This window comes from Protopterus annectens, chromosome 3.part0, assembly GCF_019279795.1.
Source record: "Protopterus annectens isolate FY-2018-M chromosome 3.part0, PAN1.0, whole genome shotgun sequence".
NCBI classification, from domain to species: Eukaryota; Metazoa; Chordata; order Ceratodontiformes; family Protopteridae; genus Protopterus; species Protopterus annectens.
In genome coordinates, this window is record NC_056731.1 from 1,002,177,774 (window position 1) to 1,002,321,952 (window position 144,179).

The following is a 144,179-nucleotide window of genomic DNA, read 5'->3' on the forward strand; positions in this document are numbered from 1 at the left end:
TGGCCAGAAGCAAGGCTGTTTTCCAAGAGAGGAATTTTAACTCTGCTGAAGCTGCAGGTTCAAATGGGGGTAGGGTGAGTTTTTCCAACACAAAGTTAAGGTCCCAAGCTGGGGTAGGAGCTCTTCTGGGTGGCCTTAAGTTGTTAGCCCTTCTTAGGAACTGTTTGATGAGAGGGTATGAGAAGAGAGGTGGCTCTGTGCTGTATTAAGAAGAGATGGCAGAGGCATGAATTTTAATAGAAGAGAAGGATAGACCCCTGTGTAGTAGGTCTGCTAGGTAATCCAGGATGACCGGTAGGGAGGGCTGTGCTGTTTTGGCTCCCTTAGCCTGGATTCAAGTGCAAAACCTTTTCCACTTGTCACCATAGGATTTTCTAGTACTGGGGTGTCTGGCCTCACGTATAACATCTAGGACTTGTTTGCTTAGGCTGGCAGCTTGAGGAGAGGTCAGGGTATAAGCCAGGTTGCTAGGTTGGGGGTCTGCAATTAGGGATGCATGAATTCTTCATTCTTCTGGGTCAGGAGTGTTGGGAAATGAGGTAGGTGCCATGGTGGCAGGGTTGACAGGCTGCACAGCAGTGGGTACCAGAGGTGGCATGGCCAGTCTAGGGCAATTAGGATTGCCCTCGGTTTTTCCTCCCTTATTTTGAGCAATACCCTTGAAATGAGTGGTAGAGGGAGAAATGCGTAGACCGAGAGGTTTACCTACTGGAAGGATAGAGCATCCACTTTCTAGGCCTTGCTGTGAGGTTCCCTGGTGCAGAATTTGCTGAGCTGATGATTGGAGTGGGAGGCAAAGAGGTCCACCTTCGGGGTGCCCCATTTCTGGGTTACAAGGGTGAAGGTTCTGTGGTCTAGCTGCCACTCATGTGGGTCTAGCAGGTTTCTGCTTAAGTTGTCTGCCAGAGAGTTTAGGGAGCCTGGCAGGAATTGTGCTAGCAGGTGTAGCTGCATGGCTGAGGCTGTGTGCCAGAGGGTCATGGCGAGCCTGCACAGTGGATAAGAGTGAGTCCCTCCCTGCTTGTTGATATACCGCATCTCTTTTTGGTTGATGTGCAAATGTATTTTGGTTTAGGTTCCGATGGCCCTGAATGCACCTGCCATCCAGGTGTGCACCCCAGGCATAGTCTGATGCGTCTGTGGTGAGGGTCTGGGCGGCGTCGGGTTGTGAGAAGAGAAGTCCCTTGTTGTGGCTGTATGCTTCTGCCCAGCAAGGAAAATCTTTCCTTAGACAAGGTATTATTGGTATGATAGCTTCCAGGTCTTGACAGTGCTGACACCATAGGCTTTTTAGGTACCATTGTAGTTTCCTCATATGCAGTCTGGCATATTGAGTGAATAAAATGCAGGAAGCCATGAACCCTAGAGCATGTAGGATTTTCCTTGTGGATGACTGGGTTCTGGTGTTTAGTTGAGAGAAGTGGCCTGTCAGGTAGGCTTGTTTTTCTGGAGTAAGGAATGCCATCTGGGATGCTGTGTCAAGGCTTGCTCCCAGGAATAGAAATTTTTGTGTGGGGACTAGTTTTGATTTCTTTTCATTGATATAGTATACCCCAGGGAGGTCAGTAGGTCCTTTACAAAGGTCAGGCGCTGTAACAGCTTTTCCTGACTGTCTATCTGAATCAAGCAATTGTCTAAGTAGGGGTAAATCTGAATATTTCTTTGTCTGCAAAAAGCAATGGCAGGAGCCAGGCATTTTGTGAAAACTCTGGGAGCAGTGGATAAGCCAAAGGGAAGCTCAGAGAACTGAAAGTGCATAGATCCTGCCCTGAAACAGATATTTCCTGCAAGATTCCCTGATTGGGATGTGTAGGTAGGTCTCTTTTAGGTCTAGGGTGGCTAACCAAGCATCCTTGGAAAGCATAGGAAGAAGCTGCTGGAGGGTGAGCATTTTGAATTTTGGTATCACCAGAAAGGTGTTTAGAATGGATAGATTGAGGATAGGGTGCCAGGTGCCCTCTTTTCTGGGTACCAGGAAGAGTATGGAATAGATACATTGGCCTAACAGGTCTGCAGGAACATGCTGTATTGCCCTCATGGAGAGCAGGGAAAGGACTTGCTTTTTGGCCTCTGCCCACTGGTTTGGAGGAAGATCTGGGAACCCTTTTTGGGATTGGCAGAGTGTGGAAATAAAATTTGTATCCCTGGGACACTATGTTGAGGACACATCGGTCATTGGTAATAGAGGCCCAGTTGTTTGCATGGAAGGAGAGTTTTCCTCCTAGGGGCACAAGCAGGTGGGCAGAGGTAAGGGGTGGAGGTGTAAAGTAATTGTGAGTTCTTACCATACTGGGGTGACTTAGCACTCCCTGTTTTTGAAGAGGAGGAACTCCATTGCTTAGATCTCTGCATTCCCTGGGGCTGCTGTCTGGGGGGGTCTGCTTCCCCTGGGTCTGGGCTGAGCTGGCCTGGAGGGGGCCGGAAAGGACCAGTGCTTGGAGGGGCAATGCCCACTGACCCTCGGAGGCTGGACCTGTAAAAAGTCTTTAACTGTCTGCATAGATTTATCTTTTTCTTCCATCTTTTTTTAGACCTCTTCTGCCTTGGTGCTAAACAAATTGTCTTTGTTCAATGGTGCGTCCAATAATTTTGATTTGACATGGTCTGGAAAGGTCTGTTCCTTAAGCCAAGCATGCCTTCTAAGGACAGAACCAGTGACTGCTGCCCTGAAAGAAGATTCTAGGGCATCAAAGCCACATTGCAAGGTGTGCTTAGTAACTTGGCTTGCAGAATGCATAAGCTCTTGTAATTCTTTATTTTCTGCACAAGCAGGAAAAGAAGATATTTTTTGTTTGAGGAGTTCCATGGTATGCTACTGATATTTCAGCATGTGGAACTGACAATTTAGTGCTGTAATAGCAAGAGTAGCAGAGGTGTACACTTTTTTTACCCCATCTGTCTAAAGCTCAAGAATCCCTGTCTTAGGAGGTGGGATTCTTAGCTGAGGTTGCTTTAAATTCCTTTAGGTCCTTGAGAGATGACCTCTAGGTCAGCAGTATGATTTTTGAAAAGGAATTTGTAAGAGTCAGGGACTCTGTAGTACCTGTCAGGTTTCCTGGGAGCAGGAGGAAGGGTGTCAGGAGTCCAAACTGGATTCCATAAAAACATCATCAACAACATCCTGGACAGGAGGAATGGCCAAAGGTCTGTGCTGTGGTAAATCTAAGAATTCCATGAGTCTCTTTTTTGACTGAGGATAGTCCTGACATTCCCATTGGAAATGCTCCCTTAAAGTATGAAGGGTTTCACCAAATGAAAAATCCTCGAGTGGAGAGGCAGAAGGAATGGATTCCTCTGCATCAGAATCCTCATAAGCAGAGAGGGGTTGTATGTCTTCATATTCAAAAGCATCAGAGTCATCACACTCCTGTTCAGATAAAACTACTGGGGACAAGTCTCTTTTTCTTTTGGAAGGGGTAACCTGGCTTCCCCTAATAAGCATAATAAGGTCTTCTGCCATTTTAAGTATTTGAGACTGAGGCAAGGAAGCAGGTGCCTGAGCTTGGGTTGCTGTTTTTTTGGGTGTAGTTTGTACCCTGGGCCTTAGAAACTCTGTAGTTTTAGAAAGAACTGAAGACGCAAAAGAAGTCACCGGTTTGTGTCGAGTATCGGTAGTGTGAAGTACTTCCTCAGAAGCCGGTTCCTGCTCAGCGGCTCTGGACCCATCCAAGATAGAGACATCCGCAGGATCCTTAGTTGAAGAAGAGTCTTGCAGCATACTGGACTCTGAAAGGGTCTCGGTAGCGGCCTGCAAATCCACAGAAATGGGCATCAGGGGCTGTGAAAGCGCCTCACTGAGGACCAGAGAACTGACGACTAGCTTAACAGAAGTGTCAGCAGTGATTTTGGATGTGTGTGGTCTCTGTTTTTATCCTTACTTTTTTTGGAAGATCAGTAGTCAGATGGTTTACCGAAGCCATATCAGAATTCAAGGACTGAGAGCAAAAATATCTAGCTGCAATAAGGGCCCAATGACGTCAGTCCTGGAGCGACTGCAACTGACGCAGAAATACTAAGCCTCTGGTATTCGGGCCGACTGAGGGCTACCCTTGGCAGGATAACCCAAATGTGATGACTGCAATAGCGAAACACAAAGAACATCAAACTCTTTCATCCTAGAAACAATCAAGACAAGACATTACCTCCCAAAGAGGTCAGAAAACCAGTCTTCCTCAGTAATATTTCAAGTGATCTGTTAACTAGGAACTGAAAGCTACTTGTAATAATTTCTTCATTGAGGTAAGAAAATAATCTTTATCTACTGATACCAAGTCTGCAGGTGTACACTGATTAACCTATCAATTTATCATAAGAGGTATCTTCTGAGAGTGACTAGAAGAGGAATCAGTGTCCCTACTAAAGTTATCTTCCCTCAGATACATCCAGCATTATCCTCCATAAAAATACTCCATGTCCCAGTAAAGATGGTTTTCCCATGCCTAATCTGGACACTGGAACAGCTGAGGAGGACATGGCCACCAGAGGGCACCAGAAAACTGAATGAGTATTCTGAGGAAAGTATAGTTATGTAAGAACTTACCATAACAGTACATATCCTATGATTACTGTTACAATATTCCTGACATATGGCTTGTCACTGCTGATGTCTGGCCGGTACCACATCTTTACCTTCCCTAGGTCATAGGTCCAACATGCAACCTCACCCTGCATGCGGTGGGGTATACAGATGGATGGGGTCCAAATGGAGACATGAAAAGTCAGCAAGCAAAGGAGAATAGTAGTGATGAAATTAAATTCATCCTCAAGTCTTGGTGAGCAATTTCATGAGGTGGACCCTGTTTTTACAAAATCTCACCATGGCAACACAGATATATAGACTGTAGTTATATAGCATATATCATGGGCAGAAGTAGGTTAAAAACTAAAAAAAGATAGCTAGGTGCACAAAACCCAGGATAAAAAAAGTGCCCAATCCTGGTAGGTGCACTGGTGCCAGGACTGAAAAAGATGACAGTGTAGAATCCCCAAAATACGGAAACATTCCTACAATGGGGCCATGCCAGGCCCAGGGGGAGGATGCCCCCCCCCCCATTGTAGAAGGAAGTAGCAGTCCACAAAAATACAAAAACTGATAGGCCAAAGAAGAGCCATAAAGACGATAAAGTGGAATATTGAAGATAAGAAAGAAATTATGCATTGTTACTATTATGCAAAAAGCCCAGAATTTCCAGACACAAAATATATGAAACGATTGAGAGAGAAATTAGAGAAAAGAAAAATACTTCCGCAAGAAAAACTGTCAGGAGCTTGAAATGAAAATTTGTGTTCATTGATACAATAGATTTGTGAAAAACAGTATATAGATCAAGAAACCTTGACCTGTTTGGAAAAAGAAGCATCTGAGGAAGTGCAAAAATATAAACAACAAAACCAAGAGATATTTGAAAAGTATAAAAAAGAAATATGGACATGGGAAAGAAAGAGAGATTTGATATGGTACAATTAATCAATGTGAAGAAGGCAGCCCAAAAGATATTCAAAGAGAAATACAGGCAAAGGCATCCAGATATGGAAAATTTCACAATAAAAAAAAATAACATCACAAAGATGGAACATAAAAAAGAAGATTAGTAAAGCAGAAGTTAAAAAATAGAAGTTGAAGTTATGGAGAGCCTATGAAGTGAAGGATTTAGTGTAGAAGACCTAGCACAGGTTATATCATAGCAGGATAGAGTGAGTCCCCAAAGTAGGGAGAAACAGGAAGATCAGGAAACATCTGAAGAAGACATATGAACATGGGAAAGAAAAACAAGGGATTTAATATGGTGTAATCTTTATGCAAAGGAGAAAGCAAAACTCACCAGTACAAAAAGCAGCACTAAAGATATTTGAAGAGAAATACAGGCAAAGGAATCCAGACATGGACAACTTTGCAATACAAACAATAAGAAGACAAGAGGAAAGTAGAAAAGGAGATTAGTAACGGAGAAGTTAAAGAAATAGAAACTGAAGTCATTTAGTACCTGCAAAGTGAAGGATTCAGTGGAGAAAATCAAATTCTGAAAGCACAACAGGATAGAGTAATGAATATGCAAATTACGGAGAAATCAGTGGAACAGGAAGCAATTGGTCAGGTGCCATATGAAGATAATTTGGAGCCTTCCACAGGAAACTAGTTTAAACATTCACTTGAAGCTAGACAGCAAGGGAAGGAACAGGAAACTGTGGAAACTGATGCAGTCAATGTTGAGGAGTGATAGGCCAGTGAGTTCCATATCATAGAGCAATGGATGGCACGGGATGAAGTTGAAGAGAATGTGCCACAGGAAGATGCTATAGAATCTTCTATAGAATGCCCACAGGAACTGAAAAACAAGGGATGTCCCCTTAGTTTGGAAGAAAATGAGCTAAGAGAAGAATTGCTTGATTTAATAGACAGATATATTAAGATCTATGAAAGAAATAGACTGCAGAAGGTTAATAAAACCCAAAAAGTCAGAGGTTACCAAGCGCAGGATGTCTGAGTCTCTGATTTTCTAAATACAATTTTAGTCCAGCAAGACGGTTACAAAGGGTTTTCAGTACAAAGGATTTGCAAATAGTAAATCCATAAGAGAGGCAAGTACTACCACACTGTATATGAAGAAACTTCACTTTATTAAAACAATAAAAGCAGTATCATAATCGCTTTCGGGTAAATCCCTTCATCAGACGATAAAACATTAGTAAAAACATAGTATCTAATATAGTACAACACGGCCAATAAAAATCAATAATTTACCCTCCTTTTTGCTAGAGCTGGTTTTAAAGGGACAACATCATTTAATCCTGGGGCTTTGTCAGCTCCCAGTCTAAGAATCCATTGCATCTCTTTGTATTCAGTTTCATTATACAAGTCACCCATTCTTTGACTTCTATTTACAACACATATAACCATAAAGGCAAATACATGATCACTATGCAATTCTATATACTTGTACAGTGCATTGTTCTTTTCTTAGTTTTATATCTGATAGATGCTTAAAAATTCTATCTTTAAGTCTGCAATTTCTTTTTCCTACATAATATGCAGTACACTGTTGACAGTTTGCAATATAGACAACATTTTGTGTGTTACAGTCAGCATACATATTCAAAAAGTAATTATTGTTGGTCCTGCAGTGTATAAAACAGTTCCCTTGTAGAATGTGCTTACAGGCTTTACAATGTAGGCATGGATAAGTTCCCTTCTTCTTAACGTCTGAATTTTTAAAATGCATAGGTTCTTGACACAAAATATTTTCAGATTTTTATTTCTTTTAAAAATAAATCTAGGTTGTGTCCCTACAACTCTAGTTATATTCTCATCTGTTAAAAGAATTCTCCAGTTGTCTTTAATTATGTTACATATACCACCTATATCATTACTGTATGTTAAACTTATTTCAAACCTTCATTAGGTTTTTGGACCTGTGCATCTACCTTATTAGGCCATTTTTTTACCTCTGTATAACCATGGTTTTGCACTTTTTCTGTAGAGACTGCTGTTGTCCATTTCATTTTTTAATATTTTTTTTCTATAACCTCGTGCTTGAAAATTATTCTTTAAAGAGTCCAATTCCTGTATAAAGGAATTTTCATCCGTGTAAAGTCTGGATATTCTACAGACTTGTCCCTTGACTATGTGTTGGAATACATGTCTAGGGTGCATGCTATCAAACCTAAGCATGCTGTTGGTCCAGCTAGGCTTGCTATATAGTGAGGTCTCTACCTCCCCATTTTCTCTCTTAATAATACTAACATCCAGGTATTCAATAACTGAACTGGAATAATTCAATGAGAATCTGAAGAAGCTGGTAGTGGACTCCAGATACTTGACAAAGGATGTTAATTCTGATGTGCCCACCCCCCCCCCCCCCCACAAAAAGAAAACATCGTCCACAAATCTATTGTAAAAGATAAGTTTGTCTTTCCAATCATGTGCTGCCTCAAATATCACCATATCTCCCCAGTATACCAGGACTAGGTTAGCATATGTGCTCGCACAAGGCGTACCCATAGCTATACCTTGTCTCTGGCAATAATACTTTGCTTGACAAAGATAAACATTGTTCTCTAATACTAGCCTTAATAAGGAACATGACCATATATTTTCATCTATATGTATATTCATCTTTTTGTTCAGTATTTCTTCTATGGCAGTAATACCATATTGATTTTCTATGACAGTGAACAAATTCTTTACATCTAAAGTAACAAACATATAGGAAATGTCACTATTCTCTTGTAAATAAACACCCAATGATTCCAGAAATGTAGCAGTATCTTTCAAAATTCTAGGGAAGGTTTGTAACACTGGTCTCAGAGTGCATTCTAACCAAATAGAAATATTTTCTGTTACCCAGCCCCTACCCGATACTATGGGTCTCATGGGTGGTGTTTTGGGATCCTTATGAATTTTTGGGAAGGCTTTAAAAACTGGGATAGTAGGATGTTGTATATATATAAATATCAGCAGCTCATGGTCTATCAAACCATTTTTTTCCATGTTAAATAAAGATTTGTGCACTTTTTGTATACAGGAATTCACCATTAGTGGTGACAGCTGAAGAAAAGTCAGTCTGCTTTGCTAAGTACAACAGCACCTCCCTTATCAGCAGATTTTATAACTATGTTGGTATTATTCTTTAGCTCTTGCACTGCATTTATGTGTGGTTGGTCTAAGCTTGAAATACATAGATCTATGTGTATTCTGTAGATACTGTTGAATTTCACGTTCACATGATTTAACAAACAACAACAGTGTAGGATTTAAAATAGGTGAAAAAGTGCTAGGTTGCTTCAATGCATGAGGTGTTTGAACACTGTTAGTATCATTAAACATTTGCTTCAACATTACATTCCGTGCAAAGTATAGCAACTCAAGTATTAGAGTACAAAAATCTGTCCCTATACTTGGTACAAAATGTAAACCCTTGCTTAACACTGAAAGTTGTAATTCAGAAAGAGAAATACCTGAAATATTATGAACATTACAAATGTTGCATGCATTATCAACAGTCAGTTGGAGGTCTGTCGTCTCTTGTAGTCCTTGTCCATCTGATGTGAAAAGCTCTTCTTCCGAGAATTCTTCTTCTTCACCAGTGCCGGTAATGTGAAAAAAGAAGAAGAAGAAGGAGAGAAGGAAGTAGGTGTAACAACAGATGCAGGCATCTTGGCACTTTGTTTTGGTTTGGCTCCCATTGTGGAAATGTCCAGCCTGTCGCTTCGAGACTCATCCATTTGGCCAGCTATTGTGCCCAAATTAATGTCCACAAATGTTTCTCCTTCAGTCACTGGCTCAGTGACATTGGTAGATGTTGTTTCATTATTTTCTGTACTAAACAAGACAGGCCCCTATGAATGAATAGTGTTAGACTGCTTTAAGTTTACAAAGTCTGAGCGTTCTTTTTCATGCTGCTGATGAGGTGCAGGTGTGGCTGCTACATCATTTGAAGCATTCCATGCTCTTTCTTGCTGGCGAGGCTAAACAAAGATGTTTCCTGATGAAAAATTGCAGTAATCGCATTGTAGTTTCTTTAACTTAACTTGTTGAAGTTTTAAATCATAGTTATCAGCTACACATAGTATGTCCATAAGTCTATTCTTATGATATTCAGTTTTATAGTCTCTTTCCAGCTGAATACGTAGGTCTTCAGCTTTGTTTAACAGTGCATCATCTTCAGGTTGAAAAAAGGAAATAAGTAAATTCATGTATGAGTTACTAGTTTGTAAGTTAATATGCTGCCAGCAACTCGGGATAGCGTTACCCTTGTGCTGGCATGCATAAAACACGTAAGCCTCTTGGCACGGGTCTATATTAGAACATCGAAGTATCAAAACTTTGAATGTTCTAATATCGAACCCTATTCAGCGAAAGTTGAAAACATCAAACATGCAGAACAGCAAATTTTTTCCTAGGGAAAAAAGTTGCTGTTCCAAAACACATACACACAACACAAGCACACAAAACAAACAGCAATCCACACACATACACCTAACCCTACACTAAACTATACACACACCACTAACCATCCACTTACCTTAACCCAAACCCTAACCCTAAGGTCTGTCACTATCGCACACTCACCTCACCCGTGCCCTAACCCTAACTCACCTACCCCACCCTAACCCTCATGTCCACACGATCGCACACTTACCTGACCCGCGCCCTACCCCTAACCCTCACATCCACACAATCACACACATACCTAACCTGCACCCTAACCCTAACTACCCTAACCCGCACTCACTCTCACACTTACCTGAACCCGACCTGTAACTTTCCACCACAGCACTGAAAATACTGAAGCAACAGAAACGGACAACCAAATTCTTTCCCTAGAAAAAAATTTGGTTTTCTGTTGCTTCGATATTTTCAGCTTTCACTGAATAGGGTTCGATATTAGAACATTCGAAGTTTTGAAACTTCGATGCTCTAATATAGACCCTCTTGACACAATATTGTTCTTAAGACAAGCTTCAAAAAATGGATTTGCAAATAGGGCAAGACATATGGTTGTGGGCCTCGCCTAAGCAGAAAATGCACTTCTCATGCGCGTCCTTTTGAGAAATTTGTCTCCCACAAGCGCACTTCCCCTTTCTAGCTGACATGTAAGACTAAACAATAATCAAAGGTAATGAAAAAACCCAACAGGGCACTTATCTGTATTGGCAGGAGAATGGTCGTCTGGTGGAGACATTTAACAGTCGTTGGAATACGCAATCTGCTTTTGGAACTGGTGAACAGGAGTCCAGCATTCACTGCAGCAGGAAAATTCTGAGGATGGTATGTGCAGACGTCACCTTTATACCCTCCGTTGTTTATGGCCCTGACAAGGGACGTCACACGTACCCTCCTGAAGAAAAGACTTTGGTATACTAGCCAGAAGGCACCACTGCAGGCAGCAACTCCCTTCTGTTATGAATACTGCAACATGTGAATAGAAGGACATCACTGGGTAGTGAGGGAAAGGAAGGGGAGATATTGAATACATGGAAATACGGAATAGAGAAAACTATAAAGCAGTTAAGACAAGAAGTGTCACTGTTAGAAGATTATAGAAGAGGGAATAGATCAACAAAAATACTAAGAAAAATAGATGTGATAAAAGCAATGCGCAGTATTAGAACAGACCAGGATCTATCATGCACTATTGCAAATAACAAACTAAAAATTTCAGCACAGGCAGAAAGACTTACAAGATATGAAAATAAATATAAAGGAAAAGTACAAAATAAGCAATTTATTGATGATCCAAAATAGTTTTATAGAGAATTGGGAAATAAAGTAAAAGGAATTGAAAGACCACCAAAAAAAGAAGAAATAGATACATTTTGGTGAAATATCTATGAAGAAATAGATACATTTTGGTGAAGTACCTATGAAGATCCTGTGGAACATAAAGATGCTAAATGGATAGAAGTTAAAGAAAGAATAAGAGGTTCATAGATACAGGATATGAAATGGGATGAAGTAACAGCCAGAGAGATTGAAACAAAGTTAAGAAAAGCCTCTAATTGGAAAACACCAGGCCCAGATGCAGTACCTAATTTTTGGCTGAAAGTATTAACATCTTTGCACGAAGATTTAGCCATGAGTAAGAACTACTTATATGCACACCCTGAACTGACACCAACCTGGTTAACAACAGGAAAAACAATGCTCCTACTTAAGAGTGAACCTGCAAGCTACCCTAAAATTTATAGACCAATAACTTGCCTTCCGACGACGTATACACTATACATGGGAATTGATGCTGACAGAGTTTATAGTAATTTAGAAGAAAACTCAATTATGGCAGTAGAACAAAAGGGCAATAAAAGAAGGTCATATTGACAAAGAATCATTTGTTGTTAAATAAAGTCATAGTGGAGAACTATAAAAAGGGGAAGAATCTAAGTATGGCATGGATTGACTACAAAAAAGCATTTGATATATCCCACATTCATGGATAAAACAGCGCTTAAAAATGTATAAGATGCACCCTACACTGATCAACTACATTACAGTGACCATGAAACTGTGGCAGACCACTTTGCAATTAAGCCACGATAAAGGACAAATTAAGCTTCTGGTGTCATTCTAAGGGGATCCAGTATCTGTCTGCTTGGGATGACATGGTCGACAGACCACGATGCTTTGCCACAGATGGCCTGCACCTGTCGCCCCTGGGATTCCAGATACTGGCTAAGGCTCTTGCTGCTGCTATAGTGCCTTTTTTAGGCAAGGTTCAAATAACAAATTCACCACCATAACAGGAACAGGCAAGCAAAAACTGAGGGTAATGCTACTCAATGCTAGAAGTCTAAATCTCAAAATGCACTCACTCGAGGCATTCCTTAAAATGGAGAGAATCAATATCTGTGCAGTGACTGAGACCTGGTTCAAGGCTCCAGAGAGCACCCCTGCACTACCAGGCTATAACTCATACCACACATTTCAGCCATGTAACCTGGACCAAAACACCAAAGGCGGAGGTGTGTCCATATTCATTTAGGATAGCCACACCTCCAGGCTACCCGAGGTTAAACAAGTGCAACTAACTCTGGGAAAAAACTGCTGCAGATCCCCCACTATGTCCCCAGGATTCCCACTCCTCTTTTCTTGATGTACTGGAAAATATTAGGGTTCAACCAAACACCCTAATAATGGGTGACTTCAACTACCCCACCATTAACTGGGAAAACTACTCGTGTACCAACTCCTTAGCTCAACACTTTCTGGAATTCATAAACTCCAATGCCCTAGATCAACTTATCCACACCCCCACCAGGGGCAACAATATCCTAGACCTAGTCATTACCAACATGAGTGACCGGTGTTCCACACCTGAAGTCAACTCCTCATTGGACCGATCCAACCATAAGCTAATCACCCTTGATATCCACATCCCGCCCCCACCCCACATTAAGGAAACCACAGTAAAAAATTTCTCCAAAGCCAACTTCATGCTTCTTAAGACAGAAGTGGTGAACTTCATGACACCCATGCAGATGGACAATACAGTTACAACTGCTGAATCCTACACAAATGCACTCTATAAGCACTTACACGAGTGCATGGATCGTGCTATCTCAAACAGAACCAAGACGCTATACTCCAAAAAATGGAAGCCAAACTGGTGGTCCCCTGCCATAAACAAACTGTACAACAGAAGGAAGAAACTGTTGCAAAAGAGAGTAAAATCCCATGAGTGGAGGAGCTCCCTGGTCAGCATCAGTAAGAAGCTGAGATCCCTTATAAGATCCTCCAAAGCTAGCTACGAAAACAAAATCGCCACTAATTCCAAGGAAAACCACAAAGCATACTATAGCTATGTCAAGACTCTCGATGGCAACACCCAGATCTGCTCTGAGTTACAGCAAAAAGGCAAGAAAATTACAAAACCAACTGATATTGCCAACATCCTGGCAGATAGGTTAAGTGCTAACTTTACCCCCCTCTCACCCCCTAAAGGGCCCATAGCTATACAGGAAGAATGCAGAGTCCCTGTAATCACAACTACGCAGGTAAAAGCTGCACTCTCTAAAGCCAAAAACACAGCATCCATGGCACTGGACAACATCTCAGGCTGCGTTTTACACAAACTTCAGAATGAACTGGCTCCCCACTTAAGCACCATGTTCAATAATAGCCTTGCATCAGGCTTTGTGCCCACTGAATGGTGCACAGCAACAGTTATCCCACTCCACAAAGGGGGAGCCACCACTGATCCCGGGAACTATCGACCTATTAGCCTGATGAGCCTGGTCTGCAAGGCCATGGAATGTATCATCATGGAACTCATAAGCAAAGACATTGCTAACCTCCAAACTTTGGATCCCACCCAGTTCGGGTTTGTGAAAGGCAGATCATGCCTCCTGAACCTGATCGACTTCTTTGAGGCAGTCACCAAAGCCGTAGATGAGGGTAAGGTGGTTCACACAGCCTATCTTGACCTCGCCAAGGCTTTCGACACTATCCCCCATTCTGGAATTATAGCTAAACTCACTACACTAGGTATAAATCCCTACGTCACAAGATGGGTTGCCAACTGGCTCACTGACAGAACCCACACTGTAAAAGTTGCAGACTCCAAATCTGACCTCAAAGCAGTGACAAGTGGAGTACTACAGGGTTCCATCCTGGGACCTCTCATGTTTGGTATCTACTTCTCTGAAGTACAGGCTAACACAGAAGGCCTCTGGCTAATGAAGTTCACAGATGACTGCAAACTAGGAGCCATAGTCAAGTCCCCAAATAATGTGGACATCCTACAGAAGGGCCTCACTGAGACAGATGCCTGGTGTCAGAGCCATGGTCTCAAGCTCAATGCCAAAAGGTGAAGTGTCTTCCCCTTTGGCAAAAACTCTGTACCCATGAACTACCGCATAGGCAGCAATCTACTTAACACCGAATGCGTGAAAAGAGACCTTGGGTCCCAGGTGGACAGTAGTCTCTCCTTTGATAGTCACATTGCCACAGTAGTCAGGAAGTTCTTCTACATGGCACACCTCATCATAAAAGGGTTCTCATCTAGGAAGAAAGAGGTAATTGTTCCCCTCTACTCTGACCACCTCAAAAAACTCCAGCTTTACTCCGTAGCATATCGCCTACTCTGAGGTGATCTCTGCCTAACATATAAAGCTGTGTCAAACCCAGAGCTGTTGGACATGCTACACCTAAAGAAATCCCAATCCCACTGAGCTACATGCTCTAGGGACCTAAACCTTGTCACCACAATAAACAGGACATGCTGGAGAGATAGATTCCTGTCCCAGAGACTTCCCATACTCTGGAACAGGCTACCCATCTATGTCAAGCAAAGGTCTTGCCTTGTTGGCTAGGCTTATGTAGGCCCTTGGGCCGACAGCCTAGTACCTACCTATGAACCTATGAATATCCTAGGGATAAAAATTCAAATGGGGATATTCCAGAGTGACTCTCTGTCACCGCTGCTATTCTGCCTTGCCCTTAACCCATTAAGTTGTCTACTCAACAGCTAAGGCCATGGCTATAATTTGGCTCCTAAAAAACAACAAAGTGTAAAGACTTCTCATCTTCTCTCTGTTGATGATTTAAAACTGTATAGCTCATCAGATGAGGAACTGAAAGCATTACTGCAAGTTGTCAAAACTTTTTCAGATGATATAAGAATGTCATTTGGTCTTGATAAATGTGCAAAAGCAACCTTTAAAGCAGGATAACATCAGTTTGTGACAAGAATGTGATATAAAACAATGTGAGCAAGATGGAGTGTATAAATACTTGGGAACTGATGAAGGATCAACAATAAAACATGAACAATTGTGAATAAAACTTAGTAAGAAATATTTCAAAGACTTAAATTAATCCTGAAAACAGCACTGACATCTAGGAACAAAATTCAAGTTATAAACCAATTTGCTCTTCCTGTCCTAGCTTACAGTTTTGGAGTGACTGACTGGCCCCAAAACATGTTGAATAGGTTAGACAGGAAAACAAGAAGGATGCTTCATGCTCACCAAATGATTTATAAAAGTCAGTGCATACCAAGATTATATATATTCCCCATTCTGAAGGAGGGATGGGCCTCCTTGAAACTGATTATATATATAAATCTGCAATCATGGGACTCCGCACATATCTGCCGAACTCACAAGACCCAAACATAGTGAAAGTTTTGAAACATGAGGAGAATAAATCTAAGATGACCTCTCTGCTAAATTTAGCAGAAGCATATCGGCGTCAAGCAGGAATGGAAATCACGCCAGAAGTGGATAAAAATCAGGCAGCAACTGAATGTGCCAAAAAAAAAAAAAGAATATAAGGTGAAGGACCAGATGAGAAGGCAAGTAATGTGAAAAAGAGCATAAATATAGTTGCAAGTGTAAAAAACTTCTGGAAGAATCTCATGTTTATCAGGAACGAACACAGGAATGGTTAAGGAGAGGCAAATTCAAACCAAGAGATGAAAGGCTAATATTGGCAGCCCAAGAAAGTGGGTTATGTACACTTTGGTTTACAAAGTCCATTGAACATGTGGGAGAAACAGACAAATGTAGGTTTTGTAAAACCGAATTGGAAACAGTTGCACACCTTGTTGCGGGGTGCGACATGCTAATGGCAGAAGGACTGTATACTGAAAGGCATAATCATGTGGCAAGATTGTTGTACTGGGGATTGTGCAAACATTAATGTATTGAAGTGGCTGGAAAACACTGGCAACATGAGCCATAAAGCGTCATAGAAAATAATGAAGTTTATCTCACATGGGACCACCCACTACCAACAGTTCAAAAGACAGATGCTAGAAAACAGGATATAGTGGTTCAAGAAAAGAAGACAAGAGTAGCATTGATCATTGAAATCACCACACCGAGTGACTACAGTGTCTTGCGTACAGAAAGACACAAAGTTATAAAATATCAGGATCTGCAGGCAGAAACGAGAGTAATGTGGTAGAAAGATACCCAGACAGTTCCAATAGCAGTAGGAGCAATGGGTCTAATAAAATATAATCCTCAATTGTATTTAGATATGTTACCAATCCATGTAACTCTGTATGAATTGCAGAAGGAGTCATTACTGGGCACATTGTGGGTGCTCTGAAGAGCACTTTTGGCTGACATCAAAGATTGAAACAATACTAATTTTATGAACTTTAATCGTACTTTGGCTTAGGAATGGGGTCCATTCCTGTCATGGTATTAAAAACCCAAAAGACTTGGAGAAATTAAAAAGATGAATGTACAAGCATGGAGCCTTAGATTACCTCCAAAACAGAATCTTGAAGACTACTGAGTGAGGAGACTGGTCTGTTAAGGAGGGGTGTAGCTTGAAAAGGTAAGAAAACTCCACAGTACCCATGTAACCAGAGTAGAGGTTAAAGCAAAGGGGGAGAAGAATATGAAGGATGAACTGAGACAGATATGAGGGGAACAGAGGATGGGATGGAATACTGCAACAGCGATCAGCAGGACATCCACTGTTATGGTAAGTTCTTACACAACTGTACTATGCCTGACTGAAATCACTGTTGGAGTATTCCTGACATGTGAGTGATTCCCACAGCTGAAGGAGGAAAGAAGGGTAGTTGGCTACTGAAGAGAAGAGGTGTCCAGTAGCCCAAATAAGTGACCGAGTAAAGGCTGCCCTGGACCTGGAGAAACCATCAATGTTGAAGTGTTTGGCAAAGGTGTGTACAAAAGACCAAGTGGCAGCCTTTAGGATAGACTTGGAGATTATTCCTTTATGAAATGCCCCCGAGGAAGCCATTGTCCTAGTAGAATTTGCTTTAGGGCAAGAAGGAAAGGTCTTACCACAGCATGAGTATCAGGAAGCTGTATCATTAGAAATCCAAGCTGCAATATTTGTTTGAATACTGGCTAGCCCAGCTTAGTGCTCATAAATGATACATAGGTTCAAAGGAGGTTAGAAGGCTAATGGCCCTAGGACCTTTACAAGCCTAGCCATGTAATTACCTGAGTACCCTTAATGACCATAGCTACATGGTCATCGTTAGAGCAATTCTGTGATCAGCACTGAATGCCCCTGTCCATGAGGGACATGGGTGCCACCCCAAGGGTGAATTTACAGTCACCCATTCAGTTTTCAAGGTTGTGTTTGAATAGGGTCATTGAGGAGCTCTTCTTCACATGTAGTGGGAGCTTATTCCAAAGGAGTGGCGATCGCTGTGAGATATATCTATCTCTCCAGCATGTTCTGTTAATGTCACAGGCTAGGTTGAGATCCCTGGAGTGAGTTATTCTTGTCCCATTTGATTTGCGGATGTGCAACATTTCCATTGGGGCAGAGTCCACGACTGTTCTGTAGGCCAAGCACAGGTTGCCTCTCAGCAGCCTGTATGATACCAAGTACAGTGACAGGGCTTTCAGCCTTTCCATGTACGTCATGTTTTAAAGGCCCTGGATTCTCTTGGTTTGAAACGTCTGTGGTCTCTCCAGCTGTTGCAGGTGTCTGGTGAGGCACATACAGAAGGGAGCATTGTACACAATTAGTGGTCTGATAAGGATTGTTAACCTCCCTGGTCTCGGATGAGATACCTTTATTTATGAGATGCACAATGTAGAATGCTTTTCTTACCACTATGGACACATGGTGATTTAAGTTTAGATTGCTATCAACCTGTGTTCCCAAGTTTTGTGCCATAGAGTTTGAGCTTAGAGGGGTGCTATCTATATCATAAGTAGCAGGGACTACTACTTTGCCAAAGGGGATAATGAGGTATTTTTTTTATTAAGTTTTAGTCTGCGAGTTTGGCATCAATCATTTACCTGTATCAGCCCTTTCTGTAATATATTAACATTAATGGGGGACTCAATGACTGCACCCAGTTTACAGTCATCTACAAACCTGGTAAGCCACAGGTCATCTACTTTCTCATAGACTTCAGAGAAATAGGTTCCAAACAGTAGAGGCCCCAGCCCAGATCTTTGTGATACCCCACTGATAACTGGTCTACTGGTGGAAGTGGAATCCCCAACTTTGACAGTGTGCATTCTGTCAGTGAGCCAGTTTGCTACCCATCTAGTAATGTATGGATTAATCCCTAGCTGGGAGACTTTCTCTAGGATACCTGACTGGGAGATTGGGTCAAAGCCCTTGGCTAAATCAAGATAGGCAACATGTACTGTATTGCCTTTATCTAGGGCTTTGGTGACATTCTCAAAGAAGTCCACTAGGTTTAATAAGTAAGATCTATCCTTGATGAAACCAAACTAGATCAGGACAAGGATTTGAAGTTTGCCTATGTCCTTGTGGATAAGGTCCATGATGATTCTTTCCATGGCCTCGCAGATATGACTGGTTATGCTTATGGGTGAATAGTTCCCAGGATCAGTTGATGGATCCCCTTTGTGCAAGGGGATTACTGTTGCTGTTCTTCACTCTGCTGGGACTGTGAAACCCCTGCACTGGCCCAGTAATTAAGGAGCCTCAATCCTCACCACTGGAAACATTGGGGGATGTACACAATGGGAGGATGACATTTATTTATTTTACATTTGTTGACCGGGCTAGTCCAACTGGATATATGTCCATTTTCAGCAGAGGCCCCGGGAGAAAAGCTCCACATGCAAACATTAGTAAGAACAGGTACAAATTAAGCATGTATATCGTATATACATCAAAACACATTAGATATTAACTACGATACAGAAGATGAGAAATAAAAAGTGTGTTTTGTTAACAGTTTTTTAAAGCTAAAATTTTGAGAGTACCTAGATACACAAGGAAAGCTAGTTAGTTAAAGCAGAAAAGTTGAGAGTACCTAGATACCCAAGGTAAGCTAGTCAGGGTTGCTACAGGGGCAGAGCCAGTGGGTTTTGAGGTGAGTTTTGAGTTGGGATTTAAAGCAGGGAAGAGAGGAGATTACTGTGAGATTATGAGGAAGAGTGTTCTAGGTTTTTCCGACTGTGTTGGAGAACAAGGATTTGCCGGCTGAGTTATTTGGTTTACTAGTGGATATAAGTAGTTTGTCGGAGGAACGAAGGCTTTTAAGATTGCAGTAAGGAGTAATAAGTGAAGTGAGAATGGGAGTGTTTGTGGGTTTGTAAAGGATTTTGTGGGCTAAGGAGAGCTGGTGGAATAGAATTAGGTTTTGTAGTTCGAGCCATCGTAGTTGCTTTAAGTTTTGGCAGTGATGTGTTCTAAAAGTAGAGTTAGTGGCAAATCTGGCAATATTGTTGTAGGCAGTACCCACACAGTAAAGTGCAATTTCCCTTAAGAGCACACAGAGATCACAGTCAGTCTGGGGCTGGCTTCTCACTCTTTCTCCAGATCCCCAATAAGACTCCCCACTGACACTGCTATAGGGTTGAGATCTCAGCTGAGTAGTCAAGCCAAAACCTCCAGCACCCTCTCTCTCCAACCAGTGCTTCGTGTCCCTGCCCAAGCAGCTGACACACCCACACTCTTTGAGGTTTAATTTATATACAAACACACACACACTCCTGACAAAGGCTGGCACATGTTTACTAGCTATGCCCCCTTCTGCCCAAACTATAAGGTAGTTTCCACTGCCACCAACCACTCTTATCAACTACTTAAGGCCTTTAACAAAGGGTGTCCGATTCTACTGTGTAATGTCACTATTAATCCAAATGGTAGTCTGACCAAGACTTGCAAGGCTATTTAGATGTGTCCTGTACAGTGTCACCAAATACATATGCAAGTACTCTAAGAGCTTACATATGTCTCACATATATCAGCCACAAAGATAGGTTTAAATATATTTAATAATAAATAATAAAAGAACAAGACAATATTCAGTGAATCAACATAGCAACTTCAGAGTTCAAAATCACAGGAAGTATTTAAAACAACATTGCAAGACAGTCTCAAATAAATAAAGAAAACATCTCAACTAATCTTTACTATATTCCTATCTGAATCTAAAAAAGAATTACTATGTCCTAAGAACTTACTTACAGAGCAAGGCAAGCACAGATGTGATGATGAATGACTGTTCTTGCTAGGTTCAAGACAAAATACAAACTGCACAGTCTCTCTCAGAGAGTTCTTAAATTAATATCAAATATTACTGCTGGGTTAGCTTGGTTGACCACTTTTTGTCACCTGGCTTCCTAAGCTAACCCCCCCCCACTGTAGCATTTGACTTCTTTTTGTGAAAAATACATAGCCTTCAGATGTTTACAGTTGCTAGAAGGCATAAAACAATAAAACACTTACAAAACAATGCAGAAGGCACCCTAGTTCTAGACATCTTGTCTCCTTGCTGCATTGAAACTAAATTTTATAGCACAATCATAAAATAATTTAATTTCAACTTATTTTCTTGAAGTTTTGCAAGTTAACTCTGTATGTTCCAGTTTCTATTAAAACATATACATTTGCAAAGGTATATAGTTTATACACATGTCTGTTCTTTTCCAGTAGGGTGCACTGTGAACACATCCTTGAAGCTCAGTACATAACATACAGTTCTGTATAAATCATATCAACATTCACAAATGACACAGAATTATTTACAAAATTCCAGATAGCTGGGCTAGCAGTATTTCCCCTATATTACAGGGACAAAGACAGTTCTCAGGCTATGGTTAAAGAGAGTGCCGAGTGGTTCCACTAGGTCTTGTTTTAGATTGTTTAGTAAGCAGCCTGGGGGGTTATCTAGTCCTATAGAGCCTGTGTTTTTGGCCTTGTAGAGTGCTTGTGTGACCTGTTCTTTGGAGATAGTAGAGGACTGATGTCAGGAATGCTTTGGGGTATGTCTGGTGAGGACAGGGGGGTGAAGCTATTGCTAAATCTGTTGGCTATCAGGATTTCAATTTCCTCAAGTTCAGTGCAGGTGGTACATTCCACTATAAGTTCGGCACACAGCTGGGCATTCCCTTTTAGGTTTCAGATGTAGCTAAAGAATGCCTTATGATTGTCTTTAGCTAGGGATGCTAATTTAAACTCATAGCTAGCCTTAGCGAACTTAGCAAGATATCCAATTTGCTTGTTCAAGCTGTAGAAGGTATTCTTCCTCTGTTGAGTAAGTTCCCTCCTGTTCTTAGATATCAGTTTCTTTCTTTTCTTGTGCAGTTTATTTACACTTGCAGTCCACCAGGGTGGCTTGTTTTTTCAGGACGACCTGGTTTTGTTCCTGTTGGGTACAGCGGAGTCAATGCATTTGTTTAAGTGGCTGTATAGGGTATTTGTGTATCCCTCTGCACAGGAGTCATTGTTGGCTATGTTGGCAGGGGCTTGGAAACTTTCTGTTCCATCACTTAGTAGGCAATAGTTTGCTTTGGAGAAATTTTTAGTCTTTTTACTCCTGTGGGGTGTCAGGTTTGATCTTTACTTCAAACAAGACAAATTTATGGTGTGACCTTACCAGGGAGGCAAACACATAGGGGGTAGTGCAGTGACCCTCCATGTTCTTGAGCACTAGGTCCAGGACATTTGAGCCCCTTGTGGGGGTGCTAACCAAGGGTTCCAGGGCATATGAACTAACAAAGTCCAGGAACATTGTAGTGATCGTGTTTGTGCTCAGTCATCCAGTCGATGGAAGGATAGGTGAAATCTCCCATGACCAAGCTGTTTGGCTGTATACTGAAAGACTCTAGTATGTCCAGACAGGTGGTGTGCTTATCCTGGTTCATGGTAGGGGACCTGTTGCTAGTGATGATGTGGAGGGGTATTTTACCTGTAGTTAACTGGACATGGAGTAGCTCAAGACAGTTGTACTGTTTCACCAGTTTAAATGTGTATTTGGATTTAATGAAGATGGATACACCTCCACCTCTGGTTCTTTCATTCTCATTTTGTGGTCTGAAAGTGTGAAAAGCATTGTAGCCTTGTACACCTGGGGTGCTCTCAGTGGCCTTGAACCAAGGCTCTGTGACTGCACAAACATCAGCATCTTCCACGGTGAGGAGTGCTTCCAGGAAGTACAGTTTACTGTTTAAGCTCCTAGCATTAAGCAGCATGACCATGAGTTTGTGTTTAGTGGGTGTCTTTAGATTGGATATTTTGTTGTTTGGACATTACCTAAAAAAGGCACTATGGGGGAGGCAAGTGTCTTTACCAGTATCCAAAAGCCATAAGGAGACAGGTGAAGGCCATCTCTGACAAAGCAGCATGGAATCTCGACCATGTCTTCCTAGGCAGACAGATACTGGATCCCCCTGGAGTGACACCAGAAGCTAAGCCAATTATTGAAATCAATCTTTTTTTTTTAATCTGTATTGTAGCATCATCCTAGGTGAAGGCAGACTGCTGCTTAGGGACAGGGACATGCCTGCCTAAGACACAATCTGAGAGTTAGGTCATGTCTCTCTTCATAAAGTGCAGGGAGGTACATCTCAAGTCATTCACACCAACATGTACTATGACAGAGTCATAACAGTACTTGTTTCTGAGTGACAGGAGTGTGTGTGCGATTTGACAGGTCCTGGCACCTGACAAGCAGCTGACTGTGACCTTCTTCTTATTCAACATGGTTAGGGGGATATCTATGTGTCTCATTATGGAGTCACCTATGACCAGAACATTAGGTTTTGAGGTGTTTTGCCTTAGGGGATTAATTGTTTGGACACTGACGTGTGTTATGTGTATTGGTGGATTCTATTCATGTACCAATATGCCTATGTTGTTTGCGCTTGGGAGGTATCTGGTCTTTTGGTAAGCTCTTAGTGAGTACTTCTGCATATGTGGGTTTATGTGTCTTGACCTTATCTCATGTGAGAGGGCAGTTGTGTGTGCTGACATCTTGTTGTATGTCTTTTATATTGTTATGTGAGATGACTGATTCTAATTTCATGGTACAGTTACACCTCTCACATGCTGTGCTTGTTTGCTTTAGGAGCAAGTGGTTGCCAGTATACATGAGGTAGTTACTACTACAGCTGATCAGTCTTTCTGAAGGATTTAGTTTTGTCCAGATAAAATCACAATTGTCTGTTAATGTCCAGAGAATATAAGATCCTCTCTCTCCTATTTTGTAGATTAGTAAAGAAAGTGAGAAGATGAATAGCTTGATAGAGGGGCAGCTCTTTTACTACCTTAGGTATGAAGGATGGAGTAGTTCTGAAAGTCACCCTCTACTTATGAAAAATAAGAAAGGAAGGAATGGCCATAAGAGCTTGTAACTCAGAAACTCTTCTAGCAGAGGTGAGACCCAAGAGAAGGATAGTTTTCCAAGTACAGAAGTTTAGAGCAGAAGATGCTGGTTCAAAGAGATGCAGTGTAAGCTTTTCTAGCACAAAATTAGGATCTCAAGAGGAGAAATGGGTTTCCTTACTGGGTTAAAATGCAGGACTTCCCTGAGGGAAAGCTTGACCTCTGCCATAGATATAAGTGGAGGACTAACAGGAGGCAGGCATTGACAGCTAACGGGTGAGCTTTTACAAGAGCAGGCCAAATATGATCAGAGTAGCTCACAGAGATATTGCAGTACAGCAGAAACTTGTGATAAGTGTGGGTTCTGACTATGTTTGTGACACTAACGTTTTCCATTTAGCAGTGTAAGCTTTTTAGTAGGGGTCTCCTGACCTCTTCTAAGACATGAACAACCTCTTCAAAGAAGAGATGGCTTTTTGTGGAATTAGTGTGCTATTATCCATAGGGTCAAGTTGAGCGATGGAAGGTTTGGGTGACGCAGCAATCACTTTTGCTGAGTTATCAGGTCCAGTTGAAGAGGAATTCTGTAGTTTCCCTTTGTCATGTAAAATAGCAAGGGAACCAGCAGTGCCTTGGCCAAAATGGTGCCAGTAAAAGGAGTTTGGATGCTTACATTTGTGCCTTGAGAACAATTTTTGGTAGAAGATCTGATGAGTACCCCACTGAAGGGTGATTGCCTGGAAAACCTCTCTGTTCAAAGTCCACTTGTGGGTGTCCTCCAGGGAGCAGCTTAGGGAGTCCTGAAAAGAATGTATGTGGCTGTGAGACTGATGTTCATTTGGATTGTGAAGTTTCATGCCTCCTGTGCTAACCTGCATAGTTGGTAAGACCGGGTGCCTCCCTGTTTCTGTACCACATGAATGTGGTGCTGTCTGTGTGCACCAGAAGTGGCCCAGGTTTCCAAAGGTAGGCTAAAATCTGAAGAGCTTACAGTAACAGAAAAGCCCTCATTTCTTTCACATTGATCTGTTCCTTCAGGAAATTAAGTAGCCAATTCCCCTGCACTCATTGTGATCCTTCCCATGCCCCCCCCCCCACACACACACACCTTGTCCAAGGCATCCATATGAACCTGTTGAAGAGAAGGAGGTGGTGTGAATGGCAGTCTTGGGTGGAGGATGACCTATCTCTTCCACCAAAATAACCCTTTTTGAAACAAGGGAGGAGAGGAATCAGGGTTTCCAAAAGGGTTACAATGCTGGGACCACATAGATTTTAAGTACCACTGGATTTTTCTCATATTATGTGTGGCTAGGGGGAGCACAGGGATGATGGCTGCCATGAATTCCAAAGTTCTTAGCATATCACTTAATCAGCAATAGATTGCGGAGGAGAGATTGTGGAAAAATGGAATGTGAGCTTTCTCCTGGGGAAGGAAGGCATGCCTTTTGTTTTTGTCCAGTCTGCAGCTCAGGAAGAAAAAAAAAACAGATCCTGTGTAGGGACCATGTCAGATTTTTTGTAGTTTATAGCAAAACCCACACCCGTCAGAAGAATAATTTCTGTAGAGAGAACCTGAATCAGTAAGTCCTCCAGAAAGGGGAAAACATGGAGTCTCTGAGCAGAACAGAAAGCTACTACTGGAGCTACACACTTTGTGAAAGCTTGTGCAGCTGTGGACAGACCAAAAGGTAGAGCAGTAAAATTAAAATGTGAGGAGTCAGAGAAAAAAAAACAAGAATCTCCTGCAAGAAAGACAAATGAGTATATGTAAGTAAACATCCTTCAGATGTAATGACATTAAGAATGTTTGGAGGAGGATGAAAGGAAAAAGTGTGAAGACAGAGCATTCTGAAAGATGGTTCTTTCAAGTAAGTGTTTAGGAGACACAGGTCTAGGATAGGTCTCCACTGCCCTTCTTTCCTTGGGAGTAGAAATATCATGGAATAAACCCCCCTTCCCATGAAGTCCTTTGGGACTTGCTCAATGCTGCCCTGATTCATGAAGTCTTGAATAATGGCGGCCAGAAGGAATATTTGCTTTTGAGGAGGTTGTGCCATGCCTTTCAGAAGCAGAATATTTTCCTAAGACATGGCACAACCATGCCTGATGATGGGAGTGACCCACATGTCTGTGGTAATGGCTTTCCTCCTGGCCAGGGAGAGCAATAGTCTTCACGAAAGAGGAATAATGGACTGAGGGCAAGGGGATGGGTGTTACAGAGGCAGTCACAGACTTTTGCTTCCCAAGGGAGGCCTCCCTGTTGGAGGTTCCCTAAGATTTTTTTTCAGAGTACCTTTTCCTAGGAGTTTTCCTTGGTTTCTGAGATGTCCTAGGATCCCTTCTAATAAAGAAAGTAGACTTAGATGGGTAGTTCTTATGTTATCTATTTTAGGATAGTAGAATATGTCTGCAATCTTTCATGGTTTTACCTTGGTCTTGTAGAGTTTTGAACAGGCTGGCCTTCTGAGGACCAAATAGTAAGTCTTTGTTGAAGGGAGAGTGTAGAATTTTGACTTGAAACCCTCAGTTATAGGTTGACTGCAAAACTATACATATGTGGAAATAACAGATCCAGTAGCAGATGCCCCAGAAGAAGCATCCACAGCATCATAACTGCACTTAATGCTGTGTCTGGCGATTTGAGCAGCTTGCAATAATAAGCTCTGCATTTGATGCTTAGACTCCACTGTAAGACAATCCAAAATAACTTTAAGAAATGCAGGACAGAGATCAAGTACTTTGTCATTTCAGTCTGGTAGTTAATTGCTACAAAGTCAAAGGTAGCAGAGGTGTAAATGTTCTTTCACCATCTATCCAAAGCCTATTTATCCTTGTCAATGGGTAGGGCATTAGCACTGGGCAGAAGGTTAGAGGGATTATCTGAAGAAAGAGATGCTGCAAAGGTGTCTGCCACTGGATTTTTTTATAAATATTTTATGTCATCAGGCATCTTGCAAAACCTAATAAATCCAAAAGGTATACACAGATTTGGAGTACCAAACAGCTTTAATCCTGGTACCTCAGCATTTCACCTTTAAGGGATATCAACATATCAAATTGTAAAGCTTAAATATACTAAACAATTAAAAAATTGTGTTTCAGAATTTGTCTATACATCCCACTTTTGAAGTGACCAGTGCACATTATACATAAACACATCCCTTACTCATGATAAACTACGACATTTCATAGAACTTCAGCATCAGCAAAATTATAAAATTACAATGAATTCTACAGCAAAAATATAAAAAAAAATTCAACCAAGTTTACATAAAAAATATACCACCACCCTCTCATAATGTGTGTATGTACTTATATAAAAATATATACACACATATGTACATATATGGACATACTGTCAATGTAATTTCTTCAAAAATTTAACAAAACCTCCTGATTTAATCCAAGTGGGACCAAGGTTCCAAAATTATAAATAAATGTAGTCTCCAGATGATTAAACTTATTAGCAAATAGAGTACCACTACCTAGGGTTACCATGGTTACCATAATTCCTTGAATGTAAAAGTGGACGCCGCATTGAAGAGCAAAAAAAAAAGTCTTTATTCCTTTCCTTACTGCCGTAAAAAGGTCCGTGATTCAGGATTTTTGATTGGTCCGCATTCCGCTATGCAATGTGGAACATCAAGATTTGAACAGAAACGTTGTTTTGATTGGCTCATATATACCGCATACCAATCAAAAAACACGCACAGCGGACACTTTTCTGTTCAATGCGGAACATCAAGCAGCTCTGCATTGAATAGAGCTCCATTTTTGATTGGCTCACATACCAGTATATGAGACAATCAAAAAAATAACAACGCGGAGGAAAAAACTCCAAAATAGGGATGTCTGCTTTTGAAAATACTGCAATTTGTCCAGGTTTTAAAACCCGGACAAATCGCAGAATTTTCAAAAACAGCCCGGACAGGAGTCCAGAAAAGAGGATGTGTCCGGGGAAACCCGGACGTATGGTAACCTTACCACTACCACAGTTGTCAGATGGTTGGGCTAATACACTAAAAAACAAGGAATCAAAATTTCCCGAATGGGTTTCAATAAAATGTTCTACCACTGGACAGAAACCTATATTACCCCTTCTAATATTTCCCAAAATGTTCCAAAATTCTAATCTTAACTTTTCTTTTGGTCTGACTTATATACTATCTAACCTCATCACACCCACAACCCAGAATGTATATAACTTCACATAACTGACAATTAAACCTTGCTTGAGAGACAAATCTGTGCCCATTGATCATAGTATTAGATACATTTCTGATTCTATGGCACACACTGCATCTCCCACATGGAAAATACCCTAATGAACTATTCTGGGTCCAATTGGAAATTGGGTAGTTCAGCAATTCTTTTAGGTTTACAAATCTATCAAAAGAAAAAGTCACATGTTGTGGAAATAAAGTGCTGAATTTATCATCAGCTATTATCATTGGCCATAACCTTGTAACCACCTGACTTATTATTCTCATGCAATTGTTCCCTACTTATCACATTATTCAACAATTTATTCTTTGCTTCATTAAGAACAGGTCTAGAATACCCTCTGGCCAATAATCTCTCCTCTACTTCAGATAGAGATTTCTCTTTAGAAGCCATCTCAGAAGCATTCATCCATACTCTTCTAAATTCACCATAAGGCAATGACTTAATGTGATGTTCAGGATGCATGCTGGAAGCATGCAAAAAATTATTCACAGCAGCACTCTTCCTAAATTAAACATATTGAATAACTCCCATCTCATTCACAAAAAACTGGACATCCAGAAAACTAATGGTACAGAAGTCTGTGTGACAACAAAACTGTAAACCATGACTATCAGAATTCAGGTCCCCCACAAATTTCTCAAACTCAGATAGAGGTCCCTTACATATGAAAATCAAATCATCTGTGTATCGCCTGTATAACATCACCTTCTCCTTGTAGTAAATATGGCTGTACGCAAACCGCTTTTCAAACTCCCCCATGTACAAAACAGAATAAGAGGGAGCAATAGGAGCCGCCATATCAGTGCCTCTTATCTGCAAATAATATTCCTTGTTAAAACTAAAATAGTTGTATGTTAAACAAAATTTAGGTAACTCCAAAATGTAGGCACGGTGGGGCCCTTAACCAAGTATTGATCCCATAGCTTCAAAACCCTTACCTGTTGTAATATTCATATACAAAGAAGAAATATCCAAAGTGGCCCAAAAATATTCTTTTCTCCACACCATCAGCATTAGTAGACAAAGCTCTTGTTTGTTCTTTATGTGGGCTGGTATGGAAATCAAATGCATTTTAAGTAAAGAGTCCAATAATACCCCCACATTTTCCAGGTAAGAACCGATGCCAACAACAATCGGTCTCCCTGGTGGCCTGCTCACATTCTTGTGAATCTTTGGTATAGCATAAAAATATGGGTCTTGAGCAATGGCAGCAAACAACTTCTTAACAGGCTGTAATGAAAAGAACCCCAGTCTTTCCCCCTTCTCTAACAGTTCACTTAACTCAACTTTAAACCATGCAAGAGGGTTGTAAGGGAGCTTAACATAAATTCTGTTGTCACACAGAAGTTCAGTTACCATGTTCTGGTAGCCAGCTTTGTGCATAATAACCTAGTTACCACCCTTGTCTGCTACCCTAAAAGTATAATCTCCTATCTGGCCACAAAGTTTGGAAAATTCCTGCCATTCTTCTTTACTTAAATTGTTTACATTTAAATTTACTAAATTCTTTTTCAGTGCTATTCAACAACAAATGTTCAAACATAACAACAACAGGAGACAGTTTAGGGGGACAAATGGTGTTTCCCACATTAGGTAAACTAAGGATCTTAAGTGGCCATAACCAGTAACAAAAGCAGTACTACATTCAATGCTTTCTTCAGTGCTGCAATTAAGTGCATTTAAACTTTCATTATAGTCATATATAGATACATCTAATGATGAGTCATCAGACTTTTCAGATATAGATGAAACATTTCATTGCATGTTAAATAAAGTGTCTTAGAAAAATACACTTTTAAATTAAGTGTGCGACAGAATTTACTAGCTTCAATAAGTACATTAGCAAGAGAGGGACATTTAGTGGGAAGAAACTTAGCTCCCTTTAACAATACACCAATAACTGTGCCAGAAAGTGCTAAATTTGTTAAATTAACAATTTTTAAACAATCAACATTACTACCTTGAATTTCATTGAGTCCATTATCAACCATTTATGAAGATACAGGTTGCAAATTTCCAAAAATTAACGTTTCCCTTTCTTTTTCTGTTTGCTGCTTGCATTCCCATTGCTGCTGCTGTGCTGAAAACCCTGAGAGCCCTGCGATGAACCCAACTGGTTCTCCTGACCAGCTGATCCTGCACTAGGCTGCATCTCAAAGGAGACATTTCAGCTGAAGAATATGAAGAATCATGACTAGATGACAAAAAAATGTTCTTTCTATTTTGCAACCTTCCCTTATGAGGGAACTGGTGAACTGAATACACAGAACCACTGGCAAAGTCATTTATGTCCCTTTCTAGTTTTTTCTTCTTTCTGCCAATTGTTTCAGCTTCTACTTTATTCAGTTTTTGTTTAACGTCACCAAATTTTGTGATAAAAGAGGGGACAGAAATTTGTTTTAGTGAGCTCTCTAGGATAGTAATACGCAAGTTCCTTTTCACTAGGATTTTTAACCAGCCCAAAGTACATTGTAATGAAACCTCATGCTATTCTAGCAATAAATCTTGTTTTGCTTCTGTAAATCCTCCAGCTGGAAGTCGGTCTATACGTAGACCTCTGGGAATTATATTTGAAGCCAAATATTTCTCTAGCAGTTTAGTATCATAAGAAAGATTACTTTCTTTTACCATCAGTCTCTCCAACTGTTCAAACTTCAGTGACTGGTCATTATAACCTGCAGAGCTCCAAGGATCAGTTCCAATCAACTGGGATTCTGTCTCCTTAAGTAGTTCCATGAACAAGCTACTTGTTGCAGCTTCCATAATAACACCAGTCACCAAAACAACTGGTAACACCAACAGTGCCACACTATAAACACTCATCAAAACAAACAAAAAAAAACACAACCCCCCCCCCAAAAAAAACCCTAATAAATCCAAAAAGCACACAGATTTGGAGTACCAAACAGCTTTAATCCTGTTACCTCGGCATTTTGCCTTCAAGGGATATCAACATATCAAATTGTAAAGCTTAAATATACTAAACAATTAAACAACTGTGTTTCAAAATTTGTCTATACATCCCACCTTTAAGGTGATCAGTGCACATTATATATAAACACATCCATTAGTCATGAAAAACTGCTACATTTCCCAAAGAACTTCAGCAGCAGCAAAATTACAACAAAATTACAATGAATTCTACAGCAACAACATCATCAAAAAGTTCAACAAGTTTACATAAAAAATGCAACACCCTGTCATAATGTGCGTATGTACTTATATAAAAATATATAAACACATATATACATATATGGACATATTGTCGATGAAATATCTTCAAAAATTAACACCACCTCCTGATTTAATCCACATGGGACCAAGGTTCCAAAATGATAAATAAAAGTAGTCTCCAGCTGATTAAGCTTATTAGCAAATAAAGTACCACTACCACAGTTACCAGATGGTTGGGCTAATACACTAAAAAACAGGGAATCAAAGTTTCCCGAATGGGCTTCAATAAAATGTTCTACCACTGGACTGAAGCCTATATTACCCCTTCTAATATTCACCAAATGCTCCAACATTCTAATCTTAACTTTTCTTTTAGTCTGACCTATATACCATCTTACCTCATCACACCCACAACCCAGACTGTATATAACACCACATGATTGACAATTAAACCTTGCTTGAGAGACAAATCTGTGCCCATTGATCATATTATTAGATACATTTCTGATTATATGGCACACGCACTGCATCTCCCACAAGGAAAAGACCCTAATGAACTATTATGGGTACAATTGGAAATTGGGTAGTTCAACAATTCTTTTAGGTTTAAATATCTACCAAAACAAAAAGTCACATGATGTGGAAATAAAGTGCTGAGTTTATCATCAGCTGTTATCAGTAGCCATAACCTTGCAACTGCCTAAGTGTGTCTGAAAAGGGACTACATCTAGTAACATAAAATATTTTATTTTCAGTCCCCTCCTCTATTGAAGTAAATTGAATTCTATGTCCAAACTTACTATTCCCATGCAATTGTTCCCTGCTTGTCGCATTTTTCAACAATTTATTCTTTGCTTCATTAAGAATAGATCTAGAATAACTAAAAACCTGCCAGGTCTTTTATGAGCTGGTGATTGTGAATCAGGTGCAGAAGAAGCATACTGAAAGGCATCCTGAAAAGCCTCAAGGACAGGAGGGACTGGAGAAGGGGCAGGGGTACCCATCTACAAGAGGGTATAATACCTCTTCTGAACATCAGAGATTTGCTTGGATTGCCATTTAAAGTGAATCATGTTCTGTACATACTCCCCAAAGGAGGCTTCCTCAATAGGGGGATTGTCTGAAGATTTTTGTCCTAGAGAATGCAGCTGAGAGGAATAGTCAAGAGAATGGTCAGAGCTGTAGTCCTGTTTTTCATCAGAAGAAGAGGAAACCAGAGTAGGTTTTTGAGAAGTAGCCTGTGGTTGCAGAGACCCAAAGGAAGGAGGTTTCAAAGTCTTTGAGCTTTGAGCAACCTTTGTAAGAGGTCTATCAGTTCCTTTTCCCTAGCTGCTGATGGAGAGACCACATGCCTAGTCTTTTGTTTTTTTTTTCTGTTTAGGCATGATGTCTGCCTGGATGAGATATAGAGGTTCAGAACCCTGTTGGACTTATAGCAGAGATCCTGGGATCTCTTTCCTAACTAAAAATTGAGGTATGCCATGTGGCAGGAGACATACTGGGCTCTTAATGGGTTTTGGTAGCAGGCAGCTGAGAAATAACCTGATGTACAGTGGGTTCTGCAACCTCAGTGAGTATGTTGGACTGGTTGGACTGTGGATCCTTTTGAGGCCTCTTTAGTTTTTTCTTGGGTGGCAGAGGGACATCCAAGAATGAGAAGTCAGTCATCTTGGACTTAGCCAAGTGTTTAAGACACTATGTCTCTAGAAAGGTGCTGACTGTGGAAAACCTTGACTCAAGGGTTTTGTGAAAAACGATCAAGAGATTGATCAAGATTTGTGATCATGTTTCAGGCCATGGCAAAAAAGATACTTGGTATGCAAGTCCTTGTATGGAATCTGCCTTCTGCACTTCACTTACCCCTGCTAGCTGACATCTACAACTTTCAACAAAATACTGTAAGATAAAAAGGAAGATTCCCCAGTCGTGCACTTACCTGTATAAATGGTTGAAGCAAAGGTAAGAATGACCAAACAGCAAATAGTCCGATGTATGCATGATCTGCACTTGGACTGGTGGTGTGACAGTCTGAGGATCCACACTTTTACATCTGTCTATACACCTCAGTGCATATGAGCTGAGGTCAAGGGTCAGACCTTTAACCTAGGGAAGGTAAAATTTTGGTACCCTGGCCAGGCATCAGTGGTGATAACCCATGTGTCAGGAATACTGCAACAATGATTTCAGTCAGAACATTAAGAAATAGTCACTGCCAGTTCATAGACCTTTGACTGAGGCACCGACTGAGCCCACATAGTTGGCAACACCTTTTGGGTAAGTTGTTTTTTTCTTTCTACGAGCTCTGGAAGTGGACTAGTAGGAAAGGTTAAGTATCCATGCTATGACCAAGGAGAATCTGTAGGATGGCTAAGGTTGCTAGAACGAGTTGATATCCGTAGGATTGCTATGGCTGTTAGAATGAGGTGGTAGGAAGGTAAAGTTCTGAAAGATCTACACAACCATCACACTTATCCCTAAAGAGAAAAGTCTCAAAAACACAGTACTGATCAACAGTACATGAAAATCCTGTAAGAACCCCATTAAAGTAAATTGGTCTGATAGAAATAAATATCAGGTTAAATTGTCACAGCATAAACATAAGCACTACATGCTCTATAAATGCATAAACAGTATACTAAAATCCTATCACACCCTTTAGAAGTAGAATTTCACAGAAAAAATGGCAGGTAAGATGTCACAGTATAAACAAAAACTCCTCATGCCTTGTAAATGTACAAGTAGTACACTAAAATCCTGTACCCTTTAGAACAGCTGGTTTACTGATTCTACTTTCTTACCATTTACTCCACATATTTAAAAAAAAATCTCATGGAGTAATAAACTAAACAGCATCTTTTTTATCTAAAATGGCAATTAGCAAAATATAATTCATAATTTCTGGCATGGTCTGTAAACTTAGTCAGGCATGCCTTCTGATTTAAGTACAGAAGACGTGAACTAGAAATGTGTACCTCACTGTAACCACATTTTAGACATGCTTACCCACTGTAGCAGTGGTGTCGGTCAACCTGCCTAATCTTTGTTCAGGGCATTATCTGCAATGCCTGTTGCCATATCCTCTATTTTTTTCCAAACACCTTTACTGAATTGTCACTTGTGACATATGCACATTTACATTCATATAAAAGTAATCAAACTATAGGGCGGCTGCAGTAGTGCAGCCGTTAGCATTGCCGCCTCACAGCAAGAGGTTCTCTGGTTCAATCCTCGGCTGGGGTGCCTTCTGTGCGGAGTCTGCATGTCCTCCCTGTGGTCATGTGGGTTTCCTCTGGGTGCTCCGGTTTCCTCCCACATCCCAAAGACATGCTGTAGGTGGATTGGACACTCTAAATTGACCTTAGGTGTGAGTGCATGCATGTGTGTGCCTTCTATGGAAGGTTGGCTGCCGGGCTGGCAACTCGACACCGTAAAACTCCACTGTCAATCATGAGTGGACAGGTGATCCACTGTGGTGACCCCTAATGGGAAAAAGCTGAAAGAAGAAGAGGAAGATAAAAGTAATCAAACTATATTAACATAAAAAACATTATACTTCACATATATTGCTATATATCATATAACCTAAGCAATATTGTATACATTATTCTATTCCTGCCTTTTTTTAAACAAGAAACATTTTTATTAAACCATCACCTACAAAATTAGCTGTGAAGGCTGCCAGCCCAGCTAACTGGAATTTTATAAATAATTCTATGTCATTTATGAATAGTAATTTGATTTGTATGCTTGTCTTACAAATGTAAGATATGGCTGTGTGTATATTAAATTACTGGTTCAGAATGTGTGCTGAACTGTATGTTCTGTACTGAGCTTCAAGAATGTAACCACAGTGTACTCTGCTGGAAAAGAGCAGAAATGTGTATAAACTATATGCCTATGCAAATGTATGTTTTCTTGCTAGAAGTTAAAATAATTTGAAATTGTTTACAATGGTGCTATAACGTTAGTTAATGCAAAGAGACAGGATGTCTAGAGCTAGGGGGGTTTTCTATTGTCTAGAAACAGAAATAATTACAGGTTTCAAAGGTAAAAGTATTTAACTGTTTTATGACTTCCAGCTCCAGGCAAAGTTCTGAGAGATAAGTATTTTTGGCACAGATGTGCTAAATGTTAAGTTTCTGTTAGCCTGGGAATTGAAGACAGAGTTGACAAAGAATAATATAATCTAAGATAACCCAGCAGTAATTTTTGATAGTAATTTAAGAACTATCTCAGAGAGTGAGTCTGTGCATTTTGTATTTCATCTTGGACCTGAAAACATCCATCTTCAGCACTTCTCATATGTATTTGCCTTGCTCTGTAAGTAAGACTTAGATCATATTATCTCTCTTAGAGACAGAAAGGAATATAGTAAGATTAGTTTAGATATTTTCTGTATTTATGTGAGACCGTCCTGCAATGTTGTTTTACAATGTTACTTGTGATTCTGAACTCTGCTGTCACTGTGTTGAGTTACTGAGCATTGTCTTGTTATTTTATTATTTATTATTAAATATATTTAAACATTTTAATTGTGGCTGGTTTGTTTAGAGATATTTAAGCTCTTAGAGTACTTGCATATGTATCTGGTGACACTGTACAGGCCACTCTTAAATAGCTTAAAAGTCTTGGACACACTTACCATTTGGATAATAGTAACATTACACAGTAGAATTGGTCACCCTTTGTAAGGGCCTTATAGTAGCTGATAAGTAAGAGTGGTTGGTGGTAGCTGGTACTACCATATAGTCTGGGCAGAAGGGGGCATAGCTAGTGAACCTGTGCCAGCCTTCCCCAGGTTTGTCTGTGTGTTTGTACATAAATCAAAAAAGTGTGTGTGTGTGTGTGTGTGTGTGTGTGTGTGTGTGTGTGTGTGTGTGTGTGTGTGTGTGTGTGTGTGTGTGAGAGAGAGAGAGAGAGAGAGAGAGAGAGATACTTGGGCAGGGACACAAAGCACTGGTTGGACAGAGAGGGTGCTAGAGGTTTTGGCTTGACCACTCAGCTGAGATCTTAACTCTATAGCTGTGCCAGTGGAGATCTGGGAAGAGAGGGAGAAACCAGCCCCAGACTGACTGTGATCTATGTGTGCTCTTAGAGAAATTGTACTTTACTGTGTGTGCACTTGTCTTCCTCCCAATGTGCACATCCCTTACTGATGCTAGTGGTGAGGATTGAGGTTCCTTGATTACTGTGCCAGTGCAGGGGCATCACATAGGCAATCATTCAATTATATAAATGAAAACAAACCACACCAACACAATCCTAGCTGCAAGCATTTTACATCACAAATCATACTGACGCACTCCCAGTTGCAAACATTATACATCACTTATAATCTACTTAGTCTTTCTCACTCAGACATTATATAGCTCATTTAAGTCCTGCTGTTTTTTAAACCTCATTCCTCCCTTGTATGTATTGTTCCCACAGTTCCCATTTGTTCCTATGTAGTTTGCTCCTACCATTTTTTTAAAGATCTCAATTCCAGTTGTTTTATCTCTGTTACTATATTTACTACTTCCAGTATAGCTGGTTTAGATTTTGATTTCCATTTTCTAGTAATTGCTTTTTTGGCAGCCACCATTATTAGACACAGCAAGGCCTTGCCATGTCTAGGCAATTCCAATTCTGTGTCATAGCTCAGAAAAATGATCTCCCTCATCAGACCAATCTGACCACCCAGCATCTACAACAATGCATCCTGCAGGGGAATCTTTAAAGTCCATAAACTCACCAGACTCCCAGACAGTAAGTTCCCAACTGCCTCTTTCTTCCCCTTCACACCTCCAACATTTACTGTCTGCCTGAGGAAAAATTCTCTGGAGTCTACTTGAGTATAAAAATATCTATGTAAACATTTCCAGGCAAAAATCCTACATCTTCTAGATTTTGTTGCATATTTGGGAGACATATATATATCCTCCCATTGTTTCTTTGTAAATTGCTTATCCAGTCTCTCTTCCCAATCCTTTCTAACCTCCTCTGATTGATTCTTACAGTTATCATGGAATATTTTATATGCTCTACTAACTATTCCTTTTTTAATAGCAGCTTCTGTTCTAGATTCTATTAAAAAAAATCTGCCAGTGCTGGTCTTTTATTTAGGACCCCCCTATTTCCATCTCTTTGCCTATATTCTAATATTAATCCCTGATAGGGAAACCAATTTCTAACCTGCAGTCCAAAAAAATATTGGTGTCTTCCCATTCTATCATCTTTCCCTGTCTAGTTATTTGTTCCCAATACCTTGGTTCCTTTGCCAGTTTTCTCCAATAAATTCTGGACCCATCTTGCCTATTGTCTGTATCCCTAACTGCAGTCATCCCAATCAGCAGAATCTCCTTTCTCCATTCCCGTGTTGGTTTAGTTCTTAGAATACTTTCTGCTGTTTATGGATATAATATTCTGCATGATTATTGTTATTCTCCTTAAAGGCTTGCATCCAAAATCCCAGTCTCTCCTTATTTCTTGAGCTTCCTCTGTGTTTCATCATCATCCCTTTCCACTTTGAATTATAGTTTTCTGATTGCCCTATGTATATGAATCTTAACTGTTTAGCTCAGAAATATCCCTTGAAATTGGGTAATCCCAATCCGCTCTGTTCTACTGGAAGAATCAGCTTATCCCACTTGACTCTTGCTGTCTTCTCCTCCCATATAAAGTCCTTCAGCTCTTTATTAATCTTTACCCACAACTTCTCCTCTGGTTGATAAAAATATGCCTGACTTGTGCATAAACTAAAGGGACTAAAAACATTTTAACTGCTTGTATATATATCCACTTCCATATAACAAAGCTTCCATTTTCTCAGTTTTTGTATTATTCTTTTGTTTAGTCTCTTCTCACACATCCTTAGCTGCCACACTAGAATAATTTTTAATCCATACTCCTAAATATTTAATTTTATTATGTCCCCATGAATATGGGTATTCTGAACCAGTTCATGTGGGGGTGCATAACTTACCACTATTGCCTTTGTTTTAGCTGCATTAATGTTGTATCCCAAAAAGATTTGAAACTGTCTCAAAATGTTCCACAACACTGTAATGTCTTTTCTGAGTCCCTTATTTTATTTGCCAGTGGTTCTATATATAATGAAAATAATAAAGGGGAAAGAGGACAACCCTGCCTGGTTTCTCTGCTCAAGCAGAAATTATCAGAGAGGACCCCACTTACTTTAATTTTTGCCTCTGATCCCTCATATATTCTCCTAATCAACCTTAATTTTTTTCAGGAAATGCATATACTTCCCCTCCACAAAAAACACAGTGATCCATATCTATCGGTTTTGGCATTACTTTTGCCATTCTTTTAGCCATTATAGACATAAACATTTTATAATCATGGTATAGTATTGAAATGGGCCTGTATGAAGCTGGATCTGATGGATCTTTACCCTCTTTAGGTATTGCAGCTACCACTGCTTTCTTCCAGGATGGTGGTACTTCTCCTTTTAAGATACTGTTAAACAAAACCTTCCAGATCTTTATCAGTTTTTCCCCCTTCTAGCTTCCAAACTTCCACAGGCATACCATCTATTCCTGGGGACTTTCTTGTAGATTAGTTATACATCACAATTGTTATCTCATCTCCTCCTTTCCTAACTGGTAGTAATTGAGCCTCATCTACCACTTACCTTGGCATATTTAATTCATCTACCTCTAACCTTGGCATATTTAATTCTTCCATAAACATTTCCATTTGTATCTTTTCCTGATTTCCATATTTCTCTGCTTTATACAGACTTTCATAGAATTTCCAAAATATTTCTAATACCTCTACAGGATCTCTTGTAACCTTCTTTGTTATAGGCTCTCTAAATGTGGTGACAGCCCTTTCTACTTTCTGTTGCCTGAGTTGTTGTGCAAAAGATTTTTCTCTCTAGTGTTATTATCAAAAAACAGTTGCTTAACAGCAGTCTTTCTAAGCTCATGCATATTATCAAGGTAATCCCTTATTTTCTGCCTAGCATCCTACAGTTGATCCCCTTCTTGTTCTGTGAGATTCCCCCTATTCTGCAATACTTTAACATTTGTCAGTCCCTGTGAAGAATTCTTGTTACTTCTTAACCACCATATCCTCTATTTGAATGAGGCTCTTTCCCTAAAATTTGATAATATGCATCTGGCCATTTACACTGGGAAATCTAGGATGGACAAAAGTGTAAACTTACCATAACAGTAGATGTCTGACTGACCATTGTTGCTGTATTACTAACAAGCAGGATATCCTTCCAGGAACAGCTGTACATTAGACCAAGATGGAGTCTTCTTTTCATGCTGCATGTCTGATGCATGACTAAACTGCACCAAAGCTAGACGGTACATAAGGGAAATATGGGTGCAAAGTACCTCAGGACTTTCTTGCCCTATAAACCAAAAATCCACAAGGCAATAAAGACAGGGGGAAAGACAGTGGGATTTAATACACCAACAGTGATCAGTCAGACATTTTATGGTAAGCGCTTACACAGTAATAGTATGTCTTTCCTATGAACATAGGTTCATAGGAGGTTACTAGGCTAACAGCCCTGGAGCCCTTAAAAGCCTATCCATATTTATCCCGTGTTGCCCTAATTATCGATGGTTAGGTGAGTGAAGTTTGCAGAGGTAAGGGTCTATGGTAGTTAATACCAACTTCCTCTGTCCAAGACTGACATGGGCGCCACCCCAGAAGTAAATATGTGGTCACCCATCCATTGATCTAGGTTGCGTTTGAAGAAGGTCAGGAAGGAGCTCTGTTTCAAGCGAATTGGAAGCTTGTTCCAGAGAAGTGGCAGTCTCTGGGGGATGTATCTATCTCTCCAGCATGACCTGTTCATGTCAGAGGCTAGGTTAAGATCCCTGGAGCAAGTGACCCTTGTGTAATTTGATTTACAAATGTACAGCATTTCCATCTTGGCTGGGTCAAAGACTGCCTTGTAAGCCAAGCACAGGTCACCCCTTAGTAGACTGTAGGAGACAGAATACAATGACAAGGCTTTCAGTCTTTCCAGATAAGGCTTGTTTTGCATACCCTGTAATTTCTTGGTGAGAAATCTCTGTGGTATTTCCAATTGTTGCACACTGTTGCAGTATTACTAACAAGCAGAAAGAGTTTCAAACTTTCTAAGAGTCTAAGTGGCGGAAAGAAGATTTGAATTGAAATCTAAGATTCTTTGTAAGATGGATCTATCAATTCAAGTTCTAGCTGTAGAAAAAACAAATACTGTAATACTTTGTGAAACTGGGTAGAGAAGACCAAGTAAATCCCTCTAAAGTAGATATGTATTCTAGACCTTTGAAAAAGGCAGAAAAAAAGAAGTTACACCTCTGGTAAAGTGCATCTTAACCAAACTTGGAAGCTCCTTACCATAGGACTGACAAAAGGAAATAGCAGAAGAAATTCATTTTGAAATTGTCTGATTAGAGACAGCAAGATCCAACTTTTTGCCCTGAAAGGATGCGAATACTAGTCTTACTTTCTGATAGACTGATCTTGTCAGTATAAAACCTTAGTAGTCTGTGAACATCTAAAGAATCGAAATTCTCTTTCCCTTGTTTTGGGAAGGGGAAAAAAGTAAGGAGCTTGAAGGAATGCTTAGTCCTGAGAGTAACCTTGTATTTATGAAACACCAAGAAGGGAGAAGAAGCCATAAGAGCTAGCAGTTCAGAAACCCTTTTAGAATAAGTAAGGACCACCAGCAGGTTGGTCTTCCAAGTAGAAAATTTCAGGGAAAGAGGAAGCAGGCTCAAATGGGGAAGAGTTCAGGTTCAAGGAGGAGTGACAGATTTTCTAGTGGCCTGAGGTGAAAGATCCCATATAAAAACTGTTTCACCTCAAAGCATAAAGACAAAGTTGGATCAAAAGGAAGGCAGGCAGAAAAGGTTGACAGATGGGCTTTAATGGAGGAGAATGCTACCCCTGAACTGAGCCAGCTCACACAAATAAGAGAGAATGATGGGAATAACCATTTGATAAGAGTCTTAATTCTTCTTGTAGCACAAAACAGAACATATCTTCCATTTAAAGCAGGATTCCTGGCCCACTGAAAGACCTGAAGCATCCCCTGTGAGAACAGGTACATAAATAAATTAAAATCTGATCATCTAAAGGTTTAGATGAATTAGACAGAGCCATTTTTCTGTCAACAAGACCATCCTGTGAGGAAATTTGTGATAATTACCCTAGGCCAGGTGAAAAGGGATAACCAGTGTTGCCAGCAGGGAGTAACTAGCAAGATATTTGGCTTGTCCATCTTGATTTTCAGAAGAACCTTGGGAATTAGAGATTGGGGTGGGAATGCACAGAGGAATCTCCCCTTCAGGGAAAACACACAAGTGTCTATTCTAAGCTTCTGGGCATGGAATCCATGAACAAAACAATCTGAGTTGCCTGTTCTTTCATTTGGCAAACATATTTATCTGAGGAGTAGCCTACCGGTGGGCAATCTGCAGGAAGACCTTTTTTTTAACATCCATTTGTGAGGGTCTGCTGGGATATACTCAAGTAATTGTTCTGCAAAAGAATGTCAATTGTGAACAAGGACAGATTGTCCTTTACAGCTATGTCCCAAACTGTCCTTGGTAGTTTGGAAACTCAGTAGGATCTTGCCCTTCCTTTCTTATGCACCAAATAACTGTGGTATTGTCTTTATTCAGAGAGGGACTAGACACCAGAAATGATGCAGGGATTGTAATCCTAGAATAAAAACCTTCATTTTCCTGTTATTTATATGGCCCTTCCTATCCTTTTTGGACCACACACCCTGGACTTCTACATTCATAAAACAACCTCCCCAACCAGGTCTAAAGCATCTGTGTAATGATCTTAACAAGGGGGATGGAACCAGAAAGGGCGCTCCTTGATCAAGTAATATCTGGTTGATCCACCAATGAAACTCCCTCGTGATGAATGGTAAGAGAGGAAGTTTAGAGGACAACAATGCACCCATATTGATCTACTGAATCTTATTCATATGGAGTTTGACCCAGTGAATCCTTAGAATAGTTGAAACCATAAATTTCAGGACTCTCAAGATTTCACTTGTTGAAATCACATCTATAGGAAGAAAAGACTAGAAGTACTCCGTTAGGTACATCACTTTGTCTTGAGTAAGAAAGGCAGTCAATGACACTGAAGTGAGGCTGCAATGCAAAAATACTACATCTTGTTGGCGGACCTCATTGGACTTTTTGAGGTTTAATATGAACCCTAGTCAGAGAAGCAGGTTCTTTGTACAACTGAGGTCAAAAAGGAGCTTCTTGCTCATAAGAGCCTGAAGGAGCAAGTAAGGGAAAATCTATATTTCCTGGCACTTGCAGAAACCAACAAGTGAAGCTAGACATGTCATAAAAACCCTTAGTACAGTAGAGAGCCCAAACGGCAAAGCACAGAAATGAAAATGATGTTCCAAAAACACAGAATTTTAAAAACTTCCTATGTCCTGCATGGATCACAGTAAGATCATACAGCATCTTTTATGTTTAGGTTCACCAGGAAAGCCTGAGGCAGAAACATAAGAAGAAGAGACTGCACAATAAGCATTTTGAATTTTAGGACTCTCAGACAGAAGATGAGAAGGGACAAATCTGGAATGTGCATCTGCTTTTCCTCTTTTCTGAGGACCAGGAAAAGCCTTGAGTAAAACCCAGAGACCAATTCTATTGTGCCCTGAAGAAATACCTCTCTCAGAATTGGAGGGATTAAATAGAGTCAGTTTGATGAAACAGGAGGAATGCCTGATCTGTGCAGAAGAGATATTCATTACATCATGCACCCATTCTGAATTATAGAAAGAACCCACTGGTCCTTCATAACTGATTTCCATATTGAAAGGGATTAGGAAAATTTCTCTGACAGAGGGGTAAACGGTAGACCAAGATTAAGAGGGGGGGTGGGAGGCAGAGATGGATAGTCAAAAGAAGGCTGGTCTGTTAGGAAACAAGGTTTAAAACCCTTAAATTCTGGTTTAGGTTAGCAATGGTATCTCTTTTTGAAAATCTTTTTACCCTTTGGGGGAGAGAAAGACCAAAGCCTTAACAATCCTTGGGAAAAATTATACCACTCCTTCTGAGGATCCCTAACAGCAGGGGGAGAAGGAGAGCTATGCTTAGTCTTCTGCTTTTTTATTTTTGAAGGAAGAAGAGCTTGCACAAATCAAGGAGGCTCTCACACCTGATGTACTTCAGTGAAGATACTTGGTACTTCCTCTCAGACCAAAATCTGAGGAGTGCCGTCGGATCCCATTGAAATAAATAGCCTTGGTTCTCCCTTCACTGAAGAGGTAGCCCTCAAATTGTTCAGGGTGGATGTGTAAAGGGTAAGCTCATTCTTGGCCTCTCAAGGGGTCATGGCAGAGGGAGCAGCCAAACTGTATGGATGGTCTGAAGACTCATCAAGAGACACAGAGGAGATATCCGGTCCAACCAGACAGCTGATGCATCAGATTTAATCTTTTTAAGCTTCTTTTTTTGGGATGATATGGGAAGTCTGGGTGGGAAACGTCATCCATTTTAACTTGATATGAACAAAAATACTCTCTTGCACCAAGGTCCACTGCCAAACTCCAAGGTAAATCCAAAAACAAATAAGCAGAGAACGCCATGTGGAGCCAAAATTCAATAAAAACTTTTATTATGTAAAAACAAAGATAAAACCTTAATAAGCGCTTTCAAGCCATCTGCCCTTCTTCAGATAACAATTAAAACTGCACATCACACATTAAAAGAATACATCAGCCTATCACATTTCAGTATTTTACCATCCTTTTCTTCAGGATGGGTTTTAAATGTACAATGGCATTAATTCCAGGTGGTTTGTCTGCTCCCAATCTCACAATCCATCTGGTTTCAGCACACTCAGTCTCATTAAACAAATTACCACCCCTGGTGTTGGGAGCGATTATTTGCATCACCATGAAAGAAAAAGAATGAGTCTCATTATTCCTTATATGCATAGCCAGTGCATTATGCTCATTATTTAATCTAATATCTGATAAATGTTTAAAAATCCTTGTTTTTAAACATATTATTCATTTTACCTACATAATATGTTTCACAATTTTGACAAACAGCTATGTATACCAAGTTGCTGGTCTTACAATCAGCATATCCCCTAAACACATATTGTTTATTGGTTCCTGGATGTGTAAAAACCTGAGTTTGTAAAATAAAATGGCATGCCTTGCATTGATGACACGGATGCGTGCCTTTCTTATTAGTTTTTATATTTGTATTGTTACTTGGTTCTTTGCATAACATATCCTTCAGATTTTTATTCCTCCTAAATATAAATTTTGGTGTATTCCCTAGTTGTTCTCTAAGTTGAGGGTCAGTGTATAGCACCTGCCAGTGACGTTTTATAATGTCACATATATTACCTATATCGCTGCTATAGGTTAACACCATCTTAGTATGCTCCCTGGTCTTCTCCTTTTTATCAACCAATGCTACAGCACCATTTTCTATATCATGTGTCCTTCTGCATACTATCATAATTAAGTAGACTATTCCGCCATTTTGGCATACTGGGAAGACTGTCCAATATTTGAATCGACACATGCATGGACTGATAAACTCAGCTTCTATGCACGTTTTGTTGACGATATCTTTTTCTTGTGGGATGGCAGCATACAAGAGTTGGAAGCATTTATACTGTATTTAGAAGATAGTTCTGCGTTTTTCAAATTTTCCATGAACTATTCAAAAACATCGATAGATTTTTTGGATGTGAGATTGGATAGAGATAGAATGGGGATGATAACCACCTCATTGTATAGAAAAGACTGTTGGTGGAATAGTCTACTTAATTATGATAGTATGCATCCACGGCATACATTTGATAATATTGTAAAAGGACAGGTATGCAGGATTTCTAGATTATGTAGTGATGATAATAGGTTTCATGAGGAAGTGGACTGTTTTCGGGAAAATTTAATAAGGAGGGGATATAAACGTGACAAGTTAACCCCTCTAATAAATCATAGTAAGACCAAAAGAAATGATACAGCCAAACCTTGGATATGTAGAAGGACACATGATATAGAAAATGGTGCTGTAGCATTGGTTGATAAAAAGGAGAAGACCAGGGAGCATACTAAGATGGTGTTAACCTATAGCAGCGATATAGGTAATATATGTGACATTATAAAACGTCACTGGCAGGTGCTATACACTGACCCTCAACTTAGAGAACAACTAGGGAATACACCAACATTTATATTTAGGAGGAATAAAAATCTGAAGGATATGTTATGCAAAGAACCAAGTAACAATACAAATATAAAAACTAATAAGAAAGGCACGCATCAGTGTCATCAATGCAAGGCATGCCGTTTTATTTTACAAACTCAGGTTTTTACACATCCAAGAACCAATAAACAATATGTGTTTAGGGGATATGCTGATTGTAAGACCAGCAACTTGGTATACATAGCTGTTTGTCAAAATTGTGAAACATATTATGTAGGTAAAACGAATAATATGTTTAAAACAAGGATTTTTAAACATTTATCAGATATTACATTAAATAATGAGCATAATGCACTGGCTATGCATATAAGGAATAATGAGACTCATTCTTTTTCTTTCATGGTGATGCAAATAATCACTCCCAACACCAGGGGTGGTAATTTGTTTAATGAGACTGAGTGTGCTGAAACCAGATGGATTGTGAGATTGGGAGCAGACAAACCACCTGGAATTAATGCCATTGTACCTTTAAAACCCATCCTGAAGAAAAGGATGGTAAAATACTGAAATGTGATAGGCTGATGTATTCTTTTAATGTGTGATGTGCAGTTTTAATTGTTATCTGAAGAAGGGCAGATGGCTTGAAAGCGCTTATGAAGGTTTTTATCTTTGTTTTTACATAATAAAAGTTTTTATTGAATTTTGGCTCCATGTGGCGTTCTCTGCTTATTTGTTTTTGGATCCATTTTAACTTGAGCGAGCTCCTTAAGTCTCTGATTTTCAAGATAAATCTTAAAGGATGGCTCCTGTAGGTCTTACAGATGATGGACTGACAACTAGAATGTTGTTTTCCCAAACTGGCTGATTGTGACCAGTCACTCCCTAGTGGCAAAATGAAAAATGGTGTGAGCTACTGCTCCTTTTAGCTTTGAGTCAGACAGATGTCCTACGCTGAAGAAAAAGCTATGGCAGTCAACCTAGAAGATAGATATGTGACCTCAGCCAATTCCTATCATTAATTACTCATACTACAGCAGTGATCCCTACAATGAACACACGTGGTAGCCTTAGTTAAAAGGAACCTATAAAGATAAGTTTTCCTCAGTCTCTTCTTGGCTTGGCAAGGATCCTGGGATGAATACAGCAAAGTACAGTAGGGTAAACATAGTCATGATAACAGTGGGTGTTTCAGCAGATGTATTATCAAAGCTGTAGTATCATTTATATATATATATATATATATATATATATATATATATATATATATATATATATATATATATATATATTAGGTGGGGGTTTTATGACAGACAGTTGCCCAGTAATTCAACCTGACTTCCAGGACTTTCAGACATCCCCTGCACAGTGCTGATCCTTCAGTTCTCAAATGCCCCTGATTTTGCTTTATATTTTAGCCTTGTTTCTCCTATTTTTTCTGATTTTCTGGTAAGTCACTGAGAAGCACAGTCACCTAGGTTTGCAGCATATACTTCTAGCCTGCGAGTGGTCTGCTTGGAGTAGCAATGAACTTCTAAGAACATTTTATGGTGCCTACTTTTATAATATTTTGTCGGCTCAATTGACTTGTGAAATGTATGTCAGCTGGGTCTGTTGAGCAAACTGAGAACTGTTAAGTTTGTTATTGCATTTATTCTTTGCAGTTTGGTCCCTGCTTACTTAAGAGGTCTGAGCTATTGTATGCAAATAGCATTTCACATTTAAATATATATTGATTTACATCACCAAGCAGTTCATTGTTATTTGCTTTCTTCATTTTTTTGAAACACAGGTTAGGGTTTAAGCTCTTTATATAAAGTTGAAGTCGAAATTAGAACTTCATACATCTCATTCTTCAGAAAATACACATTGATGCAAAAACTGTTGTTTTAATTAACGTTATAAGTCAATTAGAGTGATATTTAGCATCACCCCTGAATTTGGTCTCTGCCCCTCATTATATTTGGCTTTGTCCGTGATTCTTGAGCAAAGAAGTCGAGAGCACTGAGCAGTAGGTGAAAGCACCTATATCATCTTAATTTCTTTTGCTTTGGGTGACTGAACTGGCAGTCAACAAATTATGCTTACAGAATCTGACAATTTAATGGCTGAAGGTCTGTCTTTCTCAAGGGAAAGGAGAAGAAACTGAGAAATGGAGGGTGCTTCCCTGGTAGGATATGGCAGCCTTACAAAATCAAAGCCAGATCTCAAGAAGTAGCTTGAGGATCAAAAGAGTGAACGTATACTGCAGTAGTGAACCTGTTATACAAACATCTATGGTTGCAGTGAGTACACTAACATGACCTTACTAGCTTCATCACAAGGATCATTATGGCTGTACTGTATGTAACAAGCTGGAAGAGTACCAAAGCAGGAAGGCTGCTGTTCATAGATCTAGGGAAGGCAAACCCACATCTTGCAGAACTGGCAGCTCTGCTCCTATAAACGGTGTCTAGCTTGTAATGCACAAAACTGCGAATGGCAGCCATGTAGCTGCCTCAAGCATTTTGTGCTGAAACATTCCCCCCCAGAAAAAGGAACAGAAGCAGTTCCAACTCTTGCAAAATGTGCCTTAACCTGAACCTGTAAGGCTTTTTTTTTTTTTTTAACTTAAGACAAACCAACTAGTCATTTGGACAAAATTTGCCTGGCTATTAATGCAGTCAGTTTACTTAAGTCATTCACACATTGTTTCATGCCTGCCATGCTAGTTGTGCAAGCTTGCACTTGAAATTGCATAATATGTCATGTCTAATCATATGATTTTTTTATTCTTTTATCCTATGTCACTAATCAATGTTAAAGCTTTGATGTATGAGACTCTATCTTTGTCAATTTACTCACTTACTGCTGATGTATTGTTTATTGTTTAGACTGGCTTGTATGAGACTTTTTATGTCTGTACTTACCTCAATTATCACTGTTATATGATTGTTTGTATTACCATGTTGATGTTAATCTAATTGTGGAGCTTTTCTCCCCAGGCCTCTGCTATAAATGGACCTGTGTCCAGTTGTTCTATCCCGGTAAACAAATGTAAAAAATAAAAAATAAAAATAAAATCTCATTCAAGCCTTCAGCACTTGAAAGGAGTACCATGCACCTATTGTTACCCTCACATACAATACACATTGTGTAGGCTGTCTAACCTAATGCAGATCTACAATACTTGGAAAGGCAGACCATACAAAGCACCTACTGTTACAGTGCAACTTGAATCTGGCACTGAATATGTATTATTCAGTGCTGCAATTAAGCAGCTTAAATATAATAAAATATTCTAAAATGAACAGGTAAGGCAAAAAGTTGCTTTACACATTCAATCAAGGAAGTTTTTTTCACAATAAAATCTTTTTTGACTGTCAAGCAACTGCTGTTGAGCCCACCACTAGTCAAGAATGTAACATTTCATTAACTGACTGCCAAGAGGTATTGAGTTTTAACAGTGTAAGTCTGGAAACTGGCCTGACCAGCTTTTGTGATATGAAATAAACAAAGAAATGGTTTATTTGCTTGGACCATTTGTGATGGCACATAGTATCTGAGCTCTATGCATATCCAAGTTGAGGAACAGCTTCTCTCCTTTCTTCTGGGAATTCAAAAAAAAAAAAACTACAGGAAACTGAAAGGGCTTGAATGAGTGCCACGTCAGATGCACCCTGTTGTTGTAAAAGACTGTGCAGAGCATTCTGTACATCAAGATTGCAAATTCTGAAATCTTCCTGGCTGAAGTAATGGTCAATATGAATACAATCTTCCAAGAATTTTATATGCACTGAGTCTGCTGAGTCAAATGGAGCAAGGGTCAGACTTTCTACAGCAATGCTGAAATCCCAAAGGATAGGCTCTGGTTTTCTTCAGGGACACAGATGCTGCTCTACAGTGGGGACATCTGCCAAAAGAGTTCAAACTGGTACACAAGCTGAGATACTTAAAATATGTATCTTGAATGAAGCATAAAATTTTCTTTGTTAAAAAGAGTTGTGAGAAAAAGGATGGCTTGCTGAACAAATGTAATTTTAGAGTATGGTCTATGCCCTTTTCAAAATGAGAAATTCTGCTCCACTTTGCCAGGCAGATTTTCTAGTATGTGATTTCCTGATCTTCTTTGCAAGATGCAAGATCTATGGGTAAAAAAGTCCCAATGTCAGTAGGGTCCTGCGTGCTAAGCTGCAAGCTGTAGCTACTTTTCACTTATGAGCACCAGGGTCCTAGGTCTTTATAGAAAAGAGAAGAAAGAACAATGGACACTTTATGCCCTGTTCCCTTAGTAGGAAGAAGCAATGCTGACTTGGGGTGCCACCAGAATCATGCCCAGTTATGAAATTCAACAGTGGGCAGCAAAGTTTTCCACTGGGATACACCTAAACTAAGTGAGCCTGTGGAAAACATAAGGGCTCATATTTCACTAGTGGGGACTAGTGTGGATCTGTCCTGATAATCTACCAATGCAATCTGCACTGTTGGGATGCAGATGGAAGCTTTGAAACCAGATCCCATGCTATCATGATTAGCCTACAGAGGGCATAACAGTGAATGTCCCCTTGAAAGATAGGTTCTGCCACAGCATATGATCTGGAGATCATGGAGGCATCCACATAAAGTGTGGAAGGTGTCTGAATTTGATTTAGTATCCTGTATCTATGAGTTCCCCTCACTCTCAAGTGTATGGTCAGCTAAAACTACTTGGCTCTGAAGTGAGCACCTTTTCCTCTGAAATGGTGAAGGACACGGGTGTCTGATACAATCAGAACTGGCAGGACCCCACTTGGTTGGGTTGAGAATCATTGCTCCTGTCTGCCTGCTTCAGCACCAGCAACCCTTTGATTGATCATTTTCAAAAGCTCTCTTTTGCTTAAACTGGGCATCAAGACAGTTTCTCATAAAAGGGCTTCTGCATCATTGGAAAACCTACAGTTGTATTAGGAAGTTACCATAACTGTACACCCTTACGTATGTTCACTGTTGCTTTAATAATTTGTCAGACTTTTACCACAGAAGGCTTGATGGCTCGTCTGACTTCCAGAGCTCAGCACCCTCACCCTTGTCTGAACATCAGGATGTCAGTGGTATATAGAAAAGGATACCTGCCCATGTATAAATATAGCTCTGTCTGTGACCATACTGAGGACTCAGGAAGACTATGGGCAATAACAAAAGTTGCATAATAATTTCAAACTCCAAGCTACACTATCTAAAACCCACTATTTATGAAACAATCACAGATTAGTGCCAATATCCACTCCTGGAAAACTATTACATACATATCTAACATATTGTGTTTGGTTGCTTCTTGCTAGAGCAGTGCAGTTTTTTATGGTCTGAAGCCAAAGCACTGACAATCCTGGTGGAAATAATATCCAGAAAGGTATTCCAGCTAGGAGGACTCCACAATCCTCAAACAAATACACCAAGTTGCATCTCTAGGTTCTAAACCAACCTGAGGAGTATAGGCATCTCATTAGGGTAAAAGACAGGAAAGGCAGGAAGGATGGGTACCTGGGTACTCCAACCCAAGGATGCCCACAGAAAGGAGTAAAAGGAAGGAGGGAAGAAACTGGTATAGCAAACATGGACACACTCCAACATCTACGGTTATGGTAAGCTCCTAACTCAGTGTACTATGTTCATCATACAGTCAACTGTCTTAGTAGTAATAATGTGCAATTTCTCAAAGCTTACAGACTAGTGACTAGCTGGCCCTTGGGAGAAGTAGGGTGCATGATTCCCTGCAGAATGACCACACCCACAACAAATACTGTTCTGGCCCTAAATGCAATGTCCAGACAACAGTGGCTAGAGAAGCTGTGTATAAAACACAGTGTGGCTGCTTTCATGAGTGAATGAGTAGTAACCTGCCCAGGAAGGCTGTGGTGGCTGTAGTAGCCCATGATGAAGGGTCAGCAGAATGACCTGACACAACCACAGTCAGACAAGCCTTTAAATCCTGTGACCTGACCTGGACAAAATGGAAGTCTTCATCCCTAACTGAAGGCTACCAGCAATAACAAGCCCTTGATAATAATTGCAAACTCCTTGTTAAACTATCTAAAACGTAGTACTTTGGAACAATTACACTTTGGTACTAATAGTGATCTCTTTTGGAAAACTATTAAAGAAATATACAACATTAACTCCCAAACTCCATCAAAAACAACTCACAGGATTAACAGTATTTTGCTAAAGCTCTTCAAAGTTTAAATTACTGCTGTAAACCAGTCATCCACTACCAACCATGTCAGCCAATAAATTCCCCCAGCATAAAATAATAAGCTAAAGGTGACTTTCTGGGTCATGGCTGAAGAAAAGGAGGAGGATCCCTTAAAACTAAATAATGATTTTATCCTACTATTCTACTTCAACCACATCTCACTTAAGACAGTAGAAAATCTACTGTTGTTTACTTCGTAAAATTAACTGCTGAGCTACGGAGGCAGAGCCTGAATGGCTAACTGAAAGCAGCAGTATTTTAGAGCTCCATATAACTAGTTAAATAAATGAGGAAAAAATATTCTTTTTTTTTCTTTAAAGTATAAAATCTTATAGTTAAAGGTCTAATTTACATAATTAGAAACTTTGGTGAAGTTTTACAAATAATTTCCTGTCAAAAAGCTTGGAGATATATTCACTTGTTAAAATGAGCAACTCAAGGAATTCTCATCAGGATGCTGCCTTAAAGAAGGAACTACAACAGATGACATCTACCCTGAAGGAGCTATCTTTGAAGATGGATGATTTTAAAGAGAACCTAGAAAATCTTAAAACAAGCAGTCAAAAACAGGCTGACACCCTCAAAGAAATGCTACACCACCAGACAAGGATAACAGGAATAGGGGTTTCACTAAATGACTTAGAAAGCAGACTTACGGAAGAGGAAACACAGAAAGAACTGCTTCTTAAACAAAACACTTGGTTGGTTAATAAAGTAAATGACTTGGAAAATAGGGAGAGGAGAAATAACATCAGGATATTTGCATTACCTGAAAACACAGAAGGTGAGGATATTATATTGATAATGCGGGAGGTGTGCGGTAACAGCAGTACGGTGACCCAGTTGTGCCGGTATTAATGGTAGACATTATATGACATTAAAAACCAAAATAAACTATTACTTTTCTTAAATAATGGCATAAATAATGGCCTGTTGTAATAATGGCATAATGTCCTCTTTCCGCGCGCGCGTCGCAGTTCTGATATCCGCGGGGTACATCATGACGTCGAAACTTTATTGAACAGCTGAGCAAGCGAGCAAATACAGCGGAAGCATTGAGTTTAACATTTTTTTTTTGAATTAAACATACAAGATAAGTTTTAAGCGGCTAAGACAGTTTCGTATTTTATTTTTGCAAACTCATGTTACATTAAACATTAACATCAAAAAAACTCTTAAAGCTATAGAAAAGTCCTTTGTTTTTTCTCTTTTCCTTACAAGCACTGTCAAACTCAATATTTGAAGTTTGTTTAAGAACTTTAAATAAGCTCAACGCTTAAATTTTGTGCTGTCTTAGCTTGTGTTTCACCGTTTTAAACATTTAGACTATCTTGAAAAATGTTTAGTTATATTAAAAAGTCGAAAGGACTCCTTTTTTTCCATTAGTATAACTCGATTACAACGGGCATGCTGGCCAAATCAGCGGCACATTTTGGGGTTCCTTTTTATCAAGCTGGATCCCTGACTTTTTAAATTTAAAAGAAGGACTTTCCTTCGGCATTGAAGGGGCACACAGAGCTCTTGGGAAACCTGCCACTAACCCAAACTCTCCTCCTAGGTCAATAATTATCAAATTTCTTTCATACATGGACAAGGAACTGATTTTAAGATCTGCTTGGAGGAAGGCACCTCTAAAATATAAACAGAGCCTGATAAGATTTGATAACGACTATTCATCTAGAATAATGGAACAAAGGAAAAAGTGTGACCAATGATAACATTTCTGAAACAAAATAGCATCAAGATACAACTTGCATATCCAGCTAAAATAGGAATACTGTATGCCAACGAGATGAGGACTTTTATTGACTTAGAGGGAGCCTCTTCATTTATTAAAACTAATAATATGATTACTTTACCAGAAGATATGGATTGGATGTCACCTTGTCTCAAGAGAACAAAATAAACAAATATCTGGACAGATGTCAAAAAGAAGAAGCAAAAGACTGATACTGTTACAGCCAAATCTCTTAACATATCTACTATGATATGAATTGTTTTAACATTACTTTAAAGGACCAATTTTACTGCTTGGAATTTTAAAACAAAGGTAACTAACTACTGGAATCTTTAACTATATTTTTTGAAAATAGATGACACATGAGAGTTTTCACATTACCTCAGGTATGTAAAGCAGGATACTTTTCTTTCACAGGAGGAGGGTTATATAGCATATAAAATATTTACATTGTTAATCAACATACGTATTATATGTGTGTTTTCTCTTTTATTTTTTTCTTTTTCTCTCTTCTCTCTTTTCTCATTATTCATTTCAACTGCATCTTGTCTCTCTTTCTAAATTCTCTCATATTTACTATACTAATATAGTCTGCATATATTTAATAACTATCTAAACAATGATAAATAATAGTTTTAAATAATCTAGTTATAAGGTAGACTAAATGGAAAAGTGAACTTAATTAATTATTACAATATTTATTAGATTATTGATAGATACTGTTATGCTTATTGGGTTTGGGGACATGTTCGTGATTAACTCTGAAATGTTCTGTTTATGTACATATGTCCTTTGAATTATTTCCTTTTAGTATTAACAAATACATTAAAAAAGGAGGGAAAAATGTACTGATGGTTAAGAGAAGTGAAGCTTTCTTAGCATTCTATTTGCCTCATAAACTATTTCAGTTTTTTTTTTTTTTTTTTTTTAAACATACACTGGTCAGAAACTGCTATATTTGCATTGCCACAGCAACAGTAAACACTTGCTGCAGCTTCTAAGGGCACTGTGAACCTGTGAAGTGCATTTAGCTTCGCAGATAACAAATAACAAGAAAAAGTAATGTTGTTTAATTATTAAAATGAAATACAGCCTAAGCAAGGTAAAATAAATACATAATAAGTCTATTTGTAAATATGTTATGATTTACCCACATCTGACTACACATTCCTGGAAACACAACTGAAATGTTCCCAAACTACATGTACAATTAAATGCAGTTGCTTGATTAAAAGGTATTACTCAGTTTAGCATGCTACTAAGCCGCAGTGGTGCAGCGGTTAGCGTTGTTGCCTCACAGCAAGAGGTTCTCCCATTCGATTCTTGGCCGGAGCACCTTCTGTGTGGAGTCTGCATGTCCTCTCCATTGTTGAGTGATGTTAAAGACATGCAGGTAGGTGTGAGCATGAATGGGCGTGCCTTTGTTGAAGGCTGGGCGTCAGGCTGGCAACTCGGCACCGTAAAAATCCACTGCCAATCATGAGCGGACCAGAATTCTGCTGTGGCGACCCCTAACCGAGAAAACCCAAAAGTCTTTTACTCAGTTTACCATGCTGACTCCACAAGCTGTCTGCACTGTAAAAGTTACATTTTATATGTTACTTGAAACTGACAGTCTCTAGAGCATACGAAAAGATATATATTACTTTTTGCATCGTTATCTTTGCACTTACCTCACACTCTATACAAACTCACTTGGCAACTGACAGCTATTTATTTAAAATATCAGTTTAAAGATTAAATGTGCCCTCAAAATGCTATTGACATTTAGACAAAATATAATCTGAACTGAAAAATGAATGAGTTGAAAGAAGTGAAGTAATGCATAGATTTCAAAGACAGTTCTTGACACTACAGTGTAAGTAGAAATGTATACACACAAGGAAGAACTGAAATGTTTTAGTCTTCCAGTTAAAATAGCTTACTGTTAACATTTTGCTATATCAGAAAGATTAAAAGAGCTAGGAAATTACTATTATTTGTCTTTATAATGTTTATTAGACAGATGTTAGACTCTGCAAAATTTAATGAATTGTGACTCATTTTTATGAGGAAAACTGGACTCAATTAGATGTTATTATAATAGTTACTAGATTGATGGTGGACACTGTTATGCTCAATCGGTTACGGGACATGTTACCGATTAACTCTGAAATATTTCGTTTATATACATACTGCCAGTTGAACTATTTCCTTTAGTATTAACAAAATATATAAAAGAGGGAAAAATGTACTGTTGCTTGTGTGAAGTGAAGCCTTTTTTACATTCTATTAGCCTGGTGAACTATTTCAGTTTTTTTTTAATACTCATTGATTAGAAAACGTTATATTTGCATTGTCATGGCAACATAAAACAACTGCGGCAGTTTCTATGGGCTTTGTGAATCTGCAAAGTGCATTTAGACTCGCAGATAACAAATAACAAAAAAGTAATGTTGTTTAGCTATTAAACTGAATTATAACCTAAGGAAGGGTAAACTAGATAACTTAATAGGACAACTTGTAAATACTTTATAAATTACCCACATTGGATTACACATTCCTGGAAACTCAACTGAAATGTCCCCAAATTACTTGTGAATTTAAATGAAACTGCCTGATTAATAAGCATAACCTAGTTTAACAACCTGAATCCATAAGCTATCTGCTCTATGCTACATTATACATGTCACTTGCAAATGACAGTCTCTAGAGCACACAAAAAGATACATATTACTTTTTGCAACATGTTATATTTGCACTAACCATACACTCTATGCTAATTCATTAGGCAACTGATAAGTTATTCATTTGAAATATCAGTCTAAATATTAATTGTGCCCTTGAAATATTGTTGCCGTTTTGACAAAATATAATCTGAACTGAAAAAGGAATGATTTGAAGAAGTGAAGTATTGTACAGACTTCAAAGACAGCTATTGACACTACAGTACAAGTAGAAATGTATACTTGCAAGGAAAAATTGAAATGCTTTACTCTTCTAGTTAAAACAGCTTATTGTTAACATTCTGCTTTATCAGAAAATTTAAAGAGCTAGGAAATGATTTTTAATTTGTTTTTATGTCTACTAGAGTGATGTTAGTCACTGATTTGTTTAATGGATTGCGAGTAATGTCCGTGATGGACTACTGAATGTTATTTCTGTTTACCTATGTTTGCTGAATTACTTTTATTAATACCGATTTAAAACAAAAAAAAGGGGGTGAAACATCTGTTTTTGGTTAAAGGAGAAGAGGCTTAAGAGTATTCTAACTGCCCCGAGAACTGTCTAAGATTCTCTAAACACTTTTTGATTAATACTTACCTAAGGCAAGTCTTGATTAACATATGGGTATCTACACATTCATCCTAGACCTGATGTGATTACCCATTCTGGAAGCAGGAGATCTCCTATGTAGGGTGAGAATTGTCGGGGTGATCATAGTTCATTGTTAGACTCTGCTTTGTAAATCTATAGATATGTAAAAGCACTGGACACTGGAATGTAGGGCGCCCCTGCTCAGAGTCAGGATACCACTGATAAGACATGTCTTTTCATAAGTGTAAATTGAAGTTGGTGAGTTGAAGAAAGGAAAAGTAAAGGAGGGCAATACACCTACAGTAAATTTATACTTCGTTGGTAATCACTCATTGTCTCCTACAGAGTCCTTTTAGTTAAACTATTCTAGTAATAATCCATTTGTTGTTGGCTTATATAGCGTATGCTTCTCTGTTGTGTTTAATTTATCTGAAATTATATATTTGACATGTTTGGGATCTCTTAAGGTTAACTATATATTGGATATTTTCTAAGTCAACAAAATAATTGTTTACACTACGAACATTCCATCCTGATGTATAAAATAATACAGAACAACAACAGAATAATATAGAATTTCATATCTCTTTTAAGAAAATTCTCCATATAATAATTTAACATATGGAGCTCAGTTGATATTGTTGGTTAAAGGTATGAGTGATAATCCAATAGATCTATTTTTATCTACTGGATTAGGAATGACTTTCATTCCATGATTAATGGGAAATTCATATTTACTTGTACGTGATACTTTAGAATTAATGATCTGATGTTGTAAATCTTTGATGTTATGTAGTCCTATCTCACCATAATTCTTGTTGGATGTATCGGCTCCGACTCGGCCGATACTAAAGCTCGAGAGCTTTTACTGGCTTGAAGCTAACCCCTATCCCATGGTGCCTCACGACAATTCCCTAGATCTCTTTTACCGCAAAAGCTTTGAGGTTGTCTCCTTACTGGCTCGTTGGCTAAGTAGAAGATTTATTTACTAAATCTTGTTTTTTTACCATGTTTTTTCTTCATTGTTTACTCCTTGTAGTTAGTAGCTTTATTGTGTGTGATTGTACTGAGTGTTTGACCCCTATTCCCCCCCATAGGACTGTATGGCCCATTTCAATTAGAAGGCCGTACATAGTTGCCCATTTAAGTTAGAGGGCCTTTCCTCCCTGCATGTTTCTTCAAAAAAAATAAAAATAAAAAAATAAATAAATAATAATAAAATATAAAATCTTTCCTTTTTCTGTCTTTACTGTTGTTGGTATTTTTGCCTCAGTAGATAGTATTGTTAGTATAGTTAGCGTTGGTGTCTATCTTTTCTAGGTAGCTTTATTAGTTGTTCTTGTTAGCATGTCTAAGGATAAGGACGGAGAGCACACGGATCATCGCCCTTCGGGGTTTAAAAAATGTAATAAATGTTCACGGAAGATGTCTTTGATAGACAGTCACACTAGCTGTGTGTACTGCTTAGGCAAAGCCCACTTACAAGTGCCCTGTACCTTTTGCCATGCCTTCAGTACCAGGGTTATGAACTAGAGGAAACGCAGACTGATAGGGGTCTCATAACCAGTTCCTTCAAGGAACAGACTACCAAATGAAAACCTTCAGCTCCAGCTTCAGAACCATCGAAAAAGTCCAAAGCGACGGAGCCAAGGAGTTCTGGCTCCGATTCCGCTTCTTCTGTCTCGGTGCCATCGGTCTCTACAGTGCCGAGGCAACCTTTGGTACCGAGACAGTTACCTGAGATTGACCCTATCTCACCTACCTTGAGCTCTCCTATTTTGGAAAGGAGGAGATCTCCTTCTGTCTCCACCCGATCCTCCAGGTCACTCTCAGATGAGGACATCGAGTGAGTGGTGAAGAGGTTGCTTTCTGACCTGGCTCTGGCTAGGAAATTAGCCCCTCCGGACCCAAAGGCTTCGGAGCTGACCCTTTTGCAATCCACTGCTCCTCCTCCGACTGCTTCACACTCGGAGCCAATCATTTCAGGTTCCTCGATGTTGGATCCTTCAGTTTTGAGGATTCTTCCTGCTTCCTCGGAACTGATAACTCTATCCTCAGTGGCTCAGTCAGGAGCCGAGGGATCTGGGAGCCGATGCTCTTGAGTCGACTCTGAGGGGGGTAGTCACCCTGGGTTTTCTTCGGAACCAACCCTCCCTCTTGGTGCATTGGCTCGACTCAGCTTGGTTCCCACATCTGCTTTGGAGCCATTCCCCCTTCCTCAGAGCCGACCATCTGTCTCCTCGGAGCAGAGGTCTTCTTTGGAGTGGGGGGAAAGGCCTTTGAAGCAACAGAGAAGGCTTTATCCTCTGTAAAAGCCATACCCTTGGAACCGATGTCCCACCAGCAGTTGGCAGCAACCTCTTCTCCCCTGCCAACCCCACAGCGTAGGGAACCAGAGACTCAAACAGCCCCCATTGGAAGTGCCCACTCTTCCAAGACCTCCCCAGATTATCCCACTGGAGAGCTCCCTCGGAAGAGACTTTGTAAGAGGAAACATGTTGACTCACCTGAGTCTGTCACGTCAGACACTGATTTGGAGGAATCAGAAGGTTCCCCTAGATCCCCCTCTGAGGAAGTCTCCTTTTCTGACATCCTAGAAATCCTTAGACAGAGGGGTGATTGGAAGACCTCTAACCCTACTGAGGATGAATCAGTGTATCTTGAGGCCTTTGGTTCCCGACCTTCCACCTCCTGGGTGACACCGCCTTATGACCAGCTCTTGGGGGTCATATTGCAAAAAGCCTGGACCTCCCCAGACACAGTGGAGCCTGTCCCGAGGAGGCCAAACAAATTTATGACTGTACCAAAGGATAAGCCCTTTCTTTCCAAAGGGGTCCCTGTTGATGCTATGGTAGTTGCAGCGGCCACCAAGAAGGAGTTGTCTGAAACATCTTCCAACATCCATCCTCCTAACAAGGAGTCCAGGGCGATGGATAGGTATAGAAAGAGTACCTTCTCTTCAGCGGCATTTACCTTAAGATCGCTGAACTACCTTACTCATTTCATTCGACTTCAGAGGGATCTCCTGAAGGAGTTGGGAGATACCCTTCAGGGTTCATTAGCTCTGGGATCCACAGATAAGGTTTCTGCGCAGGTCTCCACCCTTACATCGATAGCTAACTCCTCCATGAGGCTGACTTCCTATGCAGCGGATGGAGCGAGTAGGGCAGCCACAGCAGGAATCTCTCTTAAGAGACATTCTTGGATGCATCTTTGTAACTTCATGGAATCCTTTAAGTCTTCCTTTACCATTGTCCCCTTTGATGATTCATCTCTTTTTGGACCTCCGGTGAAAGAGACCTTGACCAGGTGCGAGCAGGAAGGGAAAACCTTATCTGCTGTTGGAGTCCATTTCTTTCTTCCTTCTAGACCCTATTCCAAGGGTTATACAGGAGGGAAAATGTGGTTCCATAAATCCCAAAAAGGTTTCCCCTCAGGCACAGGGTCAACCCTCCCCTAGGGGCAGAGGGGGAGGATATAATGGGAAGATGCCATCCTTGCAGCAGAGGAGGTCCACAACACCAGGGAGATAGAGAAACCTTCTCTGATTGTCCCTTTCATCACCCCTGAGGGGTTGCCCGACTGTCCGTCTCTGGAAGCAATCGGGGGTCATCTATCACTGTACTCAAGTGCCTGGCTAAACATTTCAAAAGACTGTTGGGTACAAGCCATAACATCCAGAGGTTACCTGATTCCCTTTGTTTCTGATCCCCAGGTAAACCGGTCCCTTCCAGACGTGCCACCCATTCATCTAGACCGTGCAACATCAGAGGTCATCTCGTTGCTGCAAAAAAGAGTCATCCAAGAAGTCCCCACAGAGCAAATAGGATCCGGAACTTACTCACGATTCTTTTTAGTTCCAAAAAAGACATGGGACTGGAGATCAATTCTAGATCTCAGCAAACTCAACAAGTCCGTAAAGAAATTGAAGTTCCGAATGATCACTCTGCAGTCGATATTTCCCTTTATTGGGAAAGACAATTGGATGTGCTCAATAGATCTTCAGGATGCATACTACCACATCAAAATGGACAGGCACTCCAGAAGACACTTACGCTTTTGGCTGGGAGCCAGTCATTTTCAGTTTTGAACACTGTCCTTTGGCCTCACTACAACCCCCAGAGTGTTCACCAAATTCATGGCAGTGGTAACGGCTCACCTGAGACATCAAGGATTCCAGGTGTTTCAGTACCTAGATGACTGGCTCCTCACTGCTACCACCAAGCATCAACTGATCAGAACCAGGGACAAGACTCTATCCTTGTGCACCAGTTTAGGCATCACAGTCAACCTAAAAAAATCAGCCTTATCTCCAATGCAGCACATTGTATTCTTAGGCTCAGAAATAGACTCAACCACCATGTCAGCAAGACTAACACCAGAAAGAGTAGATTCATTATGCAACCAAGTCAGATCTTTGCTAAACAGTCACAAAGTTCAGGCCAGGGTGGTCCTTCAAGTCCTAGGGACTATGGCTTCCTCCATTCTATTAGTTCCTCTAGCCCATCTGCACATGACAGTACTTCATTGGCTACTATTTGTACAATGGTCAATGCAGGATCTTCCCCTGTCTCATCAGATTCTCATCACAAACACCTGCAAGAAGGATCTGACATGGTGTTTGCACATGGATCAACTTCTCTTAGGTCATCCACTTCAAGCAAATGCAGTTTTGACCATGGACACCTCCCAGATAGAGTGGGGGGGGCATTATCTGGAAATGATGGTCCAAGGTACTTGGCAGAACCACGAGAACCACTTGCACATCAATGTTTTGGAGAGAAGAGCAGTGCTATATGCGTTGCAAGCACTTCACAGTTCTCTTCCCACTGGGACAATTGTGATTCAGTCAGACAACATGTCTGTCATGTGCTACATAAACAAGCAAGGGGGAACCAAATCTTATCCGCTTTGCCGAGAGGCCTTAGGGGTTTGGAAATGGGCAATGGACACTCAATGCTTTCTGGTAGCAACGCACATCCCGGGGAAGTCTAATGTGATAGCAGACAAACTCAGTCGAGCAATCCTCATGCCTCACGAGTGGTCCCTGAAAGCAGAAGTTGCAAAAGAGATCTTTCACAGATGGGGCCAGCCTTGCTGCGACCTATTCGCCACACACCTAAACACCAAATGCAGCAGCTACTTTGCCCTAATTCCCTATCCGGGGATGTCACCCAAGGATGCTCTAGTCCACAATTGCCCCCCCCCCCAGGACTCCTTTATGCCTTCCCACCTTTTCCTCATTCCAGATGTAATACAGAAAGCGAAACAGTTGAGGAGTACTCTGATCCTCATTGCTCCTTACTGGCCTTGTCAAGTCTGGTTTCCCTTCCTGTGGCCCTACCTATTGGAGGAACCATGGATTCTGGAACCATCTCTAGACCTCCTGATTTATCAATCGGGGCAGTTCCGTCCAACCATCCACACCTTAAAATTGACAGCATGGCTGCTCCAGTTCCACGAATAGCCAGGTGCATTTTCCCTCTCACCTTCAGTCAAACACATTCTCATTTCTTCCCACAAGCCCTCCACTAGGAAGTTATACTCCAGCAAATGGAAAAGGTTCTCTACCTGGGCTGTAAACCAAGGCTTAGATCCCTATACAGCTCCTATAGAGTCTATTTTGTCCTTCTTTGTGTCCATCTTTCATGAAGGAGCTGCAGCCACTACAGTTAGAGTTCAGTTAGCTGCCATCTCTAATTATCATTTTGGCTTCATGGGAAATCCCATCATGTCCCACTCTTTGTTCAAAACCTTTTTGAAGGGAGTTCTCCTTCTCAGGCCTCCAATCAAACAGCCACCAGAACCCTGGGACCTAAACTTAGTTCTCACATCCTTAATTTCTTCACCCTTTGAGCCTTCATCTTCATAGGATCTGAAATTATTATTTTAGAAAACACTATTTTTAGTAGCCATAACCTCTGCTAGGAGAGTCTCAGAACTGCAAGCTCTAACTATTCAACCTCCTTACATTGTTTTCCACAAGGATAGAGTCTCACTTAGGACTAATCCTTCCTTTCTTCCCAAGGTATGCACAGAACATAATATTAACACTACTATTGAGCTACCAGTGTTTTTTTCCAAATCATTCTAATAAATCTGAATACAGGCTACACCAATTAGACGTCCACAGAATTCTCAGGTTTTACCTTCACAGGACTAAAGAATTTACAAAATTAGATCAATTATTTGTTTCCTTTTTGGACAAAAATAAAGGCTTGCCTGTTTCTAAGGTTACCCTTTCAAAATGGCTTTCAGACTGCATTTCCTTTGCTTATCAGACTTCTGGTAGACAGTTACCCAACAAAGTAAAAGGCCACTCTACAAGAGCAGTATCAACTTCATGTGCCTTTAAATCTAGGCTCCCAATTGATATTATTTGTACAGCAGCTACTTGGGCAACTCCACATACCTTTGTCACTCATTACAAATTGGATTTGGCCTCCTGGGACAGGTCATCCTTTGGGTCCACTGTGCTGAAGAGTCTCTTCGATTGAGTCACCCAGGATAAAGGTGCTAGAGACGCTGTCCCATCCAAAAATTATGGCAAGATAGGACTACATAACATAAAGAAGTTATGTACTTACCATAACTTTCCATGTTTGTAGTCCATCTCACCTACATTCTTGCATCCCTCCCTCCTGCCCCCTTCCTGTTCCTAGAGGATCTGGTGGACTATACTTATGCTGTCTGACCTGGTTGTAGTTGCTGTCCACCTGGCACAGATAATGTTACACAATGTTTTATCTGTATGTATGCAGTTATTGATAGTTTCATAACTATTAGGTACTTATTGCTTTCTTGCAAACAAGATCTGGGAAATTGCCATGAGGCACCATGGGATAGGGGTTAGCCTCGAGCTTTAGTATCGGCCGAGTCGGAGCCAAATATCGGCTCTGAACCCATCCAGCAAGAATGTAGGCGAGATGGACTACAAACATGGAACATTATGGTAAGTACATAACTTCTTTTTCATACATTACAGATAGGACCTCAGTTCCATCCTCAGAACTGATACAGCTGTTTTCCAGCTCGCGCAAGCCAAAAACTCTCAGCTAAGAACCCACCCACAATGCCCCTCTCCTAGATACTCCAGATCTCATTTGCCACGTTCCTAGTCAGACGTGTTAGCCATCTCTCTCAAAATTAAGTAGTAAATTGGTTGTTTTTATGACAGTTTTTCTTCTAAATTACTAAATTTTTAGTCAAGTTAGCCTTTTCTCACTGTCGCCTATAACCTAGGCCTATTTCCTACCCTTTTCCTTGGTAATTTAATTTTTTTACCCTTTTTGTTACTGTCCCTCTCCCCTGTCTTTGACAGGCCTTCCCTTTTTACTACTGGTATTTCTTAACATAACATCACTGGTATTTTCTTTCTTAATTTTTCTATAGGACAGCATTGTTTCCTTACCATGTCAGACAAAGCTAAATTGGGTTTTAAACAGTGTGACAAGTGTAGACATAAGACGCCTAACTCAGATACACATGTCCATTGTGTCTACTGTTTGGGCGTGGATCATATTAAAGCTGATTGTGACATTTGTGCTAGTTTTAATAATCGCTTACTAGCAGAACATAAGAATAAACTTATTTTACAAGGTTTACTCAAGACACCTTTCTTGGAGGCTCTGTCTGTGTCAGAGGTCTTACCCCCTCCTAAGACCAAAAAATATAAGGAAAAACAGAGTCACTCGGTTCCTGCATCTCCATCAGTTACAGAACTGAGCCAGCTCCATGCTTCACCAGCGCCCTCGGTGTAGACCTCCTCAGCACCAGGATCTGTGTCTTCTCCCTCGGTGCCGACCATGGTATTCACTCCTATTTCTGTTCCAACCATGGCACCACTGACTTCGGTGCCATCCTTTATTCCCACAATGGCTCCGATTACTGTACATGCCTCGGCACCATCCCCATTCATGGTGCCGACAGTCTCCTTGGCTCCATGGGCTCCGATGACTGTACATACCTTGGCACCATCCCCGTCCAAAGTGCCAACAATTTCCTTGGCTGCATGGGTCCGATGACTGTACATGCCTCGGCACCATCCCCATTCATGGTGCCAACAGCTTCTTCGGCTCCATGGGCTCCGATGACTGTACATGCCTTGGCACCATCTCCGGCCATGGTGCTGACAGTTTCTTCAGCTCTATCATCTCCAAAATTCAAATACCTGCCAAGGGCAAGATATTCTTCAACTTACAACCCATTCTTGGGGCAGAGGTTTAGTACCTTTCCAGAAGGACCTGATTCCCTTTCAGCAGCCTCCTTTAGATCCACTAGGAGTTTTTCTGAACTAGACCTAGTGCGGGTTGTGGACCAGCTTCTGGCAGCTAGGGGATTGCACATTACAGCTAGACCTTCCGTCCCTCCTGGCCAGGAATCTTTTACCTCATATTCCCCTGCTTACCCTCCTCAAGCATCCACCCTGTTCCTGGTACTGATGTCTGCTTTGGCTTCCAGTTCTCTTGGAACCCCTCAACTGGAGGTGGACTCGAGTGGGCCTGCTATACAGGTGATGAAAAGGGTCATTCATTCCGAAGGCTCACAGCCAGCACCTAGGACACCAGTATTGGAAACCTCCCCTAGTATGCTCTTCTCCCAACATGCTATGTTAGGTCCCCAGGCACAGGAGTCACAAGAACCCCCTGTGAAGGGAACCCCTTCTCCAGAATCCTCCTCAGAAGATCCCACTGGAGAGCCACCCTGGAAGAAATGGTGCAAGAGGAAGCACCTTGACTCCACGGAGGAATCTATCACAGAAGACACTGATTGTGATGAGGAAGAAGGGTCCGCACGTTCTCCCCCAGACAATGTTTCATTCAGAGACATTCTCAAAATCCTCAAACAGCGGGGAGAATGGAAGTCCTCTAACCCTTCTTCTGAGGAATCAGTGTTTCTGCAGGCCTTCTGTGCCCAGCCATCTACCTCCTGGGTGACCCCACCAGCAGATGATCTTATTAAACTAATTGTGCAGCATGCCTGGAAGGCCCAGAACAATGTAGAACCTGTCTCTTGGAGGCCAGACAAAATGTTATCTACACCTGAAGACCTGCCTCATTGATCCAAGCAGCTGACAGTTGATTCTATGGTCATGGCGGCAGCCACCAAAAGGGAAGTGGCAGAAGATAGTTCCACTGTCCATCCTCCAAACAAGGAGTCCCAGACCATGGACAGATTAGGGAAGTGGACCTATGCATCAGCAACCTTCGCCATTCGGCCGCTGAATTATCTAGCACACTTTACTCGACTCCAAAAAGACCTAATTTCTGAAATGTCTTCCTCTTTGGTGGGGGTACTGCCTGATGAGGTGCGTGACACTGTCATCTCACAGCTAGCTACCCTTGAATCCATCTCGAACTCCTCGATGCATTTGATATCTCACACCACCGAGGGGGCAGCTCGGGCTGCCGCATCTGGTGTTGTCATGAGATGTAATGCTTGGATGCACTTGTGTGACTTCACAGACCACTTTAAATCTTCCTTTGACAATGCACCTGTCGAAGAATCTGCACTTTTTGGACCCAAGGTATGAGACACACTTGCACGTAGCGAGAAAGACAGAAAGACCTTGTCTGCTGTGGGCATACACTTTTCCAACCCCCCAAAGGTTCTACTCCAGGAACCAGAAGGGAGGAAAGATATGGTTCAAGAAATCACAAGAATCCTTTCATGACACTCGTGAACAATCCCCCCGGGGCAGAGGGGCAACTCATATGGAAGATGTCAGGGTAGAGGGGATCCACGTAACCAGGGAAACAGAGATTCTTTCTCCGGCAGACCCTAACAGCGCTCTTGAGTAGCGGCCTGATTGCTTTCCTCTAGAAGCAGTTGGGGGTCGTTTTTCTCTGCATCTACCAGCCTGGCATCTTATTACTACCGATATTTGGGTGCAGAGAATAATATCCAGAGGCTACCAAATACCATTTGACTTAACTCCCAGACCCGTCAAATGAATCCCCAATGTATCACCCAATCAGAGGGGAATTAGCAGCCTTAGAAATAGAAAAACTGCTAAGAAAAAGAGTCATCCAACCAGTCCCACCAGAATAGACAGGATCCGGGTTTTACTCCAGGTTCTTTTTAGTGCCAAAAAAGACATGGGACTGGAGACCATTCCTGGATCTCAGCCTACTCAGCAAATTTATCAAACCTCAAAAATTCCAGATGGTCACAGTACAGTCCATTCTTCCCTTCCTAGGGAGGGACTGTGCTCTATAGATCTACAGGATGAGTACTACCGCATAAAGATGGATCAGCGCTCCCGGAGGTTTTTCCGCTTCCGGCTGGGAGCCAATAACTACCAGTTCAGGGCAATGCCATTTGGTCTCTCGACAGCCCCCTGAGTGTTCACCAAATGTATGGCAGTTGTGGTAGCCCATCTTCAACTACAAAGATTCCAGGTGTTTCCCTATCTAGACGACTGGCTCCTAACTGCTCCAACCAGGAATCTCCTAGTTCACAGCCTCTCTTACACTCAAGATCTCACTCTCTGCTTGGGGATTACAATCAACAAAGACAAATCTCAGATGTCCCCAATGAAGACACCGGAATTTATTGGAGTGGTCTTCGACACAACATCCTGTCAAGCTTCTCTCCCCCCTCACAGGCTTTTGAAAATAATACACCAAATTCAAGACCTTCTTCCTCACACGTTTGTACCAGCACGTCTTGTACTGCAACTCTTGGGCTCCATGGTAGCTGCCATTGCTTTAGTACCACTGGCAAGACTGCACATGAGAATCCTGCAGTGGTTCCTTTCTGCACAATGGTTGTTGTTAATGCACCCACTCAACCACATGATATGCCTTACAAACTGTTGCAAGGAAAAAATGCTATGGTGGATGGAGCCACAAAAGAATCTTTGGTGTCGACCGTTCTGTCTTCCTCAACCGACGGCCATGATAACCATGGATTCTTCACTGTTAGGGTGGGGGGGAGCATTTTCAGGGAAAGACTGTCCAAGGCACCTTTACCTCCATCGAGGCCAACTTGCACATAAATGTCCTGGAACTGAGGGCAGTTCTCTTAGTGTTGCAAGTGTTCCATGCATCCCTACCCTCAGGGACCATTGCAATTCAGTCAGACAACATGTCAGTCATCTGGTATATCAACAAGCAAGGCGGAACCAGATCTTAACCCCTGTGTCGGGAAGCCATGAGGATTTGGCACTGGGCAATAGCTTCCAAATGCTTTCTTATAGCAATGCACATTCCCGGGAGTTCCAACCTTATTGCGGACAAACTGAACATCCTGATGCCTCATGAGTGGTCCCTCAACCCTGTAATAGCAGATTGGATCTTCCAACATTGGAGCAAGCCTTGCTGTGACCTGTTTGCTTCCACTCTGAACTACAAATGCAGGTGCTATTTTGCCTTGATCCCCCCTCAGCAGGAACCACCGAGGTACGCTGTTATGCACAATTGGACCCCGGGTGTTCTGTATGCCTTTCCCTCATTTCCCTTCATTCCAAAATTTCTCCAGAAAGCTCAGAGGTTGAAAAGCAAAGTGATCCTCATTGCTCCCTACTGGCCACGTCAAGTCTGGTTCCTGTTTCTATGGCCTCATCTGATTCACAGTCCGTGGATCCTGGATCATTCCCAGGACCTGTTATCCCATCCTCAGGGATTGATTCATCTGAACCTGCACAGTCTCAAGCTCACAGCTTGGTTCCTCCATTTCCAATGATTGCCAGGCTGCCTGACATCCCATCTCCTGTTCATGAAATTCTTCTGGCCTCACACAAACCTTCCATTAGAAAGGTTTATTCTAGTAAATGCACTAGGTTCTCTATTTGAGCCAAAGACCAGAACTTAGACCCTTTCTCTATGCCTCTTCAGAATATTCTACAATACCTGACTACTCTTCTAAATGCAGGAACCTCAGCTTCAGTGATCACTGTACATTTAGCAGCTATCACCAATTTTCATAATGGTCTTGATAATTCTTCAATTATGTCACACCGCCTATGCAAGACATTTTTGAAGGGAGTATTACATGTTAAACCTCTGGTCAAGCCTCCCTTAGAACCCTGGGACTTGACTCTGGTGCTTCAGTCTCTCACAGACTCTCCCTTCGAGCCCTTTGATTCATGTGATTTCAAATTTTTGTCATGGAAAACCATACTTCTAGTAGCACTCACCTCAGTGAGAAGAGTATCTGAGCTGCTGGCCTTGAGTGTCAAGAGTCCTTACTTGATCTTCCACATGGATAGGGTGTCCCTTCGTACTAACCCTTCTTTATTGCCCAAGGTCATTTCTGGCTTTTCCATTAACCAATATATTGACCTGCCGGTTTTCTTCCCAAGGCATTCTAATAGATGGGAGTACCTTTTGCGCACCCTTGATGTGCACCGGCAGCTTCGTTGTTATTTGGACAGGACTAAATCTTTCATGAAAACAGACCAATTGTTTGTGGCCTTTACAGGACCCAGATGGGGTAAATCTGTTTCTAAAGTGACTTTATCCTCTTGGCTTAGAAACGTCATTACCTTTATATACTAACAGAATAAAATACCCTTACCTTCCAGAATAAAGGCTCATTCTACCAGATCTATGGCTACTTCTGTAGCTTTTCATTCCAGAGCCTCTATGGATGATACATGTGCAGCAGCCACTTGGGCAAGACCTCATACCTTCATATCGCATTACAAATTGGATTTGGCCACCAAGGGATGAGCATCTTTTGGTTCTATGGTGCTCAGGAATATCCTTCCTTAGGGCCACCCAGGACTCAAGTAGCTGGGGACTCGGTCCTATCTGTAATGTAGGAACAAAGATTTACAACATCAGTTAAAGAAGTTACGTCTTATCATAATGTTCCATCTGTGTTGTAGATCTTTGTTCATTCATTACTTCCTGCCCTCCTTCCCCCTGCCTGGATTCCTGGTGGACTTTAGTAACTCCTGGTTAGGGTATTTGCTCAGACAGAGCCTCCTACCTTTTTCCTATTACTACATCTTTTATCTAGGGTGGGCAAACTCGATCTGGAGTATCTAGGAGAGGGGCATTGTGGGTAGGTTCTTAGCTGAGAGTTTTTGGCTTGCACAAGCTGGAAAATGGCCATATCAGTTCCGATGATGGAACCGAGGTCCTATCTGTAATGAATGAACAAAGATCTACAACACAGATGGAACATTATGGCAAGAAATAACTTATTTTTTTTATAAAAGTACTTTTCTAAAGCCTGGCCAGAATTCTACCCTACTTGTATTCAAAGAAGAAAAAACATTAAATAGCACTCCCAAGTTTACACACATAAAAATAACATTCATTGTTATCAGATAATATGGTATAACTACTATAATCAAAATAAAAAAAAAAGAAACAAAATGCTTCTTCCAACAATAACTTGAAATTGATTTAACATTCCTATCCTTAAAAGCTAATGGCTTAAATAATGCAAGTAAAAGATCAAACTTACTAAAATATTTAAATCTAAATAAGGCACAAGTAGTATTTCTCCAGGAAACGCATTTTAAGACTAATGATAGCTTTATTTGAAACCCTAAGGACTATACAGTCTTAGCTCAATCCTCCTATAGAACAAAGACAAAAGGAGTATCAATTATCTGGAAGAAAAACATAATCACTCCAAAAGTTATTTATAAATATGAAGACAAAAAAGGTCTACTAGCATTTGTTATAGTTAAACTTAATATTAATAACAGAATATGGACTTTAGCCAGTCTATATTGGTTCCCAGGAATTGGAGCAGGAATGGTTAAAAAAACACCTAGATTTTATTTCCAATCTTATACTGGGAGGAGATTTTAATTGTACCTAGGAAGCTTCTGAAACCACCAAGAAGTCTTTTCGTATAGAAACTATTTCAAAATCATTAAAAAGATGGATTGGTTCATTTAATTTAATAGATAATTTTAAAGTAAAAGATGATAAATCTTTATTATTTTCCCATAAAGACCACAGATTTGTAACACAAACCAGAATAGACAAATTATTCATAGTTCAAGATTTACAAACAAAAATCCTCAACTTCTCAATAGTTCCATGCCCCTTCTCAGCTCATGACTCACCAATAATGAAACTCCAAATAGAGTTCAAACTATTAATCTTTTCAACTAGAATTCCATCATATATCACGAAAATTAAAGAATTCAGACCCTGGATGTTATCAGAGCTACAAGTATTTCTCGAAATTAATAATGCAACAGAAATCAGTAGAGTTATGGTATGGGACTCATTAAAAGTGTATTTATTTGGTAAGACCCTTAGCTGGTACAAAAACAAAGTTAGAGAATGGGAATCTTAATCGTTAGACTTGCAAACCAGACTCTTGATAGCAAAATAAAAAAAAAAATCAGAATTGTCCAGAAGTTAAAAAGGAACTAGAGGAATTAAATAAAAAATATAATGAAATTCTAGCACACAAAACTTGTCTAGCCTTGGAAAAATTAAAATTAAACTCATTAGCCACCTCTCCCAGATATCTACATAACTTATCTACAAGAATTAAAATACAATCTAAAGCAAATAACATTAGTAGTATATAGCATGAAAAGAAAGGGAAAAAGTATCAGATATAGGAGACATCCTTGAAGCATTTTGGTTCTATTATATGGAACACTTCAAAAAAGATTTAGATAACATCCAAATAAACTCAGATACAAACCTTATCGATATAAAAAAAAATTCAAGAAAACTTAAAACTAGACCTGCAAAAACCTATATTCTACAAAGAAATTGTTGACAAGATAAAAGAAAGTAAATCTAACAAAGCTCCAGGGATAGATGGTATAATTACGGAAATTTATAAACTCTTCCCTTCAATAGTAATCTCCCTTTTTCATAAAACATTGCTAGAAGTCCAGTCAGAAGCAAAAATACCACCCTGATGGAAATATTCTCTCATAACACCAATTCTAAAAGATAATAAACCATCGGACTTCTACACCTCATACAGACCTATATCATTACTGAATAATGATTACAAAATATTTATGTCAATCCTAGCTAATACAATGAAAATCCCATTTTCAAAGACAATTAATAATGATCAAACTGGATTTATATATAACAGGCACACACATGATAATATTAAAAGGATACTTACTCTTATAGATTATTTGAATAAAGAGGCTAGAGAAACACTTGCAATCGGATTAGACATAGAAAAAGCCTTTGATTCCCTCAACTGGGAATATCTATTTAAAACTTTAGCATTACTTGAATTTCCTCCTCCCTTCATCTTATTACTAAAAAACATATATATTAATAACTTAAGCCTACATTAAATTAGGTCCTTTCACCTCAGAATCTATCCATATAACAAAAGGTACTAAACAAGGACCCCCCCCCCATCTCCTATTTTATTTGCTTTGGCTATAGAAATACTTGCAGAAATAATACATAATAATCCAAGAATAAAAGGAATAGAAGTCTATGAACAGCACATATCTAAAATAACACTTTTTGCTGATGATATTTTATTAACCCTATCAAACTCCAGAGAGTCATTAGAAGAACTAGAAGAAGTAATGGAGAAATTCTATAAGACTTCAGGTCTACACTTTAATAGATCAAAATCAAAATTTCTATTTTTAAATAAGAAAAAAGAACTACAAGTTATAGATAAATCCATCACAGGAAAACAAGAACTTAGCGAAATTATTTAGGAATAGTGTTATGCAAAAATCTAAACGAAACATTATTAATTAATTATAAAAACGTTACTGAAACAATAAAATATATATAGAAAAGTGGAACAAAATAATATTAACTTTTGAAGACAGATTGCAATTAACAAAAATGGTATTATTGCCAAAAATACTATATATAGCATTAGCAATACAGTTAAATACTGAAAGATGCATTCTTAAAGAAATAAACTCATGTTTAATAAAATTTTTATGGTATCCCAAAAAGAATAGAGTAGCTCTAACTCATCACATTAGACCCTTGAAACAAGGAGGATTGAACTACCCAGAAATAAAAACATGTATAAAAGCATCTGTGCTTAAAACCACAACAGACTGAATAAACTCAAATTATTTTGCTAACTGGAAAGAATTAATAATGGTTATATTAATAAATTAATTTAATATTTTAATCTATTAAAAAAATGTTAATATTAGACAAATCTAACAAACCCTGGTACATGCTACGAACTAGTATACAATATAACATAAAACCCTCTAAAACATTTCTGATTAATCTTTACATCAATTCCTTTGGGAAACTTATCAATGCAAACATAGATCTAAAACTTTGGTTTGACCTTTTAATCTGATTTACCATCACTAAGAACTTTCCTCACAAAATATATAGGGAAACAATAACCTCCTAGGAACAAAATGGATTCTTATGCTGGTTTCAAGGTGTAAAAAATTTAAATGTTTTAGATATACATATGATAAAAACTGCTTACAATATTCCAACAAAAGACTGGTTAACCTTACAAAGCATTCTAATGTGCACCCAAGATTTATGCAGATTAATTAATAATTCCTCATTTAAAGATATTCCAAATCTAATGTTTTCTATATGAATTTATATATAATAGTTGTGAAAGAAACATTCCATTTCAAATCTATACAAAGAGTTAATAACATACAAAACAATTCCCAAACCATCATACTGGCAGTTCTTAACAAAAGGTCAGTCATTACAGTTAACAGAAGAAATTAAATCTAACATCTTACTATCAGTTAATTACACCTCTAACATACAGTACTGGAAAATATTTAACTGTAAATACTTACACAGAGCATTTTTAACACCAGATAGAATTAGGAAAAAGAAGTTATGTCTTACCATAACGTTCCATCTGTACTGTTGATCCTCGTTCAGTCATTATGCATGGATATCGGTTCCGACCTCGCAACCGAGCCAGCCATTTTCCAAGCTCGTCAGCTACAAACTCTCGAGCTAAACTCTTACCCATAATTCCCATCTCCCTGTTACCTCAGATTGAGTTTGCAAGTCAAAAGAAGGTAGAGGCTACCTCTGGTCAAATAACCTAAGAGAACCGGATGGTGAGATCCACTAGAAGCCACAGGAGGGGGAAGTAGGGAGGGTCGTAATGACTGAACGAGAATCAACAATACATATGGAACATTATGGTAAGACATAACTTCTTTATCTGATATTGCTAATCCTCATTCATTCCTTACGCATGGGACAGAGTCCCCAGCTACCTCTATTCCTAGGAGGCTCTCATGGAAGGACATTCCTGAGCACCACAGAACCAAAAGATGCTCTTCCCCTGGAGGCCAAATCCAATTTGTAATGATTGATGAAGGTATGAGGCGTAGCCCAAGTTGAAGCTGCACAGATGTCATGTAAAGAAGCTCTGGCATGGAAGGCAGCAGAAGTTGCCACCCACCTTGCCGAATGAGCTTTCATGGTAGTAGGCAACGGGATACTACGTTGTGTATAAATGAAGGTCACACAGTCCTTCAACCATCTAGCTAATGTGACCTTAGCAACAGCAGATCCTAATCTGGGTCCAGAATAGGCCAAAAATAACTGGCCAGATTTACGAAAGGACCTAGTCCTGTTTCAGTAAAAATGGATTTGCCTGTGGATAGCTAGGGTATGTAGGCAATACTCTCCTCTGTTTGAATGACTGGGAAAGAAAACTGACAATTCAAAGGTTTGATTAATAGACATTTCAGAGATCACTTCTGGCAGAAATGAAGGATTAGTTCTCAAAGACACTCTATTTCTCTGAAAAAGCAAGTATGGACTCTTGATACATAAAGCTTGAAGCTCAGAGATGTGTCTGGCAGAAGTAATGGCGACCAAAAACAAGGTTTTCCATGACAAATACTTGAGGTCACAAAAAGAAGCTGGTTCAAAGGGTGGCATTGTCAGAGCTTATAGAACTAATGATAGATCCCATGGTTGAATAGGTTCTCTAAAAGGTGGCTTCAGATGATTCACACCTTTTATGAAGGTCTTGCACAATTTGTGAGACATAAGAGAGGAATCTTGGACACCCTCATGGAAATTAGAAATTGCAGCCAAATGAACTCTAATAGTAGAGGCCGATAGACCTGATTGGAAAAGGTCGGCCAGATAGTCAAGTATTATTGACACTGGTGCTGAGAAGGGATCTACTTGTTTATCTTTCAGCCAACAGGTAAATCTTTTCCACTTGCGTAGATAAGTAATTCTAGTGGAAGACTTATGAGATGCAATGAGAATGTCACGTACTGGTAAAGAAAGATCATTCTGCCTGGCAATCAAGGGAACTGGAGTAGCCACGCTGTGAGCTTCAGGCTGTTCAAGTTGGGATGAATCAGGATCTGTGGGTGTGAGATCAACTCCGGGGTTGGATGGAGAATCCATGGTCGATCTAGTAGGTGAGGCCAAAGGAAGGGGAACCAAATCTGACGAGGCCAATATGGTGCTATGAGGATCACCTTGCTCTTCAACTGACGGGCTTTCTTCTAAAACTGGGGAATGAGGGGAAAGGGTGGGAATGCATAAAGTAGACCCGAGGGCCAATCATGGACTAGAGCATCCCTGGGTGACTGTCCCAGAGGGTGAATCAGGGCAAAGTAGTTGCTGCATTTGTAGTTGGTCGGGGATGCAAAGAGGTCGTAGCAAGGATGGCCCCAGCGGTGGAAGATCTCCGCTGCTATCAAGGGATTCAGGGACCACTCATGAGGTTGTAGAATGCACCTGATGAGTCTGTCTGCTATCAAGTTGGAACTCCCGGGAATGTGTGTTGCTAGAAGAAAATGGTTGTTAGCCATCGCCCATTGCCATAACCTCATGGCCTCTCGACAAAGGGGGTAAGATTTGGTTCTACCTTGTTTGTTGATGTACCAGACCACCGCCATGTTGTCTGATTGAATCGCAATTGTCCCAGATGGCAGCAGGGGATGGAATGCTTGCAACGCCAGAAGCACTGCCCTCAGCTCTAGAACATTTATATGCAGATGGGCCTCTAGTTTGGACCAAGTGCCTTGGACTGTCTGTCCCTGACATAGCCCCCCCCACCCCATCAGGGAGGCATCCGTGGTCACTGTGGCCTTGGGTTGCTGGGAGGAGAAGGGGCGAGACCATTGTGACAGATTGTGTGTCATCCACCAATTTAAATCCTATTTGCACCTGTGGGTTACTCGAATCTTGGCTGAAAGAGGATGCTGAAAAGGATACCATTGGGAGAGCAGTAGCCATTGTAGAAGCCTCATATGAAACCTGGTCAGGGAGACAATGGTGATGGAGGCTGCCATGGAACCCAACAGCTGTAGAACAGAGTGAGCTGTGGATTTCTCCCTTGAAAGTATTGGAATCAGTTGTTGCTTTATCCTTAAAATTCTGTGCTTTGGAATGGCAGCTCTGCAGTTCTTTGTGTCCAAGATAACCCCTATGAATTCTGTCGACTGAGATGGGGTGAGATTGGATTTTTGCCAGTTTATGGTTAGGCCTAGCCTTTGTGCAGCGAGGAGAGAGTATGCCAGGGCTTCTTCCAGTAGATGCCTGGTGAGGGCAGAAATGAGCCAGTAGTCTAGGTATGGAAACACCTGGAACCCTTGAAGTCGCACGTGAGCTGTGACAACTGTCATACACTTTGTGAACACTCTGGGGGCTGTAGAGAGTCCGAAGGGCAGTATTCTGAACTGGTAGTGACTGGCTCCCACACAGAAGTGCAGAAATCTTCTTGAAGGCCTGTCCACTTTTATGTGGTAGTACGCATCTTGAAGATCTATCGAGCACATCCAATCATCTTTTTCCAAAAGCGGGAGGATAGACTGTATTGTGACCATCCAGAATTTTTGTACTCTCACAAACTTGTTCAATACATTGAGATCCAAAATTGGTCTCCGGTCCCCGGTTTTCTTTGGCACCAAAAATAGTCTTGAGTAGATTCCAGATCCTATCTGGTCTGGAGGGACTATTTGGATTACTCTCTTTCTTAGCAGCTTTTCGATCTCTAGTGCTGCTTCTTCCCTTTGACTGGGTGGAACGTCAGGAAGGTTTTTTGAAGGGACAGGACAAATATCAAAGTGGATATGATAACCTCTGGTTATAATCCTTTATAACTGCCAAAAAAATGAAAAGACAAACTTGAAAAAAACCACCGCAACTCACAACCACACCAGCGATATCCACGATATCCACGGACTCAGTGATCAAAATCCAAAAAGAAGCAAACATGCTGAACGCCAATGAGCAAAATGAAAGGTTTTATTTAAGCCAAACAATGTAGCTTTTCGTCGGCGCTCTGCACCAACTTCATCAGAATAAACAAACTCGCGCCATTGCACTGACTCCCTTAATATACAATGACCTAAAACACACGCCCCTCTTCCCTCCATTCAGTTTAAAGGCGCCGATACAAGGAATAATGACAATAATATAATAACTATTCCCTAAACTAAAAAATATCTTAGCTAACATCAGGAATATCTAACAATACTACAAATAACATATTAATGCAAACAAAAAGATGATAATCCTTTATACCCAAGAATCGGTGGTGATGGTTAGCCAGGCAGAAGGGTACAAAGAGAAACGACCCCCAACCACCTCCAGAGGAAAGGAGTTGGGCCACTCTTCAGGAGCGCTGGTAGGATTGGCCAGGGAAAGAGTCCCTGGAACCCTGGTTACGTGGACCCCCTCTGCCCCAAAAGGAGCATCTTCCCTGTGAGTTTCTCCCTCTGCCTCTAGGGGGATCTCTGCCTGTGTGTCACGGAAAGGACCCTGAGATTTCTTGAACCATATCTTCCCACTTTTTTGGTTTCGGGAGAAAGCACGTTGAGGTAAAGAATAATGGACACCTATGGCAGAAAGGGTCTTACCATCCTGTTCACACCTTGCCAGTGTGCTTTTAACTTTGGGTCCAAACAACGAAGAGTCCTCAATGGGAGTGTTAAGAAAGGAAGCCTTAAAGGGTTCCACGAAATTGCACAAGCGTATCCAGGTGTGTCGTCTCAAGACCGCAGCTGAACCCGCCACTCTAGCTGCTCCTTCTGATGCGTGAGATATCAGTCGCATAGAGGAGTTATATATTGACTCAATGGTGGCCAGCTGAAAGGCCACTTTGTCACAGACCTCATCAGACATGGCACCAGTCAAGGTTTCAGAGAGCTCAGAAATCAGATCCCTTTGAAGCCTGGTAAAGTGTGCCATATAATTCTGGGACCTGAAAGTAAAGGTCGCTGATGCAAAGGTGCACTTCCCTATCCTGTCCAGGGCCTGGGACTCTTTGTCAGGTGGATGGACAGTCTGGCTTTCTTCTTCTGCCAGATCCTTTTTTGTTGCGGCCGCCACCACCAGAGCATCCACAGGAAGACCTTTTGACCAATGGGGATTCGTAGCAGGAGGGGACAAAATCTTATCTTCCCTCCAGGGAATAGCCTCGACGGTGTCAGGAGCCTTCAACGCATGCTGCACGATGAGCCGGACTAGTTCATCGGCAGGTGGAGTAACCCAGGAGGTAGGGGGCCGGGCGCGAAAAGCCTGCAGGAACACAGACTCCTCTGAGGTTGGATTAGAGGGCTGCCAGTCACCTCTCTGTTTAAGGATTTCGAGGATATCACTGAAGGATACCTCAGAGGGTGACCGAGGGGATCCTTCCCCCTCATCAAAGTCTGTGTCTTCAGTAAGGGACTCCTCTGTGGATTCCATGTGCTTCCTCTTACACAAACTTTTCCAGTGGACTTCCTTAGAGGGAAAAGCTGGGGAGACAGCGGAAAAGGTGTTTCCTGTGGGAATATGTCCTGAGGCCCTTGCACCCAGTGTCCGCTAGGTGCAACTTGTGAAACCAGTGTACCAGAGGAGGGTGGGGGGATAAATAGCCCAGTATCACTAGCAGAAGCGAAAGCCTTCTCCATCAGTTGAAAGGCTGGTCCACCTAAAAAGGAGTGAGTGTCCAGGACAGGGGTCACCCCTCCCCTAAGTGGCTCAGCCTGCTGACTCGGAGTCCCCAGATGGCTGTGGAGCAGCAAATTATGCATGTCACAACTGTCACCCTAGGTCATAGCAAAACTTTCCTACTACAAAGGCAACTGTGATTCCTTAGTGAGATCAATAAAGGGAACCGCAGAGGGGGAAGACTGAGCTATATCAATGGACTTCAAAGGCAATGAAGGAGGAGAGTAAGAAGGGGTCTTTGGGGATGGGCGATCACCTACCAAGGAAGGATAGGTCCGGGGAGCGGGATACCTCTGGCCAAAAGCACTTGATCCACAAGACGCAACACATCGTGTTCGGAAAGGCTTCTAGTGGACCTCACGGAGACTGAGGGAGAAACAGGCCTGTCCACAGAAGAGACAAACTCAGTGCCCACCTCACCAGTCCGCACCGAGAACAACGGTGCCAAGAGAGACTGGACTATGGGTGTCTGCACTGAGGAAGTCATTGGTGCCGAGGTCATGGTCTGCACTGACACAGGGATCGGTGCCAAAGTGGTTGTCGGTACTGAAGCTGGAACCAACAAAATTGGAGCCAACAACTGAGGTGTCAGTTCCGAGTAAGATGTCAGAGCCGACGTGGTCAAGGTCTGTGCCGATTGAGCAGTCGATGCTGATACATTACTTGTATTAGTCTGAACGGAGGAGCCCCTCGGTGCTGATATAGTGAAGGCTGCAGGAGAAGACGAAGCCGAGATCACTAATGGAGCCGACGGCCTTGGTGCCGAAAGTCTAGGCACCGAAAGCACTGGGGGTGACTGAGTGAGCTCCGGAGAGGAAACTTTAGCCTTTTTAGGTTTTGGTTGGTGGGAGTCCCCAGCCGGGGACGAAGACAAAGACTTGGCCTTAGTATGAACATCCAAAATTTTCTTGTGGGCTCTAGGAGGGGTTGAGGCCTCCGACCCAAAAATAGCCTCTGAAAAGGGAGATTTAAGAAGTCCCTTCAGCAACAACTTGTTTTTTCTTTCTAACAAGGACCTGTTAGAAAAATTTTCATGGATATTAGAAGGCGGGTCAACAGATAAATGGGATGCCCCCAAACAATAAACACACAGAGTTTGCATCAGATGTAGGTAATTTGTGTCCACAATCAGAACACCTTTTAAAACCCAGACTACCTTTCACATCTGCCATGACAGAAAAAGGGATAGTAGAAAGGATACCAGCAATGGTACAAAAGAATACCCGAAGGTATGAAAAAAAAGGAAGATTACCAATGATGGTAGGGGAGAAATACCTCGCGGTAAAAGGTGTAGAGAAAAGAGAGGAAAACTCAATAAAATATCTTCACTAGACGGGATAGGGTAAGAGACAACAAATATAAACTTTTCTGACAGAAAAGGTTATATAAATGACTATTCTGACAACAAATAACTATACTTAGCTCAAGAGAAGCAGCCTGACACGAGCGAATGGCAACGTGGCAAATGAAATCTGAGGTAACAGGGACAGGGGGATTATGGGTAAAAGTTTAGCTCGAGAGTTTGTAGCTGACGCGAGCTTGGAAAATGGCTGGCTCGGTTCCGAGGTTGGACCTGATACCCATGCATAAGGAATGAACGAGGATTAACAATATCAGATGATCAGTTCTACTACAAATGTTTTTTGCTGGAGGTGTGAAAAGTCAAATAAAGCAGACTGGATTCATATTTTCTATGAATGCAATAAAATTAAATCACATTGGAATGGAATTAATCATTTTTACAAGCTTTATTTAATGAATCCTTTACTTTAACTAAAGCATTGATTATACTAAATGTAAATGAAGATTCCCTACCTGAATAAGACAAATATGTATTTGTTATGGACAATACTTGCTATATCTAGGAAATGCATAACCAGGAGGTGGAATTCAAATATACCACTGACCTTGAAAGAATTCTACACTTTACTGAAGACAACTGCATCGATGGAAATAAAAATCAAAGAACTATGAATCTATCCCAGGTCACTGGTAAATAATCCTTGGAAGAAAGTTATATCTTTGTTGGACACTCTGCAATAATCAATATTGCATCTCTGATAACTGATCTGTCTATTCTATATTTACTAACATGCTGTGTATATAGTTGTAAGTCAGGCTATTGTAAATATTGTATATAGTTGTTTAAAATGATATTTAAAAATATTATGTAAATGTTTTAATTGAAAACAAAATTATTTTAGTAAAAAAAAATAAAATTAACTGCTATAGAAATATATAAAGGTCTACAATCATTCACTAACTACTTGCATTGTACACCACTATTCAAATACTCACTTACAGTTCCACTGCTGAAAAACACACACTCCCAATGGACCTCAGAACTACAAACACTGGTCTATCACTAGTGTAGGATTCTAAAATAAATCATGAGCATGGCTTATGTTCTGGCCATAATGCAATCACTGCTCTATATGAAGCAACCAGAGTGCAAGAATGCATTTCTTTGTGCAAGTGTACTTATTGACCTTAAACATGCATCTGAGATGGTCAACCACTTTTCTTACAAAAGCTATGCAACATAGTCTTCCACACATTAGTCACCTCTTTGCTACAAAACTATCTAACCAACAGGACCTTTAACCCAGAACTCAACTTCACTTCTGAAACATTCTCTTCTTCAGGGGTCCTTCAAAACTCCATCCTTGGTCCAACACTTTTTCTTATCTATAAATGATATAACTATGTGTATCCCATAACTCACCTATTTTATACACAAATAACATTCTCCTCTAACAATCATCTCTATTAAAGAATCAGAAGTAAAGTTATAGAAGAACTTTTCAGCCATCTGTACTACATTCAAAATAAGCTCCTACTATACCTTACCAAATCTGTATTTTTGGGACATCTTAAAAACGTAAAAGACAGTCTCTGTATTTGCATATATGACATACATTCAAATACAATCTCTCAAGTTAACTCCTACTGGTACTTCAGTACTGAGGGCTTCTTCTTGATCCCTCACTGAACTTCACTAACCGCAACAAAAGTACTGTGGTAAAAGTACAAAACCATCTGAACGTCTGCTATGCATCAGCCAGCCATCTCGCACATGAAGCCAAATCACTACTGGCTAAAGGTGTGCTCATCCCAAAAATTCATTTGGACTTCCCTTGAAAACTCTTAACTTAGCCTGTAACATTAACATATTGTAAACAATTTTAAATAAAATATGTTGTGTTTTTAATCCATCTTCATCAATCATCTAAAGAGACCAGTTGGCATAATGGTTAAGGTCTTTGCCTCCCATACACAAGATAAAAGGTTTGATCCTAACCTCTGACCAATGCTGTTTGGAATTTGCACGTTTGCCTTGTGTCTCTGTGGGGTTTCCTCCCACATCCAAAAAACATGCTGAGTGTTTTCATCTCAAACTCACCAATGACTGGAGCTGTGAGCAGCAGCACAGACTCTACATGGTGCCCTATAGGGGGAAGAGTTGTACAGACCAACCGCTTTGGGCATCTACTGTGCTGCACAGTATCCTCAAGATAGGAGAACACGGATCACGGACTGTGCACCACAGCAGGGCTAGCCAAGCAATGATGTAAAATATGGCTCTAGGTGATTCAGTCATGTTGATTAATGTCTCCAAAATAGGCACAGGAGATAAGTGGGCACAGGAGATAAATGGGTTGAGGACCCAGCCTACTCTGACTTATGCCAGGGACTCTTGCTAATGGTGGGAGGGGTATAAGTGCCACTATTGGCCAGTGTGTGCCTGCCATAAAGCCCAGTGACCCTGGGTCAATAAGCTACTGCCCGGCCTGCCATAAGGCCCAGATAAGCTACTGGCCAGCTTATGTCTAGTTGCCCAGCCGGTTACCTGGGATAGCTCTGTTGAGCAAAAGTTGGACGTAAAACCAACCAACCTGCCAAACATGAACTGAGAATTGCTACGCTTTATGTAGGTTCACTGACAGGATGCAGCATGGAAGTGGATGACATGATGATACGGAGGAGGCTGGACATCCTATGTATCCAAGAGACGAGATGGAAGGGCAGTGCAGCAAAGCCACTTGGCATCAGAATTAATGACAGACTCATGGCAATCAAGACTCCAATGTAATGATAGGGCAGTATTCATAATCTCAATCTATGCCCCACAGCAGCATTGTGACAGTGAGGAAAAGAGCGCATTCAGACAGAAGTTGCAAGACCTACTAGATAAAGCAAGACAACATGAACTGCTGTTGATAATGAGTGACTTGAATGCAAATATCGGGAAAGGCAAAACAGGATATGAGGTCTGCCTGGGTCAACATGGATGGGGCAACAGGAATAAAGGAGGGGAAGCCAGTCTAGACTTCTGTCTGGCAAGTCACTTGATAGTAGCCAATACATAGTTCAGAAAGAGAGAGACAGTCACAAGATCATATACAAGAGTAGCCAACATGCAACTCAGGTAGAAGGAAAAAGCACTAGGATAGAATCCATGATTGCAAATTTATCCCCAGTGAAACAGTAGACCCACTAGTTGCCACAATCAGCTGCAAGCAGTGGCCAGAGAAAGCTCTAAGGTCAACAGAGACCAGGCTGAAGACCTGGAAGTTGACTGCAGAGAAAGTACAACAGTTCAAGAAATTACTCAGTGCACTACCACCCCAAGAAGAGGAGGAAATAGGTGGAGTTGAAAAAGATGGCAGTGCCTAAAAACAGCATGTTAGGACTACAGAAAAGATATGTGGCCAAGCCAGGTATGGAAATAAGGTATATAAGGAAAGCTGGTGGTGGAATGCAGACTACAGAAAAGATATGTGGCCAAGCCAGGTATGGAAATAAGGTTTATAAGGAAAGCTGGTGGTGGAATGCAGACATTCAGGAAGTCATCAAAAGAAAGAAAGAGTGCAGAAAGAAGTGGGAGATAGAAAAGACAGATCAGGATAGGAAAGAGTACTGGTTGGCTAAAACAGAAGTTGCAATAGCAAAGAATAGGGCATCGGAGGCACTGTACCAGCTTCTGGAAAGTGACTCAGTAAGTGGCCCAAAGAAACTATATCTGGTTGCAAGGCAAAGACAGAAAGATAAAGAAGAAAGTCAGACACCCTTCATAAGGGATGCCAGCAACAACCTGCTCACCTGTCCACAAGACATCAAAGGCAGATGGAAGGAGTATTTCCAGCAGCTTCTGAATGAAGAAAACCCCACAGAAGCTGTACTGCCCCAGAAACAGCTTGTGATGAGAGAAGAAAAGGAGCCCACCCTAGAAGAACTAAGAACAGCACTATGGAAAATGAAGTCAGAGAAAGCAGCAGGCTCAGACGAGGTCACAGCAGATATGACTAAGATGCTAGGTGAGATAGGGGAGAAATGGGTCCTGAGGGCACTAATAGCAGTGTGGAGTGAAAGGTGTATCTCAGATGACCGGAGAATAAGCATACTCATGCCACTGTACAAGAATAAAGGGGACATCCACAACTGTGGGCAGTACAGAGGCATCAAACTCCTATCGCATTGCATAAAAGTTCTGGAGAGGGTGACTGATAAATGAATACACAGATTAGTAGCATGTAAGATGGGAGATGAGCAGTTCAGATTCAGATCAGGATGCAGCACAATTGATTTGAGGTTGGCAGTGAGACAGATACTTGAGAAGAAGCTAAAGATGAGGAGACAGTCCAACTAGGCATTCCTAAACTTGGAGAAAGCATATGACAAGGTCCCAAGAAAGCTGATCTGGGCAGTATTGTGGTGGTTTGAAATCCCAGAAACACTGATAGAATTAGTGCGGACTATGTACAAGGAACCAATGACTCAAGTACAAACAGTGTTCAGACTCACAGAGGGGTTCCCAGTGGGAGTGGGTGAACACCAGGGTTCAGCTTTGAGCCCACTGCTGTTCATACAGATGATGGACTACATTAGCAAACAGGTCAGCGGGGACAGATCCACAAAGTTGCTGTATGCAGATGATGTGGCATTACAGGCAGACTCTGAGCTAGAACTTCAGCAAAGGATAGGAGAATTGAATGCAAAACTGAAGGCACATGGGATGAAACTAATCACAGGTAAGACAGTGGTAATGGCAGCAAACTGGGGAAATCAGAAGAAGCTGAGACTAGAGATAGAAGGGAAAATAGTGCAACAGGTAAACAGCTTCAAGTATCTGGGAGAGGTGGTTGAGTAGAAGGAAAGTCTGAATGAAGAGGTCAAAGCTAGAATCAGTGGGGCTGCAGCCAACTGGCATAGAGTGTCAGGTGTAGTCTATGACAGAAGAATGCCAAAGAAGCTGAAAAGTATGGTGTACAAGACAGTGGTGCAACCAGTACTACTGTATGGTACAGAAACATGGACAGTAAAGGCAGAACAGTTGAAGAAGCTAGAGGTGATGGAAATGAAGTCCTTGAGAAGGGTGGTAGGATGCACACTGTGGGACAGACAAAGAAATAAGGACATAAGAGCAGAAGCCAAAGTAGCTCCAATTGCAGAAAAGACCAAAGAGAACAAATTACGGTGGTTTGGACATGTGCAGAAAAGCAGAAGACAATATTGTGAGCAAGATTTAGGACAGACAGGAAGAAGGTAAGAGGAAGTAAGGATGTCCAGCAAAGAGGTGGATGGATTGTGTGAAAGAAGATATGCGACAGTCAGGCATGAGTGCTGAAGAAGGCAGGAGTGTGGCACTAAATCGAGAGTTGGTGACAGTTAACATGATACTCCGACCCCATGTAGAAGAATGTGAAAAAGGGAGCTGATGATGATGATATTAATCCATCTTCTTTCAACAATCACTCTCTTTCACTGCAGAGGGCTAACTGACTTATGTTACAGCTAAGCAACCTTCCTCAAACCAATTTTGAACTTATCAGCTGAAGATACTGTCCCTCTCTATCCCACAAACTCACTTAAATAATAAATACATTTGTAAAAAGTCCTTCCTTCAATAAGCTTATTCCTGCAAACTGGAATAATTTCCCAGGGATATCAGAAGTGAAACAGATTTCTTGATACTTAGGTAAAAAGTTTAGAAACATCTACAAGGTATTTAACAATGCCATTCTCATAAAGATCTTGGGTAAAATGTAGATCTACTTAGCTACAGATCAATCTAGGTGGCTTAGTTTTTATGTAGACCCTGTCTAAGCACACTGTACCTTCTTTTTAATCTTACTTTATTCTTCACACCAATAACCCACAACTGTCTACTCCACACCAGCTGGCATTAACTTATCTATAACCCTCCTGTTTCTCATACATGTCCTCCATACCCTTCATTTTATCCTCACTAACACTTCAACTTCCTCCCCCTTAAATTTTTTCTTCTCTACTCCTTCTCCTAACACATCAGATGACATTCTTTTTTTCCTTGGCAGCTTTATCTACTGCACGAGTGCTTGTGTGTGAGTGTGTACAGACATGCACACACACACATGTATGGGCTCTGACTTGTAATATCTCAGTTCTCTTATAAACTCACTAGTTTCCAGATGAAAAGTCTTCATTATGTACATAGATTGTATTGCATCAGTATATGTTACCCTACGTTGTACATCGTTCTCAAATTGTAAAGGTTTCTACAGTGTATGTATTATTGTACCCTACCTCTGAATATTAACCTGTTTGTTTGTATTGTATACTGCCTCTGCCCTAGGTAATAACAGAAGAGGTTCCTTGGACCAGCCCAAGTACCCAGTTAACAAACTAAAATAAATATAATTAAAGTAATAACAAAGGCAAACACAGTAGGCTTGCCATCCGAATGTGATCTATTTTCTATAATTAAATAATTATATAATTATATACATTTAAATATTAAATAGACTATTCAAATAATCCTGCTACACATCAAATGTATCGGCAATATACAATTGTTAAGATGTCATAACAACATTTATACAGTCATAATATTTGCCTCCAAATTTAGACCCCTAGGGTATAAGGTACCATAATTTAAAATTAATCTACTTTCCAAGCTATGTAGCCTATACTTTAGATCACCCCCTCTAATATTATAAGGGCTGGCAAGTGCACTAAAAATGAATGTATTATTATTATCCCCATGAGACTTGCAAAAATGTTCTCCCACTGGACTATTAAAATTCTGATTTCTGATGTCTCCCAGAATTCAAACTTTTACTGCCCTCTTAGTTTGACCAATGTACCACTTGGTTGGATTGCATCCACAACCTATTATATACACAACTCTGCACGAATTGCAAGAAAATCTGTTGTTGTTTTCAAATTTCTTGCCATTAATTAAAGTGCCTGACAGATTTTTTACAAACTTACAAACCTTGCATCTCCCACAAATATACATGCCAACCTTAGTAGATTCATTATTTCAAAGTGTTCTATTAAGCAGTTCCTTCATATTAAGGTATCTCCCATAGGAGAACCTTATCAACCCTGGAAATAAGTCACCCACTGTGTTATATAAACATACAATATGCCATAATTCCTGTATCAAACTCATCATTATGTTAGAAAATGGTGAGTATTTAGATACAAAGAATAGCTCTTTGGCTACACCGTTAGGCTTCAGATGACTACTTACATATTCTTTTCTCCTAACATTGCTCTTTTCACCACATAATACCTGGTGCACTGCTTCATCCAACAAGATCTTATCATAACCCCGTTGTATCAACCTGTCCCTACTCTGTAAGAGAAAATACTCCTTACATGCTTCATCAAACGTATTCCTAACAATATGCCTGAATTCTCCTACTGGAAGTGAATTCAATAAATGTGGGGGGGGTGCATACTTTCTGCGAACAAAAAATTGTTCACAGCTGTCACTTTCCTAAATGGTCTAAACTGAATAGTATAGTTGTTCCCTACATAAAATTCAACATCCAAAAATTGAATCTAGATATTGCCCATAACCAAAGTAAACGTTAATCCATGAAAGTTTGTGTTTAATTCAGAAATAAAATCTTCAAACTCTGATGGCTGGCTCTTACAGACAAAAAAAGATTATCGATAAATCTCTTGTAGCATACTATTTTGTCTTCCAGAAGTTACTATTATACATGAACAATTTTTCAAAAAGCCCATGTATAACACAGCATAACTGGGTGCATACTACACACCCATTGCTGTACCTTTCTTCTGTAAATATATCCTGTTGTGGACTGCTTCCAGACCATATTTGTGCTGTATGGATGTTTATAAGGAATTGACATCTACTGTAGCCCAATAGTAATCATCCTGCCACTTAATGTTAGAAATAATCTTACATAGATCCTGAGTGTTTTTCAATTGAGAAGATATCCTAGATAAATATTCCTTCAATACAGAATCTATGAAAAGTGCCACATTGTACACAAAAGAGTGGATACCAGAGACAATCGGTCAATTACAGTAGGAGAATTCAGGTGTTTTGTTAGGAATACGTCTGATGAAGCATGTAAAGAGTATTAGAGCAATATTAGGAGAAAAGAATATGTAAGTAGTCATCTGAAGCCTAACTGTGTAGCCAAAGAGCTATTCTTTGTATCTAAATACTCACCATTTTCTAACATAATGAGGAGTTTGATACAGGAATTATGGCATATTGTATGTTTAGATCACACAGTGGGTGACTTATTTCCAGGGTTGATAAGGTTCTCCTATGGGAGATACCTTAATATGAAGGAACTGCTTAATAGACCACTTTGGAATAATGAATCTACTAAGGTAGGCATGTATATTTGTGGGAGATGCAAGGTTTGTAAGTTTGTAAAAGATCTGTCAGGCACTTTAATTAATGGCAAGAAATTTGAAAACAACAACAGATTTTCTTGCAATTCGTGCAGAGTTGTGTATATAATAGGTTGTGAATGCAATCCAACCAAGTGGTACATTGATCAAACTAAGAGGGCAGTAAAAGTTCGAATTCTATAACATTTGGGAGCCATCAGAAATCAGAATTTTTGCAGGTCTCATGGGGGTAATAATAATACATTCTTTTTTAGTGTACTTGCCAGCCCTTATAATATTAGAGGTGGTGATCTAACGTATAGGCTACACAGCTTGGAAAGCAGATTAATTTTAAATTATGGTACTTTATACCCTAGGGGTCTAAATTTGGAGGCAAATATTATGACTGTATAAATGTTATTATGACATCTTAACAATTTTATATTGTTGATACATTTGATGTGTAGCAGGATTATTTGAATAGTCCCTTTAATATTTAAACGTATATAATTATATAATTATTTATTTGGATAATGATAAGGTGTTTCCAATGGTTCACTTGGTATAAATATATGTTGGTGCATCATGATAATTATCCTTGAAGGCAGGGGTGTAGCTAGGATTTTCAAATTTGTACTGACAGCTCTCAAACTGCTACCCCCCCCCCCCCAGCCAAGCTACGGCCATTCTCGTAATTCCCGGTTCGCTCTTTTAGTGTCGATGAAGAGGCATTCGCTGTAATGCCGCTTCAGTAATATAATATAAATTTACTCAAACTCGGTTCCTTGAATTGAAAATTAACCTGAAATGTCAGTTCTTTGAAAAATGCAGCATGGTAGCTGGGGTAGAGACTTTATGCTTTTGTTTTCTGTAACTAAGGTACAGGTTTTGAGTTTGAGTAAATTACTAACCACCTGCTACCACTAACTAGGATGTTTCATTCACACACACACCCCTACCTACCTCTTAGTGCAAGAAATATGGACAAAGCCTAAAATAAACAGGGACAGATATTAAATAATGTTCTCGTGAACTTAGAAAGTTGCTAGAATAACAGGATTTGTGCTAGTATGAATTTTTCTAAAGGACATGAAGTCTGAAGCTCAAATGTCTGTCATTATTGAGCAATTTCAGCCTTCACTGATTTTCTAGAAAATCACAAAATTTATGAGGAACAGACAAAAAATATGGGGCAAAAATCTGGACATTCTGCAAAATTTGGACAGTTGAGAGGTATGCTACCTACCACACACACACACACACACACACACACACACACACACACACACACACACACACACACACACACACACTCTCAACCTCTTACAGCAACAAACTCATAAATAAAACTGAGGCAAAGGCCCAAAAATAAGGACATTTTTTTTAAATATTTCTCTTATAAACTTAGAAAGATAATAGAATAGTAGTGGGTCTTGCATCAGTACGAATTTTCTGAAAGGTATGAAATCTGAAACTGAAATGTCTGCATTATCTTCTAACTTCAGTCTTTAACAATTTGCCACTAATTTGCCAGAAAACTGCAATTTTATGAAAAACGGACCAAAAATGTGATGCAAAAATATAAAATTGCCAGACAATACAGCTGGGAACCTGTCAAAGGAGGGACACCATTTTAATATGAGCACAGTTAACTTAGAGCAGCTGACAAAATTAGAGAATCTACATGCATTTCTGAAATAAAAGTAATGTATAACTCTGATCATTACAGTTATTTATAAAAGTAAAGTAAACCCTCTATGTTTTCTTCCAAAATTGATATTTTGTGGAGGGATCATTAGGGGAAGAGCAACATTTTGAGCCAAAATCAGGGGCAGTTGAGGTTTGGCTATGCCTAATTCTATAAAGCAATTTGCATGTACCTCTCAACCTGTTAATGCAATAAATCTGGACAAGGCCAAATATATTGAGGGAACATATAAACAGTACTAAAAATTGCTCTTGTATAAACTGGGACAGTTGATAGAACAGGTCTTATTTTAGCATGCATTTTTCTGAAGGTTATAAAGTCTGAAACTAGTGTGTCATTATTTAGTGACTTAATTCCTAAATCATTTGCCAGAAAACCACAAATTGAGGAACAAACCAAAAATAAGAAGCAAAAATCTATTCATTCTTTGAAAATCTGGACAGTTGGGAGGTATAGTTCAGCTGGGGCTGTCTAGGTTTGCCGCCTTCCCCTCACAAAACCATGGTCGAATGGAGCCTCCCTGCAGCCATTCCAATGATCCATTACTTTGCTATTTCACTCCATTTACCATAAACACTAATGTGCATACTGATTTACTTCTATGATGATTTGAACTTCATTTGAAAGTTTTATTTTGCATTTTACAGCACAAACACTAAGACATCTGCTAAACAAACTTGGCATTAAAACTTCTCTGCCCTTGAAACTCACATTCATTGAAACAACATTGAAACCCACATTCAAAGAAAAATACATTTTACCCGTGGCAGATAAAAATTAATTCTGGGCTGCTTTTAAATCATAGGCCCCTTGCATATGAAACATACATGTGCTCTTTGATACACCTTCCTATTGCTTTGAACATTTTTCCAGTAAACAATGAAACAAAACTGCCCAATTCAGAACATTTCCATCATAAACGTCTAGTCAAACTTCTACAGTCCACCATTATCAGTAAATAATATGCACAATCTCTGAAGTAGTAAAAAAAGTCATCTAAATAATTCCACATTAAATAAATCTAACTAATGAAGAGGTTGCTGCTAGCAATCACCTTTATATTTCATGACTTCACCGTAAAATAGTGTCTGATGCCCCTGAGGAATAAATTGCCTAAATTACATTAATAATAAGCTAGTAATATTGCAATAGAAAATGGATGGCAAACTGATAACAGGCTCGTAGTTAGTAGTACAGCAGCATTCACCCCTTATGGGAGTAGAACCAACAACCTTCTGCATTAAAAGCAAGTACACAACATTTTGTGCTACTAGCAATGTGAGCCGACTTAGCATAATCAGCACTAAACTTCTCTTCCCTGCAGCTCTCAGTTCCTTGTAAAATCTACGCAATACTCAACTACATCTCAACTTCGCAGCACAAGAAGTCTGGAAAAAGCCAAATTTATTGGGGTGGGTCAAAAGGGCAAAAAACAGGAACACATTAAACATTGCTTGTATAATCTTGGAAAGCTGCTAGAATAAAATGCTGTGTTACCATCATACATTTTACTGCCAAGGTCACTGTGCAAAATAGTCAGAAGTCAGAACAACATACCACTATGCCAAATCACCTGCTTTGTGAAAGAGAGGAAGACTGAAACTTAAATGGCTATCATTTAATGAATTCAGTTCTCACCATAGCAGTCAACCTCTTAGCACAAAACACCTGGACAAACCCAGTAATGAGGGAATACAGCCTTCAAACATATTCAGTGAATTCAGTTCTTGCCATAGCTGTCAACCTTAGCACAAAAAACCTGGACAAAGCCAATAACAGGGTATTACAGTCCCAAAAATAAGGACAAATTTCAAATAGTCATAAACTTAAAAAAATTGCTATAAAAAGGTTGTGTTAGTATATATTTATTGCTAGAATAAAAAGTTGTTTTACTATGTCACAAACACAGGGATAAGATGCAGACTCCACACAGAAGGCACCCCAGCCAAGAATCAAACCAGAAAACCTACAGCGGTGAGGCAACAATACTGCCACTGCACCATCAAATATGTAAGGAAGTAAACATTCAGAAACCTGAAGTCTGAAATTTAAATGCCTGTCAATTTGTTAATCAGGACAGTCTGACTTGGAACAAAAAAAACACAATTCTCAGCAGAGGCCCAGGAAAAAATAATGCAGACATGTCTTTGTAACATGGGAGGACACAAAAGCAAACCCACACAAACACAGGGAAAAGATACAGACCCCCCCACAAAGAAGGCACCCCAGCCAAGAACCAAACCCAAGAACCTACAGCTGTGAGGCATCAATGCTACGTTGCTACCACTGCACCATCAAATTTCAAGCATTGCAATATTTGAAAAACACAGATACATACAGATATTGATCAGATCAAATATGAGGCAAAAATCTGCAATTTTTTTACAAATGGTGGTGGGTAGGGAATTCAGGTCTTTAACACCTGCATACAAGGTATTCCCTACCACACCACCATGAGTAATCACACCAGTACATCCCACCTGGGGCATTTTCACACACACACAGTAGCCAAATGTTATTCTTGCTTTGAAAGCAGTATTACCTTAAACAAGTTTTCCTTAAGTGCTTACTACAGTTCATAAGACAATACTGACCAATTAAAATGGAGAATGGTACAGCAGACAGAATTATAACTGACCATGAAATATTTAATTATGCTATGTCTGATCCAGTCATTTTCTGACTATATAAGCTTAAAGCTTTTATTTAGCTGAACAGCTTCAAATGGAATTCAAAGATGGACAAAGCATTTTCAGAAAATTTAGATAGGTCTCTTTGTATAGCTGTTTTTATTCTTTTCAAGTATACTGCTATTTTATCCAAAATACTATTTATAATGGACATTTTTTCTAATATTTCTTAGTTTTGCATGTTGGCAGAATAGGCATGCTTAATATATGTACATGCTTAAGATGAAATTTGTAGAACTGATCTGAGACAATGCATTTCATTTCTATATAATTCACAAGTAGTTTCCCTGAGTGTAGAAGTAAAACATGAATTACTGCATTACAAATGGAACTTCATGAATTCATGCAACTTTTTTTTTTACAGCTGCATCATGATGCATCGAGTAATTGCCTTTCTTACACAGAGGAAGCATACAGAGCTTATTATGCGTTTAATGTATTATGCTACTGGAACGTGCCCAAAAAATGGTAATCAGCCACAGAGGACACACAGCATTAGACCCACCATACTGGTCATTAATACTCATCACTCAGTGGGGGGATTTACTGTAGAAGATTAGGGACGGGGTGCACTGTTTAAACCAGAACAAATGTTAGCTTCTTGTTATCATTTAACTTAAAGGTGAAGACAGCTGGTATACTGGGATTACTTCCTACGCAAGTGAAACAGAGTTCCTAAAACACACACACACACACACACACACACACACACACACACACACACACACACACACACACACAATGACGTGAGATCAGCTTGGACCAACACACACTTCATATTACTCACCAAGTCACCAACCCTCCATGAAGTGAGACCAGCTCGGGAATCCTCCTCCCGCTCGGACCAACATAACGAATCCTCCTCCCGCTCGGAAAGCGCTCGGACCAACATAACGAATCCTCCTCCCGCTCGGAAAGCATGGAGCTCCATTCCGACTGGCTGCCTAAAGCGCACATGTGCGGTGAGCTCTATTCCGACTGGTTGCCTAAAGCGCGCTGACGTCATCGGCAGTAAAGCGCGAAAAAAAGAAAATTTAAAATGCTACCCCCCCTTCTACATAAGTTGTACTGAAATCAGTACAGTGCGTATGCCTCCCAACGTCCCTGCTTGAAGGTGATATGTCAAGGTATCAGATGTTTGTTTGGTACGAATAAACAGCTAACACCATCTGTGGATTGTTTTTTGTTTTTTTATTATACCAGTATTGTTCAGTTTTTTGTGACTCAACAGAGAAGGCCAGTAGACTTTTGTGTTTAAGGATAAATTTAAGTAACTGGTTTGTAAGTGTACTGACTGGATGCCAGGAAAAAAGAAATACAGAGCACCTGGAAAAAAATCAGCTACAAAAAGTGAGGAAAAAACACTGACTGGGGAAAGTTCTGTAGCTGTTCAGCAAAAAACAATGCAACCTCCAGACATGACTTCCAGTAACCTACAAAAAGGTAAAATACAACTGCACGCAGACCTGGTTAAAATAAATGAAACACTGATGGAGTATATCAACACAAACAACAAAAGTCTGGAAAAAATGAAAGAAGCTTTAAACAGATATTCAGATGAGGTGATAAAGCTGCAAAAATCAGAAAATGAAATTAGGAAAAGGCTGGCTGAATATGAGACTGCTCAGGAAGAGGTGTTTCAAAAAATAATAGAATTAGAGGACAAAGCACATATGGAAAACCTGAGATTTTTAGCTATACCACAGAAGCTGGAAGGTACAGACTGCATTAATTTTATGAAAGCACAAATAAGCAGTTGGACTGGTATTCCACAGCAGGAGTTGTTAGTTGAAAAGGCACACCATGTGTATGCTCCAAACTTGGCTACGAGAAAGCAACCTAGACCTTTAATAGTAAAGATGCACTCCTACCAGCAGGAGTTGATTCTGACAAAACTGTGGCAGAAGGACAAAATATTAAAATTGGGAGACAGCAGAGTGTTTGTTGAGAATGATTACTCACTGTATACCATGCAGAAGAGGAGTAAATTCATTCCAATATTCAGGGAATTTCGAGATGCAGGTGTGACATTCAAATTGCTGTACCTAGTTGTCTTCAAGGTATTCTTCCCTGGATGGACAAAATCATTTTTGATGAAGTGCATGCTAAGGAGGAAATACAAAAGATTGTCCAAGAAAAAGTGAGCTGTGAAACAGAAGGAGATTCTACTTCTTGTTGTTCTGGTGATAAAGGCCACAGAGAGATTGTACCTATGAAACCTTTTCCAATGTTTTAAAAGAAAATGTTGGCAAGAAACAAGGGAGCATGAGAGTTGACTAGAAGAATCAAGAGTACATTGGAAATGAAGCAGAGAAAGAATTTAGGAGATGGAGATGAACAGTAATAAAACCATGAACTTAATGTGGGATTACAATGCAATAATAATATTTGTGAGATATGACAGAACAAGAAAATCTGGACATATTGGACTTTTTCAGAATATGTTGGACTTATGGGGGACTGTAAAGTATATGCCCTACTTCATGTCATTAATGCTCAGAAAAATGTTTTGGGGAGGGGGAGAAAGTTAACTGTAAGTAAAGAAAGCATATTTTCTTAATAGTACTATTTTTGTGGTGTACAGTATTCTTTGCATGCTATAAAGTTTTTTCAGTTATTTTTAAGTGTAATGGGGATTGTAAATAGGTGCTGCTGTTCTTTCTTTCTCCCTTCTCTCTTTCTTCTTGTTCAAGTTTAAGAAATGTGGGCAATGCAATGTAAAAAAAAAGCCTGGTTAAAACAGCATGACAAAAGACAAATTAATGTGCTTTTTCTCATTTTTGCATGGGGAATGACTGGATTAAGGACCTTAGACAGACTTAGTAACAAACTGTACGAGAAAACAAGTAAATGAAAAAGAATACTGAATATTATGCGGCTTTTGTCTAACAAATGAATGTATGCTTAGTAGCAATTTTGTATCTGGCCCTCATGTCTCCATGAAAACAATCTGATAAAGAGAAACTGACTGTCTGGTTCTCATGTCTCCATGGAGACAATCTGATAACGAGAAATTGGCTGTCTGGTTTTCATGTCTCCATGGAAACAACCTGGTAAGGAGAAAATGGTTACAGTCTGATGGAGAGTGATTGGTTGAGGAAAAAAAATGGTTAGGAGATAATGTTCTCTGAAAGTATTCAAGGAGTTTCTCAGCTGGGAGACCTATAAAGATAAGGCAAAACCAGTTAACACTTAGTAGATGCATAGGCTGCACCATGTGTCTTAGCAAGGATAACCTTCCTTTTAGGTTAACTCGTTTGTCAGTGTGGCTGTCAGTTTGGGACATTTGTTCCTATTAGGAGGGTAAAACTTCAATGTTTAAAGATGTACATAGTTTTGTGTGTCAGTATTAAATTAAAATGTTTTTGGAGGTATTGTTTTTTTGTTTTTTTTGAGGGTTTTCAATAAAACAAAAAGTTTTGTAAGATGTGATATGGGCTCAAATGGATATGACAAAAAACAACTGTATATAAGTTCAACCTGCCAAACAGTGTATGCACACAACACAAAAGCTGAGACTAGACATTTAACAACAAAGGTGTTACACATAAAAGGTGGGAATAATAACTTTTTAATACAATGATGCTTTCTGTAATGTTTTTAAATGTCAGTGGTCTCACTCTCATATAAATACAAAAAAAGAAAGAATAGTGAACTATATTAAAAAATGTATAGTGCAAATAGCTATGTTAACAGGAGATACACTTGGAAAGAAGTGAATGTGTGAATTTGATAAAGAAAGGGTTTCAGGATGGTCATTCAGTGGAATACCTGGACAAAGGAAAAGAGGAGTACTTATATGAATTGTAAAATGAGCTCTAATAGTGATAGAAGAGGGTTAAAAAATAATAATTCGCAGATTTGTAGTGCTAATGACTATTGGCAAGGGAGGAGGATTACACTGGCATGCATTTATATTCCACTTAAAACTGCTACAATGGAGCTTAAGAAAATTATGGGAGAAATAATGAGTTTTCAGCAAGGAATATTACTTATAGATGGGTACTAGAATTTGATTTGCAACAGTGAAGATGTGTCTGGGTGGCCAGAAGGGAAAGTATAACAAAGGAGGGTAGATTTTGAAGAAATTTATGAAAATATTTAGCATGGAAGATGTGAATTCAGTAACAGGAGTTCGGAGTGAATTTACATATTATTCCCCAAGATATAAAAGCTAGGCTAGGTCAAACAGAATTTACATTTCAAAGGAACACTTGCATTTAATTAATGGTCTTGATATGCACCCAATAACTATTTCAGACCATGCGCCGATAATAACTAAAATAAAAACAAGATAATGAAATAAAAATGAGAGACTGGTGTTTTCCCACCTATCTAATGAAAAGAGATGAATTTAAGGAATGGATAGTGGACATTATTCAGGAGCTATTCAAGAGGATAAAAATTACTTCTGAAAATATAGCTAAGGAGTGGGATAAAATTAAGGTGGAGTTTAAAAATAGGGTGGAAACAAAAGAAAGGGAGCTATGGTTAAGAAGAAACAATTATTTAGAGGGACTGACAAATGTTAAACTACTGCAGAATTAGGGAGTCTCTCAGAACAAGAACAGGATTAACTGCAGAATACTAAGCAGAAAATAAGGGATTACCTCAATAATATACATGAGTTTAGATAGCTTGCTGTTAAGCCACTGTTTTTTGATAATACTACTAGAGCACAAAAACTTCTAGCACAATGACTCAGGCAACATAAAGTAGAAAGGGCTGTCACCAAGCTTAGGGAGCCTATAATAAGGAAGGTAACATGAAATCCTGTACAGGTATTATAAATATTTTGGAAATTCTATGAAAGTCTGTATAAAGCAGAGAAATATGGAAATCAGGAAAAGATACACATGGAAATGTTTATGGAAGAATTAAATATGCCAAGGTTAGAGGCAGATGAGGCTCAATCACTAATGGTTGGGTTAGGAGGAGATGAGGAAAAAAAAGTGTGATGTATAACCTATCAACAACAAAGTCCCCAGGAATAGATTGTATTTCTGTGGAAGTTTGGAAGCTAGGAGGGAAAAACTGATAAAGATCCAGAAGGTTTTGTTTAACAGTATTTTAAGAGGAGGAGAAGTACCAACATCCTGGAAGAAAGCAGTGATAACTATAATACCTACAGAGAGAAAAGATCCATCAAATCCAGCTTCATACATGCCATTTCAATACTAAACCATGATTATAAAGTGTTCATGTCTATAATGGCTAAAAGAATGGCAAAAGTAATGCCAAAATTGATAGAGATGGATAAATGTGGTTTTGTGGAGAGGAGGCAAACATTTGACAACATTAACAGAACACTGATGATCCAGAGGGAAGCAGAACGTAAGACAATACCATTGTTGTTGGTGGGTCGTGATGCAGAGAAAGCATTTGACAGAGTTAAGCTGGGACTTTATAAGCAGGGCAATGGAAGCATGTGTATTTCCTGAAAAAAATGATAAGGTTGATAAGGAGGATATAGGAGGGATCGCAGGTGAAAAGTAAAGTGGGTGGGGTCCTCTCTGATAATTTCTGCTTGAGCAGAGGAATCAGGCAGGGGTGTCCTCTTCCCCTTTGTTATTTGCATTATATTTAGAACAACTGGCAAAGAAAAATAGGGACTCAGAAATTCAAGGATATAATTGGCATGGTAGTCAAGAAAACTAGCTCTGTTCGCAGGTGATATTATTTTATACCTAACAAAACCAGAAAGAGACATTACAGTGTTGTGGAACACTTTGAGACAGTTTCAGATCTTTTCAGGATACAACATTAATGAAGCTAAAACAAATGCAGTAGTGGTAAATTATGTACCCACACATGAATTGGTTCAGAAATATCCATATTTATGGGGTCATGATAAAATGAAGTATTTAGGAGTATGGATCAATAATGATTTAGGTGTGGCAGCTAAGGATATATAGGAAAAGACTAAATAAAATATAAAACAAAAGCTGAGAAAAATGGAAGCTTTGTTATATGGATAGTAGGATACAAGCTGTTAAATTATTTTAGTCCCATTAGTCTTATACACAGGTCAGGCATATTTTTATCAACTAGAGGAGAAATTGTTGATAGCAATTAATAAAGAGCCGCAGGGCTTTACCTGGGAGGGGAAGAAGGCAAGTGTCAAGTGGGATAAGCTGATTCTTCCAGTAGAGCAGGGCAGATTGGGATAACAAGACTTGAAGGGGTATTTCAGAGCTACACAGTTAAGGCTTGTATACATAGCAAAAGCAAAAAATTATAATTCAAAGTGTAAAAAGGATGATGATGAAACAGTGGGGGGGAGGCTCAAGAAACAAGGAGAGACTGGGACTTTGGATGCAGGTCTTTAAAGAGAATAACAATAATCATACAGAATATTATATCCATAAAGTAGCAAAAAGTCTCCTAAGAACTAAGACAACATGGGAATGGAGAAAGGAGATCCTACCAATATGGATGTCTGCAATTAGGGATATACCCAACAGGCAAAGGGGGGCTGCAATTTATTGGAGAAAACTGGCAAAGGAACCAAGGTATTGGGAGCACATAACTAGAGAGGGAAAGATGATAAAATGGGAAGACGCCAAGAATTTATTTGAACCGCAGGTTAGAGATTGCCTTACCTATCAAGGATTGATATCAGAGTATAGGCAAAGAAAAAATAAATGGGGGGAGTCTTAAAAGTCCAGCATTGGTAGAGTTTATAGTAGAATCTACAACAGAATCTGCATTAAGAAAGTAATAATTAGTATGGCATATAAAATATTGCATGATAACTATAAGAATCAATCACAGGAGGTTAGAAAGGATTGAGAAGAGAGACCAGATAAGCAATTCACAAAGAAAAATGGGAGCATATATGTATGTCTCCCAAACATGCAACACAATCTAGAAGATTTAGAATTTTTGCCTGGAAATATTTACATAGATATTTTTATACCCCAAGCAGACTTAAAAGAAATTTTCCTTAGGTAGACAGCATATGTTGGAGGTGTGAGGAGGAAGAAAGAGGTAATTGGGAACATATTTTCTGGGAGTGTGTTGAGTTGGTGGACTTTAAGGATTCTCTGCAGGATCCAGTGTTGGAGATGCTGGGTGGGCAGTTTGGCATGACGAGGGAGATTTTTCTGAGCTATGGCACAGAATTGGAATTACCTAGACATGGTAAGGCCTTGCTGTGTCTAATTATGGTTGTTGCCAAAAAAAGCAATTACCTGAAAATGGAAATCAAAATCTAAGCCAACTATACTAGAAGTAGTGAATATAGTAACAGAGGTGAAACAACTGGAATTGAGATCTTTAGAAAAAGGTAACAGCAAACTACATAGGAAAAAATGGGAATTGTGAGAACAATACATACAGGGGAGGAATGAGGTTTAAAAGAAGGCAGGACTTAAATGAGGTATATAATGTTTGACTGAAAATGACTGGATAGATTATATAAGTGATGTATAATGTTTGCAACTGGGAGTGTGTCAGTATGGTTTGTAATGTAAAATGTTTGCAACTAGGATTATGTTGGTGTGGTTTGTTTTCGTTTATATAAAAGTATGATTGCCTGTATCATAACTGATGGTTTAATAAAGATATTCCTCATTTAAAAAAGAGCAGGAATTGAATAATTTATGTAAGGTTGCTTAGGTTATATGATATATAGCAATACCTGTGAAATATAATGTTTGTAAACGTGAAGTTCTTTATACAGTTTGATTACTTTTACAAAAATGCAAATGTGTCTATGTCACAAGTGATAATTCAAAAAAAGTGTTTAAATAATGAAATAATTATTCTCCCGTTACCGAAATATGGAAAGAAAACCAGCAAATGAATGGTCTAGTTCAAAGCAGATTCAGAAAGAACCTTGGGCAGAAAGGATGGGTTGGTTCGTAAGGTGACTCTACCATTCTGAAAAATCAAGTAAGGCGGTACAGAAGATAATGTCTGAAGTTCCAAAACCCTCCTGGCTGATGTAACAACCACCAAGAAGATAGTTTTCCATGACAAAAGCTTTTTAGGATACTGTAGCAGATGGTTCAAAGGGAGGTCTGGAAAGAACTTGCAGCACTAGAGAAAGGTCCCAAGGAGGTACAGTGTCCTTGATGAGTGGATTTAGCAAAAATGTATCCCTAAGAAGGCCTTACAAAGCTTGAGGCAACTAAGGGGATATTATCCTTGCCAAAATGAAAGTTGAAAATATCAGCCAGTTGTACTTTAATCATACAATAGCTAAGACCACTATGAAAAAGATCAGTCAAAACATCCAGAATAGAATCAAAATGGGATGAAAAGGGATCTAAGCCCTCAAGACATGTAGCTAGTTCAACCAGCACCCTGGGCTGGCTCTATGAACCAGTGACCCACCCCCTTAGCTTGTCAAGTGAAGTGCCAAAAAGAATAAGTGCCACCATGCTCCCCCCACCCCCACTCCCCACCAAGAGCAAAAAAAGACATTCCCTCAACTGGCACATATCAACCAGGAGGCCGGATGCACAACACCTCCCCATCCCCCGCCCAGCCATTCAGGTTCTGTTGCTGTGCCCTGTCCTCACCCTAACCCTCCTGCATTTGCAGTCAAACCTGAGCCCTGTAGTGCTTGTTGCCTGGTATAAACTGCAGCAACTGTTTGCTACATTTGTAGTAACAGTTTGCTACAGTTTGTCTTTTTTTTATCTAAAACCTGAGTACCATAGCATTCCATGCAGGCTGGGTATAGACTAGCAACTATCACTGGAACTGGAGAAACCATGCAGTCAACTTGAGGAAGCAAAGGTTCAAGAGTGGTAAACCCCAGATGAGAAATCTGGCCCAGAACCAGATCTAGCACCCAAGGTGGAAGCAGAACACAAGTCCTAAGAAAGGGGAACCAAACCTGTTGGGGGCAAAAAGGAGCAATGAGTATGACAGCTGCTATGCAATGAGTTGCCTTCTGAAGAAAATTATCAGGGGATATAGGGGGATAGGTGTAGTGGGGACCCAGTGGAGCATCTGTCCCACAGGAAAGAACAGTGTATAAAAAATGCTGTACTATGTATTGTTCGGGGAAGCAAAAAGATGACAGCAAGGGATGTCCCAGTGGTTAAATAATCTGCTCTGCTACCCTGGGATTCAGAAATCATTCGTGAGGCAGAGGAATGTTCCTGCTCAAGCTGTCTAACAGGATTGTTGGATCTCCCAAGGATATGCATTGTGATAAAAAAACATTGAGAGGATATCTACCATTGTGACAGCCTCATGGTCTCCTAACACAGGATGTAGGATGACGTTCCCCCCTTGTCTGTTCAGATACCACACCACCAATGTGTTGTCAATCTGTATGGCAACCACACCCTTGGGAAAGAAGTCTTGAAATGCCTAAAACTAGAAGGACTGCTTTCATTTACAAGACAGTGATATGAAGACTGGCCTCATTTCTTGACCAGGTAACTTAGGCAGTCTTCCCTTCAAAATGTCATCACATACCAGAAGAGAAGCATCCTTAGTTACCTTGATGAGGAAGAGCAAAGGTCCACCCCATAGTGACCAGCTAGGACTCCAACCACCAATGAATGTGGTAGCAAACACCTGCCAGAAGTACTGGAAAGTCCATGGGGTGAGTTAGACAGGGCCAATGACCTGCAAAAGTCCACTGTAAATCTCTCATGTGAAATTTGGCAAGAGGTGTAAGACAAATAAAAGATGCCATGAGCCCAAGAAGACTAGGTATTGAAGAGGCAGACAGCCTGTGAACCTGCATTATAGGAGAACTATGTAGAGACACAGCACTTAGCCTTGATAATGACAAGTTGGCTGACTGAGAGACTGTATCCAAATGGCACCTGATAAATTGTAGCACTTGAACTGGATCCATACCGGACTTCTCATGATTGACTGTCATGCCCAAGGACACACACAGCTAGAGTAAGGAATCTCAAGATTTGATGAGGGATATCTTTGTGGGAGTGGTCAGAAGCCAATTGTCTAGATAAATAAAGACCTGGAACTCCTGCAGCCTGAACCAGGCTGTCACTACTGCCATGCATTTGGTGTAAACCCTGGAAGTTGTGAGACCAAAATGCAGAAACCAAAATTGATAACGAATGGCTCCCAGCTGAAAGCACATAAATCTCCTGGAGTGCCTCTCTTACTTGATATGATGGTAGGCATTCTTAAGATCCACTGAGCACATCCAGTCTTCCTTCCTCAAAAGAAGTAGAATGGACTGCAACCTGACCATCCGAAACTTGGTTAGTTTGACAGAACAGTTAAATTTGCCAAGATCTAGAATTACTCTTAAGTCCTCATTTTTCCTGGGCACTATAAAGATTCTGGAACAGACCCCGAATCCTCACTGGTCAGTTGAGACCTCTTGGATGACTCTGTTGACAAGGAGTTTTGGACTTCCACTGCTGTGTCCCTTCCCTAGTGGGGTGGAACATCTGGAAAGGATTTCTGGGAGTCTTTTGGAGTAAACAAAAAGGGAACTGTATAAACTCTGGACACAACTCTCAACACCCAAGCTTTTGGGTGGAAAGCCAAGTGACTATGATGGCCTTCATAGAAGCAGCAGTCAGGCAACCCTTCAGGGCCTCAGGAAGGGCCTCCCAGAGAAAGTCCATTGAAAGCCCTGGTTCTGCTGACCTCTCCTGCCCCGTGGGTGGCATCTATTATGGTTATGCCACCCAGCCACAGGAAGAACCTTTGCTAGGAGCCACCTGGAATGGTTGTTGGGCCTTGTGAAAAAGAGGCACTTTACACCTTTCTGGTTTTGGGGAAGGACAGTTGAGAAATGACCAATGGCAGACAGTGTTTTTCTGTCTTGTGCAATCCTAGTAAACATGTTCTTGTCCTTTGGGCCATAGAGGAAAGAACTATCAAAGAGTGCACTTACAAACAATTCTTTGAAACAGTCCACAAAATTGCACAACAGCATCAAGGCATGATGAGGCATAGCAATGTCAGTGCCTTCTGCACATGACATCTTATCAGCTGTGTTGCACAGCAGCCTCAAGGAGATGTTAGAGATTGACTGCATAGCATACAGCTAAGCTTCCAGGGTCTTCTAAACCTCTGTAGGCAGCTGAGTCTTGACAATCTTTGACACTTCACCTACAAGGTCCTGCTGAAGCCTCAGCACATGGGCCAGGTAATTTGGTACATGTAGAGTGAACCTATCTGAAGCACAGTTGCACTTTCCCAAATGGTACAGGGTATTAGAATACTTGCTGAAATTTCCTTTTTAGTGGCTGCCACATTCACAACAGTTTCCATGGCAGGATCTTTCCTACAATGGTATCTGTCCTTAAAAGTTGTCAAAACTTTATTGAATTTCCTGAGGACTGGTTCCAACATGTTGGAGTTCTCTCCAAGTCCTTCGAGACATTAGGTCAATGAGAGTGTCCAGAGAGGAGACCACACAAAGTGGATGGGCCTGCACCAAAGTCCTCCAAGAATATCAGATCCGAAGTACGGATCTGAGAGGGGGAAGGTTGGACACAATGAGTAGAAGGGGATGGCTCTGGAGAAAACTCCTCAGGACCAAATGGGCAGAAAAGGGACTGCAGTCTTCCTGAGGAGGCTGTAGAGTCCTTAATCAGGAAGGGACTCTGAATACTCATGGTTGGGGAGTTCAAAGATTCTGAAATTAAAACCAGGGACTGGGGCTGAGTCAACATCGAGGGACCCATAGGAGTTGGAGCAATTGGGACCGAAGGAAGTTTGGCTCCTGCAAACTTTTCAAAGATGAGGAGGGTCATTTGCAACCCTTTTATTATTTATCTCAGGTCTTTGAATCCTTGTCCTTGGAGCTATCCTTCTACCTCCTATCAGGTTTCTTAATAGGGGAGGGACAGGAAGCCAAAGAAGATGCTGGCTTAAGAAGCCCCTTCATGGCTAGCTCCACATACTCTTCAATGATGGTGTAAACACCGAAGGCAGTGCATGTCTTACAATCAAGAGTCTAAGTGGGCAGTGCCCTAACAATACATGCACTTGTCAATGGCATCCTGTGGTGGCAGCTTATGCCCGCATGACAAGCACTTTTTAAACCCTGTAGCCTTAGGAGTGTCCATAGTACCACAAGAACAAAAGATACACAGCAAATAACCACAACGAAATATCAATACCTAACTATCTACCTAACCAACTTTAAACAAACACGATTAGCTATGAAAAGTTATTATAAGGAAAAAACTTTACATATCAAACAGAAATAGACAATCATAACCATATAAAAAAAACTTGGAAGGTTAAAGTCTCAAAGGCAGCAAAGTCAAACACGCTACACAAAAGAGAAGTTGACATTAATAAACAATGTTCTACACTAACAATAAAGTTATCTTAACCCTAACAACAATAACGCAGTTAGAGTAAACTGTTTTATGTGAAAAAAATGTATTTATGCAATTTATACACACACACACACACACACTTCTTCTTTTCTTCACTGCTCCCATTAGGGGTCGTCACAGTGGATCATCTGTTTCCATTTCTTCCTGTCCTCTGCATCTTGCTCTGTCACACCAGGCACCTGCATGTCTTCTCTCACCACATTCATAAACCTTATCTTAGGCTTTCCACTTTTCCTGTTACCTGGCAGCTTCATCCTTAGCATCTTTTTCCCAATATACTCTGCATCCCTCCTCAGCATATGTCCAAACCAATGTAATCTTGCCTCTCTGGCTTTGTCTCCAAACCTTCCAACCGGGGCTGACCCTCTAATATACTTATTCCTAATCATGTCCACCCTCGTCACACCCAGTGCAAATCTTAGCATCTTTAACTCTTCCACGTCCAGCTCTGACTCCTGCCTTTTTGTCAGTGCCACTGTCTCCAACCCATATAACATAGCTAGTCTCAATACCCTCTTGTAGACCTTCCATTTCACTCTTATTGTTACTCGTCTGTCACAAATCTCTCCGGACACTCTTCTCCACCCACTACATCCTGTCTGTACTCTCTTCTTCACCTCTCTTCCACACTCACCATTACTCTGAACTGTGGATCTCAAGTATTTAAACTCATCCACCTTCGCCACCTCTACTCCCTGCATCCTCACCATTCCTCTATCCTCCCTCTCATTCACACACATATATTCTGTCTTAGTCCTGCTGACTGTCATTCCTCTTCTCTATAGAGCATACCTCCACCTCACCAGGGTCTCCTCCACCTGTTCCCTACTCTCACTACAGATCACGATGTCATCTGCAAACATCATAGTCCACAGGGACTCCTGTCTGATCTTGTCTGTCAACCTGTCCATCACCATTGCAAATAAAGGGCTTAGAACTGATTCTTGATGTAATCCCACCTCCACCTTAAACACATCCGTCACTCCCACCGCAGACCTCACCACTGTCACACTACCCTCGCACATATCCTGTACCACTCTTACATACTTCCCTGACACTCCCAATTTTCTCATACAATACTATAGCTCCACTCTAGGCACCCTGTCATATGCTTTCTCTAAGTCCACAAAGACACAATGCAACTCCTTCTGACCTTCTCAGTATTTCTCCATCAACACTCTCAGAGAAAACATTGCATCTGTAGTGCTCTTTCCTGGCATGAAACCATACTGCTGATCACTAATCATCACCCCCCTTCTTAACCTAGCTTCCACTACTCTTTCCCATAACTTCATGATGTGACTGATCAGTTTAATCCCTCTGTAGTTACTACAGCTCTGCACATCACCCTTATTCTTAAAAACAGTACCAAAACACTTTTTCTCCATTCCTCAGGAATCCTTGCACTTTCCAAGATTTCATTAAACAATCTAGTTAAAAACTCCACTGCCATTTCACCTAAACACCTACATGCTTCCACAGGCATGTCATCTGGACCAACAGCCTTTCCATTCTTCATCCTCTTCATAGCTATCCTTACTTCCTCCTTGCTAATCCACTGCACTTCATGATTCATTATCCGCACATCATCCAACCTTCTCTCCCTCTCATTCTCTTCATTCATCAGCCCCTCAAAGAACTCTTTCCATCTGCTCATCACACTCTCCTCACTTGTAAGTACGTTTTCCTCATTATCCTTTATCACCCTTACCTGCTGCATATCTTTACTAGCTCGGTCCCTCTGTCTAGCCAATCGGTACAGGTCCTTTTCTCCCTCCTTAGTGTCCAACCTATTATACAACTCTTATAGGTTCATAGGTTCATAGGTTCATACTAGGCTATCTGCCCTAGGGCATTTATAAGCCTAGCCAGAGTGTGTGTGGCTTTCACCACCCCTTAGAATGAGAATACTATACCCATTAGTTTGCTGTGCCTCTGTCCAGCAGTGATACAGAGATGATTCCCGGGGTAAACCTATGATCTCCCATCCACTCGTCAAGATTTCTCTTGAACAGAGTCAGTGAGGGGCTCTGCCTCACATGGACTGGGATTCTGTTCCATAGTGTAGGGAGTCTCTGGGTGATGAATCTGTCCCTCCAGCACATCCTATTTATATCTGTGTTGAGGTTTAAGTCTCTTGCTCTCGTGGCTCTGGTGGATTTGGATTTTTTGAGGTGGAGCATGTCCATTAATTCCAGGTTGGACATGGCCTTGTATGTCAGGCACAGATCACCTCTGAGCAGACAGTATGCGACTGAATAGAGCTGGAGTTTCTTCAGTCGGGCATCGTATGACATATGTTTGAGCCCCTTTATCCTTTTGGTGAGGAACTTTTGGGGTCTTTCCAACTGCTGCAAGTGTCGGGTAAGGTACATTCCGAATGGGGCGTTGTACTCAATCATTGGTCTGATAAGTGAAGAGTACAGGGGTACAATGACCTCTGCTGATATGGATGTGAATCCCTTCATGATCAGGTGGGCAATGTAGAAGGTCTTCCTAACCACTTTGGCAATGTGAGTGTCAAAGAGAGGTTACTGTCAACTTGGGTCCCCAGGTCCCTGATAACTTCTTCCGTGTTTAATGGATTACCACCTATGTGGTAATTAGGGGTTACCTTGTTTTTCCCAAAGGGTATGACTATACATTTTTTGGCATTTAGCTTAAGGCCATGGCTCTGGTACCAGTTATCCATTTCTATGAGACCTCTCTGGAGGATGTCTGTGTCTGATGGAGTGTCAATTATGGTGCCCAGTTTGCAGTCATCTGCAAATTTTGTCAGCCACAATCCCCCTATGTTTGCCTGCACTTCAGAAAAATAAATGCTGAACAAGAGGGGGCCCAGGACTGAGCCCTGTGGGACACCGCTCGTGACCGGCTTACAGTCTGACATGGCACCAGCAACTCTAACCCTGTGTGTTCTGTCCTTGAGCCAGTTTGCAACCCATCTTGTGACATATGGGTTTACATCTAAGCTGGTGAGCTTTTCTATGATGCCCGAGTGGGGTATTGTGTCGAACGCTTTTGCTAGGTCAAGGTAGGCTGTGTGAACTGCCTTACCCTCATCAATGGCCTTAGTGACTGTTCATAGGTTCATACTAGGCTAGCTGCCCTAGGGCATTTATAAGCCTAGCCAGAGTTGTGTGGCTTTCACCACCCCTTAGGTTGAAGAATACTATACCCATTAGTTTGCCGTGCCTCTGTCCAGCAGTGATACAGAGATGATCCCCAGGGTAAACCTACGATCTCCCATCCACTGGCCAAGATTCCTCTTGAACAGAGCCAGCGAGGTGCTCTGTCTCACATGAACTGGGATTCTGTTCCACAGCATAGGGAGTCTCTGGGTGATGAATCTGTCCTTCCAGCACGTCCTATTTATATCCGTGTTGAGGTTTAAGTCTCTTGCTCTTGTGGCTCTGGTGGATTTGGATTTTTTGAGGTGGAGCATGTCCATTAATTCCGGGTTGGACATGGCCTTGTATGTCAGGCACAGGTCACCTCTGAGCAGACGGTATGTGACTGAATAGAGCTGGAGTTTCTTCAGTCGGGCAGCATATGGCATATTTTTGAGCCCCTTTATCCTTTTGGTGAGGAACTTTTGGGGTCTTTCCAATTGCTGCAGGTGTCGGGTAAGATACATTCCGAATGGGGCATTGTACTCAATCATTGGTCTGATAAGTGAAGTGTACAGGGGAACAATGACCTCCCTTGATCTGGATGTGAATCCCTTCATAATCAGGTGGGCAATGTAGAAGGTCCTCCTAACCACTTTGGCAATGTGAGTGTCAAAAGAAAGGTTACTGTCAACTTGGGTCCCCAGGTCCCTGATAACCTCTTCTGTGCTTAATGGATTGCCACCTATGTGGTAACTTGGGGTTACCTTGTTTTTACCAAAGGGTATGACTATACATTTTTTGGCGTTTAGCTTAAGGCCATGGCTCTGGCACCAGTTATCCATTTCTATGAGACCTCTCTGAAGGGTATCTGTGTCTGATGGATTTTTAACTATGGCGCCCAGTTTGCAGTCATCTGCAAACTTTGTCAGCCACAATCCTCCTATGTTTGCCTGCACGTCTGAAAAGTAGATGCCGAACAAGAGGGGACCCAGGACTGAGCCCTGTGGGACACCGCTTGTGACCGGCTTGGAGTCTGACATGGCACCAGCAACTCTAACCCTGTGGGTTCTGTCCTTGAGCCAGTTTGCAACCCATCTTGTGACATATGGGTTTATATTTAAGCTGGTGAGCTTTTCTATGATACCCGAGTGGGGTATTGTGTCGAAAGCTTTTGCAAGGTCAAGGTAGGCTGTGTGAACTGCCTTACCCTCATCAATGGCCTTGGTGACTGTTTCAAAAAAGTCGACCAAGTTCAAGAGGCATGATCTGCCCTTGACAAAGCCGAACTGGGTAGGATCCAATGTCTGTAGGTCCCCTATGTCTTTATTTATGAGTTCCATTATGATCCTCTCCATAGCTTTGCAGACCAGGCTTGTTAAGCTTATGGGGCGGTAATTACCAGGGTCTGTAGAAGCACCGCCTTTGTGGAGTGGGACCACAGTTGCCGTACGCCACTCTTTGGGTACGTATCCTGTGGTAAGGCTAAGATTAAACAGCAGCCTTATGTGTGGGTTTAGTTCCTCATTGAGTTTGAGTAGCACACAGCCGGGGACACCATCCGGTCCCATTGATGCTGTGTTTTTAGCTTTAGAGAGAGCAGCTCTCACCTGGGCATTTGAGATGATTGGGAGGCTACACTCTGCTGGGATAGATATTTCTCCTTTTGGGGGGGGGGGATTTGCACTGAACCTGTCTGCCAGTATGTTTGCAATGTCTGTGGGTTCAGTGATTTTTGTATAATTTTGGACTAATTCTGAGCATATCTGGGAGTTTCTACCCAGGTTTCTAACATAGCTAAAGAAGGCCTTATGATTGTCTTTTGAGTCCTTGGCGATTTTTCTCTCAAGGTTGGCCTTGGATGATTTTATGAGTGATCGTAGTTTTTTACTAGTATTGATCAGAGATGTCTTCCCTTTTAGGGATTTTGCTCTATCTTGTAGTAGCTTTCTCCTCTTGTTGTAAAGTTTGTTTATGGCTGGGGTCCACCAGATCGGGCACTTGCCTTTGGTGGAAAGGGTCTTGATTTTATTTGGGATTGCTTGATCCATGCAATCCTGGAGGTGCTCATAGAAAGCATTTGTAAGGGATTCAGCAGCGTGGGTTGTGGTTTCCAATGGCTCAGGGGCCTTGAAGGATACCACACCAGTCTTAAGAAGTGTGAAGTTGGCTTTTGAGAAGTTCTTCACTGTGGTCTTTTTTGTTGGGGGTGGGGGCGGGATGTGGATCTCCAGTGAGATTAGTTTATGGTCTGATCTCACCAATGAGGGATATACTTCCGGTGTGGAGCATTTTGTCCCCATGTTTGTGATGATCAGGTTTAGTATATTTTCACCTCTTGTGGGAATGGTGACAAGTTGTTCCATAGCATTTGAGTTTATGAACTTCAGGAACCTTTGGGCTAGGGTATTGGGGCTTGAGTAATGTTCCCAGTCTATGTTTGGGTAGTTGAAGTCACCCAATATGATGGTGTTTGTAGAGACATTTATACTCTCCAGTGTCTTCAGGAAGGCTGTGTGGGGTTCCTGAGTTTGAGAGGGTGGCCTGTAACATGCTACAAACTGTAGAGCAGTTTTGCCTATGGTTAATTGCACCTGAATGGTCTCTGATGCTTTGTGAGTTGCCACCAGCCTGGAGGTGTGGGTATCCTTGATGAATATGGATACACCCCCTCCTTTTGTGGTACGGTCCGGGTTTTGGGGCCGGAACGCATGATATGAGGTAAAACTTGATAGTGCCGGGGTGCTCTCAGGAGCCTTGAACCAGGTTTCAGTCACAGCACAGACATCAATGTTCTCCATACTGAGGAGGGCTTTGAGGGTGTGCATCTTGAGATTTAGACTTCTGGCATTGAGCAGCATTACCCTTAGTTTTTTTCCATTATTGTTTTCTAGGGCGGTGGGTTTAGAATTTGAGCCTTGTCTAAAAAAGGCACTATGGGGGTGGCAAGAGCCTTTGCTAATATCCGGAAACCCAGGGGTGACAGGTGCAAGCCGTCCCTTGCAAAGCAGCGTGGCTTGTCAAGCATGTCATTCCAGGCAGACAGACATTGGATCCTCTTAGAATGACACCAGAAATTAAGCCAATTATTAAAACTGATCATTTTGTCTCTGTATTGTGACATCATTCTTGGTGAAGGTAGGATACTGCTCAGGGTCAGGGTCATATCAGCCTGGGCTACATAATCTGAGAGCTCCTCTATGTCTCTTTTCATGTAGTCCAGGGAGGTACGTCTCAGGTCATTCACACCGGCATGGACAATGACTGAGTCATACTTGTACTTGCTGTGGAGTGACCTGAGTGCTTGTGTTATGTGGTGGATTCTAGTGCCCGACAGGCAGCTTACTGTGACCCTCTCCTTGTTCAGTCTGGTGAGTGGGACGTCAGTGTGTCTGACTATGGAGTCACCTATGACAAGTGTGTCTGGCATTGTGTTTGGCCTTAAGGGCTGTGACTGATTTGCACACTGACTTTGTGATCTATGTGTTGCTTGTGTTATGTCATGAGGTGGCAGTTGTTTGGGTGTCTGCTTTGGAAGCCTCTGCTGTTTTGGTAGATTTTTGATCAGTGCCTCTGAGTATGTCTTTGTGTGTTTATGTGTTTGATTTGTAGTTGTGATAGTTTTATGTGAGACTGGGTTTATGGTGTGTGTGGTTACCTTCTCCTCCTGTCTGGTTTTGCCAGTCCTGAGTTGAGAGAGCTCAGCCTCCAGTTTGGCTATATAGTTGCATCTCTCGCATGTATTTGTGTTTTGTGGGAGGAGGAGAGGGTTGTCTGTGTACATGAGGCAATTGTAACATTGCCTCAATATTCCCAGATTCACCAGCTGAGCAGGAGAGGACGCTAGCAAAAGACCCTTTGACATGCTAGAAGAAATGAAAAAGTTTGCTGTGTAACTGAGTCAGAAAGGACCTATAGGAAAGTGGGTACTCAAGGGGGTTTTAAGCTAGTGAAGTACTTTGTATAATATAGAAGTGCTTTACCTGACTAAAAATGCTTTAGGATACGCCTTATCCTTAGCCTTCACCACCTCTCTCTTTGCCATGCACCTCATCTCCTTATACTCCTGTCTACTTTCTTCATCTCTCTGACAATCCCACTTCTTCGCCAACCTCTTTCTCTGTATACTCTCCTGTACTTCCTCATTCCACCACCAGGTCTCCTTGTCCTCCTTCCTCTTTCCAGATGTCACACCAAGCACATTTCTAGCCATCTCCCTTACTAGCTCTGCTGTAGTTACCCAGCTATTCGGTAACTCTTCACATGCACACACACACACACACATACACACACACACACACATATATATATACACACACACACACGTATGTATGTGTATATGTATATATGTGTGTATATGGGTCCCCTTCAAAACATCCAAAACACATAACATCTAATTTCATAACATCAGGACCAGAACATCTAAAACCCATAACCGAATTTCATAACATCTAAAGTGTATAATATGTAAAAGTGTACCAGGAGATAAGTAAATGTTGTAGTTTAATCTGTTAATCTTGTGGTATCACTATGAGATGTTGTAGTTTTCATTTCTATAGTTATTATTTATATAGTGTAGGAATAATACTCTTTATATACTGTTTATTTTGCCATTCTGTATGTGTTTTTTAGGTCATACAGGTAAGTGATATAGATATTATGTGTACATTCTTTATGGTGATTGTGATAAAGTGGGGTTAGGAAATTAACTTTTCCACACTGTAGTCAGATCACGGAGTTGGTATATTTAATTTACGGGGGGGGGGGTCAAGGGGGGCTAGCCCCCCTGCAGAACCGTAGCAAAAAGTGTGTCTGCTAGTCTGGTGTTGTTATATGTGGAGGGGGTGTTATTTTATGTGATTTGTAGTGTTCGATGTTCTGATGCACATTTTCGATGTTATGAAATTCAATGTTATGGGCTTTAGATGTTTTGGGTTTTAGATGTTCTGGTCTCGATGTTATGGGTTTTAGATGTTTTGAAGTAGATGTGTGTGTGTGTGTGTGTGTGTGTGTATATGTACATATACAGATACACATGCACACACATATATATAGTGTAAGGAATAAAATGTTAGTATAATGCATACTGGGCACAGTGGTATAGATTCTTGGCATCCACACATTTTTCTTCATGGGCAGCATAGTGCTGCTGCAAGAGTTCCAGAATGTGGACAATATAGGCTTACCTACCTTTCCTGACTGCTCTATAAACAAGTGAACAGACTGACTGAAGAAGAGAGGAGAATTTCTGAGAAAACTTCATCAGCAGAAGCAGGAGATGGAAGGCAGATTGCCAGTTGGGCATTTCGGCAAGGATCATGACCAAACAATAACTTTATAATAGCAGACTCTGAAACATTTGTTTTGTAAAAGATAATTAAGTCTCAACAGAGAGTATTTTAAAGTCAGTCAGTTAATACTTGTTGTGGCTTAACTGAAATAAATATATCAACTCAAACTTAGATGGTGTAAGTCTGTTTCTGTTCTGCAGCTTGCTGCTTTAACAGTGGTGAGCCTAACCAGTTTTGAAATACACATTCACAAAGTTTCAAAGTCACCATTAACTCTTTCAAATACTCGTACATTTTAAATGTTGACATCACCATCCATTTTGACATATTGTTCATTGAAGTACTTCCGGTTCTTGCTTCTTCCAGATGAATAGGGTGAACAAAATGTCATTTGAAGCAACTACTCTTCAGCGATCACTATCTGAGAAAGACTTTTGGTGGGATTTTCCCACTTCCAGCTTGATCACCCGGTGACTGTTAACAGCTTGCTGTAAGCCTTTTTCTGTCAAAACATGGATGCCATTAAAGGTTTAAGCATAAAGTGCCCACATATAGTCAATATAGATGTTAAGTTATAAAGATATATGGGATTTTCTAATGAAATAATATGATATAAATCAAGTAAAATGCAGATTTTTTTTAAATGTAGTAAAGCTGATTTTGCATAGCTTGCTAAGACTGTGGTAGGTTTTGATCAGTATGTACAAAAATCAAAATCACTACCTGTATGTGTAAATTGTAATAGTACCACTACATTATACTGTCAGGAATGTGTTGATATTCTTAAGATTATTTGTCAGAAATGTCAGGGTAATATGCAGTTACCAGAAACACAACCTGATGCTGCAGTTTTAGTGATGCCAGTAACAAAACCACTGACAGATATTCAGAAACACAAAACAAAATATAAGGATTTTCAGGCTCCAATTTTAACTCCTTTATTTGAGCAACACTGTTTGGAATGGTCAGAGGCAGCTAAAGCTGAAGGGAAAACAGGTAACACCGTAGCAAAGTTAAATAAGCTGGCACAAAACTTTAAGGAAAAATTACAGAAATATGTTGCAGAGCTTAGGTAGTACACTGAGGCTACACGTTTTCTTCTACCTACTTTACAAACTGCTTTACAATCTTTGCAGGAAAGAATACAGGAAGAGGAAGATGAAATCACTGTCATGAAAACAGTTAAAAATGACAGAGGGTGACATTATGATGGTGAGAAGGTTTAGAGTACAAGCAGTTATGGATAAAGAGAATTGTAACAGAGCAAATACAAAGTGCAACAAATACAGGAATTGCAGGCACAACTTAGAAGTACACCACACTTTAAATAAGAAGACGTAAATTTAGTAAATACATCAACTGATTTATATCAACAGTCTAGGTTACTACAGATAGTCCCACAGTGGAATGATAAAAAGGGAATTTTATACAACATGGTGGCCTGTTTCACTAGATATATACAGACAAAGCAGTTAGATGTATCTATATCTATTCAAAGAATGAGATCGGTTTTACTAGTGAATACACAGGGACAACCATTAACAACCAAGTGATTGCATAACTTTAATATAACTATATCAGATAGATTGATGGAGCAAGCAGAACATTTTAAAATGGCTTATCAGATAGTACATGACAACTTAGATCTGGAGATGGAAAACAAAGCAGTCCAGAAGCAATTAATTAAGTATATTCACGTGGAAGGCTCCAAAACACTGGAGGAAGTGGTGACTAGATTGATGAAGGAACAGAAAATGGATAGCAAGCACTGTATAGTGCAAAACATTTTTTGTATTGAGGAAGATGAGGAAGAGCAAAGCAAGGTTTATGTAGTGGGGCGAGGAAGAGAAGAAGGCAAAGTGATGTCCAGAATGGGGGAAGAGCAGCATCTGTCCCTCCTCAGGTAGGAAGGGATGGTTCAGTCAGGGAAAGTAATGAAGTAACCTGTTTTTTCTGCAAGAAAATAGGACATCCAAAGCAGAATTGCCAGCATTACAGAACATGGATACATATATTTTGGATAGGTTAGAATTAATCAAGAAACACCTAGAAAGAATAGCAGAGGTGTCAGAAAAATCCAGGAAAAGCTGGAGTACTGACTGGACAAATTTGCTGAATAGTCTGTTTTCAGGATGGTCCGGATGGATCACCATATCAATTGCAATTATTGTCATTATTTTCCAAATTGGTATTGTTTTTACATGCATAAAGCTTTGTGTAACAAAAACGTTTAATCAAATTAATATTATAAACACAGAAGAGTTAATACAGTTTTGAGGTTCTGCTTAACTGTTTTAGTAAAATGATTTAATTTTATTTATTTATTTTTTTGTTGTTTAAATAAAAAGGGGGAATTGTTACAGTAAACTGTTTTACATGAGAAAATTGATATATATATATATATATATATATATATATATATATATATATATATATATATTTGTGTGTGTGTGTGTTGATTTATATATATATATATATATATGTGTGTGTGTGTGTGTGTGTGTGTGTGTGTGTGTGTGTGTGTCCAGGATTGCCTTGTAGGTGAAACACAGATCACCCCTTAGCAATCTGTATGATACCGAATAGAGTGATAGTGATTTGAGCATGTCCACATAGGAGAGGTGTTGGATGCCATTGATTCTCTTTGTGAGGTATTTCAGTGGCCTTTCCAGTTGGTGCAGATATCTGGAGAGGTACATACCAAATGGGGTGTTATATTATTGGTCTAATGAGGAAGGAGTATAGAGGGGTAATAACCTTTTTTCTGGATGCAATCCCTTTACTTATGAAATGAACCAACTAAAAGGCTTTTCTGACCACTGCTGCTACATGCTGGTCGAATGTGAGGTTATCAACCTGACTGCCCAGGTCTCTCACCACAGGTGGTATGCTTAGGGGGTTGCCACTGATGTGGTAATCTGTAGGGTTATTGTTTTTGCTGAATGGAATGATGATACTTTTTTTGCGTTTAGTTTAAGGCCATGACTTTTGCACCAGTCATTAGTTGCTGTGACACCCACTTACAGTATGTTAACATTATTTGGGGAGTCAATGACAGCACCCAACTTACAGTCATCCGCCACAGGCATTTTGTCTTTGCCTGGACCTCTGAGAAGTAGATGCCAAAGAGTAGGGGTCCCAGGACAGATCCCCTGGGAACTCCACTAGTGATAGGTCTGCTATCAGAGGTGGAGGCGCTTATTTTGACTTTGAGGGTCCTGTTTGTGAGCCAGTTGGTCACTCACCTGATGAGACAGGGATTTACGCCAAGTTGTGTTAGCTTTTCAATAATGCCCGAGTGGGGGATTGTGCCAAAGGCCTTGGCCAGGTCAAGGTAAGCTGTATGTGCATAGGTTGGTACTAGGCTATCAGCCCTAGGGCCTATACAAGCCTAGCCATAACAATTCCCTAGCTATTTCTTCCCACAATATTTACTTCCCTGGACCCCTGTCTAGCAGGGTGACTGACATGATCCCCAGGGTGAATTTCCTATCTCCCATACAATCGTCAAGGTTCCTTTTGAAGAGGATCAATGAGGCACCCTGCTTGACATGTATGGGTAGTCTATTCCAGAGTCTGGGGAGTCTCTGTGTCAGGAACCTATCCCTCCAGCATGTTTTGTTCATTGTGATGACAAAGTTTAGATCCCTGGAGCATGTGGCTCTGAGGGATTGGGATTTCTTTAAATGTAGCATGTCCAACAGGTCTGGGTTTGACATGGCCTTGTATGTTAAGCAGAGGTCGCCTCTGAGTAGATGATATGCAACAGAGTATAGATAGAGTTTTTTTAGATGGTCAGCATAGGGCATCTGCTTTATGCCTGTGATTCTTTTAGTGAGGTATTTCTGCAGCCTTTCCAGTTGTTGCAGATGTCTTGAGAGGTACATACCCAATGGGGAGTTGGATTCTACAATGGGTCTAATGAGGGATGAGTACAGTGGGACAATGACCTCCTTTTTTCTGGATGAAAAGCCCTTAGTGATGAGGTGTGCCACATAGAAGGATTTCCTGACTGTTGTGGCGATGTGGTTATTGAAGGTGAGAACACTGTCCACTTGTGTCCCTAAGTCTCTTATCACACTTTCGGTGATTAGTGTACTGCCACCTATGTGGTAATTCATGGATACATATTTTTTCCCAAAGGGGATAACTATAAATTTCTTGGCATTGAGCTTGAGCCCATGGCTCTGGCACCAAGCATCTGTTTCTGTAAGGTCCTTCTGTAGAATATCCACATCATTTAGGGATTCAATAATGTCTTGCAGTTTGCAGTCATCTGCAAACTTTGCTAGCCAGAGTCCCTTAGTGTTGGCCTGTACTTCAGAGAAGTAGATGCCAAACAAGAGCGGTCCCAGGACTGAACCCTGAGATACTCCACTTGTCACTTATCTGGAGCTGGATTTGGAGTCGGCTACTTTTACAGTGTGGGTTCTGTCAGTAAGCCAGTTGGCAACCCATCGAATGATGTAGTGATTAATGCCCAGCTTAGTAAGTTTATCTATAATTCCAGAGTAGGGGATGGTGTCGAAGGCCTTGGCGAGGTCCAGATAGGCTGTGTGGACTGCCTTACCCTCGTCCACGGCTCTGGAGACTGATTCAAAGAAGTCAATCAGGTTCAGGAGACAAGAATGGCCCTTCACAAACCCAAACTGGGTGTGGTCCAGTGTTTGAAGGTTGCCAATGTCTTTGCTTATAAATTCCACGATAATACATTCCATGGACTTGCAGATCAGGCACATCAGACTGATGGGGCGGTAGTTCCCAGGATCCAAGTTGGATCCCCCCTTGTGGAGTAAAATAACTGTAGCTGTGCACCACTCAGTGGGCACGAAGCCTGAGATGAGGCTATGATTAAACATGACACTTAGCTGAAGTGCCAGTTCATTTTGTAGTTCATGTAGTACACAGCCAGGGATGCCGTCTGCTCCCATAGATGCTTTATTCTTAGCTTTGGAGAGTGTGGTTTTTACCTGTGTGGCCATTATTACCATAATTTGGCAGTCTTTTGGCACTGAGATGGACCCTTTAGGGGGTGAGAGGAGGGTGAAGTTGGCACTGAATCGATCTGCCAGGATATTGGCAATATCCTTGGGCTCAGTATATTTAATGCCATTCTGTTGTAGCTCAGAGCAGATCTGAGCATTGTCATTTAGATTCTTGACATAACTATAGAATGCCTTGTGGTTGTCTTTGGAATCTTTGGCAATTTTATTTTCGTAACTAGCTTTGGATGATTTTATGAGGGATCTCAGCTTCGGCATCCTGGGAATTTCCTCTTTTCTGCAACAGTTTCTTCCTTTTGTTGTAAAGTTTGTTTATGGCAGGGGACCACTAGATTGGCTTCCTTTTTCTGGAGGAGAGCATCTTGGTTCAATTTGGGATGGCATGAGGATGGCATGATTCATGCAATAGTGGACGTGCTCATACAGTGCCTTAGTGAAGGATTCAGCAGTCAAAGTTTCAGTTCCCATCTGCATGGGTGTCATGAAGTTTGACACTTCTGACTTGAGTAGCATGAAGTTGGCTTTGGAGAATTTCTTTATAGAGGTTTCCTTACTGGGGGGTGGGGGAGGGATGTGGATGTCAAGGGTGATCAGCTTATGGTCAAACCTGACCAACGAGGGAGGGCATAGGTGTGGAGCATCGATTTCCCATGTTGGTAATGACCAGGTCTAAGATATTGGAACCCCTGGTGGGACTATGGATTAGTTGATCCAGGGCATTGGAATTTATGAATCCCAAGAAGTGTTGGGCAAAGGTGTTGGTACACGAGTAGTTTTCCCAGTTAATGGCAGGGTAGTTGAAATCACCCAGTATTAGGGTATTTGGTTGTATCTTAATATTTTCCAGTGTGTACTGACCTTCCCTAATCCAGGGTCTTGGTGACAGTCTCAAAGAAATCAACCATGTTCAACAGGCAAGATCTACCCTTGATGAATCCGAACTGGGTGGGGTCAAGTGCTTGGAGATTGCCTATGTCCTTGTTTATGAAATCCATAATAATATGCTCCATGGCTTTACAGATCAGACTTCTTAAGCTAATGGGGTGATAGTTTCCACCACCTTTGTGCAAGGGGATGACAGTGGCAGTTTTCCACTCTGCTGTAATGAAGCTTGTACTTAGGCTATGGTTGAATTGTGTGCTCAATGGCGAAGCCAGTTCTTGCTGGAGATGGTGCAGAATACAGCCTGGGATACTATCAGGTCCCATAGAAACTGTGTTCTTTGCCTTGGATAGGGCCTTTAACTCATGATCTATGGAGATATGAGGTGTGGGACATGTGTCAGGGATGTCAAAAGGGGGTTTGAGGGAGAACAAGGGGGTGAAGTTTGCAATGAACCTATATGCTAGCAGGTTGGCTACTTTAACAGGATCAGTATAAGTGATACTGTTAAGTACTAATTCGGAACAAACCTGAAGAAGGCTTTATGGTTTCCCTTTGTTTCGGGGTCTAGTTTCGATTCATAATTGGCTTTGGAGGCTTTCACTAGTGATCTAATTTGCTTCTTAAGGCTATGGAGGGAGTTTTTCCAACTTGGAATATGTTCCTTTTTACCCTTGGACAATAGCTTCTTCCTTTTGTTGTAAAGTCTGTTAATAGAGAATGTTCACCAAACAGGTTTGTGTTTCCTTGAGGAGCAGGTTTTAGTTCTATTGGGTATGGCTGAGTCCATGCAGTTGTACAGGTGCTTGTATGCTGCACTGGCATACTGTTCAGCATAGTTGTCTACATGTTCTGATGTGTGAAACTACAGATACCCTCCCATAAGATGTTGTAGTCAGCTTTTGAGAAGTTTTTTAGCTTGATTTCAGTTGGGGGTGTTGGGTGGGATAGAAACTTTGACTGAGACAGTCCGATGATCTGATCTCACCAGGGAAGAACATACTATGGTAGTGGTGCATGGTCACCCATGTTGGTGAGAACCAAGTCCAGAATATCTCCCCTTGAGGGAGATGAGAAAAGCTGGTCTAGTGCATTACAACTGATGAAGTCAAGGAATCGTTGAGTGAGTGCATTACTGCAGGAAAAGTTCACTTAATCTATGGTGGGGCAGTTGAAGTCATCAAGAATCAGGGTGTTAGGAGATACCTTAATGGAATTAAGTAGATACAGGTAAGAGGAATGGGTATCCTGAGTCATGGAGGAGGTCTATAGCTGCCTAAAACTTGGATGGTTGTCTTGCCAAATGCCAGTTGCACCTGGAGTAGTTCCAGTGCATCACACTGGCAAACCAGTCTGGAGGTGTGCATATCCTTAATCTTCCCAACCTCATTTTGGGGGTCAGAATATGTGGAATGAGATATAGCCTTGTAAGGCAGGGGTGCTCTCTGCAGCCCTGAACCAGGTTTCTGTGACTGCACAGACATCGACATCTTCCAGTGCAAGGAGAGCCTCCAGTGAATGCATTTTCAGGTTAAGACTCCTAGCATTAAGCAGCATGACCTTCAATTCGCTTTTTGACACATCTTTTATGTTGGAAGATTTGTCTTTGGGACACTGTCTAAAAAAGGCACAATGGGGGAGGCAATCCCAACATGAAGTCAGCAAACAAGATCTGAGCAGAAAGTGCTGCAGTACAGGATTATGGATAGAGGAGGAAGAGCTCTTAATCTTAATATTCTGAGAATAGCCAGCATCAGATCCAATAACTAACAAGTTGAGACATCAGATCCTGACCTCTCCCTTGGCACCAAAGGGAGAAACTTTTCATTTTGCTAGTTATAATCTTCAAGTATCTGGCTTCCTAGCCTCTCTCAGAATGTACAGCACATGGTCTGAAAATATGCTTAAAAGGAATCAGTGCTAGCTCTTCTAAACTGCCAGCCTTTACTGGTGTATATGACCTTCTTGTTTTGTGTCCACTTCCACATGCTGAGACAACGGTAGAGGCTCAGTCTTTACCACACTCAGTAGAAGGGAGAACCAATTTTGCCTGGGCCAAAAGTGGGTTATGACTAGCATTTCTGGGCTGTCCTCTCTATTTATTGTCTGTATCTCCCTGGCAATTAAGAATATTGGAGAAATTTTTGAAGTAACAGACCTGCCCAGCTTATAAAAACTGCCTATGTTGCTCAGGCCCCTATTGTTGGTTTTGTGACACAGAATTCCTGATGTTTTGTTTTCTGAAAAGCAAAAAAAAAAAAGATCCACCTCTGGTACACTTTACCTTTGAATTAAGTCTACATCTGTGTGGGCCCACCTCTATCCTACCTAGTTGGTCTGTTAAGCAGCTCTCCTGAGAAGGGATATAAAAAACCCTGAAGATCATTCCTCACTCCATGGTTAGATACCATGATTGCACTATCAGCATGCACAACAGATAAGAATAGTTTCTTCCTACCTTGATAATGTACCACATCACTGTAGTGTTGCCCCATGAGGATGTGCAATGTTCTCCATTGCCAAATGGACCTCAATGCTCTGATGGCTGCAATGACTGTCAGCATTTCTTTCCTTCTGACATGTCGCCTCCTTCAGGTTTCTGTCCCAAGATCCTCTGGATCTTCAGCTCTCCTGAGTAGACTTGCAGGATGTGCAATGTTCTCCATTGCCAAATAGACCTAAATGCTCTGATGGCTGCAATGACTGTCAGCATTTCTTTTCTTCTGACATGTCACCTCCTCTAGGTTTCTGTCCCAAGATCCTCTGGATCTTCAGCTTTCCTGAGTAGACTTGCAATACCTAACCTGAAAGGGACTCCCTAACTGAGCAGTATTTGTTGGATCTACCATGAGAGCTCTTTTCTGATATAGAGCAGTAGTACTGCAACCACTGTAGGGATTATTATGCTGGTGCCATCTGTTTCCCAGACACCACTGCAGCTGTTTAGTATGTAACCTTGCTAGGGATGACATTAAACCAAAAGAAGCAATGTAGCCCAGCATGCTCAAGATCACCTCTGCAGTAATTTGTTTCTGCTGCACTACTACCCTTAAGTAGTATGACAGGAAAAGCACTTTGTCTGAAAGGAGAAAGACCTTCTGCTGCTCTGCATTTAGCAGTGCCCCAAGGGACAGAATTTGTATGTTAGGTGCTACATGGGGTTTTGGAAGAATTAGTGTAAGAGGTAGGTTTTGTCAAAGTGAACTGTAGTGCCTTCTGAATCTCTTGTATAGTTGCTAACTGAATAAGAAACTTGGTCCAGGTGGCAGATACTAGAAAGAAGGCACTAAGAGCATCCTGAGTGTAGTGGATAAACCACAGGACAAGGAGGTGAACTAGATGATGCAACTCTACTATGAATATGAGAAATTTTCTGTCCATGTTTTATTAAGGGGCCTAAATGCCATGCTGTTCTTAATGTAGGAAGGATTCGAGGAAAAAGTATTGGGAGGCTATGGGGTGGGATGAGCATGCATAAGATATAGCTATTTCCTTTCTGGGTACCGACTCTAAGGATCTCCAAGCTCTCCTTTTTGGTCTGTCATCTTTTCTTACAATAACCTTTCTGCAGCTTTCCTTTTTCTTGCCTCAGGTACAAAGGCCGGCTTTCAGTAAAGTAGCTTCTATTGTATTTTGATGAAGAGGAATGAAATAACTGTTTTTACAAACTGAGCAGTCTTTTGGCAGGGGCTGTGCCCTCATCCAGGCATGCTGCATTGACAGCACCATAAACACATTAAATGAAATGCTTGGTGATCTGAGAGTTGAGGGGGCACATGACTTGACACTTTCTTCTCTTTCAGGTGCTTTCTCACAATTCTTTCTGTCTTTTCCTTCAGGTGGTTCAGAAGAACCCTAATATGTCAGCATGTGAGTTTGACAATAACTGCCCCTGAAGGTCATGGGAGCACATCAGTAGATGATCCTTCCAACTCCACTGAGAATTTTACTTTCCCTGACACTGGAAAGTGCATTTTTATTTGGAGCCATGGTTGCACCCTTCATTGATAATTCCTGATCAGCAGAACTGGACCTATAATAGAGTCTTATAAAGTAATTTGAAAGGCTTGCAAACTTTGTAAAAACTGTCTGGTTTCATAGGAGCAGGGGGATGAGAATCTTGCCCCAGGGACACATTTGCAAAGTCATCTTCCAAGCCTTCAATACCTGCAGGAATAGAAAATGGTTAAGGTAGTATCAGACGCTCCCTTTACTTTATCACTGCTGGAGGGAATTCCTTAGTCTCTCAAAGTAATTTCTCATTCTATCAGGTATCTTCTGGTGAGAAAACAGAGGACAAGGTGCTGTTGGTATCAGACTTGTATACAGAGGAGTACAACATATGATATGGCGATATTTGGCTTGGGAGGACATGTTCTCATCCGAGTAACAGGTACCTTCCAGAAAGGCTTAAATACCAGAGCCAGAACCTGCAAAAGTGCCTCACCAGACTTGATGCCTTTGAGCTTAGGGACACCTTTAGGCTGAAATGCTGTTGACTTCCAGGTAATCTTTCTCTTTACACTGCTTTTACAAGTGATTCCTTTTTTGGTGGAGTGAAACTGGCAGATATGACTGGCTGTATGGAGGCCTAAGACAACGCACTTTAATTTCTCTGGTAAAGGTAGCATGGAGAGATTTTAATCATCACTTGACTGTCTTCTGATAAACCTTGCACAACAGAGAAAATAGTACAGCTGTGTACACTTACCATAAATGTAGATGCTCGAGTGTATTCACTGTTGCAGTCATTACAATTAGGAGTAATCTGCTGGCAGGTTGGCCTCAGTCGGCCTGATTAACAAAGTCTTGGGTCCTGGGTCAGATGCTGTCCCTTCTTCCATGATGTCAGGTCATCAGGGGTATAAAACATGCAGCAGATGCCATTACATCAGTTTTTCTTGCCCCAGATTTCAGGTGCCCTCCAAATGGGGAGCAAAAAATATAAGTAATTTAAAACTCCAAAATATATACCTCCAAACAAAAGCAAATACACCAAAAAGGCTTCTAACCATAGTAGAAGAAAGTAGAGGTATAGTAAGAGAAAAGCAGGGGGCTGGAGGGAGGGAAACCAGGACTGCAACAGTGAATACCCTCGAACATCTACATTTATGGTAAGTGTACACAACTGTACTATGTTCTTTGTATTTCACTGTTGCAGTCATTACATTTGGGTAGATTCCCAAAGCTATGGTTGGGAGGATGGATCTATACAGCATTAGGACCAGCTATAAGGCCCTGCAAAACAGCAGTGGCAAAGCCAGCTCTGGATTTAGAGAAGATTGGTAAGTGATAATGCTTGGTGAAAGTATGAACTGAACTCCAGGTAGCAGCTTCTAGAATATCCCTGGTATGCACACCTCTGAGAAAGGCTGTTGAAGTAGATGCAGCCCTGGTGGAATGAGATCTGATCCCCTGGGGGATAGGTTTTCCATGGTGTTTATAGCAGAAATTAATGCAATGGCTTATCCATTTAGAAATGGTTTATTTTGAAATAGCCTTCCCCTCATCCCCCTGCAGCAAATGCTACCAGCAGCTGTTCAGATTTTGTTCGAGATTTAGTCCTGTCCAAGTAGAATCTAAGTTGCCTGTGTACATCCAATGAATGCAGAATCCGCTCTCCCTTGTTCTGTGGAATGGGAAAGAAAGTTGGCAAATGAATGGACTGATTAAGAGCCACACTGGATACCATCTTGGGCATGAAGGATGGATTGGTCCTGAGTGACACCCTGTCCGCATGAAAGATGATGAAAGGTTCCACTGCCATAAGGGCCTGTAATTCAGATATCCTTCTAGCTGAAGTGATTGCCAAAAGGAAAGCTATTTTCCAAGAAAGAATTTTTAAGTCTGCAGTCACAGCTGGCTCAAAAGGAGGTAGAGTGAGTTTCTACAATACAAAGTTAAGGTCCCAGGCAGGAATTGGAGCCCTCCTGGGTGGTCTCAAGTTTTTGGCCCCTCTGAAATACTGCTTTAGCAGAGGATGAGAGAAGAGGGGTGGTTCTGTGTTGTAATGAGCTGAAATGACTGAGGCATGGATTTTTATGGAGGAGAAAGACAGGCCCTTGTGAAGCATCTCAGTTAAGTACTGCAAAATCTGAGGTAAATTGGGCACTGCTGTGCTCATCCCTTGAGACTGATTTCAGGCACAGAATCTTTTCCATTTGTCAGCATAAGATTTTCTAGTACTAGGTCTTCTCGCCTCCAAAATGACATCCCTCACAGGTTTGCTGAGGGATGCTAAGGGAAAATTTAAATGATTAGCCAAGCTGCAAGATTCAATGTTTGGAGCTGAGGGTGCAGAATTTGGTTCTCCTGCTGAGACAGTAAGGAAGGTGTCTGAGGCAGGTGCCATGAGGAAATTAGTGACACACTGAGCAGGTGTGGGTACCAGTGTTGGTGAGGCCAGTCTGGAGCAATCAAAATAATTTTTGGTTTGTCTTGTTTGACTTTTAGTAGAACTTTGGAAAGGAGAAGCAGAGGGGGAAAGGCATATACTGATAAGTTTTTCCAGCTGAAGGACAGAGCATCCACTTTCCAGGCTTTTTTGTGAGGAGTTCTTGTGCAAAGTTTGTCCAACTGACAGTTCTGGGGTGAGGCAAAAAGATCTATGTCTGGGCTCCCCCATTTGCGTGTCAACATGTTGAAAATCCATGGTTCCAGTTTCCATTCATGTGGGTCCATGAGATTTCTGCTTAGTTCATCTGCCAGAACATTCAGCTTTCCTGGCAGGAATTGAGCTTGTAGTTGTAATTGGTAGCTCAAGGCCGTGTTCCACAATGCCATGGCTAGTCTGCAGGGTGGGGTAAGAATGTGTATCCTCTTGCTTATGTACCACATTACTGTGGTGTTGTCCGTCTTTACCAGTCATTGTCCTGTATAAAGGCAGTCCTTGAAGGCTGTCAGAGCATTCTGTACAGCTAGCATTTCTTTTTGATTGATATGAAGGTGCATTTGATTTGGGCTCCATTTGCCCTGAATGCACTTCCCTGTCAGATGAGCCCCCATGCATAGTCTGATGCATCTGTAGTTAGGGTTTGGGTGGCAGGGGGTGGTGTGAATGGCAGTCCCTTGTTTTGGTGGCAGGCTTCTGCCCACCATAGGCACTCTAGGTGCAGGCAAGGTATGATAGGAATCATTGTTTCCAGGCTGTGACAATGTTGACTCCATAAACTTTTTAAGTGCCACTGAAGTTCTCATATGCAGTCTTGCATATGGAATTAGAAGAATGCAGGAGGCCATGAACCCCAAAGCTTGCAGTATTTGTCTTGTAGACAGCAGGGTTTTTGTGGCTACCTGTTTGAAGTAAGTCACCAAATGAATTTGCTTTTCTGGTGTAAGGAAAGCCATCTGGGCAGTTGTATTCAAGCTTGCACCCAGGAATGTAATTTTTTGAGAGGGTACCAGTTGTGATTTCTTTTCGTTTATGGTGTACCCTATACAAGTTAGAAACCTTTTTACAAATGCCAGATGTTTTAGTAGAGTGGCCTGGTTTTCTGCCTGAATTAGGCAGTCATCCAGGTATGGATATATTTGAATATTTCTTAGTCTGCAAAATGCAATTACTGGAGCCAGGCACTTTGTGAATACCTTGGGCGCAGTAGACAAGCCAAAGGGCAGTGCAGAGAACTGATAATGCATGTAGCCTGCTTTGAAGCATAGGCATCTTCTGCAAGATTCCCTGATTGGGATATGCAGGTAAGCCTCTTTTAAATCTAGAGTTGTCAACCAGGCATCCTTGCCTAGCATAGGAAGCAACTGGTGAAGAGTCAGCATCTTGAATTTTGGAATGTCCAAAAATGTGTTTGGAGTAGTCAGGTCCAGAATAGGACGCTAAGATTTGTTTTTTCCGGGTACCAGGAAATGTCTGGAATAGAAACCTTGTCCCTTTTCCTCTTCTGGTACTAGTTGAATAGCCCCCAAGTTTAGGATGGAAAGTATTTGTTTCTGAGCCTCTGCCCACTTAGATGAAGATGAATTAGCAAATGTAGACTAAATTTCTACTAGCTCTCACACTGATTCAGAGTCTGATGATGTCCTTGCCTCAGCTTCAACATGTGAAGATTTCACCTTTGGGGAAACAGTACATAAAATGAGGAAGCTTTTCCACTGGGAGGCTCAGGACTACTCTCTGCCTAAAAATAGGGTTAGAGGATGTTTGAAGCTCCCTGAACATTAATGTTTGGCCATTCCTCTAGTGCTAAATGTGGATGATGCCATTTTGGACTCTTCCCTGTAGCCCAAGTCCCAGCCACTTGCTCCTTGGAAACTAGACCATTTTTATATGGTTCTGGATTCCTACAAACACCTACATAGGAATCCTATTGTTAATCCTGAAGTGGTGACTCAAGGTCCTAAGGGAGCTAAGGGCAGCACTTCTGGGAACCCTTTGCCAAATGACAAAGAAGGGAGAACCCTTGATAGATCTTGCAAGAAAGTGTATACCTTTGCATCCTTTGCCATGAAAGCTTTCAACTGCCAGTTTCATATGGTTATGTACCAGGAAACTCTACTGGACCACATGAATGGCATTCTCCAAAGAAAGTACAGTAGTGTAAAATCTTACCATAACAGTAGATGTCCTTCCCTTCACTGTTGCAGTATTATTTACAAAAGAGATTCCTTGCCAAGGGTAGCCCAACATCCAGCCAGCCTTAGGAATATACAGACATCATATGTCGTACATATGCTCCCCGCTCAAGGCATAGGCCATAAAGGTGATGTACAGGCTGCACACTGAGTAACAACTTAATTCTAGCTCTCCCAGTGAGAAAATAGAAACTCAGCAGAGAAAGCCAGTGGACCTAGATTTCTGGGTAAATTTCAGAAACTGTGTAGTAAGTGCACTGCCTGGATGCCAGGAAAAAACGTAATACAGAGGTTCTGAATGAAAATCAGCTACAAAACGCAAATAAAAAACACTGACTGGGAAAAGTACTGTAGCAGTTCAGCAAAAAGCAGTGCAAGCTCCAGACATGACTACCAGTAAATTACAGAAAAGAATAAGGCAACTGCATACAGACCTGACTAAAATAAATAAAACACTGATGGAGTATATCAACTCAAACAATAAAAGGCTGGCAAAAAAATGGAAGAAATGTTAACCAGATGTGCAGATAAGGTAATAAAACTGCAAAACTAAGAGGTTGAAATGAAGAAAAGGGTGGCCGAATATGAAGAGATGTTTCAAAAAGTAACAGAATTAGAGGACACAGTGCATAGGAAAAACCTGAGATTTCCTGCTGTACCTGAGAAGCTGGAAGGAACAGACGGAATTAATTTTATGAAAGCACAAATTAGCAACTGGACTGGTATTCTACAACAGGAATTGTTAACTGAAAGGCACTTTGTGTGTATGCTCCATACCTGACTATGAGAAAACTATCTACACCTTTAATAGTAAAGATGCAATCTTACCAGCAGAGGGAGTTGACTCTGACAAAACTGTATCAGAAAGGCAAAATACTAAAGTGACAGACAGCTGAGTGTTTGTGGAGAATGACTACTCATACACCAGACAGACGAGGAGTAAATATTGTACTATTCAGGGAACATTGAACAGCAGACATAAGACTGAAACTGCTGTACCCAGCTATCTTCAAAATATGTTTCCCTTGAGGAAAAAAAATCATTTTTTGAAGAAGTATACAGTAAGGAAGTAATACAAAAATTTGCCAACAAAAAGTGAGCTGTGAAACAGAAGGAGATTCTGCTTTTTGTTTTTCGGGTAATAAAGACCACAGAGAGATTGTGTCAGTAAACCTCTTCCAGTGTTTCAACAGGAAATTCTTGAGAGAAGAGCGTAAAAAAAGCACAAGAGTTGACTAGAAGGATTCAGAGTATGTTGGAAATGAAGCAGAGACAGGGTTTGGGAGAAGGAGATGAACAGAAATAGAACAAGAAAATCTGGAAATATTGGACTTACTAGGACTTTGTCAAACTTGCAGGGGACTCAAACATATGCCTTACGTCATGTCATTAATGTGTGAAGAATAAAATCAGTAACTTGGAAATTAACAAATGGGGATTACAAATAAATAGTTATATTTGTAAAAAATGACAGAACAAGAATAATCTGGAAATATTTGAATTTTTTGACTTTGTTAAACTTGTAGGGGACTCTAAAGCATATGCTCTACTTCATGTCATTAATGTTCAGAAAAATACCGAGGACAGGGGAAGAGGAGGTAGAAAGTTAACTGTAAGTAAAACACATTTTTTCTTAGTATTATTTAAATAGTGCATGATTTTCTTTGCATGTTATAAAGTTTTTCCAGTTATTTTTTATTGTAATGGGGATACTACTGTAAACAGGTGCTCTTGTTTATCTTTTTGTTTCTCACTCCATTCTTCTCTCTTTCTCCTTGTTCAGTTTTAAGAAATGTAGGCACTGCAATGTTATATATATATATATATATATATATATATATATATATATATATATATATATATATATAAGATCTGGTTAAAAGAGCATGAGAAAAGAAAAATTAGTGTGGCTTTTCTTAATCTTACATGGGGAATGGGTTTAGGCCATTAGCTTAATCTAGTAATAACTCTTAAGAGAAAGCAAGTATATGAAAAAGAATGTTGAATATTATAAGGCTTTTTTTTTATAGTAAACAGCTTTATGTCTGGTTCTCATGTTTCTAGCAGACAATCTGATAAAGAGAAATGGCTTGGAGAAAATGTTTTCTGATTCAAGTGTTTTACCAGGTGACAGAGCTGTAAAGATATGACAAAATCAGACAATATCTAATACAATCACAAGCTATACCATGCAATTTAGTATGGATAACCTTTCTTTTAGGTTAGCCTGAAAGAGAGAGAGAGAGAGAGAGTGTGTGTGTGTGTGTGTGTGTGTGTGTGTGTGTGTGTGTGTGTGTGTGTGTGTGTGTGTGTGTGTATGTGTGTGCGTGTGTGTGTCAGTTTGGAACATTTGTTCCTATTAGGAGGGTAAAACTTCAATATCATAAGATGTACATAGTTTTGTGTGTTATTATTAAGTTAACAGATTGTGAGGGCATTGTGTGTAAGTGTGCATTTTTGTTTGAGGGTTTTCAGTAAAACAAAAAGTTCTGTAAGATGTGACATAGGCTCAAATAGAGATGAAAAGAAACAACTATATAAAAGATTAACCTGCCAAACAGTTCATGAATGTAACACAAAAACTGAAACTAGTCATTTAACAAAAAAGTTGTTATACATAAAAGGTGGGAATAATTCTCTTCAAGAATACAATGCTTTCTGTAATGTCTTTAAGCATTAATGGTCTCACAGATAAATACAAAAAAGAAAGAGTAGTGAACTACATTAAAATGTTGAGTACAAATAACTATGCTACAGGAAACACTCTTAAAAAGAACTAAGCATGTGAATTTGATAAAAGTTTTCAGGATAGTTATTCAGAATAATATCTGGCAAAGGAAGAGAGGAGTACTTGTATTAATGGCAGGTGGAGCTCCAATAGTAATAAAAGAGGACAAAAAGACAATAATGGTAGATTTGTAGTACTAAGGGGCTACTGTATTCCACCAAAAACTGCTACAATGGAGCTTAACAAAATCTCAGGAGAAATAATCAGCTTTCAGCAAGGAATATTACTTATAGCTGGTGACTGAAATTTGATTTGCAATAGTGAAGATGTGTCGGGGGCATAAGGGAAATGTAACAAAGGAGGGCAGATTTTTTTAAGAAATCTTTGAAGATATTTGGCATGGAAGATGTGAATTCAGTACTAGGAGTTAAGAGTAAATTTATATATTATTCCCCAAAATACAAAAACTGGGCTATGGTAGACAGGATTTACATTTCACAGGAACATGTGCATTTAACTGAAGGTCTTGATATGCATCCAATAACCATTTCAGATCATGTGCCAATAATAACTAAAATAATAACACAGGGTAATGAAATAAAAGACACTGGTGCTTTGCCACCTATCTGTTGAAAAGGGAGGTGTTCAAGGAATTGGAAATTATTCAGGAGTTATTAGAGAAAACAGAAATGTGTTATAGTTAGGGAGTGGGATAAAATTAAAGTACAGTTTAGAAATATGGTTGGAATAAAAGAAAGGGAGATACAGTTAAGAAGTAACAGGAATTATTTAGAGGGACTGACAAATGTTAAAGTATTGCAAAACAGAGTGAATCTCACAGAACAAGAACAGGAGCAACTGCAGAATGCTTAACAGAAAATAAACTCGATAATATGCATGAGTTTAGAAAGATTGCTGTTAAGCAACTGTTTTTGATAACTCTGGAACGCAAAAACTTTTAGCACAACAAATCAGGCAACAGAAAGCCGAAAGGGCTGTCATCAAGTTTAGGGAGCCTACAACAAGGAAGATAACAAGGGATCTTGTAGAAGTATAAGAAATAGGTTCATATGTGTTTACTAGGCTAATAATCACAAGGGCCTTTTTGAGCCTACCCATGCATCCCAAATCTCTGACAAGTTCTGATACCCTTGGTAAGTGTAAGAAGGAGCTTGGGAGATGAAACATTTACTGGTTGCCTGTGCCCATTACAGATACGTGTGCCAAAACAGGGATGAATTTCCTGTTACCCATCCAATTGTCTAAGTTGCACTTGAATTGGGTTAGAGAGGAATTCTGCTTCATATGGATGTGATCAGAAATTCTATCAAGGTCCGTATAAAGCAGAGAAATACAGAAATCAAGAAAAGGTACAAATGGAAATGTTTATGGAAGAATTAAATATGCCAAGGCTAGAGGCAGAGAAGGCTCAAACACTAACAGGATAGGAGGAACGTCCCTGGGAATAGATGGCATTGCTTGCACCTGTCACCCCTGGGCTTTCGGATATTGGCAAAGGCTCTTGCTACCCCCATAGTGCCTTTTTTAGGCAAAGCTCAAAAGACAAACCCACCTCCATAGGTATCACAAGGGATAAAAAACTAAGAGTAATGTTACTCAACGCCAGAAGTCTAAACCTCATGAAGCACGCACTCAAAACTCTCCTTAGCATGGAGAACATCGATATCTGTGCAGTAACAGAAACCTGGTTCAGGGCTCCCGAGAGCACCCCAGCACTACCAGGTTATACCTCATACCATGCTTTTTGGCCCCAAAACTTGGACCAAACCACAAAAGGAGGGGGAGTATCGATATTCATCAAAGATACCCAACCTCCAGGTTGGTGGCAAAGCACGAAGCATCAGAGACTATCCATGTGCAACTAACAGTGGGTAAAACTGCCTTCCAGTTTATAGCCTGCTACAGACCACCCTCCCAAACCCAGGAACCCCTCTCGGCCTTCCTGAGAACACTGGAAAATATGAAGGTCTCTCCAAACACCATTATATTGAGCGACTTCAACTACCCAAACATAGACTGGGAGCATTACTCTAGCTCCAACACCCTAGCCCAAAGGTTCCTAGAATTTATAAACTCAAATGCTATGGAACAAATTGTTACCACTCCCACAAGAGGGGAAAACATACTGGACCTGATCACCACCAACATGGGGACTCTATGCTCCAGACCAGAAGTGTATCCCTCACTGGTAAGATCAGACCATAAACTAATCTCACTGGATATTCATATCCCGACCCCACCCCCTGCCCACAAAACCACAGTGAAAAACTTCTCCAAAGCAAATTTCACACTCCTCAAAACCGAGGTGGAATCCTTCAAAGCCCCCGGGCCTGTGGAAAATACGTCCCAGACCGCAGAATCCTTTATAAACGCATTCTATGAACACCTTCAGGAATGCATGGATCATGCGATCCCAAATAAAACCAAGACCCAATCCTCCAAAGGCAGACGTCCTGTCTGGTGGACCCGAGCCATAAACAAACTATACAATAGAAGGAGGAAGCTAATAAATGATAGAGCAAAATTCCAAAAAGGGAAGGCATCACTGATCAGTATTAGCAAAAAACTACGGGCACTCATAAAATTGTCTAAGGCCAGCTTCAAGAGAAAAATTACACAGGACACTAAGGATAATCACAAGGCTTTCTTTAGTTATGTTAGGAACCTGGGTGGTAATTCCCAGATATGCTCAGAATTAGTCCAAAATGACAAAAAATACACCGAACCCACAGACATTGCCAACATCCTAGCTGACAGGTTCAGCACAAACTCCCCCCCCTCCCCACCAAAAGGGTAAATATCTATCCCAGCAGAGTGCTGCCCCCCCCTGACATCTTAGATGCTCAGGTAAGAGCCGCCCTCTCCAAAGCAAAAAAACACTGCATCAATGGGACCAGACGGTGTCCTGGGCTGCGTCCTACATGAAATCCAAGAAGAGCTAAACCCAAACATCAAACTACTGTTCAATCTCAGCCTTACTACAGGATATGTGCCCAAAGAGTGGTGTACAGCAACAGTGGTCCCTCTCCATAAACGTGGTGCCTCAACGGATCCTGGAAACTATCGCCCCATAAGCCTGACTAGCTTGGTCTGCAAAGCTATGGAAAGGATCATCATGGACCTCATAAATAAAGATATTGGGGACCTAGAGACACTGGATCCTACCCAGTTCAGCTTTGTTAAGGGCAGATCCTGCCTCTTAAACCTGGTTGATTTCTTTGAAACAGTCACCAAGGCCATTGAAGAGGGGAAGGTGGTCCACACAGCCTACCTGGACCTCGCAAAAGCCTTCGATACAATACCCCACTCGGGCACTATAGATAAGCTCACCAGCTTAAATATAAACCCCTATGTCACTAGATGGATTGCAAACTGGCTCAAGGACAGAACCCACATGGTTAGAATTGCTGGAGCCATGTCAGACTCCAAACCAGTTACAAGTGGTGTCCCACAAGGCTCAGTCCTGGGACCTCTCTTGTTCGGTATATATTTCTCGGAGGTACAGGCCAACACAGAAGGACTGTGGCTGACCAAGTTCGCAGATGACTGCAAACTGGGTGCCATAATCGACTCTCCAGCCGACACAAGCATCCTCCAAAAGGGCCTCATAGAAACAGACAACTGGTGCCAGAGTCATGGCCTCAAGCTAAATGCCAAAAAGTGTATAGTCATCCCCTTTGGCAAAAACAAAGTGCCCACAAATTACCACATAGGTGGTAATCCATTAAGTACAGAAGAAGCAATTAGGGACCTGGGGACCCAAGTTGATAGCAATCTCTCATTTGACAACCACGTGGCCAAAGTGGTTAGAAAAGCATTTTATATAGCCCACCTAATCATGAAGGGATTCACATCTAGATCAGGGGAGGTCATCGTGCCTCTTTACTCATCCCTCATCAGGCCCATAATTGAGTACAATGCCCCTTTTGGGATGTACCTTACCAGACACCTGCAGCAACTGGAAAGACCCCAAAAGTACCTCACCAAGAGGATCAAAGGGCTCAAACAGATGCCATATGCTGCCTGTTTAAAGAAACTCCAGCTCTATTCAGTGGCATACCACCTGTTCAGAGGCGATCTCTGCCAGACGTATAAAGCCATGTCCAACCCGGAATTAATGGACATGCTGCACCTCAGAAAATCCAAATCCCATCGAGCTACGCGCTCGAGAGACTTGAACCTCAGCACTGAAATAAATAGGACATGCTGGAGGGACAGATTCATAACCCAGAGGCTCCCTTCACTCTGGAATAAAATCCCAGTCCAGGTTAGGCAGAGTTCCTCATTGACTCTCTTCAAGAGGAATCTTGATGAGTGGATGGGAGATCGTAGGTTTACCCCGGGTATCACTTCTGTGTCACTGTTAGACAGAGGCACAGTATACTAACCTCGAAAAAGGGCATAGCAAAATAAATTTAAAATGGGTGGTGAAAGCCAAACACATTCTGGCTAGGCTTATAAATGCCCTAGGGCAGATAGCCTAGTATGAGCCTATGAACCTATGAAGCTAGGAGGGAAAAAACTGATACAGATCTGAAAGGTTTTGTTTAACAGTATTTGGAGAAAAGAAGTATCAACATCCTGGAAGAAAATGGTGGTAGCTGTAATACATAAAGGGGGTAAAGATCCATCAGATCCAGTTTCATACAGGCCCATTTCAATACTAAACCATGGTTATAAAGTGTTCATGTATATAATGGCTAAAAGAATGTCAAAAGCAATGCCAAAATTGAAAGCTATGGATCAATATGATTTTGTAGAGGAGAGGCAGACATTTGACAACATTAACAGAACACTGATGATCCAGAAGGAAGCAGAATGTAAGAAAATACCAGTGCTATTAGTGAGTCTTGATGCAGAGAGAGCATTTGACAGAGTAAGCTGGGATGTTATGAGCAGAGCTATGGAAGCATTTGCATTCCCTGATAAAATTATAAGGTTGATTATGAGGATATATGAGGTATCAGAGGCAAAAATTAAAGTGGGTGGGGTCCTCTCTGATAATCTCTGCTTGAGCAGGGGAACCCAGTAGGGGTGACCTCTCTCCCCTTTGTTATTTGCATTATATTTGGAACCACTGGCAAAGAAAATAAGGGACTCAGAAATTTAAGGATATAATTGGTATGAAACTCAAGAAAATCTGGCTCTATTTGCAGATGACATTATTTTAAACCTGACAAAACCAGAAAGGGACATTACAGTACTGTGGAACATGTTCAGACAGTTTCAAATCTGTTCATGATACAAAATTAAGGAAGCTAAAATTGGTTCATCAGTATCCATACTTATGGGGACATGACAAAATGAAGTACTTAGAGGAGTACGGATTAAAAATTATGCCAGTGTGGTAGTTAAGGATATGTGGAAAGAGACTAAACAAAACATAATACAAACACAGAGAAAATGGAAGTTCTGCTATATGGATATCAATAGTAAGATACAAGCATTTAAAATGTTTTTAGTCCCTTTGGTCTTATACAAAGGTCATGCATATTTTTATCAACCAGAGTAGAAATTGTGGATAGCAATTAATACAGAGCTGAAGGATTTTATCTGGGAGGGGAAGATGGCAAAACTCAAATAGAATAAGCTTATTCTGTCAATAGAACAGGGTGGATTGGGATTACCCGATTTGAAGGGGTATTTCAGAGCAACACAGTTAAGGCTCCTCTACATAACATAAGCAGAAAACTATAACTCAAAGTGGAAATACATGATGATGAAACAGGGGAGAAGCTCAAGAAACAAGGATAGAATGGAATTTTAGATGCAGACCTATAAGGAGAATAACAATAATCATACAGAATATTATATTCATAAAGTAGTAGAAAGTATTCTAAGAATTAAGCCAACATGGGAATAGAGAAAGAAGACTCTGCCAATAGGATCATAGGAGGCTACTAGGCTAACGGCCCTAGAGCCCTTACAAGACTAGTCAAGTTCAACCCATGTTCCCAAGAGTTTCTGGTTCAAGCAGACACTACAATCAGCACCTACTGACCCTGTCCAAGAGGGACACAGGTGGAACCCCTGGGGTGAATTTCAGGTTGCCCATCCAGTCATCCAAATTATGCTTAAATAGGGCCAAAGAGGGGGTTTGTTTAACATGAATAGGAAGCTTCTTCCAAAGGCGAGGCAACCTCTATAAGACAAATATGTCTCTCCAGCAAGTTCTGTTGATGTCACATACCAGGTTAAGGTCCTTTGAGTGAGTGACCTGTGGGCCATTTCACTTGCAAATGTGCAGCATTTCCACTAAAGCTGGGTCAGAGATTGTTCTATATGCAAGGCACAGGTTGCCTCTGAGCAGTACGACACAGGGTAAAGTGGCAATGATTTCAGTCTGTCCACATAAGACAGATCTTGAAGACCCCGAATATTCTTTGTAAGGAACATTTCTGATCTCTCTAATTGCTGCAGGTGTTTGGAAATGTAGATCAATGTGTATATGTCTCTTTAAGAAGCTATCCAAGGGCTTGCACAAGTGTATAAATACTGAGCATGTGTGAGTATAACTGCCATTTTGTAGTAAGCTGTTGAGATGTAAGCATGCATGTGTGAAAGCTCTGTCAATCAGTTTGTTTATATTTACTGATGCAGCTATCCATCATGATGTGTTTCAATGTAATAAAGCATCTTAAACGAACTACCCCCACTTGCTTCATCTTCAATGTACAAGGGGACAAGTGACAGAAAGCAACATACCAAAGGAAGCATTGTACTCTATTATTGGCCTAATGAGGGAAGGATACAGGGGGGGGGGTTATAACCTCTTTTTTTTCTGGAGGCAATGCCCTCACTTATGAGATGAACAATATAAAATTCCCTTCTTACCACTGTGGAGACATGGTGATTGAAGTTAAGGCTGCTGTCAACCTGTGTGGTCATATCTCTCACCACTGACCATGTGCTTAGGGTACTGCTATACATGTGGGAGATTGTAGGAACATCACCCTTGATGAAGGGATGATAATGCATTTTTTGCAATAAGTTTAAGACCATGACTTTGGCACCAGTCATTAGTCTGCATAAGATTTTCTTGCAGGATGTTGACATCACTAGGGGTTTCAATGTTCGCTCCCAGTTTGCAGTCATCAGCAAACTTTGTCAGCCACAGTCCTTTAGTTCTAACCTGTACTTCAGAGAACTAGATTCTGAACAGTAGGGGTCCCAGAACTGATCCCCGTGGAACACCACTGGTTATGGGTCTGCTGGAGGAGGTGGAGTCTTCTATTTTGACCATGTCAGTTCTATATCGGTTGATACCCAGCTGGGTGAGTTTATCAATGATGTCTGAATGGGGGATTATGTTAAAGGCATTGGATAAATCTAGGTAGGCCATATACACAGATTTGCCCTTGTCTAGGGCTTTGGTGACTTTCTCAAAGAAGTCCACCAAATTTAACAGGCATGATCTCCCCTTGACAAAGCTAAACTGGGTGGGGTTGAGTGTTTGGAGACTTCCTATATCTTTGTTAATAAGGTCCATGATGATTTGTTCCATGACCTTGCAGATAAGGCTGATCAAGCTAACAGGTCTATAGTTCCCAGAGTCCGTGGATGTACCCCTTTTGTGCAAAGGTTTGACAGTACAAAGCCAGTGCTAAGGCTGTGATTGAAAAGCATGCCCAATGGTGATGCTAATTCCTGTTTTAACCCATGTAGAACACAGCCCTGGATGTTGTCTGGTCCCATAAAGGCTGTGTTTTTATCCTTGGAAAGTGTGTTTATGACCTGCTCCTCAGAGATACTAGGTTGGGAGACAGGTGTTAGGGATGCTTTGAGGTATATTTGGTGGGGACAGAGGATGAAGTCTTAACTGAACTTGTCAGCTAGCAGGTTTGCTATATCCACAGGTTCTGTATATGTAGTAAGTACCATTAACTATGAGTTCAGCACAAATATGGGCCTTACCTTTATGGTTACAGATGTAACTAAAGAATGGCTTTTGATTATCCTTAGTTAGAGAAGCTAATTTGGATTCATAGTTAGCTTTGCAGGACTTCAGTATGAGTCTATTTGCTTGTTTAAGTTGAAGATGGAATGTTTCCAGTTTTGAGACCATTCCTTCCTATTCTTAGACAGCAATTTCTTTCTCCTATTGTACAGCCTATTTATGGCAGTTGTCCACCAGGCAGGTTTATTTTTCCTTGAAGATCTTGCTTTGGTTCCATCAAGTATAGGACAGTCACTACAATTCTACAGGTGCTCGTATAAAGCAATGGTATATAATTCAGCATAGGCATCTGTTCCATCAGTGGGGGAGGGTCTATAAAACTATTTATGCTGTCCCATAAGAGGTTGAAATTAGCCCTGGAAAAGTTTTTTAGTCTAGTTGTTGATGGGGGGGGGGATTTGTGTTACAGTTACTTCTAGCTGGACTGATTTGTGGTCAGATCTCACTAGGGATGGCCACACACTAGGGGTGCTGCAGTGGTCCCCCATGCTGATGAGCACCAGATCCAGGATGCTTGAGCCCCTTACAGGTGTGCTAGCCGGCTGGTCCAAGGCACTGGAGTTAAAGAAGTCCAGGAACCTTTGGACAAGTGAGGTAGAACACTTATAACCTACCCAGTCAATGGATGGGCAATCACAGTCACCCAAAACCAGGGTATTTGGTTGTATCTTGACTGACTCAAGCAGATCCAAATAGGCTGAGTGAATGTCCTGATCCACGGAAGGGGTCCTATAGCTGGCAATGACCTGAAGAGGGGTCTTACCTACAGTCAATTGGACCTCAAGCAATTCAAGGGAATCGTGCTGTTTAACCAATCTAGAGGTGTATTTATTTTTAATGAATAGTGATACATCACCTCTTTTAGTTCTCACACCCTCAGTTTGTAGTCTGAATGTGTGGAAGGAAATGTAAACTGGCATAGCTGGGGTGCTCTCTGCAGCCTTAACCAAGTCTCAGTGACTGCACAAATGTCAGCATCTTTCATGGTGAGAGCTGTTTCCAGTGAGTGCAGTTTTTGGTTTAGACTCCTAGCATTTAGCAGCATAACCCTGAGGTTGTTTTAGAGGGTATTTTTACATTGGGAATTTTTTTCTTGTGACATTGCCTAAAAAAGGCACTATGGGGGTGGCAAGAACCTTAGCCAGTAACCAAAATCTCAGGGGTGACAGAAGAAGCCATTTCTAGCAAAGCATCCAAGTCTGTCAACCATGTCATCCCAGGCTGACAGATACTGGATCCCCTTTGAATGACACCAGAAACTAAGCCAGTTGTTGAAGTCAATCATTTTTGTTTGTATTGAGGTATTATCCTAGATGAAAGTAAAATGCTGCTTAAGGCTAGGGACATACCTGCCTGAGACACATAATCAGAGAGCTCAGTCATGTCTCTTTTCATATATTCCAGTGAGGTACGTCTCAAGTTGTTCACACCAACATGGACTATGACAGAGTCATAACAGTGCCTGTTGTTGAGAGACTTGAGTGTGTGTGAGATGTGGCGAATCCTGGCACCTGACAGAGAGTTGACCGTGATTATTTCCTTATCCAACCTGGTGAGTGGGATATGTGTGTGCCTCACAATTGAGTCACCTATGACTAAGATGTTTGGTTTTGTGTTTTGCCTTAGGAGCTTGACTGGTGAGACACTGGTGTGTGACATATTTTGTGTACTATGTTCTGCAGAGGATGTATTATGTGAATCATGCTTGTGTTTGAGTAGGTATCAGTTTAACTGACTGGTGAGCGAGAGAGCCCGAATTCCATGTTCTGGATATAGATTCATTTCTCTCATAATGAATATGTGTGGACTATAAGAATTGGGTTGTCAATGTACATGAGGCAATTGCTACATTGCCTCAGGATACACAAGTCAACCAGGCTCACTGGAGAAACTGTGGGAAATTGTCCATCCATAAATACTAGGTAAGTTGATGTGGTCAGAATTCAGGGAGAGGACAGGAAGGACCAGGTAAAGTAGAGCAAAGGAGAACTGAACAAAAAATACAAAGGGCTAGTGGGTAGGATCTGTGTTGGTACCTCAGGAGCTTTGCTGAATTTATCAGTGGACAGTGACGTACAATCGCAAGAGCTCACCTATGGAGCACCAGTAGAGTACTATGGTAAAATTTGTAGGCAGAAGTATTTGTGTCTAACTGCCAATGGTGCCCACTGCTGCTTGGCAATGCACGATGCGCAAGCAAGCACAAATCTGGTGCTTATGTAGCAAACAAGAGCAAATTGATTCAAACAAATTAACCAATAAAAAAGCTCAAATCTGAGCCCTGTCCCAGCAACCTTCAGTCAGATGAGTTCTAACTGCACACTCCTGCCACTAGGGTGCAGGGGAAACCTCTCCAACGCAAAATGGCCTGGTTTCAAGCTCAAGCTATACAAACAAAACTAGATTCAGCAGGTCTGAATCTAGTCTATGCTACAGCAAACAAAGTGTAACAATTTCAGGTGAAAAGGTTCATATAAGCAGTGATATGGTAAAAATGCAGTTCAAAAGTGCGATATACAATGAAAAATTCTACTTAAGTTTTGCAGAGATCAGCAGATGCCTTGGATTGATCAGATAAATACAGCAGAACAGTAGCTTGTCGCCAAACTCTGTGGAGCTTTGCTAAAGCAAGCACAAACCCACGCAAAAGCGGTGCTTATGTAGCAAATGAGAACAAACTGATTTAAACAAATTAACCAATAAAAAGCTCAAAACTGAGCTCTGTTCCAGTAACCTTCAATCAGATGTGTTCTAACTGCACAATCCTGCCACTAGGATGTAGGGGAACTCTATCCAACAAAAGATGGCCTGGTTTAGTGCTCAAGTTATACAAATAGAACCAGACCCAGCAGGACTGACTCTAGTCCATGCTACAGCAAACAAAGTGCAACAACTTCAGAAAAAAAAAATGCTCAAATAAGTAGGCACAACAAGCCTTCAACCAGCAACTCCCAACTCAGAAGGGCAGAGGCTACCCTCTTCTCCCACAAGAGTGTAGACCACAAACATTCTTAATGTAAAATAACTGGTCTGAAGCCCAACAGCTTAAACCAAAACTAAGAGGCTTAAAATAACAGTTACAATTTAATCAGGCTATTAACAAGCAGTAATAAATGCAGAAGAATAAATACAACTGAACACTTTTGAGAACAAGAAGCAGAAGCAAAATAAAGTAGGATGAAACACAACTACAGTAAAAGCAGCTGAATAAAGTGCAATTTTTAAGTTAACTGGGAAGTGAAGAAACAGAAGATATTCAAGGTTAAGAAACTAAAGGGGTGGGTCTTCCCACATGATCATTCTGTACTCAGTAGAATGACCCAATGAGATGGGACTGGAAGGAGTGTCCAAAATCAGATTTATAGTAGGGGTGGGCAAATCAAAAATCCACCAAATCAGACAGAGATCAGCGATATTCAGGCACGGTACAGCAAGCAAGCACTCCAGCTAAATAGAGATATTTCTAGCTAAATGAGGAATGCTATTTTTCAGCTCCTCCCACTACTTAGCTGATTTTTATTCACTGTTTGCAAATGAATTCTTTGCTAACTTTTCTAACTGACTACCCAAGACCTCTTAAACCTGCAACAGAACAACTTAAAACAAAACAAATGTAATACAAGAATAAGATAAAAAATAGAAGTAAACAAACCTTAATGGAAAACTTCAATTCAAAATAAAATGCAGCCAGAGTTCAGCAATATTCAGGCACAGTACAGCGAGAAAGCCAGGGGATTACTGCAATTAGGGATACAGACAAAAGGCAAGAGGGGGCTGGAATTTATTGGAGAAAACTGCCAAAGGAACCAAGGTATTGGGACAAAATAACTAGATGGGGAAAGATAAAAAGTTGGAAGAAACCAAGAAGACATTGCCTTCCCTTTCAGGGATTGATATCAGGAGTACAAGCAAAGAGAAAGGGACAAGAAAATCTTAAGTGAGAGACCTGCTCAGACAGAATTTTTAGTTGAATCTACAAAGGAAGTTGCCATTAAGAAAGGAATAATTAGTAGAGCATATAAAATACTGCATGACAACTATAAGAATCAATCAAAAGGAGGTTAGAAAGGATTGGGGAAAATGGATATGCAATTCAAAAAGAAAAAACGGGGGATACAGGTATGTTTTCCAAATATGCAACAAAGTCTAGAATATCTAGGATCTTTGCTTGGAAGTATTTATGTAAGTAATTTATACCCCAAGTAGACTCCAGATAATTTTTCCTCAGGTAGACAGCAAATGTTGGAGGTGTGTTGGGGAAGAAAGAGGTAACTGGGCACATATTTTCTGCAAGTGTAATTAGTTGGCAGACTTTAAAGAGTCCCTGCAGACTGCTCTGTTGGAGATGCTTGCTGAGCAAATTGCTGCAACTAGGGAAATTATTTTTTGAGCTATGGTACAGAATTGGAATTGCGTAGACATAGTAAGACCTTGCTGTGTGTAATTATGATGGCTGCCAAAAAAGCAACTACTAGAAAATGGAAATCAAAGTCTAAACCAACTTTACTAGAAGCAGTGAAGACAGTAGCAGAGATAAAACAAATTGAATTGGGATCTTTAGAAAAAGGGTAGGAGCAAATTACATAGGAAAAATGGGAAGTGTGGGATGGCAGGAAGTGAATGAGCTGTGTAATGGCTGACAATGGCTGGATATATTATAAGTGATGTATAATGTTTCCAGCTTCAGTTGTGTCGGCATGGTTTGTAATGTACAATCTTTGCAAATGAGATTGTGTCAGTATGGTTTATTTTCATTTATATAAATGTATGATTGCCTATGTCATAAATGATAATTTAATAAAAATGTTTCTTGCTTAAAAAAAAAGAAGACACCCCAAACAAAAAGTTCTAGTATGTGGGATCAAGTTGCCCTTTTACATTCTCAGCCATACATGTCTCCTGCAAATTTACCAATGGCAGAAATCCTGTAAGAGGCTTAATTGAATTAAAACTGCAGTTAGCCATTTACAGAGCTTGGTCTGCATCTTAATTGTGCTCCATAATACCTCCCATTTGTCTTAGAAGTATCTCCTTGATGCTGCAAATATAGGAATTTATAGTTGTTAATACCAAAATTAAAGTTCAGACTTTCTTTCTAAACATTTCCAGAATATGATTCTCTTCAATGGAAAATGCATCACCATGAGGTTGAAATGTACAGCCTCTGCTAGAATTTACTGAAATAACCAAAGGATCTAGTCACAGGACGTTTGTAGAGATACTTTAAAGTTTTCCCTCGCCCCTTAAAAATTACCACTTTTCTTGAAAGCCAGAGGCTGAGTCTGGTTCCAGTGAAGCTTTATCAAAAACCTCCTCAAATGCTTGAAAGATTGGAGGGATGACTATTTCCTTGGGCTCCTTAATGCTCAGCAATGATGGATAACGTCTTACAGGTGCCTGATAAAATCTTTCACCCCCTTTAAAATGTTTTTTTTTTATATCAGAAGAAATGCCCCTGTGAAGAGCTCACAACCAGAACAAGCATAAAAAAGTAATTCTTCCCTCTCAGTCCTCCGCCCTAGGGTGAAAAGCCATGGCTGGAATATGTAAGAATGAGACCTTCTTCCTTATGTTCAACCAAGAAGAAATGTTCATGTGAGGGATCCATTTTCTTCTTGGCAGGAGGAACTACACCAGATGCTGAAGTATCTACTATCAGGGGTGTAACAAATTGCACTCACTGCCATCCTGCCACACAGACTACAGCAAAATACCTGTAGTCAAAAATGGCTGCGGCTGAAGTAGCCAATGTGGGGGTGATAATATGGCCCAAAATGAGCATCTGTTTCAGGTAGATTCAGCCCGTTTAGATATTTCTGAACTGCAAAAATCATAGCTTCCTATTTTGGAACCTCAACAGGAAATTGACGGTGATATCAAAGGAAGAAAAGCATTCACCAGTGCTAAGTACCCTTGACAGGCAACTACTGCCTGGTTATGAAACAGGCAAACTATCATTTGTTTGTGAAATTTTTGCCCCTGCTAACTACCAACCATCAATCTTTTCTTCATCACTTGGCCCACTCATTCCCCATAAAACAGGGTGACTGCAGACTTGAG